At 40.6% G+C, this 144,179-nt stretch overlaps 7 protein-coding genes and 1 pseudogene across 10 annotated transcripts; 3 read left to right on the plus strand and 5 right to left on the minus strand.

Annotated features, from left to right (window-relative positions):
- Positions 1-427: 427 nt before the first annotated feature.
- On the minus strand, positions 428-6,362 carry LOC119723949 (mitochondrial chaperone BCS1-like). 3 transcript variants are annotated; one of them, XM_038194868.1, is made up of 8 exons: positions 6,263-6,362; positions 5,065-5,457; positions 3,816-3,955; positions 3,243-3,437; positions 3,010-3,073; positions 2,087-2,256; positions 1,813-1,924; positions 1,051-1,303 (listed from the first exon to the last, which is right to left on the minus strand). In XM_038194868.1, the coding sequence occupies exons 2-8, from the start codon at positions 5,382-5,384 to the stop codon at positions 1,051-1,053; spliced, it is 1,254 nt and encodes a 417-aa protein (XP_038050796.1). In that variant the 5' UTR covers positions 5,385-5,457; positions 6,263-6,362. The 3 variants fall into 3 exon arrangements, with proteins under 3 accessions (XP_038050795.1, XP_038050796.1, XP_038050797.1); XM_038194869.1 differs by having other exon boundaries at positions 6,235-6,326; XM_038194867.1 differs by lacking the exon at positions 6,263-6,362 and having other exon boundaries at positions 428-1,303; positions 5,065-5,384.
- A 350-nt stretch (positions 6,363-6,712) lies between these two features.
- On the plus strand, positions 6,713-32,199 carry LOC119723950 (calpain-5-like). The gene is made up of 13 exons (XM_038194870.1): positions 6,713-6,872; positions 16,124-16,295; positions 17,818-17,949; positions 18,882-19,090; positions 19,811-20,003; positions 20,688-20,884; positions 21,361-21,438; positions 21,943-22,135; positions 22,977-23,087; positions 23,390-23,586; positions 25,156-25,280; positions 25,898-26,034; positions 28,134-32,199. The coding sequence occupies exons 2-13, from the start codon at positions 16,134-16,136 to the stop codon at positions 28,314-28,316; spliced, it is 1,917 nt and encodes a 638-aa protein (XP_038050798.1). The 5' UTR covers positions 6,713-6,872; positions 16,124-16,133; the 3' UTR covers positions 28,317-32,199.
- A 2,519-nt stretch (positions 32,200-34,718) lies between these two features.
- Positions 34,719-53,061, minus strand: LOC119723951 (N-acetylated-alpha-linked acidic dipeptidase 2-like). 2 transcript variants are annotated; one of them, XM_038194871.1, is made up of 12 exons: positions 52,625-53,061; positions 47,631-48,180; positions 44,645-44,999; positions 43,495-43,617; positions 42,334-42,484; positions 41,520-41,690; positions 40,200-40,298; positions 39,261-39,613; positions 38,500-38,616; positions 37,154-37,349; positions 36,789-36,957; positions 35,632-35,797 (listed from the first exon to the last, which is right to left on the minus strand). In XM_038194871.1, exons 2-12 carry the CDS (start codon positions 48,152-48,154, stop codon positions 35,632-35,634), a joined length of 2,424 nt encoding a protein of 807 aa, XP_038050799.1. In that variant the 5' UTR covers positions 48,155-48,180; positions 52,625-53,061. The 2 variants fall into 2 exon arrangements, with proteins under 2 accessions (XP_038050800.1, XP_038050799.1); XM_038194872.1 differs by lacking the exon at positions 52,625-53,061 and having other exon boundaries at positions 34,719-35,797; positions 47,631-48,154.
- A 2,008-nt stretch (positions 53,062-55,069) lies between these two features.
- On the minus strand, positions 55,070-68,739 carry LOC119723954 (annotated as a pseudogene).
- Positions 68,740-69,052: 313 nt separating this feature from the next.
- LOC119723957 (zinc finger HIT domain-containing protein 1-like) lies at positions 69,053-75,506 on the plus strand. Its single transcript, XM_038194877.1, has 5 exons — positions 69,053-69,165; positions 70,763-70,934; positions 71,345-71,518; positions 73,228-73,308; positions 75,006-75,506. The coding sequence occupies exons 1-5, from the start codon at positions 69,129-69,131 to the stop codon at positions 75,025-75,027; spliced, it is 486 nt and encodes a 161-aa protein (XP_038050805.1). The 5' UTR covers positions 69,053-69,128; the 3' UTR covers positions 75,028-75,506.
- A 227-nt stretch (positions 75,507-75,733) lies between these two features.
- LOC119723956 (pseudouridine-5'-phosphatase-like) lies at positions 75,734-80,789 on the minus strand. Its single transcript, XM_038194875.1, is given in 7 exon segments — positions 75,734-76,679; positions 78,266-78,290; positions 78,292-78,440; positions 78,442-78,500; positions 79,041-79,064; positions 79,067-79,261; positions 80,658-80,789. Coding segments are annotated over 7 exon segments (663 nt in total). The 5' UTR covers positions 80,677-80,789; the 3' UTR covers positions 75,734-76,487.
- Positions 80,790-80,886: 97 nt separating this feature from the next.
- On the plus strand, positions 80,887-100,871 carry LOC119723952 (protein ECT2-like). Its single transcript, XM_038194873.1, is given in 21 exon segments — positions 80,887-81,273; positions 82,765-82,835; positions 83,456-83,635; positions 84,554-84,614; positions 84,617-84,750; positions 85,936-86,037; positions 87,432-87,531; positions 87,958-88,064; positions 88,848-88,910; positions 89,106-89,343; positions 90,176-90,318; positions 90,932-91,117; positions 91,680-91,790; positions 92,479-92,575; positions 93,422-93,503; positions 94,305-94,524; positions 95,235-95,373; positions 96,210-96,373; positions 97,225-97,310; positions 97,914-98,112; positions 98,854-100,871. Coding segments are annotated over 21 exon segments (2,673 nt in total). The 5' UTR covers positions 80,887-81,173; the 3' UTR covers positions 98,944-100,871.
- Positions 100,863-102,852, minus strand: LOC119723955 (transmembrane protein 45B-like). The gene has a single exon (XM_038194874.1). The coding sequence runs from the start codon at positions 102,650-102,652 to the stop codon at positions 101,879-101,881; it is 774 nt and encodes a 257-aa protein (XP_038050802.1). The 5' UTR covers positions 102,653-102,852; the 3' UTR covers positions 100,863-101,878.
- Positions 102,853-144,179: the final 41,327 nt, after the last annotated feature.

The raw sequence follows: 144,179 nt of genomic DNA on the forward strand, positions 1-144,179 counted from the left end.
GCAAAAGTGCGTTGCTGATTTCGGAGTACGCACTGTGTCAAGGTCTTGGGGCAGACCTTGTGTTGTTTATGCTCAGCCTTGCATAAATTTAGTCCTTGATTTTACTCGACATCCTCCGCACTGCTCCAGGATGTCACTGCCTCTGCCTCAGCCTATTGACAGTCATAGCCGGAGGATTTTGCAGGATTCAGGCAGTGGTTACCCTCCATAGACCATATTCAAGAAATATCGGAGGAATTTGCAGGATTGAGGCTCTATGCTTTTTTTCCATGAGGCCACTTGGAGGATTTTGCAGGATTGAGGCTACATCCTAGCAAAAAGGCCTAGGGAGTTAAGGTTAATAATAACTACATGATGTACACATTATGTAGCTCTGAGATTGGGTAGCTCAGACCTTAGAAAAATAACACTGTAAGAGTACACATCGTTTCTGTGAAAAACATGGTTTGTACATTTTAATTTTCTTTGGGCGACAGTTGTGATGTACACACAGCCTGCATATGATACCATAGTTTGTGTACTGGTTTAAATTCTTTTATTGGTTGAGCTATTAGTTAAATGCATGTTGTTCGTTGTGCGTTTGCCGGAAATATCTAGTACGTCAAATATTAGTTGAGATTTTTTTATGGCAATTGTAGAAGATGAACATTAAAACTCATACTGGTCATCATTGATGAAAAATGGTACTTGTGCCGTCTCTTTTACGTCTGTGTGTACTTCGTAGCATTATTGCATAACTAAAGCAATATTTGGGCTCTGTTATTTGCATCGTATCTTCATTACTTTGTACTGTCTTTCATTCATTGACAAAGACAACGCATGCCTAGTATAAAACATTACCAGCATAAAACCCATAGAAATGGAATCAGAAGCTATTCCATATCACAACCCCGTAGCATTTTCACATGAGTGTCAGGCAGTGTATTTGAATGTCCCAGCGGTCATTCAACTCTCCCTTTGTAACCGTTGAGGGGGTACTTGTGCGCGCACGGAGTCCATAAGAATGTAGTCTTGTATAAGAACATCAAGTCTTTTTCTCGTATCTTCCTATCAGCTCCACAGTTTCTCGATATTGTTCAGCACTGCATGTCCGTTGCTTTTATGCATCATGAAGAACCCCTGTACGGCAGCGATGCTAATCGGTCGCTTGAATTCGGCGACGCGATCAGCGAATTCCCGCGCAGCGGATCCGTCGAGTTCCGGGTAGAAACGATAGAACATCTGCTGAAGCTGATGATGGGTGGCGTGGCCAATGTGCGCCTTGTAGTCCACACGGCCTGGCCTGATCAGTGCTGGATCCAACCTGAAATACGCACACAGAATTTAAATAAAAAAGGCATCATTCAGCTAACGCTGTAAATTTGTTAACGGAAGTCTAGTGGCATGGGTGGCGCAGTGCGTAAAGCGCTCGCCTCTCACCGCTGTGGCCTGGGTTCGATTCCCGGCTGGGGTCATAATTATGTGAGTTGTTTGTTGATTCTCTCCTGTGCCACGAGGGTCTTTCTCCGGTTTTCCTCCCTTCACAAACGCCAACACTTTCGATCTGGCTGTGCTCCGTAATCAACGCGAAAGCGAACATGAATTTGTGATGTCAGGCAAGTATTTACTCTGTGAATGCATAAAATTCGAACATATTTCAACTCTGGAGAATTTGGCAGGAAAGGTTTCATGACGTCAAATTCGTTCGCATTGGCATGAAGGTATGAACCGGGCTTTAGGCGGTATCAAAGTGGCATTCTGGAAACAAACTTGTCTTGTGATGGGATACGTATCCAATGAGTAACGAGATGAGATTTAAAAGTGACTGCTGACCTTTCAATGTAGTTGGTCGTCATGAAGACTATCCTGGCTTCGGTGGATGCCACGCCGTCTAGCGTATTAAGAAGTCCGCTCAGCGTTACACGACCCATGCCTTGGTACTTGGCTACACACAATCAACAAATCACAACATTAATGTCAAAGCATTATCTTCTGTGTACTTCTGGGCTGTGTACTTCTAAGCACTGAGCTGTCCAGCCCTATGACAATGTGTTTGTTCATGAAAACCTATCTAAGGCACATGTTGATCTTGTAAATTGTGCCTTACCATCATTGCTGTCTTCTCTATTGATAAAAGCTGCATCGATGTCTTCTAGTAAGATGATACTCTGCTGAGGAGCGACATTCATAAGATGGTTTAATCGATCGTCGGATAAGCTTCGCTCGCTCAGGTTCATCATGCATATACTGTACTGAAGCTCTCCAGCTAGGGCCATTCTAAGGTAAAAAAAAGTATCAATAATGTGGTGTTGTGGTCAAGTCCATCGTAAGTCCATATCACAAGTCCTGTCACAAGTCAAGTCACACGTAAATCACATGTCCTTTCACAAGTCAAGTCGCAAGAAACAGGGGAGAGATGAACGATCACAGAGGAATTTCTTCGTCACAGTTCATTTGAATAGCTTGTGAGTTGACTTGGACTTGATGACTTATGATGGACTTGTGATGGACTTGTGATGAACTTGTGATTGACTTGTGGTTGGCTTGTGATTGACTTGTGATGGACTTGTGGTTGACTTGTGATGGATTTGTGGTTGACTTCTGATTGACTTGTGATAGACTTGTGATTGAATTGTGATTGAATTGTGATGAACTTGTGATGGACTTGTGGTTGACTTGTGATTGACTTGTGATTGTTTGTGATGGACTTGTGATGAACTTGTGATTGACTTGTGATGGACTTGTGATTGACTTGTGATGGACTTGTGAAGGAATTGTGATGAACTTGTGATTGATTTGTGATTGACTTGCGATGGATTTGTGATTGACTTGTGATAGACTTGTGGTTGACTTGTGATTGTTTGTGATGGACTTGTGATTGACTTGGAATGGACTTGTGATGGACTACTGATGGCCATGTGATGGAGTTGTGATGGACTTCTGATGGACTTATGATTGACTTGTGGTTGACTTGTGATTTAGTTGTGATTGCTTGTCACAAGTCACTGATAAAAAGTTACATCTACTTACATGAAACTGCTTTTCCCGCAGCCTGGCGGCCCGTGCAGTAAATATCCTCTTCTATATGGTATTCCTACGAATCAACCAAAATGTTTGTCGCTCATTAATTACTAATTCGAAGAAAAAAATGAGACGGCTTTGTTTAATTTGCCAGCCACTTATAATAAATATATGCAAATGTATGCACCTTCAACATTGAATACAATGCAGTCAATCAATTGACGATAAAATTGTCTACGAACCTCTATCCGAATACCATTTGGGATTGCTAATAAATTCCTGAGCATCTCGGAGTATATGTTCGGCTAATCCTGAGTCCAGGATGACTGAAGCTAGCGGACGTCGTTTTCTTGGGTAGCCAAACTGTCGCCATTCCGACCCCATTGCTGTGTACATGATGGTCTTGCCTTCCTGCTTTAGTAAGGCCATTTCTCGGGCTAGATAAAGAGAAGACGTTTGGAGTAAAACACCTGTTTTTGGCATATAATTAAATTTTGTAAATAAGCTATGTTTGTTAAAACTAACCACATATCGGAAATCTTTTCAAATGTGTTTCTACAGCAGTTGTTTTCCTCGCAACTATAACTCTAGGAGGACACTTGTCTTTAACGGCAATGATTTCAAGACAGTATACTAATTAACGCATGCATCAATGACATAAGACAACCCTCAAACCGATCTTAAGTTAAGACGAGTTCATTCGCATTGCTAAGGAAGTTAGGACGTGTTGGAAGCATCTTAAGTTTGGTGTAATCGAAGTCGTTGTTTTATGATATTCTACTACACTGATATTCTGGAAATCATCAACTACAAACCTTGATTGAGGATGTCAAAGAATAGCTGTCTGTTCCTGCTGATAGCTGTCAGCGTGACCGTTTCCCATGGTGTGCCCGTGTGAAGGTCTATCATCTGCTTCTCTCTGTTACGCTCAACCCAGATCCAAGTATTCTTGTAACTGCAAAAACGGTAATCACTAATTATAAGCAGTAATAATGGGATGGTTATAGAATGTATAGACTTAATCTGAGCATGTCAAAAGCATTGTGCTAGAGCCCCTTTCAAAGGCGAAAGCACTGTGCCGACAATTGTACCAAGCAACTGCCCCATGACAGATTATATGAACAAAAGTAGGCGTAATGCTTTTGATACTGGGCCTGCGTGACCATACAGTGATAACACAACTTGATAGGCCTGGTGGGGGTGGGGTTATGTGACTAACAAGGGCGGGGTGGCTAACAAAATCATGATAAGAGGAACACCGCTTTCAAATAAAAATCTGATCAGTTTCTAGTTCTACAAACAATATTTGAAATTGTGTCCATTCCCAATGTGGCCCATCAGGCCGGCGTTTATCTCCGGTTTCAGTAGCATGAAACGACTGAGAATATTTCTATTTCCCCTGGACGGGATGCTAGTCCATCGCAGCTTACTCCCCAGCTAATGTCGGTACCCATTAATATTCCTGGGCAGAGAGGGGCAAGTGGGGATGAAGTGGCTTGCCCAAGGACACAGCATATGACCAGCAGGTGGATTCGAACCCATGACCCTCTGATCATGAGTCACGAACCCTAACCACTGGGCCACACTCTCCCGACTTGAGTGACTTGCGAATTATTTGTGACAAAACTTGTGGAGGACTTGTGATGGAAATGACTACAGCATTGCCTAAAACTCTCTAGGCCTTTTTGCTAGGCCTAATGGAAAAATAGCATATAGCCTCAATCCTGCAAATTCCTCTATTATTTCTTGAAAATTGTACGTGGAGGTGTGACCACTTCCTGAATCCTGCAAAATCCAGCGGCAGTGACTGTCAATGTTGAGGCTTGGCCAGTGACATCCTGGAGCAGTACGGAGGATTTCAAGCATAATCCAGGCCTATATGTATGCATGGCTGAGCAAAAGCAACACAAGGTCCGGCCCAAGACCTTGACAAAGTGCTACCTACGAAATCAGTAACGCACTTTTGCCATGTAACCTCAATCCTCCATATTTCTCCACTTTGACAAAGAGGATTTTGAAGGATTCAGGGCCGTTAGGGTTGAGGTATTTCCTTAATATACTCACCGGAAGTAATGATTACCTGGGCTAGGCACAAAGTCAAATTGCGTGTTTATCTTCCCACTCTCGCTCTGTTGGAATGTTGTCTCCACGCTCAGATGTTGCGCCCTCCGTGCGTTGACGGTAATCCAGTGCAGCAACCAGTGGTAGCTTTTGTCTTTGCTCGGAACCTCCAACGTCATTAAGAGATGGCGACGCAGCGCGATTGTCCCGTACTGCGCACCTTTCTTTGCCACTGCGAGGAACGCGCCGACTGTGACCAGTCCGAATCCGGCACCAAAGTACGGATTGTCTTTCAGAGTGGCAATGTAGTCTGCGATTGCCATGCTGCACTTTCACGACTGCATCTAATGGACAAAACTTTGTTGAAGAAGACTTCTAACGGATTCCTTACATTTCCTGCATGAAAAAGAAAAAGCAGATTACAATGAAATGGATGCAAATGAGTACGCTAGCCTACAGCAACATCACTTCAATGCCTCTGTGATCATTAGATGTGGCCCTGCCATTATGTCCAATAGACCATTATCGTGTTGCGGCGATCTTGATATTTCCCATTCAAATCAACGTAACCAAAGCGAGGCTGGAAGGAAAAATAGTCTGGTTCCTTTTTGCACACAAAACATTATCATTCAGTACTGTTATTGGATACAGGGAACATGACTGAAATGGCGGCAGCATGATAAAGATCACCTATTCAAGCTTGGCAGGCACTGATTTAGTCGGAGTATCATCCATTGTCAACGTCAGCCAACGTCTGATATAATTGTATGTGCAATGCAAATTTATGCGACCAGTGTTTCTTGTGCCCTTTTTTTCAAGAAGTGGCCTTTTTTCTGAACAAGTGCACTTTTTAAAAAGTGGTGCCCTTTCCATCCGGGTGCCTTTTTTTTTTTTTAATTTCACGCATGTATCAGTATCCTGAAAAGCATAGTCGTTGGTTTTAGAACACACCCCCATCAACAGCAAGCCCCCCCGCCCCCCCCCCCCCCCCCCCCCCCCCGCGGTTTTTGATTTTATGGAGGTCAAGTGTCCGGAGAAAAAAAACGTGTCTCGCGAGTGGCAAGTGTCCTTTTCAAGAAATTGTTAACCCCCTCCCCCAATAAAAATGACAGTGCTACGGGTCTATCGAGCAATAACGTCTTGCATAGGGAAAAAACACAGTTTTAAATGTACCCGCTATAATTTTTTTCACGTTCCTTACATTTCCCTTCGATCTATCGATGTTGTTGTGCTGGCATCGCGTTCGTCATTTCGTAAACGCTACCCACATATGCATGACATGTGCACGATCGTAAAGCTATTAAAGCTAGTAGTACCAGACGATTTTCCTGTCAGACGCTTGTAAAAGATGTCGTGAATACTGGGAACACGACATTTAGAAACCATTGCATTTTCCAAACCTTGGTTTCGTCTCCCATTGGGCTTTATTGCAATTTGCAGCCCCCTCCCCCTGAGTCCATGATTTGCAGAATTCAACTCAACACAGGTTCATATACTATATATCCTACTTTAGAAACAGAGAATACAACTGAAGTTGAGAGCACTTTATTTATGGTAAACCATGCTTTAAAATTAATTATTTAACAAGAGATGTACCAACCATGAACAAAGCCGAGATTTGAATAACACCAAAAATGTTTAGTTTTGGTGGCAGTCACAAGGGGGCGCTCGTCGCGTTATAACGCGGCCTTGTCCTAGCTTATTTTTGGGAGTGTCCCTAAAAACTATTTTACTATGCATATTGTACGGGGACGCGGAGCGTAAACAACAGTACAGTGGGGTCAAATGCTTGAATTTACTGCAGAGAAAAGGTAACATAAATAACATCGATCTCTTTTTTTAACTTGTATTGTTGGAAAGCTTGACCCATGAAAGATTTTACGTTTAATTAATCCACCAAAAAGGTTAGGGGTAAGAAATATCTGGGGAAATAAACTAGCAATAGCATGACGTGACTCGGGATTCCGTTCTTGGTGGTCGTGTACAAAGTCTATGCGGCTATGCCCATAGACTATGTGCATGGGGAGTTGTCAATTTTTTTTTCAAGACTTTGGTCTTGGGCGGAGAGTCGCCAATTGCAATTGGCCCCTCTTTCGTTTTAGTTTTTAAACTTGGTGTTGTTTTATCATTGCAAAGTGACTTCTGCAATAAGTTAAAGCACCTTTTTTAAAAATTCTAAATAGGCCTACTGCCTAGGAGTATGATAGTACAAACTACAATGTAGTATAAATGAGTATAATAATATGACCCTATTTTTTAGGTCTAAACAACCAAGTGTCCCAACCATTTTGGCCGGGATTGTGCATTAGCATTGCACTGTGATTTTCATAAATTTGCATTTTTCAGTTGTTGCCATTTAGCGTTGCACTGTGATTTTCATAACTTTAGATTTTTCAAGTTGTTGCCATCATTTTTTGTGTGCAATCATAGTGCATTGCGGTGATCGCCATCTTTATTTCTATGTTATGTTTGTCGTCTTCATTGTCAATGGTCAATTTACCCGAAAATTTCCCATCTATCTACAACATTCCTGTTGGTTTTAAACATTGCTGATACTTGTACTACTAAAAGTTGGGTGAATCATGGAGGAATTCCTCCATGGGTGAATCCACAAATTGGTATATTCACAAACTGGATTTGGAAGGAATGTTGCATCCTGTTTCATCATATATTGTCTCAATGAAGGTCAGTTATTGCAAACCGTGTTGAAAAGATACTGGGGCTGAGAAGCTTTTCCAATTTTGTTAGAAAACACTTTGGAAATGTTATTGACATTGTGCACACAACCAAGAAAGTGCATGGCATCTTGATACTGTATTCTTTCCGTGGATTTTTCTTCTCTTTAATTTTAGGAATGGTACATGTACACAACAAAACCGCCATAACTTTAGAGTACATAAATAGTTTAATTTTAAGTTTGGCAAGTTCTTCAGTTTTGTGTGTTTGTTGCTTTTCAATTTATAAGTATGGAAAGGCAGATTTGGCCGCAGACATCCGGATTTTTTTTTTACATTGGCTTATCTAGCTCCCAGACCTATGTTTATGAAACTCAATGGCTCTTGAGTCTGGAGTGCTGACTGGTAACACATAGCAACCAATGAAAACTGGTGTGCAAATGAATAGATGTTTTCATCGGAGGACGTCAGCCTGCCCTCACCTATGTCTCATTGTGCTGTAGTACCGGGTAGCTCCATCAATCGTGTGTGTATGTGCGGAGCTTTTGAAATATTCAAAGCAGCATAAAGCTATTCGAATATTGGGTGGATGATCGAATAGAAAATTCGGTATATTCCGGTCTGTAACTGTACTAGGCCCACTACAAAACTAAAAGTTAGATAGATGGAGAAATTTTGATATATTACGGAAGGTCAAAGGTGCATGACAATTGACCCATGACCTCGAGAAAAATCCTGCAGTCATTTCGGACAAACTCTCTCCAAATTCCCCTGAAAATTACGGGATAACTAGATGTCTAGGTATAGTCAGAATTTGATTTTCTCGGTTATTTTAAATATTCATGTACATCTACGTAGCTTAGTAAATTTCTAGTGAAAAAAACAGTTCAGATTTCAAATTCAGGGAACGTTTAAGGAAATTGAACGTGGCTCTATACAAAGGAAGTCAAGTATTTGAGACACATTTTATGGAACTGTGGGCTCTTGGACTTGAGTGTGCCCCCTCAACGGTAAGAAAGGGAGAGTTGGGGGAGACCATTTCGAACTCATTGCCGACGATGATGCTCACGTGAATACGGTATGGCCTTAGTGCACATTTAGAATAAGTATATTGTGCGTACTTATGTGGTGTATCCCGTTCTCATTCAGCTGATTGCAGCTACGCGATGTCACGCGTTGAACTGATGAATTTTAGCAACCGCGCACACGTATGCGTCTTGTCAATGCTTGCCCACACCCATTCATGGCTTTGCCGAATTAAAAACGAACTACTAACAGAAATTTTCAAAAATGCGTCTTTAGACACATCTTTAGAAATGACATTCTTTTATAAAAATTGTTTTCTTCAAAATGACAGCATGCCAGAAAGAATAATTCCACAGGGAGTTTAGTGCCATTGCTATCTTTATACCAAGTATGCTTCAACAACAATAATTTGTGACCTGTTCTGTCAAAATCAGACTTTTCTGGGCATAAGGTCGAAAATGATATTTTTACATTTTGTTAACATATATGTTCTTTTTCCTTTTAATAGGTGGTTTACGTTTTGAAACTGGTCATTCCTGGGCAGAGTTATGCTATTTTTAAGTTCATTGTGTCGAAAAGTAGAAAACGGAGAAAATGGCTACGAACGTCACAAAACAGTTATTTCTTTAACTGTATACCGTATCAAATTCATCAAAAATAGTACATGTAGAGTTCAAATTAGGGTTTCAAACTTTAATAATATATTTTAGACATGTTCAGGATTACAAATATGCAAAAATTTGAAAATCGATAAAAATCACCCCTACAGCGTTTTTTGGCCCTACATGTATCTCAATTTCAACCTCTGCCCAGAAGCGTCTGCTTTTGACAGAACAGGTCACATTTTGTCAGTTATTTTTTGGATAGCTGCACTATACATTTGTACTCTACCTTTAAAAATAAGGATTAAATTTACTCTCATGGGTGCAGTGTGCAGTGAAGCCTTGAAGGGGAAAATGGTGGGATCAATGCACACTGTACATTTTCTGTGGAATATTTCCTATCCTAAAAACCCACAAAATTACAGGATGCTGATCAGGCATCAGTATCAAGGCCAAATATGGTAAACCGAATTAACAGCCTACAACGACCACATGCTTGTTATTGCAATTAGGGAAGCGTTCATCTATCCCTGATCCAATTAAGTTGATAGCTGACTCATAGGACAGAACTGACTGAACAAACATATGGAGTTTGAATTGTGGTCGTAACATTGGGCATGAAATTATGGTCGCTGGCTCCGTGGTAAAATAACTCAGAAAAAAATTGGAGCAGGACAAAAATACTAGAATGTTGGTGGATGTTGTTTGTGTTAATTTGGATTAAAAAACATGTTACAAAAATATGTTATTGCTAAAAATATGTACTGCAATGCTGTAGAACCAATTACAATGCAGATGCCCAGTTCCATGGACAGTGTTGTACATGTATGACTCTAGACCATCTTGAGGTGCAATTTCAGTGACTCATTCACCTTGGCTCGAGACACATCAATTTCGTACAAATGTGACTTGGACTCGGACACCGGACTTGAATTAGGGATATGTCCCGACTATACCGAGTATTTGAATACGAACCGAATATTCGAATAGCTTTTTGCCGGTTTGAATATTCGAAGAAAAATAAAAAGTATGCACATGTACAGTGTACACACATGACTCTGATGATATTTTAATCGTAAAGTTGCAGCATGCCATGTTTTTTTTTTGTCGACGTTAACTTTTTTTTGTCAACGACGGTTCATTGTTCCCATCCTATTAGCAGGTTAAGGCCTTTGCCTAGTGCCTACTGCAAAGCACTCTATTCATCGGCCCGTAATATCAACGCAGCACACAATTTGTGCGCTTGGCATACAATTTTTGACTGGTGCAGCTCGCTGTTGCAGCTGGCAAACTTGTAAATCTTAAAGTTGATCAGTGAGTTTGGAATATTTGATTATTCGGTCGAATATAGTTCGGATAATCAAATTGGCCTACTAATTTAGTCTGAAATGGAATTTTTTTATCCCTAACTTGAATACAAGTGATTGGGACACGGACTTGACTCAAGTGTCTTTAGATTCGGATACAGACTTGACTCAAGTGTAGACTACAACTTTGTCCATGGATGGACAAAGTACTTGTACATATTCTTGTCCTTGATATGTCACAGAAGTGAAACATAATTTAGAAATGAGAATAAAGTTGTGATAACTCCATCCAAAACTGAAACGAATCCCGACGGGTCAGTTTCAGTTTGATGTTTACGATGTCTGGATCATATCTGTTTGATTATGCCTGAATGAGAAACTGAGGGCTGAGCGCCAGGGATGACATTCGTCACTCTGCAGGCGACTATTCAAATTCATACGTGTCTGTTTGATATTTTAAAAACAAGTTGCATGTGTGTCTGTTACCAAACAAATATAGAAATCTATTCTAATTTGAAGATAACCTTTTTAATAACATCCCTGTAAAATTTCTTTTAAAAGATGCCTGCAAAAGCAGTGGCAAGCATCAGGATATATATTTATAACAAAAGCTTTGTCATGAGGTTAAGGCATATATATGCACTCCTCAACATTTCTCACCCCATCTCCCAAAACAACCGAATAACTCAGCTCCCTATTAGAACCAATCGCTTCCAACAAAGTCCCATCCCTTACTTCATAAACATTTTAAATGCCGCCTCTGTGTGATTTTACTGTGTGCAATTTTTTTTTGGGGGGGGGTGCATGCTGTCCCTCCTTTATTGTTGAAAAACAAACTTGGTTGAAAGATAGTAAGGGGACTAAACTCCCTGTGAAATTATTCTTTCTGGCAAGCTGTCATTTTGAAGTAAATCAACGAAAGAAGGCCTTTCCAACGGTGCGTCTTAAGACGCACCGTAGGAAAATTTAAATTAGTAGTTTGTTTTGTTATTCGGCGAAGCACGCGCAAGCATTGGCACGACGCACACGTGCGCGCGGTTGCTATAATTCGTCGGATCAGTATAGCTGCAATTCAAAACAATTCAAAACATGATTCAGTAACTTTTGATTTGAAATTGAGATCCTAGAATGCTGTTTTTCTAGGAATATACAGCTGAAGCTTAGCTGAAACTTCATCAGGTTAGTAAATTCAGTATCCTTCATTAGATATGAACACTTTTGTTGCTTTAAACGAACAAAATGCACAAATTACAAATGATGGACTACAGTATATCTTTAACGTACAATTTATTGTATTGTCTTTTTTGCTTCTTTTTTTGTATTAAATGCAAGTTTTATTCACTTTCAAACTTAGGCCCTAAATGCTTTTAATGTAATTGTCTTTTGGAATTTGGCTCTCTGGGCCACGATTTGAGACAAATAAAAGATATGAATGAATGAATGAATGAATGAATAAAAACCTTTCAACCTGGATCTGTATGTCCCTGATACCAGATGGTCATGTTGAGACAAAATATACTGTACAAAAAAAAAATCCCATTGTATATTCCACAATACACATTGACACAAGAGTCTTAATAAACTACCAGTACAATTTACAAATGTACCAAAGGAAACTACCATCTAAATTGGTCTGTACTTCTGTAGCATGTGCAAAATTATAATTTCAAAAAAAATTACATGCAATATGATTTATAATTGATTACACTTTAAATGATTGATTTTCGTCAAAGAATTTGGAGGTCAGACCATCAATTTGTGTACAGTCTGCCACAGATCATCAAGACCTTGCACAGTATAGAATTTTTCATCAAATTTTTCCAGCTCTACATTAAAGCATAAAAGATGAATCTGTTACAGGGTAAGTAAAAAAAAAGAAGGAAATTCCAAGTGGTGCCTCGTATTTTTTTTAAAGAAGTTCTAAAAATAAGCTTTCTTTTAGTGCAAGAATCATTCAAATCGCTCATGTACTTTTCCAGTTATGGAATTTTGAACACGAACACCATTTTTAACCTTGTCCATGGATTACAATAAAGGTAAGTGATATTTCAGCAAAACGAAAACTATTCACATATAAAAAACACACCAGAACACTATCATGATAACTGGCACTTACAATGTATCATAACATTTATTTAAAAACCATGCTGCTTCCAATGTTAAAACAACATGCTTTATAATGTCAAGAGTTTATAGTCTTGCCCTGCCTTCTACTTGGCTACTGTTACATGTAGCAGGAGACTAAGTATGGGATTATTCTGATATCATTTTCAGAATAGGACATGGTTTAATTTTTACTGAAATATCATGTACCTTAAATGTGATCTATGGACAAGGCTGAAAAAACGGTGTTTGTGTTCAAAATTCCATAACTGGAAAAGTACATTCAGCGATTTGAATGATTCTTGTACCAAAGGAAAGCTTATTTTAATTGGGCTTTCATGTCCTACATGTACATGTAGATCTGGAAAGCGCTACATGCAGAACTTCTTTAAAAATAGGGGCCACCATTTGAATTTCCTATTTTTTTTTTACTCACCCTGTATAAACTTGTAGGAAAACAGCAACATTCCATAAATTTGTGTGTACCACCCGCAACAACTGTTTGTTGTCGATTCTGGCAATGTATTAGTATAGGGCCCGATAGTTAGATTGGTAGTGTCACTTGATACTGTAGAAAATCTCAGATTTTACTTCCTGTTTGGAAAAATGATCCTCCAGATCGGTGAATTAGAAAGATCGAGGGCAGCCTGATTGACAAATCGCAGCATGAATGACCGTTAGCACAGCGCGATTGACTGCTTTTCTGGTAACTGAAAACCTGCTTGTTTGAAGTATGGAAATGTAATTGCTACTGTAGCGAATAAGGAAGGGGGGGGGGGGATTGTGCCCCTCCTCTGTCAAAAGCACAATTCCTTGTCCTCACGTGGTTTGAACATGGAACAATTCATGAGATGAAATAATTTGATTAACATGGAAGAAAGAAAATCCTTTGAAAAAAAAATGTGAATTTAAGCCAACTACAGCGTTTGTTTATGATGTAAATCGAGGACACACACATGCAACATCATTGGTGAATTGAGGACAGGAACCAAATCGAGGACGACCTCGATTAGAAAACGTGAACAAAACCAATGAGAGCTGTTGCGGAAAGGTTTAAGTACAAACAAAGGAAAAGGGAAGAGGAACAAAAGAAAATCCTGGATTTACACCATAAACAAACGTGCTAATACGTGTGTATGTATACATATATGCAAAAGTGCTTCTCCTCACAATACAAAAATAAAAACAAGTCTTCTTTTAGTCATATAGTAGGCCATTCCATTCTGCGGTTTTTAGATTTCAGCCCAGTCGACCGTAAAGAGTTTTTAAAGACTCTGTGCAATTTAACAGAATTGGTAAGTGTATACAATTGAACTGTTTGTTGGTGTTGCAAGCTGGAGGCCATGACTTCTGTGATATACTACACACACTTGATTCGGCCCCCACAAATACCAGACTACATGTGCTATGCATGTAGCCAATATTCACAGCGTTTACACAATCAGTCAACTGTAACACTGTGTGGCAGCTTGCGTGGGTACATATGTGTATGGAATGGATGCAACAATGCATAATTTGTCAAATTTCATGTTGAAAGTTCGATTCTAAATTAAGGCACATGTACATGTACATGTATACATACCAGTACATGTACATGTAGGATCATAATACTTTGCATTTATAGGCCGTCCCCAAAGTAACATACCAAATTATTATTCAGAAATACCAGTTTTAACCATTTCCATTGGTCGAGAGCCCGTCACATGGCCGGTCTTAAACGGATGATAAAGACATGGCTGTCTGTCTAAAACACTTTTCCCTTGTCACATAAATTTGAACTCCTATGAAATCCAGTGCCTTTTATCGTTTTATTGGTGAAAAGTTCACAATCCTAACGTAGGCATGCGCAATGCTACCAGTGAGAAAGTATTTCATAGTCCAAAATTTACACCGCACTCGCCACACCTGCGCGACATCGTGCAGTACGCGCGCACCAATCTCCATATTAAGGAGTCGTTTACGTCTTACTCGCGAGCTGGACACTCTACAGCTAGAGGGGTGTTTCTAAAAACCAGAAGTAAATTTGTTTCCAAAAATATGTCACTTGACACATCTTTGGAAATGACCTTCTTGTTTTGTTTTCTTCAAAATGACAGCATGTCGGAAGGAGTAATTTCACAAGAAGTTTATAGTGCCAATTCTATCTTTAATAAACCAAGTAAGCTTTTTAACAATAACTACCGTAACTTAGTCGGTTACTTTTTGGATAGCTGCAAATGATCCACTCTACCTTTAACATTCTCCTTCGGATTTTTGAATGGTGTTATTATTAGAAACGAACAAGTCAAACAAAATGTATGACATTTTTTTTCTAAACCATTTCACTTTTTTATGTAATTTTCAAGTGAAGTTAAACTCAGCCTATACATGTATGCAGTAGAGCAATCCATCAAGTCCCGCCCACTACACACGTGGGTTAAACAATACACACGGGAGTCTTTTCAATGCCACACTGTAGCAGATGATGCACGCTATACACGCTTGTCGGACTTTGTGCATGCATGTCTGTCATTAATCACGGTTGTGATGTGTAAAAAAAACCCCAAAAACAAACATCACAGGGCAGGGCTTATAGTGGATCGGTCTTTGAAAAAAAAAAAGAGTGTTTGTAAGCTACGAGAAATGTTTCCGTAATCATTGACTGCAGAATGGTCTAGGCAAAACAAAACCACAAAACTTTAATGTAAATATGTACTTTGAACCCTTTGTTTAGAAACATAAGTTGAAAGGGATATACTGGGATTTTATCTATCATGTCTGTGTAAAAATCCCTGGGAAAATAAAGCTGAAATGATTTAATTGTTCTACAAGTGCAGCTGTTGAAATGTTGGTTACAAAATTTTGAACAAAAGTTGATTTTTTTATCTGGAACACTTGGAGTAGAAAGTGTACTGTAGACCTCACGAAGTGTGTCACAATGTTTATCCTTGATTCCTTTTGCGACTTAACCCTAACCGAACTCAACCCATCAAAGCCCAACAGCAGGTTTTGTTTAAATCTGTTGGGATAGGTACAGTACCCCTAAACTGATGGTCTTTTACATTGGGTTTGGCATACCTCCAGAAACTAGGTCCAACTGTGTGTGTGTACGATTTCCCATGTGGGTGTTGGAATTTGCCTGGACGGGTACGGTTCCTAGTAAATTATGCTGGGGAGTTAGGGTTGGGGGTAGGAGAGTCAATTGGTTGACACCACCCGTCGTGTTTGAGTTTCAAGACTTAATACGTCCTTTGCAAACAAGGAATCGATTCTCTGCCAGAGCTCCACAGACGTGATCATTCTCTCTAAAAAGTTTACGCTGATGGCTATGAGTGTTACTCTACGTTTTGCTTGTTTTGTTCATCTCCAGAGCTTGAATCATGACAAAAGTGGTTCCCTATAAGGGACAGAGGTATGCTGACATAGTCAAGCGATGCGTGACGGGCGGTACATTATGGGAAGACCCAGAGTTCCCTGCTACTGACGCCTCGTTATTCAACCAGCGTAACTCCCCTGGACGGATTGAATGGAAGAGACCCAAGGTGAATAGAATACTCCCTCAGATCTAAGGATATGACATTTACACGTTTAAACTAAAACGATTCTAAATTTATTTACAAATTTTCCAAAAACGTTTTAAACGTAACCCGAATTATAAAAAAGGGGCCTACATAAACGTTCATGCAGTCTTTCTTTGAGCTAAACCTACCTAGCACAAATAATTAACAATAATTTACAAGACCTTTGAAGCACTTCAATACTTGATTACATTCGGGTCACACGTAGTTAAGTTTTTACTTTTTCAATGACTGCCATTGTTGATTCAGCAGGTTAATCACACCAGTCTGCAGACATACATGTAATGAGTATGCGTCAGCCTTTGTGAATGGCTAAACGTTTAAACGTTTGAATGGTTCCTAAAAATATTTGCTAAACGTTTACAAAATTAAACGCAAAGTCACATCCTTACTCGGATCTCATGCATATTTACGAGCCAAATGTGCTAATTTCATTGGTCAATGTTTCAATTCATCAGGGAATGCTAGCTTAGCCCTAACCGCCCTGAATCCTCCAAAATCCTTTTTGAAAATTGGAGGAATTTGCAGGATTGAGGTTACATGGCAAAAGTGCGTTGCTGATTTCGGAGTATGCACTGTGTCAAGGTCTTGGGCCAGACCTTGTGTCATTTATGCTCAGCCGTGCATAAATTTAGTCCTTGATTATACTTGACATCCTCCGCACTGCTCCAGGATGTCACTGCCTCTGCCTCAGCCTATTGACAGACATAGCCGGAGGATTTTGCAGGATTCAGGCAGTGGTCATCCCTCCATGGACCATATTCAAGAAATAACGGAGGAATTTGCAGGATTGAGGCTACCGGTATATGCTATTTTTCCATGAGGCCAATTGGAGGATTTTGCAGGATTGAGGCTACATCCTAGCAAAAAGGCCTAGGGAGTTAGGGTTAAAGACCATTTCCAGTGCTATTTCCGCGTTTTATCCCCAAAAATGGACAACTTTTTTTCGCAACTGCTGTTTGTCTAGCAGTACCAAAGTTATTCACTTTTAAATGAGACATCGACCAAAAAAATGTTGGCCCGTGTTTTAGTTGTTCAATTTTTACTTAAATACAGTTTTGAGTTATTGGCTGGCAGTAGGAGACAAAAATTCTGTTCTCAAGAGGTAAGCTGGTTCCAACCCCCAATCAGGAGCGATAATGTATGGACCAGCAGCCTTATGGTTGCGAAGGCTTTGTGTCATGCGTTGACAGGCAAAGTTTATCCGATAACCTAACCCTTACAAATCGGCCTTCGCAACCATAAGGTTGCCAGAAGCCAATCTGCTTGCAAAGTGGATCTGTCTGTGCCCAAAACAAAACAACTTTTTTTCAGAGGACTGCAAACATCTAAAGGGGTAAAACATATTTTGGTTGGAATAAAACATACAAGTTGAAAATGTATTAATAAAAATAAAATCAAATTGGTTGAAGAGCTCGGGAATGCAACTTTAAACCCTATCTGCTAAAATAATGAACACACAATTTGTGTTTTTTTTTGTTTTCAGGACATTTGTCCCAACCCCCACCTTGTCGTGGAAGGGACAAGCACCGGGGATGTATCGCAAGGTCAGCTGGGCAACTGTTGGTTCGTAGCCTCCTGCGCTAACTTGGCCCAAGAGAAAGAACTGTGGGAAAAGGTATGTAAACAGTTTGCTTTCCAGTACCAGACGCGTTAAGTTTTTAGACTATAAAACTATCTTGCACTGAGCAATAACATAAATGCAATGACTTCTTTTCTCTCTAAAAAATGTTGGATTTTTCAAAAGGACTTTACTTAACTTTCTATCAATGCTTAAAATTGCAGTTGGACATCTTTTCATCCTGGTTTTGCCCTTCATGGACATAAGTACCACTAGCACTGTGTTTTCAGTGCTTGAGAGAAACAAATAACCAAAGATCAGATTATATGGTGCTTGTGTTCTTGAGCAAGACACTTCACTACAATTTCTCCATCCAGGAGTATAAAATGGATACCTGTGAGGGATAGAAAGCAGAATATATGGTGCTTACAATTGTGTTCTTGGACAAGACACGTAACAAGTGCCTCTCTCCATCTACATGTAGGAGTATTAATGGATACCTTTGAGACAGAGAACAGATCAGGTTATATGGCGCTTGTGTTCTTGAGCAAGACACTTCACTACAATTGTCTTTCTCCATCCAGGAGTGTAAAAAGGATACCTTTGAGGGTAGAGAGCAGATTATATATGGTGCTTGCGTTCTTGGGCAAGACACTTTACTACAAGTGCCTCTCTCTGCCTACATGTACGAGTATTAATGGATACCTTTGAGACAGAGAAGAGATCAGGTTATATGGTGCTTGTGTTCTTGAGCAAGACTCTTTTCTCCAATAACCTCACTATCCAGGAGTATACATTGGTACATGTGACGTTTAGAGACCAGATTGCGCTGATCTGGAGCTCCAGAAAACTTGTCTCATGGCCTAATGAACAGGGTAATTATAATCGGAAAGTGCTGTAAAACGTTGGTATATCAGCTATACTACATGTATATAAGCACCATATCATTATTAGTTTTGTGTTGCTTACGTACATGTATGTCTCGCTAGGTGGTACCAGACAACAAGGAGCAGGATTGGGATGATGAGAATCCGGAGAAGCACTCCGGAGCCTTTCATTTCCGTTTCTGGCGTTTCAATAAGTGGCTCGATGTGGTCATTGACGACCGACTGCCGACCAATAACAACAAGCTGATCTATGTGCACTCCACGGACAGGAACGAGTTCTGGAGCGCACTGCTTGAGAAGGCCTATGCCAAGTAAGCTTAATAGAAAACAACAATTCAGTCAGTTGACATCTCAAGATCATTTGCTTTTTGCAAATTTTTTTTCCGTTTGAAATAACATCATTGCTCAAGGGCACCTCCAATAAATTTTTTTTGTATCATGCCATCCTCGAAAATGCACCTTTGTGTCCCATTTAACCTGATTTTCAATTTTCGTTTTGCCATTTAAAGGGTATTTTGGTGCCTTTTGGGTTTGCGAATTTCCATAATCATGAGCAAAAGTGTGATGTAATTTCAGGCAGAAACCTCAATGTTAAAAGTTGTTTCAGCCCCCAAAAGATGTTGGATATACCAGTCCTATCTTCACTTTAGGGGGGGTGTTTGGCCTAGTGGTTAGGGTTTGTGACTCATGATCAGAGGGTCAGGGGTTCAAATCCAGCTGCTGGCCATATGTTGTGTCCTTGGGCAAGCCGCTTTACCCCACTTGGCCTCTCTCCGCCCTGGAATATAAATAAGTACCGGCATTACCTTTGATAGACCGGCATCCCATCCAGGGGGGATAGAAGTATTCTCAGTTGTTTCATGCCAAGGAAACCGGAGATAAATGGGCTATGCTCGACTTGACTTGACCTTACTATCTCCACTTCGAGCAAGGTTTATAGCATTATTAATCAGCGGTTACTTTTCCGGGTGATTGCAAATCATTCTACGTGGCTTTCAACGAGATAAACTAAACATTCTTTACCTTTTCAGACTGAGCGGTTGCTATGAGAACTTGGATGGAGGCAACACCGCTGACGCGCTGGTGGACTTCACCGGTGGAGTGGCTGAATCGATCTCCCTAACGGACGAGAAATACATGCAGGACTTTGAGAAGAAGAAGGAGTTCCATAAAAATCTCAAGAAGTACAGCGACAGGAAATTCCTCATGAGTGCCTCTATCAAGGTACGACTGACCTAGAATAGAATACTCTATCATTATCCTTTTTATGCAGTTCATAGCACCAGGGTGAGTTGCCATGTAAAATAAAGAGTTTGCGGTTGTTGTTTTACGTGGAAATAAGCCCTGCTGCCTAGTTTACATTGTGAACTAGTTTGTTAATAGAGAAATATGAGATTAGTAAATAAAACACATAAATCGTTGTGTCCTTACAACAAGGTCGTATCGCCTAAAATGGGCCGTGCGTGAAACGGGAGATATTCAGAATGTTCAAAAGGTCGTATCTCACTGAAAATAACCTGGGCCCAATTTCACGGCACTGCTAAGCACAAAAATTTGCTGAGCACAAAAAAAGTCTGGCTTATAAAAGCAGGTTACCAGCAAAAGCTCCATGTGATTTTCATGCCAAGCAAACAACAGCTGAATACTAATCACGAGCAATGTACATCACGTGGAGCTTTGGCTGGTAACCTGCTTTTATAAGCCAGACTATTTTTGTGCTAAGCAACTTTTTGTGCTTAGCAGCGCCGCGAAATTGGCCCCTGGATGTACACACAAAGTCAATGGACATCAAGATACGACCTTGTTGCACGGAGCGTATTCGCGCGAGATACGACTTTGTTACAGAATGGACATACGACCTTCCTGCAGTGACGCGACGAATCTTAAATATTGTTGTTGATTTACCAGGTGACATCAGCCGAAGAGATGGAAGCGAAGACCGATGTTGGGCTGGTCAAAGGTCACGCCTACGGAGTCACCGCCGTCAAGACAGTCAAGCTTGGTGCCGCCGGCTTACTGTCCCTGTTCAATACGGAGAAGGCACACCTTGTCAGACTGAGAAATCCGTGGGGTGAGAAGGAATGGAACGGACCATGGAGTGATGGGTGAGTTAGTGCTGGGCATTTCCGGATAATTAAGTATTTGGTTATTGGATCGTGGATTTGATCGAATATTCGAATATTCAAATTTTGACATTTGAGGTAAATATTATTTTTCAATGAATATTGTGTATGTATCGATAATTTCTTCCCCCCTGGCTTTCAAACCAGACAGGGATATTGCAATCGCGTATACATTCCTTCTGTGTGTCCGTGTGTGCGTGTGTTCCAGTTCACTATAAGTTCAGTCATAAATTGCAACCAAACTTGACAGGTCGTCTGTGGAGAGAAGGCTGACGTCAAAAAAATCCTTTCCAATACAGATATTTACGAGGTCTCTGGAGAGCTCAGCTCAGTAATTGCTGATGACTCCGAGGTCTCTGGATGCCAGGGGGATCGCGCAACTTTTACTTGCAGTATTTTTGTTTGTGTCATGGGCTGACCATTCTAACCATTGTTGGATCTTCTCTATCAATCTTCAGATCGCCAGAATGGCAGAAAGTCAGCGAGAGCCAGAGAAAAAGCCTTGGGATCACCTTTGACGACGATGGAGAATTCTGGTAAGCAGATTTCCTTGATCAGCATATGATGCCGTGTGTAGAATTTATGCAAAAATAGTAACTGTGCAGCTAGGCAGTGTTTGTACTATTGAAATTACTTCTTGTGGTAGCTGCGCAATGTCTTTAAATATTTGGGACCAAAAAAAGGAAGCGAGTATGGGAGATGTTTGTTGTCTGAGGATCAGACATTCACATGTGCAGAACCACACTTCAATGTCTAATATAACCGAGCAAGCAGATTTTATATGACCCTGGTTGCCAGCGAATCGGAGCTGCCTCTGTGACCTCATGTAGAGAGCAGAAATTCGGCCAAAGCTATGGCTTGGTCCATACAGATTGGTCCTAGTCCTATGATTGGTCAATAGAGGCCATGTTTTGTCACATAACATCAGATTTATGAAAACTTAATAGAAGGCACCCTCTGAATGGTCAGAATCAAGATGCAGTGTTGTTTTGCAATAGACTAAGATGTTTGTGGCGTTCCTATTTAAAATATTTTTTTAGGATGCCATTTGACGACTTTTGTACCAACTTCACTAACCTTGTCATCTGCCGCATGCCCAACAAGAGCTTCCTGAGCATTCAGCGGACCTGGCACGAGAAGGTGATGATCTCTGCTTGGAAGAAGGGTCCAGGGAAGGCTAACAGAGCTGGAGGCTGTATCAATAACAGAGAGACATTCCTACAGAACCCTCAGGTAAATAAAACAAAATGTACGTGTAATGTGCATCTGTTTAAAGAAAGTTAGATATATGACTGCTATGATGTGTAGAGAGGGCAGTGTGGTCTAGCGGTAGAGCACAGGCCTCATGATCGTGGGCTTGTGGGTTCGAGCCCCACCACGGCCATGCGTGTTGTGCCCTTGAGTAAGGCGCTTTACCTCAATTGCTCCTCCCTAGGTATTAAATGGGGACAGGCATTATTCAATGCTGGGAAGGTAACAGACTCGCTGTGGAGGAGGTGTGGCGATCCCCCCACAGCAGCATTTTATGAACTCGAGTCTGACCCAATCGCTTTCAAAAGAGAGATTGGCACGCCCTTCATGTGAGCACAGGTTCGTCCCCGTTATGTTAGAGAGGTGTGGTTTTACAGGTTACTTGGAACTGGGAACACTTTGCTGTAATGGTTCTTCTTTCGTGCGATGCTGTTCAAATCTCTTCGTCCGTCAACCATCGAATGGTCTCATTGTCAAGGTCCCGCAGGCCATATTTGGTCCATGTGGTGGGGGTACAGTTGGCAAACAGTCGTCGATGATGTGGTCCACCATCTGACAGACTTGACACTCACAGGCATTGGGTGCTTTTGTAGAGGAGGGTACAGCCTGTAGGCTCACTTGAGGGGCCGGGAAGGTACTGGTGGAGAGTGGATTCGGCGTCACGCCAGCGATCGTTCCTAAGGCTGCACACATGTGTTATAATCATCCTATATGTATGTACTGAAAGGAAAGACGTCAAAGGTGTTGACCAAGTTAATCCAAGTTTTAAGTGTTGGCAAGCATACATGTGAAAGTACAGTATCGTTAATTTTTGTGTGTGTAGTTCATGATCTCCGTGGATAGCGACGAAGATGACATCATTCTCTGTTTGACTCAACCTGATCTGCGCAGTGACAAAAAGGAAAATAAGACCATTGGATTCAATGTAATGAAGGTATGTTTATATGAATGTATTCTACAATTGTAAAGTACGCACAACTGCACTGTAAGTGTAAGGTCAATTTCACAAAATATTGTTCAACACTTAGAGCTGTCTCCATTTCGGAATAATTTAGTATTCGATTATTCAAATCTGTTTGACCGAGTATCGAATATTCGAATCTCTCCGATCCAGTTTTACCCTTTTTGCTATCACCTAAAAAAAAAAAATTTAGCATGAAAACATGTTTACAAACTGATAGCAAAGTGTTTAGACTGTGTTTACTCGCTAAGCACATTTTTTTGTTACCCTGACAGGTTGAAGACAATCGCAAATACAGACTCCACACTCCCGGACAGAAGGTCATCAACTCGACCTTCATCAATTCGCGCAGCGTCTTTGAGAAGTGCACGCTCAAGAGAGGGCGCTACGTTGTCCTGGCGACGACCTTTGACCAAGGGGAGGAAGGCCCTTTGATGATGAGGATCTTCTCCGATGAGGGAGCCAAATGCTGGTAAAATGACAAAATCGAGCAAATTTGAAATCGTCGTTGCTGATTGGTCGATCCAGGGCAACAAGAGTTTGGTATCATCCCGTCTTGCACCACGCATACCACGTCTTTTTTTAACAAGTACAAGATGCACGCGCATGTTTTCTGGCTGTATACACCCGTAACAGAATGACCACTGAAGCATGACCACAGTCTGCGCATTGCATTTTTGGTGTGTCTATGGTTGGCTTGAAGACAAATTTGTGGAACAAGCAAAAGCGTCAGTGTTCCACATGGTTTCGGTCTAGTGGCATATTATTATTATTATTATTATTATTAATCATTTCTGGTAATGAAACCAAGGATTCCTCAAAAGCGCCCTAGGCACTGTAGCTCGCAAGCCTGAAGAAACCTGTGGAGAGAAGACAATGAGAAGAAGTTACAGTTTTAGAGGTGGGAGGAAAAGCCCAGAAGAATATTCTGGGGAAAACCCACGGAATCAGGCAGGGGCTGAAAACCCAATCCACATATTGGCCCAGGCGGGATTCGAACCCGGGTCACAGCGGGGGAAGGCGAGGAAAGTACCGCTACGCCAACCTGACTCCCTATGGAACACAGAATGACTACATTATTCACATCCCACTCGTGCTCGTGCACGGAATAATGTGCGTCTGTGTCCCACATACCACAAGGCTGCAGGCCGAGTGGTATGTGGGACACAGAGGAACTACATTATTCAGTGTTCCACGAGCGCAAGCGGAATAACAAATTTATCTTCAAGCTAACTAGACGTGCAGTACAGTTGAAACGAGCAGGCTTTACATGAACATTTCAGGAGTTTAGTGCATGCAGTGGAATGTCGCTTGCATCTTGGAAATAGCACAATACGCAGGATGCGATATAGACCGTGCAATACAGTATAATGTCACACTGTTGTTGCCATGGATCGACCAATCTGAATCTAGGATTCAAGTTTGCTTGAAGACAATATTAAATATCCCACTCGTGCTCGTGGAACACGGAATATTGTACTGTGTCTGTGTTATTTTCCTTGTTCCAGGAACACGAGTTGGATAACGAATTTATCTTTAAGCAAACTTGAAATGGAATACGCATCTTGTGCTGTACAGCAGTTTTCCTAATACACGTACGTGCAGCAGGAATGGCATGAGCATCTTAGAATAGCGTGATACACGGAGTACCGGTAAGGACCGTGCTACATAGGATAATGTAGCACAGTTTGTTGTCATGGATCGACCAATCAGCATCTAGGATTCAAGTTTGCTTGAAGATAATATTCTGTAGTCCATTCATGCGCATGGGATAACAAACAATGTTGTTTACTCATAGTTTTCTTCATCAGATTTTGACTCACAAACTGCCACGAGACTTAGATGCTATGACAATGATGATGATTTTTCAAAAATAAAAACATCAGCTTTCTATCTCATTTTATATTTAGAAAAAATTAAACGACTCTGTCTGGGTCCTGAGAGTACTTGATTTTAGAGAAATTCTGTAGTGAAACTTGTGATTTAGTGACATGACTACGTGTTTTGTATACGAATGTTGAATTTTTTGTTTTTAATTCAGGGAGTTGGTCAAAGAGGCTCCGTCGCGCACCATGATGAGTAACATCCGTGGGTATCCGCAAGTTGTGTCCAAGATTACCGTGCTGTCAGCTACTGGACTGCAGAAACAGGATCACTTTGGTGGAGGTAAGATACTCAATCAGCCGATTGCAGCTACGCGATGTCCTGCACTGAACTGAAAATACTGCATGCGCGTTGTGCAACGTGTCAACGCCGGCACGCACCCATTCCAGGCATGGCCCAATTAAGAATGAACTATCGTTTCGGTTTGTGATAACACCATGTGGTAATAACTACTGCTTAGAAGATATTTAGTCCTGAAAAGAACTTGTCCTGCTTATTATCAGCTTTCGCTAAGTAGTTTTTGTTCTGATAAGAACAGTCCTGCTTTAAGCTCTAAAAGAACTTGTCTTTGTTCTCAACGTTTCGACTGGCCTGCTCTAGTCATCGTCAGGAGACGATGTTACCGCAAACCGAAACGATACCGATACTCCACCATGCAAAGCCTCAAATCTTCTATAAGAATGAACTACAAACTGAAATTTCCGAAAATGCGTCTTTTGGAAATGACCTTCTTTGATTGTTTTCTTTAAAATGACAGCATGCCAGAAAGAATAATTTCACAGGGAGTTTATTGCCATTACTATCTTTAAACCAAGTATGCTCTTTCAACAATAATTACGTCAGTTACTTTTTGGCTAGCTGCAAATGATATACGCTACCTTGAATGTTATATTCTACAGGTGCTGATCCGTATGTGTATTTGAAATGGGACAATCAGACAACGCGTTCCCCGGTCATCAAGAACACGCTCAATCCTGAGTTCAACTTCAGTGCTTTAATCTACCGCAAGAAACCACAAAATCCCATTATAGTAGAGGTAAAGTATCTCTTTAGTATTTAGGATTTTGTTTTTTTCAATAAAACTACTTGGAGGCTATTAACTACTTGTATTAAAGCAAGGTTATTTATCAAATTCCCAGGTAAATTTATTTCAAACTGACATGAAAATAGTGCTTAGCATAATGAAAAGTTTGGGGCCCAAACGCGCAAAAGATCAATGTGTGTGAGACAGCTCCACAGCTTGCCCAAGTGACCTTGCGATTTGCATACCACATGCAACACGCTGGCCACGTACACTCACACAACTGACCTCTGCAAGAAATCAAGTCATTGGGGAAAATTTTGACGAAAAAAAGATCGGTGGTTTCTTAATCAATGAAATCGAGTCTTATATGAATGGAAAGAGAACTTCATCCTCTTTACAAAACCGCTACCCCCAGTGTGCTCTGACATTGGGTTCTCGAGATACGTTGAGATAAACAACCAAAAGTCTGTCACAAACGGTCATCTTCTGTTCCGCTCCATAGACAATTGTCTCGTACCCCACATTTTCAATTAAAAAATGATGAGTGGTTTTTCTGCCTTTCCAAGCCAGACATAGATAGACTTAAAGCCAGAAGAATGAATTTTCATAATCTGCAACCCCCAGATTTGTGCGACCGTCTGTTCTGAAGATACAAGGAATTGGTCATTTTCCCACGTTAAAGCTTGTGTGGACATTTCTGGTTGAGCAGATGCTCTTCATTATGTTAATGTACAGCTGACTCTCATCAATACAAACTCAGTAACAACAAAATACTGTTATATGTGAAGTGTTCTGGCAAAGTGAGACGGAGCTGGGCACTGGCCATGGCAGTGAAAAATTGCCAAAAACCAAATGAGGTGGTTTTTTTTAGGTTGTTTTCAAATTTACTGATATTTGTATTCTTTGATGTACTTCACATACTTAAAGAGGTTGTGGAATGCTCGAAGACATTTCCGTCATTTTTTGGGTATATGTAGCCTAAGGTGTGATGAAATAAAAACGACTATTGTTTCTGTCATGAAATGAGTACAAAGGGTACTTTTGAGAGCTATTTTTCAGGTCCTGTTTCGACCCGAACGTGCAATTTGTGTTAAAGTCGTCGTTGCGGGCAGCAAACAAAACACAGTAAATCGTGACGTAATAAACAGGACTCGTTTATGCTACTCTGCATCGGGAGTCCTGTTTATTACGTCACGATTTACTGTGTTTTGTTTGCTGCCCGCAACGATGACTTTTACACAAATTGCACGTTCGGGTCGAAACAGGCATGACAGGACTTGAAAAACAGCTCTCAAAAGTACCTTTTGCACTCATTTCATGACAGAAACAATAGTCGTTTTTATTTCATCACACCTTAGGCTACATATACCCGAAAAATGACGGAAATGTCTTCGAGCATTCCACAACCTCTTTAAGAAATATAGTATAAGATTTGTGGAATAAGTGTGTTTAAGCAAAAACAATTGTCATCATATTTCATTTTCACGCCTGCAAACTCAAAACTTTAAATGCATTTTTCTCAGTATTTTACACTTTTTTTTACATGTGGATACATGTGAACTTTAAACTGTCATAACTTGTCACGACGACATTTTTTTCTGAGAAAACTCATGTGTAACTTCATGAAATTTGTTTGAATATGTATGAGGTATAGTAAAACAAATAAAACTTGGTTAATAGTTTGGGTGGATAGTCGATGTTACCTCCCCTCAATATAAGCCTTTTGGGAGTTCCAACTGCGCATTCATAACCTGAGTGACAACGCACATTATTTGTCTCAAAAGGCCTTTGACATCATCGCGCCACTGACTTTACAAAAAGGCTGCTTGTGCATTGTGGGTACTGTCAAAGGGCATTTGAGACAAACAATGTGCATTGTCACAGGTTACGAATGCGCGCAGTTGGAACTCCGAAAAGGCTTATTAGAAGTTGACAGACTAGGTCCCTTGGCTTTGCCTCGGGAGTAACACTTTTCCCAAATGTTCATTTTTGTTGCTCCAGAACCACACCTCTTCACATAAGAGATATAATTCCGTAGTGTTCAAATGTAAACCTCTTTATCAAAGCATTTCTTTAGATTCCATCATTTCTCGGTCCTTTTCCTTCGTCAGATTTGGAACAGCAACGTTGTCAAAGACCAGTTCATGGGAGCGGCAGTCTTCATGGCGCCCGTGGAGAACGCACCCAAGCAGTATACGTCGCCGCTGCACGGCCGAGGGCGCAACACGGACGAAACCAGGTCGGGCTCTGTCAGTGTGGTTGTCCACACCACCAACGATCTGGAAGCATTCTAAGCTACGACTACGGCTAAGGCTAGCAGGAACACACACATGTCTATGGCAAGTGGCTGCAGCTGCTTCCATAGACACCTGTGAGAATGCAAGCCGTAGTTCATACCGACATGTCCTAAGCCTCGCCATTCTAAGGTTTGAATTTTCTGTCTACATGTACATGTAGTTTAGTTTTTTTACAGGGTGTAACTTTTAACTTTTGTAAGTGGAGTACAAAAAACTCATACTTATCAAAATGGTTTTTAAATGAATTGTACATGCTTATTAGTCATTGAACAAAAGATTTTTCGTATTATCATTAGGACAAGTTTGTACATAAACTGGCATCTCTATATTTTTGGATGATTAAATGTATGAGGAAAAACAAATGTAGAAAAGGCTGCCATCTGGTCATTCGCTGTAATCGGTTGAGATATTGCTCGAAATCGTTTCAAAATATTCCAAAATTTGTGTTTGTGTAAAATATTCCGGAAACTGTGTTTCTCGAGATCGAGCTTATTGGAATCATTTTGTGGACAATAATCAGAACAAGTTTGTTTACTTTTGACTAATATGCGTATTGTTCAGTTATGTCATTTGCAGTTTGAAAAATTGCAAGATAAAATCAAGCTTAGTTATTATTTGTAGGATTTTAGCAAAACAAACTTAGTAGCTGTTTTATCACCAGATTGGGTAGTCTTGGTATGAGACGTTCTCACGGTCATTCAAGAGCCACGGTACAAAGGTCGTATCGTGGCTCATACCGTGGCATATCATGCGTGTCACATATTATTCCTTTAGAGGGCGTTCTGTGACAATACTTTGGCGACGAACGGCACGCAAAGAACGTGGCCTGTTGGCTTGTGTGTAAAGGATACCCGCTTCAGCGAATTGCTGCGCCACTTAGGGTGTCTTGAACAAAGACTACAGAATCACTGCACAGGCCTAAAAGCCATGCGCACTGAAACACTTGTACATTTAAAGACATCTTGAGCCAAGACTACAGATTGTGTTGCTTGCCTGTACCTGAGCTTTAAAGAACAAGGGGCCACTTTGTTAATAACGTACTGCTTTCAATGAATCTAGTCTCTTTACCAGTCCGTTTCATATAATAACTGAGTAACATTTACCAGCTGTACACTGCAAGTTATTGTTGTAATGGGTAGTCCAGTGTATTGTTTTCTGCATGATTAACTAATTAAATTAACGCATATCATTACTGGTTGCATGCTTTATTCGTCGGTGGATTTTTACGCGATTTTAACTTTGTTAAACTTACTTTATTATACTGAAATCATGTGACGTTATTGTAATCGATGTTTTAACAATTGTAAGAATTTATTCCAACTTGAATTTTTTTTTTCTGTATTTTTTGATAAGGTGGTAGAGTATACATTTGAATATTCAATTTTGTATCGCATATCTAGGTAAACTATATTTTGTGTGCTTAATCTTACTTGAAGCGATTTGTATAACTTAGTGACATGTATCATTAATCTTTCAAATTCATCCTATTTTCGTTATATGGTTTAGTATAATCAGGTGAAAATGTTTTAAGTATTTTAGACTTTTTAGAACTTTTAAGATGAGCTTTCGTCATGTACAGATTTTATCCCACTTCATAAAGATTCATTTTTGCAGTCACGATCTAATTGATTTGTTTTTGGTTTTTGCTTTAATTCCAAATTACTTCATCCCTAATTATTGCATATGCCAACAGGAAAATGTGTACAAAATTGTAGAAGTTTTGCAATTTCAAGACTTCTTGTTTTATTGAATGGAACAAAATGCTGCCGTTTACTTTGAATGCAAAGTATCAATTCTGACCAATATTCATCTCAGTCCTGTGCCTCTAAGTTAACCTATTTCACATTCAGCTTATAATTTAACATGGATGAAATAGTTTACAAATATTGACTGCTTCGCGTGGTGTAGTGAAATTAGCCTCCCGAGGTGATCCATTGAGCATTATATTTTTAGAGAATAGAATGCTCCATGGATCACAGAGGGAGGATAGTTTTACTACACCACGAGATAAAGCAGTCAATATTTGTTTTATAGCACCTCTCTCATTGATTCTGCTTGAGTTTAAGCGATAACTGATTAATTTTTAATCAAAATACAATTAAATTGTACTTCTATTTGAATACAAAATTAGTTAAAAATTTACTACCACTTTCCAAACCACCCCTTCACGAAATGTTTGAACCCAGCTCTATAGCGCTAGCGCTCGTAAACAATACGCGCACGCCCAAATGCATTTCCACACAGTACTGTTGTTATGCGTATAGTACTTCGGTTGCTACGGGTATACATGGTGTAGTACTTTAGTTGCTACACGTATAGTACTTTTGGCCATGCAAAGCAAGATAGCAAAAATAGCGAATGCCATGTGACATGCATGGTCTCGGCCAAAACAAGATACAGAATCTGTGGGTGAGGTGTTATAATGGTTAATATACTAATATAACATGGATTGAGGATGAATAGTTTTGTAGGTTTTGAAAGTTTCACCTGTGGAACTAGTCACCTTATACATGTTTCACCAAAATTTCGTCCAGGAAATCAGTTATCTTTACAAAACATTGCTGCATGTGTGCCGCTGTCTTTTTATGTAGCCATGCAGGGCAATGTTCACGCATGCGCACACCCCCGTGCGATAGTTCAATGATTGCATAGTAATGCATAGTAGACTATTGCATGGTTTACCAATGCAATAGTTGACTGCGCATTCGTATTGACCCTGTGCGTGAATCCTCGCTTGTTAATAGCAAAAATAACAGTTGACAATTGATGGTTCATGGACCAATAAGACTTTGGTTTTCACTCGTGAATATGTATGAGGTGTAGTAATTGCAAATATGGCATTACTGAGATAACGTGAAAATGCTAAACCCAGATTCCATTTTTCCCATGCCAGGATTTCTGATAAAGGACCAAGGTTTGAAAAGCCATTAAACCCAAAAGTAAATTTCTTGTTCACTCATTCCTATTACTGGCCGTATATGTACACATTTTTAATATGCATGCAAGGTTGTGACTTCAATGAAAATTCCAAGTTAAATTGGTAAGTGCATTGGCCTTGATCTGGAGCATCAAACTCAAGATCTGTGGGTAATTCGATCCACAGGTTGTGGGTTCGAGTCCAGGGTTATGGTGCGTGTGTCCTTGGGCAAGGCACTTTGTCACAAACTGTCTTCTCCCCACCCAGGAGTAAATGGGTGCTGCAAGTGCAGAGAATACTGATTGATTTTGGGGACTTTTTTGGCCAAACATATGACTACATCAAGCTGTATACTCCCCAGAGAGCTGAGATTGTCTTTGGAATGTTTTATTGGACCAATGAGCAGGGGTACTAATCATGGCGAGCGCTTGCACTGTATAAAACCCTTTTTAAAAAGTATATACAAGTTCCAAATGTAATGATACCGAGCACAATGCACTGTTGGCTTGCATAAAATCATTCACAAATGTACATGTATGTCACTTTTGTCTCTCATAAAAAAATATAGGGGGTTAGAGATACTTGAAACTTGCTATGTAAAAAGACACATGTATTCACAGATATAAACCCAAATGAACCAATATTGTACACTGAAGTCTGCATTTTGGTAAGTGAAATGAAGAAAATGGATTTTTGGAACAGTTTTCCAGAATTTGATATTTATAACAACAGATTGTGAGTGGTTGAGATAATTGTAGACATAACTAATGAATATAGTCCAATATGTACCCTGTAATGTATTTACAATTTTCAAACCCATTTAATAGTTAAACAATATGTAATGCCTGGTGTACTTATATGTGGTTATTTTTTGTAAGCTTTGTATAAAAAGGGGTAGCATTCATTCCTTATACATACAGTAACTGCAATAAAAACAAATGAAACGTGGTGATAGTTATACAACTGCTTTATGAGGCTGCAGATTTATTGATGCTGAAATCATTGATACAAAGGTAATGCACTTACAGTACTGTAATACAAGAAAGAAAACAAGACAAGACAAACCTAGTAAAGTTGGTCTCAAGAATGCACATAATCTATTCCATTGATTCAAAATGGCTGTAGACCATTATCATGTTGCGGCCATCTTGATTTTTCCCATTCAATCCATGTAACCAAAGCGGACTGGAAGGAAAAATAGTCTGGTTCCAAAAAAATTTATAATTCAGTACTGTCATTGGATACAGGGAACATGACTGAAATGATGGCAGCATGATTATAGAAGTCTTTTGATGCATCTGGTCTGCACATAGTGGGCTGGATTTAGCCCATCCACTGGTGTTACAGGGTAATCCTATACAATAGCACTGCCCGGCTCATAAAAGACAGTCAGTCAGTCAGTCAGTAAGTGAGACGGGGGCAACGAGGACACCATGCTGGCCCTCTGGGACCAGCACCGATTGTTGAAACAGTTGCCAAGGTAACATGCTTATTTAACATGCGCACTTTTATAATGCAGTTAATATTAAATATACATGTACATGTCAAACCCGACCCTAAACCGACCCAACACATTTGCGTTTGTGATATTCGGGTTGGGTCAGTTACAAGTCATTTTGAAAAAATTTAATAAACTGACAAAAAAAGGTTCAGTTTCTGGTCGGTTCGGATCTGATTTTCCTGAATTTTTGGTCAGGTCCGGTCGGTTTTAGGGAGTTCAGATCGGTTTTAGCCAGGATTTATTAATATTCACAATGTTTCAGGTCTGTTTGGCCTGGTTAACCCGACCCGATGCACAACACTAATGTATTTACAAACTGCGTTTCATCACTTGATGATTTAGTTTTTGTTTCTGGCATGACATTATTTCAACAATAACTTTACGATGCATGCACACTTAAGGCACTAAATCCACATTTGGATTTTCTTCTTTACAATTTTTTTTGCAACCCAAAAAAATTTAACAAAATTCTTTTCTCTCAAGCAAAACGTTCTTTGTTTTACCCACCACAAATAAACATTTTCAATGTGGACAAATAACTATACTGTAAAGTCTCCTAAATAACGCGGCACGCTCAAACGTTTCCCTGGCTTTTTTAAAGTACCTGTACATGTACAATGTATGTGCCGAACTTTTTTACTGGCGAGCTCCAACACGTTTGTGCTATAACCTAAACACTGCTACAAATGTTTTTAGCTTACTGCACGACTGAATTGTTCAGATTAAATTGATAAGACTTACTATAAATTATCTGAGATAACCCTGTTTGTTAAAAAAAAAACAGCAACATATACAGAATGGGGAATGTGATAAAATACTGATTGAATCTTCCAACCTTATATTCTTAAGATAACATTTTATTCACAAATTTTCATAGTTTTGAAATACTGTATCTACAGTACTTATAAAATCACAGTACTCATAAATTCACGACAGGAATTTAATTTTTAAATTTTTAAAAAAAAGTTAAAGCATTTCAGTTATTTCATAATTATTTTATAGGAAAGAATGCAGTATCCAGACGCCACTTCAGTGGTTGTGTACAAAGTCTATGGAGAGTCAAGAAAATTTCGAAGTATTTTTAACAAAATTGGAAATGTTTCCCAGTCCACTCCCAGATTCATGTGTTTTCAACATTTTTGCATTGACTGACCTTGTAGAATAAGAGGCGTCAGGTTGGAACATTCTTTCCGTTTTTTTAAAACCCTAATACTTTCCTTAAAAGCTTTTCACCTTTAAAAATTCAAGCTGCAATTTGTATGGACTGTGCTAAAGTACCCCCTCAACGGTTAAAAATGGAGAGTTGGGGGAGACCGGGGACAGTCCGTAAGCAGAAATGTATGGATTTCTACACAGTGTGTAAAAAGAAAAGCACATTGGCAATGTACAACTCAGACTGCGACATAATACACATATGACAAATGAATAAACTAATTGATATAAATCTACATTTACGCGCGGTTAAAGGGAATATACATCATTTGCTTTTGCTGTAATTTTCAGAAATGGATGGAATTGGGGGGTTGGAAATATATAGCAAATATAGTTACACTGACTTTTTTGAGGATTTGGGTTCGAAAATGCTATAAAAACCAAGAAAAACAATCATTTTCCTGTAGTCTGGTTCCCCGACTCCATATAAGAAGAAACAGAGCAGTTTACATACATTGGGGAATTGTAAGGTCAGGCGACCAGTCTAGCTGGCTTGTACCCGTTCATAGGTGTGTAATCGATTGCAAACAAGTACGATGGTCAATTGGGGCCAGTATTTGAAAAAAGCCAGTTTTTTCCAACGCTGGTCGGCCGACCAGCGTTGGAAATTGATACAAAAATACCACTTTCTTGAAAATGACAGTATACCAGGTGCCATGATTTTACAGGATGCTTTACACTGTCATTCACTAACAGTCCAGCAAGGTATTTCAAAATAATTTGGTAGTTTTATTTTTTGATGTTTGCAAATGTTGTATTTTCTCTTTAACAGAAACCAGAAGTGAAATAAAAAGCAACATATCGCACAGTATTACACGCTCATACAAGGGGAGTAAAACCGTGCAGTATTATGTTAATTTGTGCAAATTATTTGAAGGCTCTCTACCAATGCATTGATTTGGCAAAATCACACCTTGAGTTTTGAATAAAAATAAGCACTTTTGAAATATAACTTAGCTCTACATGTATGCCAGCTTAATAACACATTCCTTCAGCAACAAGGAATTCAATGCAACCACATGTACATGTGCACATGTACATGTAGCAGGCCTACACCTAATGGTTGTTACACATGAGACTGGCCAACAATTTAATAAATAATCGTTTTCGACTGAACTACAGCAAAGCACACACTAACTAAGTTCGTAGTACATCATCTACAGCAATATCCGATTGCAAATGCATGTATGTAATAAGTACAGTTAAAAGCAACAAGACTTTTGATATTTCATTATATTAAAGGCACATATTTTTGAGCAAGTTCGGGCGAGGACCATTAGTCGAATAGTGGTTGATTTGTGACGTAACTTACGCCAGCGCACCATTGGCAACGTCCGAACGCCTCTTGTCAAACGCTGGTCAAAACGTCAGCACAAAACTTCTTGGTCCTGGTTCCCCGCTGTGCTTTGTGATGCGCGCGGCTATTGGTAACCAGTGATGCAACTGAGCCCAAGATCCCGGTTCTAAATAGTCGACTGAAATAGTCCAACCATCCTTGGTTGGAGCGAAGTTGGTCAAATTATGGTTAACTAAAGTTCACTCCAGAACTTGCTCTTTGCCGCTGTGTTTATCGCACTTATTATGTACAACTGAAAGGCAACATTACAGAAAAAGGCACATAAAACTGATATTATTCACAACTTGACTTAAAACATTACAAAGCAATGCATCTGATTGGTCGGCTATGTGAGGTCCATCTTGAGAGACAAGGTCGCCGATTGGACAGAGCACTGAATGATGGAGACACGCTCCATCAGGGCCGTCATGGTTTCGTTATTCATACCGGTTGGCGAATACTGTGCTACCAGAGGAAAGGTGTCCATTTCTGTCATACCGTACAGAACGTGCCTACAGGGAGAGTCAAGCAAACATTATTGAACATGGAGGTTTGAAATTATATTTCTTGAGGGGCGGGGGGGGGGGGGGGGGGGGGGGGGGGGAGAGGGAGGCTGGACACCATTGCTACTCAGGGGCGCTGTTCAAAATTCAAAAACTGTATACACATGTATGTATGTACCATACACATTGAAAACCCTAGACCCAACATTTCTATGCCTTTGCGTTGTGCGTTTCTGATTATCAAAATGCTGAGTTCTATATAACTGCCATGTTATGCCAATGCTCATTCTGATAAATAACACTCGCGCGTCATGCGAGCGTCGCCTTGCGCAACCATGCGCCCACATTCAGCGTTCCCGTAACATGCTGGTTATAAGACACAGCATTTTGATAACAAAAATTTCAGATTTTTTTTTTTTTGATCTTATGCTATATGCATCTTTCAAGACCCCTTTCCCGCATTCTCTATTGTTAAAAAAACCCCAAAACAAGAGGATAATATTGACATAAAGCATATTCTATTCCCCTCCTTTTTTCCTTTTCTTTTCACAAAACATGTTTGGTAGCAGCTCAGGTCGACCGAAACAGATTTTTGTTTCCTTGACTAGAGTCGGTTGGTCTGTCTGTCTGTCCGTCCCTTGACCAAAAAAATTTGACCGAAAACATTTGACCAAAAAATATTTGACCAACAATTGAGCAAATGCCTTGCCGTAATCAGTAAATGCACTCTAAAAATTGTTTGTAACAATTCAAAAATTTTGTAAACGGAGGCAAGATATGTGCAGTAATGTTATAGTCACGTGGTATTTTCTGTAGCAGTTGGACAATATCCAGGAGGAAATGAAACTTGACCAAAAGTATGGTGTTCCATATGTGCCATCGGCGTCACATTTTTCGCCAGAGCTTATTGTGCACTGGCACTTGTTTTAAAATAATTTGGTTTGGCAGGAGAAAGTCTGATAACGTTGTAACCAAATTGATTAAGCCAGTCTGCACTTACATCATAGAGCCACTAGGGTCCATGTCCACAAATGATCTCTCCATGTACATTAGCCTGTGGTTCACCATCGTCATGGTAACAGAGGACTCCATCATGGAAGGACTTCCCATCATGCTTTGCATCTCCATAGTAACATCCATGAAGTCTGTAACGGCCACTTTTAGATTATCTGGAAAACATGGACAAATCAAAGAAAATGTTGTAGGAGGTGAAAAGAATTCTTGTGAGAAATTGTTTGTGTCACATGAATCAAGCGTGTCCTGTGCACAGAGCTATATTAATAATTACTAGAGCACTAACTCTTCATTCTTGCATGCGGAGACGCTTTGAAGCCGTCCTTCAAAGCAAATTTAATGTGCTCTTACCCATCGTCATATTGCTGAGGGATAACATGTCACCCATCTTGGAATCCAGACTGTTCATATACCCCACTAACATCTCTCCCATAGCACCGGTGTCAAACGGGATCATATCGCTATCAGCAAGCAGGAGTACCATCTGGGTGGCAAGCCGGGTCGCAGACATGTGCGCAGACATGGTGGGGGAACCGGTGGGGGAAACCTAGACAAAACATTGACGGAAAAATCAAACTTGTTGCAGACAGGACGTCGATTTTGCAGACAAAAGAGGTCCACAGGCTGCAGGACATGTGAATGTTTCGTGGACTTGCATTGTACCCACGTCCACACAAGGTTTCCCCTCTCTGGAAAACAGGTTTAAAGGCATTTTGGGGTTGGGGTTATCTATTGCAAAGTGAAGAGAAACACTCCACAAAATGATGATAAATAAATTTGGGATGAAAGAGTGTTCACAGTGAGAGTAAAGTGAGTTTTTTTCTTCGGCTTTTCTTAACTATACGAATAGGAATGTCTGCAGTAGGTATGTGTGTTGGTCACGAAGCAGGCTACTCGCTTGTGAAGCCCCCCCCCCCTTTCCCCTTGAAGCAGGCGAGGCAAAGCCTCTTTATTCATAACTGAATAAAATAAATGAATATAAACTGTTGTCTTCTTGGAATTTTCCTGTATGTTCCACCAATCTTTTCCAAATTTACAACAAAACAAGGCAAGGGGCAAAGACAACTATATACAGTGTACATGCAAATAAAACAATACTGAAGCACACACTTCCGAAAATATCTAGAAAATTATACTAATATGAAGTTAACATATTTTGTAAGAGGAAATCATTATTTAATCCATCACAACTTAAATTACATTGTATTACATTGTAGTTGCACCTTGATGAAGCTATGAAACCACAGAGTACTGTGGCTGTTTGGGGCAGTATAAGGAGTAACAGGCCAGGCGGTTTTGGGCGGTACAGAGACAAAATGGTTAAATGATATATAATGTATAACTCCAGACATGAAAAAGTAAAAAGTAAAGTCTGTCGCGAGCCAATATGGCTCATCAGGCCGGTGTTTATCTCCGGTTTCCTTGGCATGAAACGACTGAGAATATTTCTTTTCCCCTGAATGGGATGCCAGTCCATCACAGGTTACTCCCCAGCTAATGCCGGTACCCATTTATACTCCTGGGTGGAGAGGGGCAAGTGGGGGTGAAGTGCCTTGCCCAAGGACACAATATATGGCCAGCGGCTGGATTCGAACCCCGGACCCTCTGATCATGAGTCACGAACCCTAACCACTAGGCCACACACTCCCCATAACTCCAGACATGATGGAATTGAGAATTCACAGAAACTTACTTACCGCTTGCATACCCTGTGTAGCATGTAGACGCACAGATGGGATACCAATCATATGAGTGAATGCAACATGGTCCCCTACACCACTCAGCATGCCTGGCTGTATGTCACTCAGTTCCAACTAGAGCCAAATAAAAAATACAAAATAACTATCGACACCTTGCACTGTTTATGTTATTAAAACAGGGCTCTGCACTTTACCACAATAAAATGACCAAATTATGAAAAGCCTTGACCTAGTTCATCAAAATACTGATCAAAACTGTTCAATCAACAGACCATTATCATGCTGCGGCCATTTGGATTTTTCCAATTCAAATCAACGTAACCAAAGCGAGGCTGGAAGAAAAATAGTCTGGTTCCTTTTTGCACAAGAAGCATTATCATTCAGTACTGTGACTGGATACAGGGAACATGACTGAAATGGTGGCAGCATGATAACGGTCCATTTAAAGGTGTGACTGTGTTTATGAGTTGATTGCTAATGAGTTGATCGCCACCTCTCACCTGCAAAGCTGGCGAGAGGCGAGAGGCAGCTTTGTCGCCCCTCGCCCGCGAAGCATGCGATAGACGATGAAGCTGCCTTCCCCTGCTAGCTTGTGAGGTGAGCCTCGTTGTATAATATTGTAATTATTCACTGAAAACTTCATTGCTTTTTCGGGCGCTTTCGGGCATGACAAGGGGTAACAGGCAGGACGGTTTTTGGGCGCTATGGGGACTAATTATGGGTAGAGTATTTACAGAAGTAATGAGTCAGTAACCAACCATATCAGCTGCTTTCATGACCAGCCCTTTGAGCAGCGGTGACGTCTGTGCTACAACCATACTCTCCTCCATCATCATAGTATCCAGATCAATGTACGACACCGCTCTCTCCATTAATACACTCTGATGCTCCTCGACCCATTCCATGGAGCCGGCGTGGCCGTACTCGGCACCACCCCACAGGCCAAGCACCACGCTACGCTGGGGCTGCCAGCCCGATGACATCATCTGACCCATCGCGGCGGCCGTCTCCATGAACATGGACAACGACCCTTGGTCTGAGGTCATGGCGGTCGATACGGCCATACTGGACATCATGCTTGCAAAATGACCACCAAGGATGATGTATTCATCTGTTGTAGAAACGAAATAACAGAATGAGTCAATTTGCTGAAATGGTCGTGACGTCACTCAGATGTCAACAACAGTGCAACCATGGCCAAGTTCGCGCAAGGACTATAGTTGACCAATGGTTAACTAACGTTTGCCCGAACTCTGTCTAGTCAACGGTGGTTGACTACGCTAGTCGACTATTTGGAACCAGCCTACTGGGGTTGGTTGCTTCGCTGGTAACCAATATCCGGGCGCATTCATAACGCTAGCAGGGAGCCAGGATCCAGAAGATTTGCGATGACATTTTGACCAGCGTTTGACTAGAGACGTTCGCACGTTGCTACCAGTGCGCAGGCGTAAGGTACGTCACAAATCAACCACTATTTGACTAATGGTCCTTGCCCGAACTTCGCCCATGATTACTCGTTCAAGCGCACTGCAACGGCCCAGTTAACACTGTGGGTTTTTCTAGGACTGTTGTGAATCCGTCTCATTAATGGCTCGATTCTCCCCTTTGAAACCAACAATAAGCACAAGTACTCTCGACTAATTAAGGTATCTGCTTTTGACAGAACATATTACAATGCAACTGGTAGTTTACTTTACCTGGCATTTGAGTTCCAGTGATGGTAGCTACCACGTCATGAATTGCCTGCTGTTGCTGCATGTTATTTACATCCAGCTGTACAGTCCAAGTAGCTTTCTCTGTATCATACAAACGGTATCAACTCAGTCAGTACAAATGATTGGATAATGATTATGATCTTTGACAGTACGTTCGTTTAATTCCACATTTTTTTTCTCTGACATTAAAACGATTAAAATGTTTGTGAGCCATTCTGATAAAGACCAAGACATTGAAGTCTTTGAAACCAACTTTAACGTTATTTTGGCAAGCCTTCATTGACAGATGCATAGCTGCCAACTTTTCAAAATCCCAATTAGTAATCAACCCGCGCGGTCATTTTCAACTGCTCGTTTTATCAAAAGCTTTACCAACACCGAGTACAGCTACATGGTTTTTTTATTTTTTTTTATTTTTATTTTTTTTAATTAGTTTTGTTTTAATGTCTGTATTTGTTTGTTGAAGTCAAATAAATAATAACAATAATAACTTGCGCATATTTTTTTGGAGATGCATGCTATCGATGTGGAGTTTTGAGTTCGTATCATGTTTTTACACACAATGATTTAGGGCCACCGTATGCAATAGAAATATCCCGCAAACATACCTTGCAAATGCATGCTGATTTATCTTTTCTGGACGTTGTGACAAACTCAAACTCTTTTACCAATTATTCCAACCATACTCTTATTAAATTCCATGATTAAAATCTCGCACTGATGGGTCTCATCCCGGCAATAAGCGACCAAATGTGCTCACGATCGTCACTGAAAAGTACTCACATACAGTACACACAACCACACATCCACGAGATGCACACAAATGACACACCATTGAAAAATATTTTTAGTCTGGTCCTCGAGTATTCCACTGCGCACACTGCATTGATGTCTATCAGGTGCTTGACTGCATTCTTATTAGACTTGTCACCAGTCCATCCATTATCGCGACATTTCGCCACAAGTTTTTGGTCAAAAACGATACTTTACAAGTATTTTTTTTTCGTTAGGTAGAAAATGGGAAATTCGTAATGTTTTAGTGGCAAATCGTATTTTCGTAATTTAACAAACAATTCGTAATAATTACGAAAAATTCGTAATAGTTGGCAGCTATGCAGATGGAATGTTCCATTCCACTATGGAACACTCCACTGTCACCTCATGGAATTATTCTTACCATTGCACTCACAAACTTTCATTATTATAAAATACCACACTGTTGTTGCCATGGATTGACCAATCAGGATCATGGATTCAAGGTTGCTTGAAGATAGAGCTCTATTTTACAGACAATTTTCTTACTCGTATTTCTGCGGCCCATGGTGTAGGTCACATCTAGCCCCCCTTGCCAGTCCTGAGGCGCCATTCGTCCAGTCATGTTCCCCAGGAGACTCATTGCTAGCTCCGTCGATACTGGCTGCACAGGAATGCTCGGTAGCTTGGCTTTGTCCATTGACATGCGACTTATGCCATCTGACGGATTAACAACATTCAGTTTAATCAACTATAGTGTCACAATGCCATCTTATGCTGAATAACAGTAACATTTCAAATACATTCGCTATTAATTCCGGTTAACTCGCCGAAGCGTCGACTGTCGATTGTTAGTTTTGCGGTCCGCAGTGGGAAGTTAGGCAGGGCGAATTGGGGTGTGAGAAACAAAATACGCTGTTCCTTTACATCACAAGAAAGTCCTAGCAGACGGCCACTGCTATGACTTCTATGTGAGTCACTTTTATTGACCTCTGTAAGTCACACGCCTAGGCCGACATTCTGTACGCGAGATTCTGCAGTATTTCTGCCATATTCTAACAATGCTATTTGGCCCGTTCTTTAACATCCACAGCCGGTGTAAGGTTACAAGGGCAATAGTAAGGCGCTTTTATTAAATTCGGAGGGAGAACGGTACGGTAAAGTTTACGCAACAAAAGACTTTCTGTGGGCAGAAATTAACTCACAAGCACACGGACATGCAGACACACAGTAGAATAACCACAATGGAATGTTAACAATCACTCGCAGTAACTTTTTACCGCGGTAATATTTTACCGCGGTAACTCCAGTGCAAAAGCAGCTACAGATCCAACGTTTTCAAGTTACAGAAAAGTAGACCTACCCATGGCTGGGCAACCAGGTGTCAATGGATCACCCATCATACCGGTCATTCCAACCAAGCGTTCCATTCCTGACGTCATGATGACATCCATGTCCGCTGGGTCTGTGTACAGAATCAGTCCTTTCATGCCACTTTCTTCCACATTCCTGACCTATCGGATACACATAAATGATCTCTCATCTTATACACAGCGAGTCAAGTTAAAGAATTATAAAAACAACCACCGTTTTAAAGTATTGTCCACGGATCACAAAAAAAATGTTGTTTCAGCAAAACAAAAACAATTCACATAGGGATGTGTGTCAATTGTTTTTGTTTTGCTGAAAGAACACACGCCTTTTTGTGATCCATGGACAGAACTTTAAAACAGTAAAAAAAAAAAGCTCTTTAAGGACTTGTGGTAAATGTAATTTCTCAACATTCAAAAGAAAAGTTCCAAAGTATTCCCATGCATGCTGCTAGACTTGTAAAAAAAAAATTCAGAATGGCATGTATTGGAGGTAACTATGGAAATCTCTGCAAAACAATTGCTCAAACACTGCCGTCAGAAGGATGGCGAACAATAAGAAGAACTTTCAAGTTACTTGGAATTATTTGAAGAGAACAAACAATTGTGATGTTTTCTGTCAAACCTAGATACTTGTACTTCTGGACATAGCTTGAAATGGAGATACAACCCACTTTGTGATTCTGTGTGTCTAAAATACACTGTTAAAGTTTAGACTGTAATTTTGCCTAACATTTCTTTTTTGGATTGATTTGCAGAAATGTCATCAGTTCAAGAAATGTGTAGATCGTAGATCTCTCTTGGCTATGTCAATGAGAATGATGCGGAAATTTGCTGATTTTCAACAGCATATTTGCGCAACGGAAAGTCTGTGTTCAAAAGTTGAACTAGAAGGGCAAAATATACAAACATCCATATTCATTTTTCAATTATTGACCAGAAGAGTCTGTTTTGTTTTAACTAAATCACGTGCTTGCAGCGAGCGAGACCGGAAATATCAGGGTGTGCTACCCACAGGTGACGGCCTGAACCCGTCTGGCATCGGGGTTTGTGAAAAACAATCCCGCGCTTGGGTCTGGTCCATGTCAAAATAATCCCAGCGCGAACGTTTATCAAAGTGATGTAGTTGTGTAAATTTAGCTTGGGACGTTTACCTGATCCATCACCATCATGGTCCCTTGACGGGCGATGGCTATTTTACCAGACAGGCCGATGTTGCTTCCTGTCAGCACAAGTAGGTCTCCCTGACTAGCCTGATTCACGTACACCAGCTCTCCCTGAGAAAATATAAAACATCAAAAACAACTTTGATCGTGGGCACTTTTAGAATAAAACCATTAATCACTTTTATTACACTGTACTACACTGTGGCCCAGGGGTTAGGGTTTGTGACTCATGATCAGAGGGTCAGGGTTTCAAATCCAGCTGATGGCCATAAGTTGTGCCCTTGGGCAAGCCACTTCATCCCCACTTGCCTCTGTCCACCCAGGAGCATAAATGGGTACCGGCATTGGCTGAGGAGTAACCTGCGATAGACCGGCATCCCATCAGGGGGGAAAAAATACTGTCAGTTGCCTCATGCCACTGAAACCGGAGATAAACACCAGCCTGATGGGCTATCTTAGCTCGTGACAGATTTTACCCACACTGAATTTACTCATTGCTAAATCCACTTCCAGAGTGCTGGGGTGGTTTGAGTGAGGGTGCTTGTGGGCAGTACAAAGACTAATTGGTTAAGGTCAACAGAAACATGGCAAAAATGGAACAATCATTTGTTGGTACACTTTTATGATTCTAAGATTGTGAATTTTTAAATTGTATTTAAATGTAATAGATAAGTGGTCGTTGATTCCTACAAATTTGAATATAAAAGCTGAAATTTTATATTTCCGTACAGACTAATTGTGCCCTTAAAAAAACCTAAATGGATTTATAACACTGCAAATGGCATTGTATGCCATAAGTTGTTCCATGTAAGACTTCATAAATTGTGCCACTATAACGCCATTAAAGTCACAAATTTACACATCAATGCAATTAACATTTGTAACATTTAACAACTGAGAACATTGTTATTCATGAGTAACCCCACAACAGTCAGAAATTAGTGAGACTTAGGGTTGGGGGAGACCACTGGGCCAGCCATTCAAATGCATTGCCCATGATGCCTAATGAGGGTCACGCGAAGATTCAGAATAAAATTACTCGTGCGTAATTTACGTGCGCAAACCAGTACGCGCATGAGGTGTTTCCCCTCCAGAATGGCCTCTCTTGTTAGAACAAGGAGCCCATACATGTACATACCTGAACATTACCGGAGCCGGAGAATGGCATGTACATGACAGTCGGCGCACCACTGGCAGAACTTGTCTCATCTTGACCCGAACCAACTGCTCTTCTCTTCGCATCGTTAGCCGGCTTACTTCCGTCATCTGAGCCCATCTCATCCCCATACAGGACCTCTGTGTGTAACACATCCCCCTCAGGGTTCATGGTCTTTAACGTGCTCGTGCGCGACATGTCAGGGTGCGATGTGAGGACGTCGTACGATGACACACGCACGTCGGTGAAGCCTAAATCCCGCAGCTGTTGGACAACCACTGTGGACATGCTTTGACTGCACGGCACGCCACTCGCACACTCGTGTTTGCTGAACTTGCTATCAGAGAAGAAATCCAGAAACAATCTTAATCTTCAATTTCACAGGGGTGTGTTTGGAGAAAAGAAAAATCCATGAAATAATCAGCCGAGGGTTTGAGGGTTGCCGGGGGCACCAGAGCAATTTGTACTTTTCTATATGTTTGTATTAGCCTACAAACACCCTTAAAATACCCATTTTCATTTGTTTTATATAAACCTCTATATATATACCCTTACGGTACAAAATCACACAAACTCCAGATTTCAAAACAGTATTTTTTTTAAATCCTGATATCAGGAAAAATCCTAACGGATCTTTTTTTTCTCTAAAAAAAGTTGGGGGGGGGGAGGGGACAAGACAAACCTAAAAAAGCTGGTCCCAAATCGCACACAATTCTATTCCATTGATTCAGATTGGCTATTCACTGGAAGTCTTTTCATGCATCTGGGGCCAATTTCATAGAGCTGCTTAAGCACAAAATTTGCTTAAACACAAAAACGTCTTGCTTAATAAAATCAGGTTACCGGCCAAAACTCCATGCGATTACCAGTCACAAGCAATGTACATCACGTGGAGTTTTGGCCGGTAACCTAATTTTACTAAGCAATGTTTTTTCGTGCTTAAGCAAAATTTGTGCTTAAGCAGCTCTATGAAATTGGTCCCTAGTCTATACAATGGGCCAGATTTAGCCCATTCATTGGCATTATCGGGTAATCCTAGACAATAGCCTGCCCTGCTCATAAACGGGAGTCAGTGAGACAGTGAGTCAGTGAGTCTGTCTCCGGGGGAGTCAGTCGGGGAGTAAGTCAGTCTGTGAGTCGGGGAGTGAGTCGGGGAGTCAGTGAGTCAGTCAGTGAGTTAGTGAAAAAAGTACTAAGAGGACACTAGTAACAGAAGTCAGTGTACATTTTTTCAAACAGAACTTTGAATAATCACACACTGTACAAGTAGATTTTAATATACATGTACCAGTATAGTTTTCTTCACGAGAAGCTTTGGATGGGTGGGCCATCATACTAAAACTTAAAACTTAAGTGCTACCATAACACAATTGTCAGCATGATTTAGTACACCTTTTGAGGGTGCCACGGACGACTATCAAAACAGATGATTATATTTGTAAATACCAACGTGTGATTTTTGTAACTGTTTTGAGTTTTTGAGAAGAAATAAGACTTAAGAGTCTGTTTCTCATTAAGATCACAATTTGCTCTTTTGCCAACTCATTTTATTTATTGTGTGGAGTCAAATTCTCATCAAGGAAGTGGTCAAATGTGAATTCAAATTGAACATAAATTTGATAAAATGATTCAAAGTACATGTACATGTATATTATAGTAGTACTCTTTAGTAAGAAGCAACGAATCGGAAAAAACAATAAGGAAACGACATACACAAGTTAAGGAAATAAGATAAAAAGCAACATAGTCTGCAACAATTGCTGTCTTTTCCAACTGACTCGCCATTAAGGAAATCCTCATTTGGTTTTTAAAATATAAATATTATTGTTCTGCCATTTCCTGAGGACTTGTGGTGTGACCGCGAGTAAAATCGGGACTGTCCCTATGTACAAAGGCACATGTCTACGTGGATTTTTCAGTCCTTGGCAAAGTCCCATGATGGGATATGCACCCTCAAGACAAGGAAATGTGTGACATTTTGATGTAATCACTTACTAATTGGATATTTCCAACTTCCGAAACTTTGGGAAAAGTTTTGGGGATTTTTTTCTTTCAACATTGTCTCATCTTCATGTGTGGCCTTGTATCATATGACCGAACCTCAGTATATGAAAGTAGCACTTTCACAATCGTTTACTGGCAGTCGTTCGTACTATTCTACACAACTTCTGAGGCAAATGATTTCCTTTTTACAGCCAAAATGGTCTTGCAGATACAGACAAATGAATGTTCCATTGACAGAGAATGGTGTTATGGAATTTGGCCCTAACATTTTGATTTTCGATAATTTAACTTGACCCACCCACCCATATTTTCGATAAAAACAATCAAAATTTAAAAACATCAAAACTTTTAAATGGCCCCTTAATCCATAGGGTTTCTGGTAGTTGGCGACCAGCCTGTACAAAAGCTATAGTCACCTTTATCATGCTGCCACCATTTCAGTCATGTTTCCTGTATCCAATAAAAGACTGAATGATGTATTTTGTGCAAAAAGGAACCAGACTACTTTTCCTTCCAGCCTCGCTTTGGTTATGATGATTTGAATGGGAAAATATCAAGATGGCGGCAACATAATAATGGTGTACTCAGAGGCAGGGGTTAAGTTTTTTGACAGTTTGTGATAGACCTATGGTATAGGAGGGTTAATACTGGTTTCTCCCTTACCTTAAAAAAATACCTCATAAAAACATGAACATTGATTTTTGGGTTACAGAAGGCAGCCTAGCGTCCCATTTGTTTCTATTGTACTGTTTACTCACAGTCACTTATGAGCTGGGCAGTGCTATTGTATAGGTTCCCTTAAAGGGTGATGAATGGGCTAAATCTAGCCTTTGTGTAACACTGATGCGCGACAGACTACCAATGAATAGCCATTCCGAATCAACGGAACAGAATTTTGTGTGCTGTGGGACCATCTTTACTAGGCTCTGTCTTGCCGTGTTTGATTATGATCGTTGTTATTTACCTGGCATAATCAGCAATCCCGACTGCTGAGACGTTGTTCACTGCCTGCTGATGATACATCTCCCTCGTTTCGGCCGGGGTCATCCCGCGAACCATCGCCGACTCCCTCTCGTAAACCTTCTCCCGTACAAAATAACCGGCCAGAAACCCAACCAGCACCGCCATGGCGAACAGCGCCAGGCAAAAGAAGAACGGTTTTCGTCCCGCGCCGCACAGATCGCACGGCTTCAGATCATTCCCCTCATTTCTGGCGGCAAAGTTTTCTTCAAAGTTTTCGTAATGGCGCTCCGCTGCCTGGTTGGTAGGCGTCGCAGGGTAATCCGGCGGCGGGTCCGAGTCCGTCGCACTGCCCTTGGGTCGCGGGGTGGAATGAGCCCGGGCGGGCAACCGTGCAAAGTTGGAAACCGGTGTTGTTGGCAGGAAGACGTCTTCTTCCATAGCTCCGTCTCCATGACTCTCAGCGACAATGTGATCAGGGGACTGAGACAGCTCCATGATCTCGATGGCCGAATCACCACTTGCCATTGTGAAGGATTAACTTTCCAACAATTCTGCAGTGAAATAAAACACAAGATTGCAAAATTATAGGGCCTATTTTTTTTTTTTTTACATCCTGGTACAAGCATGACAAGTGGCACATTTCTAAAGCTGAAGACAATTATTGTTTGTATTGTTTGGTCAATTAGACCAAGTAAACGAGAAGTGTTTAGCATCCTGCCTTTTTGAAAAAAAAGGAAGAAGGCTCCCATTTTTTTCCCCTCCAAAATGGCTGCCCAACCAGGATATTTTTCAAGATGGCCATCAGCTTTTTTTTTTTAATGGCCGCTACTTGGACCCAGGCACATTTCTGGAGCTGAAGACAATTATTGTTTGTATTGTTTGGTCAATTAGACCAAGTAAACGAGAAGTGTTTAGCATCCTGCCTTTTTGAAAAAAAAGGAAGAAGGCTCCCATTTTTTTCCCCTCCAAAATGGCTGCCCAACCAGGATATTTTTCAAGATGGCCATCAGCTTTTTTTTTTTTAATGGCCGCTACTTGGACCCAGGCACATTTCTGGAGCTGAAGACAATTATTGTTTGTATTGTTTGGTCAATTAGACCAAGTAAACAAGAAACGTTTAGCGTCCTGCCCTTTTGAAGAAAAAAAAGGCGGCCCCCTTTTTTTTCCCTCCAAAATGGCCGCCCAACTAGGATATTCTTCAAGTTGGCCATCAGTTTTGTTTTTTAATGGCCACTACTTGGACCCAGGAAATGACATACCAGCTTTATATGGGCTAGATGCAACAGACAAAGTGGCCAAAATAATGTCACTGTTTAACATTTATAATTTTTTCTTTTTTTCATTTAAAAAAAAAGAAAACAAAAAAGTAGGCGGCCTCCAAAAAGGAAGTGGGTGGGGACGCTAAACATGTTTTTTTTTTTATTTGGCCTTATTGTATACTTGGGAATAATTTGTGTGCCACTCAAATGTATACACGTTCTCTGGGTATTCTCATGAAAACCAAGCATCTCAGAATCTCCACACCTGCAGGGACTGCCCACATTTTTTTTTCTGAAGTTAGTGAACAGGTATCTTCATCCAAACTGAATGACATCACTTTTGAAAAACAGTTTTATTATCAAATCCTGAAAAACAAATTCTTCGGTTGGGTTCACATGATCGGTAGTGGGGTTCGAGATACGGATGCGCATGTATTTGGCCTGTGATAATTTTTGTGTACAAATTCAGCTTAATCACTGGACTTTTCCCACATACATGTAGGCCTACTGAATCCCACGTATGCTCCCGCCCAGGAAATTTGGCCCAGTTACTGTACTGTTTGAGTGTGACTCCGGGCCTCCACTGCCATCTTGTCTACCAGTGTCTATCTATTGGTCAGTTGGTCGGTTTGTTTGTCTGTTTCTGTCTGTTTGTTGGTTTTCTGTCCACCGTTTTCTATGTATCTGTCCTATATGGTCTGTTGTTGTATGTTTGTCCATTTTCAGTTGATCGTCTGCTTTTGTTTTTAAATAATGGGTCAAAATGTTTAAGTTCATTGACTTGTGTGTCTAATGTAACTTTAAAAGTGTATTTGTCGGAAAGATTTCCATATATACAAAGTTCACTCAACACCCTGTGTACAAACCCTATGAGATTGGACTGAAAAAAGTGTTTTCTAAGAAAATGCTTGTATTTTCTCACTGCTCAAATTGACTTTGATGACATGAAATTGCTATCTGGGGGCTTGTTAGTCAATACAGAGGAATATTAGTGAACTTTGTATATGGAAATCTTTCCGTATTTGTCTTGTTTGTTAATGTATCCATGGTTAAATTGTTTGAATTGATCCTTTTCACTCATTGTGCAATGTCAGCCTTCTGGCTGCCTGTTTCAAATTTATAATACACCAGAATAATAATAATAAAAAATCTGTGGGAAAAGTTTTGATTTTATTTTGCCCTGTTTAATATAGACCATGCTTCAGCTCTGTATCTGGTCTGGAAGTAAATACAAAAACAAAAACAAGCAAATCAACAACATCCTATTTTGGCGAGTGGGTGCAGTAGACAAACAAATGCCAATGAGATGACATCACACATGATTGGTAGTGCTGTGTCCAAAAATATGATGTAAATATGAACTACCGGTAGTAACTGCTTCTACATGTAGAAGGCCTATATTCAGATATTAGGAAGTTTGGGTCCCATTTTAGGCCGAGAAGAAAAAATAGTTTCTTGTCTTTACCCTTTTTAATAAAATGGATGCATTTTTTTCTCCCAAGATGGAAGATTTCCCAAGATGGTAGATGGATTCTTCAATTATCTTGACTTTTTGCTGATAAAATTATGTCCAAAGGAGCCTTTCTACAATGCAACCATTTCTAAATAATCATAGCCACAATTTTCTTGGAAAAATAAAAAGACATTACAATGATGACATGTACTGTACATGCTTATGACAATATAAGGTGAAAAATATATTGCAAATGTATGAACAAAAATAAAACACACGAAGGAAGGTGGCAAGGAAAAAAGGTAGCGGGATATAAAGTGGTAGGAAAGCTGGTTTACCACTGTGCCGGAATTGTTCCATTGTCTGATTTGACTATCTATGCTAGGTCCTATATCATTAACTAGGAAGGTTCCGGTACCTCCTCCCTACCATACGGAAGATGTATTCTAATCTTAACGTTCGTGTAGTGTAGGGCTCCTGTTTTGTTTTGATCAAGTTAGAGTCAAAAATGTTGTTTATTGCTTAAAAATCACCTTTACAATCAAAAGCAGACTTTTCTCAATTCTAATGACACCCGTTTTCCAATTTTGAACAATTTCTTGGGGTAGAAATCACGATTTTCCTGAGCAGTTTGTGCCATGCGATTCAGCGCGCCGTGCGTGCTCACGGTACATTGCGCGGTGATCGCCATCTTTGTTTTCCAGTTGCGTGTTGTCGCCGCGCTGTCATCGTCATTTTACGCCAGATTTCCCTCAAAAAATCAAAATCCTGCCCTCTATCTATGACATAGCTGTTTATTGAGAATGCCGCGCTAACTTGAGTTTGGTCGGTCTAATAATTTTAAAGTGGAGTTTGTTCCCTTTACTTATAGGAAACGGGCCTTCAATCGCCCTAATCTTTCCTAAACTATGCGGTTATTGTAATCTTGCTTGTAAATAGTACTAAGCCTTTATGTTTCAATTCCACATGATTACAACTAAGTTGTTATGATCATGGTCATACAAAATTGAAGTGACCCATGTCAAACAAAAGCAAATCCTAAACAAACACCGGATTCTTAAAATGTCAGTAGCAAAAGTGGCCCTATTCCTCCATGGTAATGATGATGATGATCATGATGATGCCGTACCATGCGTACCTTACTCCTAGAACTATGATGCCGGAGCATCATAGTTCTAGCGTAGCCGTACCTGTGGTGGTCATCATCATGGTGGTGTCACGCCCCAACTATCGCATCGGTCCCAACTATAGTTGGGCCTGTCCCAACTATAGTTGGGCCTGTCCCAACTGTAGTTCCACAGTTGGGCTGGCCCAACTATAGTTGGGCCTGTCCCAACTATAGTTGGGACAGTCCCAACTGTAAGTTCCATTGTTGGGCTGGCCCATCTTTAGTTGGGCCACTCCGATCTTTTTATTTTGCGGTGTCCCAACTATAGTTTACATTGATGTACAACCATAAAACGTTCCCTACAGCTCTGATACATGTCTGACTTTACTGGGGATCACTGAAATTAGCTATTGATGGGGGCGAATCTATAGTTGGGCCACCCCAATCTTTTTATTTTGCGGTCCCAACTATAGTGTACATTGTTGTACGATTATAAAACATTCCCTACAACTCTAATACATCTGACTTTACTGGGGACCAATGAAATGATCTATGGGTGGGGACCATCTGTAGTTGGGCCACCGCAATATTTTTATTTGGCAGTCCCAACTATAGTTTACATTGATGTACGACTATAAAACATTCTCTACAGCTCTGCTTATTACATGTCCGACTTGAGACCTTTGACATTAGCTATGGTAGGGGCCATCTATGGTAGGGGCCATCTATAGTTGGCCGGCCATGGCAATCTTTGAATTTTGCAAAATGTTGCTGGATAATTAAACCCAGCAGCTGGACAACTCATCCAACTAGGCAGTACCACGTGACCTGCCAGCCTTGCGGCATGCATGCACGACGAATACACGGTGCCAGTGCCGCGGAACATTTAATCCAACAAGATCTATCAAGCATGAAGCATCCGGCGCAACTCCAGTCCTAAACTATAGTTGGGCCGACCCAACTGCCGCACTATAGTTGGGACAGTCCCAACTATAGTTGGGACCGATGCGATAGTTGGGGCGTGACAGTGGCATAGGCCTATAGTGATCTATACCGCACATGCTTATGATCTATGACACATGTATGCTTAGGCTTTTCAATCACCATGATCACACTTACTGACTGGTTTACATGGTCATGGTTTAGTGTTTACAAATTATTTACAGTACACTTACAGTTACACTGGATGGAACTTGTGCAGATGTGGACGACTGCCAAAGTGCATGCAGATATGATCAGTCGGTCGGAATCGGATTTGCAGACTCCCTGCAGATTCAGCGAGAACGAAGCCGTGCAGTGCTTGCTGAGTGCTCTTCACACTGTGCAGAAAATTTAGGCCCTATTTGGAAGTCAACTTGAGAAATTCGAAACAGTAATTTCCCGCGCACCGCGATATAACTACAACATGTACAGTACATGTACTTGGTTGGAGTCCACTGACTTTGAAAGCAAACTATCGATATTTGTATCCGCTCATAAAGTCACGGATGGCCGACTACATTATCTGATTGTTATCGGTTGTAATGCACATTCATTCAGAGCGCGCCATCACGCCGTAAATTTCCCGCGGGGATTTAGACGTTGTTCAAGCATCAAGACATTGTTATTGTTTTCGATGTGCGACCATTCGCCGCAAGAGGGCGCTACATACGATTAACGGAAGGTGGAAGGGGGGGGGCGGAGACGGATAAAACAGGACAAAGATGGTTAGGCCAAACAAAGGTCTCCGGTTTCTGGTATGGAGCTTGCCCCAAAAGTGAGGCGGTGACGCGGCTTTTTTTCTTTTTTTTTTACTTTTTTTTCTTCAATGTCGGCTGATGACTGCAAATGGTGCCCGACAAAATTTATTGCAAAATACGCCCTACCAGAAACCGGACTTTTTTTGCCTTAAGGAGGCTTATACATTTTCAAATAGGCCTAGGCCTACCCTTTTCTTCTTTTCTTTCGAATGTGGGCTTGCAGAGAAAGTCATAAAAAACATTTGATCAAATTCAAATTCTGTCAGCCACGCGAAGAAAAGTTTATTGTGGCCTATAGGCCTATACATGTTTTCCCCAAAATGTGTATATTATGTTGCAAACGTAAATCACAGCATCGGATGTTCATTAAATTACCCCAAAACGCACTAGTCTACACAAACTGACATAGTGGTCATATCAAATCACCGTACATATTTTTTGGTCAACATGAATAGCTGCCTTAAATTTGAGTCAACTCCTAAAAGCATTATTTGTTGGTGACCACGAAATTTGTTTGTCTTCAATACTTGATACTGTCAATAATTATAAATAGTCCAGACCATTAAAGCTGCTAAGGCCTATAATACATGATATGACCCGTCTCCTGCGCAGCGCTAGCGTATAGCTACTGCGACACCAATGGTGATATCATCAAACAACAGGCGGCGCTCTTCACAATTAACGGTGTCCAAATCTCAAAACCATTAAAACGAGACCCATTTAATTCCCAATTCTTAAGCAAAAAGACAAACGGATAACGAAACAAAGTTCCCAATTCCTAAGCAAAAAAGAAAAACGGATAACGAAACCAGTTCCCAATTCCTAAGCAAAAAGAAAAACGGATAACGAAACCCATTTCCAAATTCCTAAGCAAAAAGAACAACGGATAACTAGCCTATTTCCAATTTCCCGCCCAAAACAGGATAACGGACTTCGAATCCAAAATCCCATCTCGACAGCTAAACGGAAAACGAATAACGATTCCCATTCCTATTTCGAAAGCAAAACGGAAAACGAATAACGATTCCCATTTCCCTATTCGACAGTTAAACGGAAAACAAATATCGATTCCCAATTCCTATTTCGAAAGCAAAACGGAAAACGAATAACGATTCCCATTTCCAAAATCCTATCGAGTTAGGAATTGGGATTTCGCAGTGCATGATGGGAAAATTGAAACTTTTTCGCAGCTTCGTCCCCAGGGTTAACTTTATGTGTAACTTTCTTTCCTGTATTATGTACTTGTCAGTGCGTACCGCTCAACACTATGTAAACGAGATTGTATTTGACACCGTTAATTGTGAAGAGCGCCACCAGTACCTGTTGTCCGCTGGTACCAAGTACGCGGTTATCCCGATATATATCGCCGGCGGCGTGGCGGCACGGCGGCACGGCGGCACGGCGGCATGGCATACCGTACCGCGTACCGGCAGACGACATGGCAGACATGGCAGATAAACATTGGTAATGCAGCGGTAGGGCTAGGCTAGGCCTGCACATCAGGTAAGTCTGGACTATTGTCAAAATTCAACTTCCTTTTGGCGTACTGGAAAGATTCCCATTTCTGGACATCACACATTTTTCCCTAGTGACCTATGCCACCATTAAAATGGATAATCTGTCCAAAAATGTCAGATTCAGCAGGGAAAAGTTGCTACATCAGTATCCTCAAACTTCCATTATCTGCGCAGGTAACGCTTGCATACGCGCGCGTTGTCACACAAATTTGAAGGTAGGCCCAATTGCGTATAGAAAAAGGACCGCGTAGCTTTAGGGGGTCTGATACATGTGCTACTGCTACCCTACATCATTCCATGGCGTGCCTACTACAAAAAGTACTGAGAAAACACGAAGGACATTTGACAATTGTTGGTCAGCATGGTCAGTGTCTGACTATCCTTTTTAATGCTTTGCATACGGACCGGAGGTGTATTGCCATATATATCTCTTCAATTTCCCAATTCCATAGCTCTCACTGTCTCAGAACCCTCTAATAATAAATATAGAGACATTTGAGTGTAGGCCTATAACTTTTATTCATGAGCTCGGCGAACGGATTTTAGGGCCTATTCACATGGGTGTGAATGATTTGTAAATCGACCCCCATAGACAATTAATAGACTTAAGTGATAATAACATGTAGGCCTACTCTTACATTTTTGTTTAAATACTCGCCACTCTAGATCTCCAAGCTTGCATTTGCGATTTGAATCGAATACATCTAGTATTTCTTGAGTTGATGCCCCCAAAACGAGTTTGTCCTGTGGATAATAATTTCGTCCAGTGACTGAATTGTCATGATGACTGTGTACCATTATTATTCAAAAAATAAACACAAAAATATAGTATGTACTTTGCGATACAAAATTCAATATTCAAATTTGACTACCCGCCTTATGATAAAAAAACATCGTGTTGGAATAAATTTTAAAAAATTTGATTACAATAATATCAAATTATTTTATACGTATACATAATGAAGTTTAACTAATTAAATTAAACTAGAATAAAACTTAAGGATGTTGAGTTTACGCACTTAAACGTTTAATTACAAACAAATTCCAAAAGCAGTTTATACGAAAGTTTATAAAAAATACATACGTTTCTGCAATTTTCTGTGAGTTGAACATGTATAGCAAATTTAATTAACGACATTTTCAAACAAGGGCGTCAGTCGCTTCTCAAAATTGGGGGACATACCTTGATCAGAACTCGGGCGTTCATCGATACCATCTAAGGCAATTTCTGACCACTTTAAATAATTAATTTTTAAGCAAAAAAATATCATGATTTAAACATCAATTTTGAGTTTGGAGTCATTGATGAATCACCTATTCTGAGCTGTAGAATCAAAACTACAATTTTGTATTCCGGGACGTACGAAAAGGGGAGGGGAATCCCCTACCCCCGTCCCCCACCGATTGACGCCTATTTTTTATTTCATTTACAAAACCTCAAAATAGCAGTTTCACGGTAAAATGCGCCATCAAAGGAGCACGCGTTGCTAGACGCGGGCGCATTTTGGAATGACTGCATGATGGATTGGAAGCGCCAAAGTTTTCCATTGACGATGCGTACACAGCAACACGTGTTAAATTGTCCCGCCGGCAACGTGGCACATATTTCCGTGAAACACCTTATTAAGCACTGCCTTTTATGAAATGGCTTAACGTTTATTTCAACGTTTCTTAAGTTTGGTAAACATTTACAATAAATTAAATGCAAGGTCACATCCTTGGTAAAAATCCACTGACAAATAAAGCATTTTTCAACCAGTAATGAGATTTTTTTTCATCCAATTGTGTATTAGTTCAAATGTGCAGTGATATGTGCTGGATTACACATCACAAAAGCAACTTGCATATACAGTTGGTACATGTTGCTCAGTTGCTCGATGCAACAGACTGGTACAGAGACTAGATAAAGCAGTACGTAATTAACAAAGTGGCTCTTTGTCTGGATCAAGTACAGCCAAGCGATGCAATCTGTAGTCTCAGCTCAAGCTGTCTTTAGCGATGCAGCAATTCGCTGAAGCAAGCGCCTTTACACACACACCAGGCGTCTTTTTACAGGCGTCTATAGGAAGCCGCTGCAGCCACTTCCCTTAGACATGTGTGTGTTCCTGTTAGCCTTAGCCGTAGTCGTAGCCTTAGAATGCCTCCAGATCATCGGCAGTTTGGACAAACACACTTACTGAGCCTAATTGGTCAGTTTCGTCTGTGTCCTCGCCTCTTCCGTGTAATCGTAAAGTATGATGTTCGGGTTGTTTGTCATCGGGCTCCGGGATGTCTGCTGCTCCCATGAACTTGTCCTTGACAACGTTACTGTTCCAAATCTGATAGAAGAGAAGGACCAGTTGGTGAAATCTCAAAATGCTTCAGTTTAAGGGGTACATTTGTCTCCACAGAATTAATTTCTTCTGAGAAGAAGAGTGGGCTAGTGGTTAGGGTTGTGACTCATGATCAGAGGGTCATCAGGGGTTCTAATCCTGCTGCTGGCCTTATGTTAATTGTGTCCTTGGGCAAGCCACTTCACCCTGCCTCTCTCCACCCAGGAGTATAATGGTACCGGCATTATCTGGGGAACCTGCAATTGATTGGCATCCCATCCAGAAGGAACAGAAATACTCTCTGTCTTTTAATATGCGACTGAAACAGAGATAAACGCCGGCCTGCATGGGCCATATTGTCGATCGTGACAAGGACACAATCGTGACAGCCTCGATCAGATTTTGGTGAGATTACAAAGTAAATTTATAGTTGGTCAAATTCTAAAAAGTCTCCAAGCAGTTAAAAAAAAAAAAATTTCTACTACTAATTAATAAAAGAGATACTTTACCTCCACCACAATGGGATCTTGTGGTTTCGTGCGGTAGATGATGGCACTGAATTTGAACTCAGGATTGAGCGTGTTCTTGATGACAGGGGACTGCGTTGTCTGATCGTTGTCCCATCTCAAATACACATATGGATCAGCACCTGAATAGCATTGACAACAGATAATTTGTGATGGGTTTGCAATGGACTTGTGATGGACTTGTGGTGGGTTTGTGCTTGACTTGTCATGATGGACTTGTGATGGACTTGTGATGGACTTGTGGTTGACTTGTGATGGACTTTATACCTGATGAACCTGTGATGAACTCGTGATGAACTTGCGATGGAGTTCTGATGGACTGGTGATGGACTTGTGATGGACTTGTGATGGAATTGTTATGGGCTTGTGATGGGCTTGTGATGGACTTGTGATGGGCTTGTGATGGACTTGCGATGGACTTGTGACGGACTTGTGATGAACTTGTGATGGACTTGTGGTTGACTTGTGATGGACCTGTGATGGACTTGTGATTGAGTTCTGATGGACTTGTGATGGACTTGTGGTTGACTTGTGGTTGACTTGTGGTTGACTTGTGATGGACTTGTGATGGACTTGTGATGGACTTGTGATGGACTTGTGGTTGACTTGTGGTTGACTTGTGATGGACTTGTGATTGATGGACTTGTGATGAGCTTGTGATGGACTTGTGGTGGACTTGTGAAGGACTTGTGGTGGACTTGTGATTAACTTGTGGTTGACTTGTGGTTGACTTGTGGTGGACTTGTGGTGGACTTGTGATGGACTTGTTGTGGGCCTGTGGTTGACTCGTCATGATGGACTTGTGATGGAATTGTGATGGGCTTGTGATGGGCTTGTGATGGACTTGTGATGGACTTGTGTTGGACTTGTGATGGACTTGTGATGGAATTGTGATGGACTTGTGGTTGACTTGTGGTGGACTTGTGGTTGACTTGTGATGGACTTCTGATGGACTTGTGATAAGCTTGTGATGGACTTGTTATGACTTGTGAAGACTTGTGATGGACCTCCGCTGGACTTGCGATGGAGTTCTGATGGGCTTGTGATGGAGTTCTAATGGGCATGTGATGGGCTTGCGAAGGACTTGTGAGGACTTGTGATAAACCACAACACTGCTTACCTCCAAGGAGATCCTGTTTCTGCAGCTCAGTAGCACCCAGCACGGTAATCTTGGACACAACTTGTGGATGCCCAGAAGTTGGAGCCTCTTCAACTAACTCCCTCAATTTAAATAAATAAGTAACTTTTGTGTATTAATCACAAATTTCATTGAAATATTACTCTACTTATCTGCTCTCAGGACACAAAAAGATTCACTTAAATTTTCAAGTACAAACTAAGAATGAAAGCAAAAAAACAAATTCTGTTTCAACAATTTTCAGTGTCAAAGCAAGTCTAATGGCTGTTTGAGTCAAACTCTGATAAAGCAATTAAACTACATGTACAATGTATGAGTAAACCACATTGTTTGCTTATATCCCTTTGAGTAGTGTTGGGCAAACCAACCCAAAACCGACTTCAGGTCAGGTCGGGTCGGTTTGTCCATCATTTCAGTCGGGTTGGGTCGGTTTCGGTTTTGCATTTGCGATTTTCGGGCTGGGCTAGTTTGACCAAGCCATTTTGGAAAAAGGAAATTCACTTGGAAGACGAATATTTATGGCAGAGTCACTGTGCCGGTCGAACCACATGTGGTTTGTGGTATTAGCACCCACGGTCTGTAACATCTAGGCGCACGAGTAGCTAGTCACGTTGTAAGTATCATCCATATGGTCTGATTCAGTTATGAGAAACAATGATTAATTTTCACACAGCCCCCCAAAAAACCGAAACAGTTAGGAAAATTCACACGGACGACACAGTTTAAGTTTGACAAATAATATGCCATTTTTACCAGCAATTGGCCCCTTCATCAGAGAAGATCCTCATCATCAACTGGCCTTCCTCGCCGGCATCATAGGTCGTTGCCAGGACAATGTAGCGCCCTCTATTGAGTGTGCACTTCTCAAAGACGCTGCGCGAATCGCTCAAGGTCGAGTTGATGACCTTCTGTCCGGGAGTGTGGAGTCTGTATTCACGGTTGTCTTCAACCTGTGGGGAAAAGGAGATGCAACCAAAACACTGGTTGTACGCGTATATCCACACAAAAGTACGGAAGTGTAGGCTGGGATTTGGAAATAAATTAGTATTTGCCTTAGTAAGCAAGAGGTCGTGGGTTCGAGTAAGCTTGTGAATTTTTTTTATATCACGAGACCTCCAAATGCACAAAATATGTTGGTGAACGGGAAAAACCCAATATTAACTTTATTTACAATAATGCAGAAAATGTAATCGTGAACAGCTTTTTTTGATATCAAGTTGTAGGTGTTCCGCAAGAAATGGAACAGCACTGGGCCGAGTACATAAATCTTACTGCAATGAGAACTGTAACTTAGGTATTTAATTGGGATATCTCGACAAAACTTCACCCATACAGTTGAGTTCTTTTAAGAGTTGACTGGGGACTTTGAACAGAATAAAAAAAAGCATGTATTATTCTCTAGTGTATTGCTACCGGTACCTTCAACTTCATGATGCTACATGCAAAGCATAAATTTAGGCAATATTTCTGACACTGACTAACATTAATGAAGTTTGGCAATAAATTTGCAAAATTCTGTTATACATTCACTCAGCTCAGTTTGAAATACATACCTTCATCAGATTAAATCCCATGATTATATTTTCCTTTTGTTCAGCTCGCAGATCAGGTTGAGTCAAACAGAGCATGATATCATCTACATCGCTATCCACGCAGATCATGAACTACATGAACAAATGGCAAGAAGTTTGAAGGCTAGTTGATTTTCTTCAAAAGTGTTTATGTTAAAACGCAAACACCCTTTATATGTAAATATATATGCACAGTTGCAATGACTGGAATCACTAAGTTGACACAAGTCAAACTCAAGTTGCAATTTTTGGTAACTTGTGACAACTCACGTTGATGGCAGCAAATAATTTGACCAAGCAAAACGTGATTTGGAAAAAAATGGGGGGAAAAAAACAACACCTTCCTGTGCAAGAATATAATTCCCAAGGCTCAGTGAAACGTTCCCAAGCCCTGGCCTGAATTCCCTAGCGAGCAGACTCGCTGATTAATTAGGCAAGACCCCACCTCTTGACCTCCTAGATTTTGACCAATCAGCAGGCACTTTTTATATCGCGTCTTCGGCTTTCACCCGTTGCGCGTCATATAGACAATGGATAAAAAAAACCTGTGTCACGCGCTCTCTATCATGTGACGCGCTATGCGCCTGGCTGTTGTTGTATTACAAAACACTGCATTCGAATTGACCAATCAAACCATTTAGTCCCGATTTGGGAATGAAATGACGTCACGATTTAGTAAAGTCGACTCCGTTTGGCTGGCGCGCGGCTTGCAAATATCTGCATGTCCAGACAAATCAGACAATACAGGAGTTGGCTCAGACAAATCAGTCCAGACAAATCAGACAATACAGGAGTTGGCTCCGTGGATAACGGGTGATACTCATCAGACTAGATATTCCTAAGATGTCTGCGGCATGCAGCCATGCACACTGTTTATGTTTACCTGAGGGTTCTGTAGGAATGTCTCTTTGTTCTTCTTAATACTCCCTCCAGCTCTGTTGGCATTCCCTGGACCCTTCTTCCAAGCAGAGATCATTACCGTCTCATGCCACGTGCGCCGAATGCTCAAGTAGCGCTTGTTGGGCATGCGGCAGATCACAAGGTGTGTGAAGTTGGTGCAGAAGTCATCAAATGGCATCCTGAAATAAAAAAATAATAAAAATATAACGTAATATGGTGCTTATATAGCGCTTTGTACATGTATATTTAAAGATGTTGCACATCTGCAGGTATATGTACCCAAAGTTTCAATCATAGGCACACTGCATGTCTCCCCAACATCTTTTGTGGCATAAATCCTACATATGCATGGCTTTTCGTTCTGATGCTGTTCAAGCAAATGAGCTTACCAGAATTCTCCATCGTCGTCAAAGACGATCCCAAGGTTCTCTCTCTGGCGCTCGCTGACTTTCTTCCATTCTGGCGATCTGAAGATCGATAGAGAAAATCCAACAATGGCCATATAATGGTCAGCCCATGACACAAAGAAATAAATTGATTACATTCACGATATTCGCGACAATATTTTCATTTGACACCATTTTCATATGAAGGTTCCCATGTTGCATCTATGATTCAAGTTTGGTTCCAATTGGACTTCAACTTGGGAAATTAGGCCAATTTTATAAAACTTTAAAGAGGTTGTGGAATGCTCGAAGACATTTCCGTCATTTTTCGGGTATATGTAGCCTAAGGTGTGATGAAATAAAAACGATTATTATTTCTGTCATGAAATGAGTACAAAAGGTACTTTTGAGAGCTGTTTTTCAAGTCCTGTCCGTGCCTGTTTTGACCCGAACGTGCAATTTGTGTAAAAGTCGTCGTTGCGGGCAGCAAACAAAACACAGTAAATCGTGACGTAGTAAACAGGACTCCCGATGCAGAGTAGCATAAACGAGTCCTGTTTATTGCGTCACAATTTACTGTGTTTTGTTTGCTGCCCGCAACGACGACTTTTACACAAATTGCACGTTCGGGTCGAAACAGGACCTGAAAAATAGCTCTCAAAAGTACCCTTTGTACTCTTTTCATGACAGAAACAATAGTCGTTTTTATTTCATCACACCTTAGGCTACATCTACCCCAAAAATGACGGAAATGTCTTCGACCATTCCACAACCTCTTTAACCAAAATACCACATACATACATACACTACAATGTACGAACAGACGTAGTGATTGCATAGTCTCTTTCCTGAACAAAGTTCAGGCGAGACAAAAATTCACAACACTAGCACTCACCCATCACTCCATGGTCCGTTCCATTCCTTCTCACCCCACGGATTTCTCAGTCTGACAAGGTGTGCCTTCTCCTTATTGAACAGGGACAGTAAGCCGGCGGCACCAAGCTTGACTGTCTTGACGGCGGTGACTCCGTAGGCGTGACCTTGACCAGCCCAACATCGGTCTTCGCTTCCATCTCTTCGGCCGATTTCTCCTGCATAAATAAGCAATACAACAATACTCACGATTTAATCGATTGTAAATGTTTAGCAAATATTTTAACAACTGATTAAATGTATTTTAGTCGTTTCACAAAGGCTGACGCCTGCCCACAATGTCAAAGTGCAAACCGATGCCATTAACATGATAAATCAACAACTTGTTTTGCGAAAAATATGCGTCGCATTCAGGGCTTTGTGAAATCGTGGGTGCTGGTCCAGGTGTACTTCTGTGAGCACATGACTCTTGCACATTACTGGACTAACTGTTCTGAAATAATTGAGTTGAACACAACTCTCTCCAATTCCATCATTTAACGAGAGGATCGAAGTTCACGGCAGCTCACCGTGGTGCTATATACAAATGATAATCACTCGTACCTTGATAGAGGCACTCATGAGGAAGTCCCTGTCGCTGTACTTCTTGAGACTTTTATGGAACTCCTTCTTCTTCTCAAAGTCCTGCATGAACTTCTCGTCCGTTAACGAGATCGTTTCCGCCACTCCACCGGTGAAGTCCACCAGCGCGTCAGCGGGGTTGCCTCCGTTCAGGTTCTCATAGCAACCGTTCAGTCTGTAAGATTAAGAATGTTTAGTGAATCTCGTTGAAAGCCACATAGGTTCATTCTCAAGTTACCCAAAAACTTAAAGTAACCATTGATTTTTAACGACAGAAACCTTAATGCTCAAAGTGAAGATACACAACTGGCATTAAATTGTTACCGACACAACAAACTGACCCTCAGTGAGTGCTCAGCATTTCGGTTTTCACAAACTGACACCAGACACTACATGTGCGCACTCCGTACACTTTTGTTTTCACAACCTGACATCTGGTCTTAGGCAGAATAAGGTTTTTCATTACATTTTTCTGTATAAAGCCCACAACAAATTAACATGTATGGATGGATTAAATTTGTGTGAAAACTTTCAAAGCGTTTTTCTCCAAATTGTATCCTTGCCATATTCTTGACTGTCAATTTGTGAAAACGAAACTTGTTCTGTTATGCGTCAGTGTACAAATGTGCGCGACCCGCGTGTCAGTTCGTGAAACCAAAAAAGCTTGATGTGCGGTTTTCACAAACTGACACCACAGCAGCGGGGTGTAGTTTCAAAATAGGGTGCCTGATGTGGATGCACTTATTACATGCATTAGCTGTAGAATCTACTGATGAGACCTACGGGGACCGTATGATAAGTCCGACGCCTCTTAGGTCCGATGCCTAATAAGTCCGAAATTTTGGACTTATGAGGCGTCGGACTTGTGAGGTTTAAAATTTATTTATTCCGCCTCATAGGTCCGACGCCTCATAAGTCTGAGGCCTCATAAGTCTGATGTTGGAAAAACGAGGCGTTTAATTTGTCCGACTTACGAGGCGTCGGAGCTATGAGGCGTCGGACTTATGAGGCGTCGGACCTATGAGGTGTCGGACTTATGGGCCTTTATTTGGTTAGGGGATGCGATTTTGTTGGACTTGTGAGGCGTCGGACCTTTGAGGCGTCAGACTTATGAGCGGACCCCGACGTACGGACCCAATACATTGTGCAAACGTTTTCTCTGCTTCACAAAAAAAATGTGTAGCAGCCACTGAGCTCGGGCTTTAACAAGTTAGTTTCTATATGCACTCTGCTTAAGATTTTAAACAATGTTGCTTCGATCTTCAAAATAACTTCTGAAATGCCAAAGGAATGAATTATTTTTTTTTGGAGTTGGCTTACTTTGCATAGGCCTTCTCAAGCAGCGCGCTCCAGAACTCATTTGTGTGCTTGGATCGCACATTGATCAGCTCCTTGTTCTTGTTGGTCGGCAGTCTGTCGTCAATGACCACGTCGTGCCACTGATTGAATCGCCAGAAGCGGAAATGAAAGGCTCCGGAGTGCTTCTCTGGATTCTCATCGTCCCAATCCTGCTCCTTGTAGTCGGGTACTACCTTGAGAAAACAAATGCAAGCAATACGAGAACAAAAATTACAATGTGGTGCTTATCAAGTGCTTACACACATACCAAAGTCTCGAAGCACTTTACATTATTAACCCTGTTCACTGGGCCATGAGATGTTTCTCAAGCTCCAGATCAGCACAATCTGGTCTCTATACCCCATCACAGGTACCAATGTATACTTCTGGGTAGTGAGGTGATTGTAGTAAAGTGCCTTGCCCAAGAACACAAGCACCATATATAATCTGCTCTCTACCCTCAAAGGTATCCTTTTTACACTCCTGGATGGGGAAAGACAATTGTAGTGAAGTGTCTTGCTCAAGAACACAAGCGCCATATAACCTGATCTCTTCTCTGTCTCACAGGTATCCATTTCTACTCCTACATGTTGGTGGAGAGAGACAATTAATTGGAGTTTAACTGTCAAGTACAAGAACACAAGCACCATGGTCTCTACCCTCACTCCTTGGTGGAGTGAGACACTTGTAGTAAAGTGTCTTGCCCAAGAACACAAGCACCATATATAATCTGCTCTTTACCCGCACATATATACTCCTGAATGGAAAGAGAAAATTGTAGTAAAGTGTCTTGCCCAAGAACACAAGCACCATTTAAAATCTGCTCTCTACCCTCACAGGTATACTCCTGAATGGAAAGAGAAAATTGTAGTTAAGTGTCTTGCCCAAGAACACAAGCGCCACATAATCTGGTCTCCTACAAATTTCTTTCTCTTGGGCACTGAAAATACAATGCTTACAATTATATGTATGTCTATGACGGGCAAAGCCTGTATTAATAACTCCCTAGGCATTTTTGCTAGGATGTAACCTCAATCCTGCAAAATCCTCCAACTGCCTCCATGTAAAAAGAGTATACAACCTCCATCCAGCAAAATACTCCGTGTTTTTCAGAATGGTCCTTGGAGGGGTGAATACTGCCTCAATCCTGCCAAATCATCCAGCAACCACTGTCAATATGTTGAAGCAGAGCCAGTGACATCCTGGAGCGTTGCGGAGGATTTGAAGTATAACATAGGCACGGCTGAGCATAAACAACAAAAGGCATATTGGGATGTTTACCTTTTCCCACAATTCTTTCTCCTGGGCCAAGTTAGCGCAGGCGGCTACGAACCAACAGTTGCCCAGCCCACCTTGCGATACATCCCCGGTGCTTGTCCCTTCCACGACAAGGTGGGGGTTGGGACAAATCTCCTGAAAACAAAGAAAAAAACCATGAACATTTCGTGTGTTCACCATTTCAGTAAACAGGGTTTAAAGTTGCATTCTCCGTGCTCTTCAACAAATTCCCCAAAAAAATTAATTATAAATTTTCAACTTATAGGTTTCATTCCAACAAAAAAAACCTGCCACTCCCTAAATGAAAGATTTTTGTTTGGGGCTCGAACAGATTTGTAAGCAGACTGGTTCCGAATCTGGGGTTTTTTTTTCAGTCCATGTCTTATTCAAAAGTGAATAACTTTTGTATCGCCAGAAAAAAATAGTAATTTAGAAAAGAATTTTTTTTTTTGTGGGATGAAATTCAAAAATAGCAGAGGGAGTGCATCTTTAAGCCAGCATCCCCTGATGACTTGGAACACTGACCAATGAAGTCAGCATGTTATGCTCATGAATATGCATGAGATCCAGAGGAGTTGAAATGTGCATATATTACTCACTGTAGGTCTCTTCCATTCCCGCCAAGGGGATGGCTGGTTGTTCACCGAGGCATCAGTTGCAGGGAACTCGGGGTCTTCCCATAGTGTACCACTGGCCAAGCATCCCTCGACTATGTCAGCATACCTCTGTCCCTTGAATGGAACCACTTCTTCCACCATGATTTAAGCTGTGGAGATAACATAATTTTTTATGTGAAGTTACAGTCAAAATAATCAGAATTGACTTAAAACCTCCCTCTTTGGCTGGCAATTTCAACAAGGCCAGCCCAGTATAATCAAAGTAAATCTGGTGATATGATGAGTGCTCCCTGCCTTCGTAAAGCAGGATTGACTGGCTGTGACTGTTATGAAACCTCATCTACATTTGTATGCTTTGACTCTGGGAGATTGATAAGCCAGCTTTGCCCTCCAACCTATACTTATGTCTGTTGATGGAATTTGACTGTCACATACATTTTCTGCCTACACGAAATATAACTAGACTACTGTTGGTGATATCATGCGTAAAACAAAGGGTTGGCAGGAGAACATTTTGACTGTCTGTGACTCCTCAAACAAAAGGAGGGTTTGAATGGAGAGAAATATTATGCAGTGCATCTGTTGCAAACTCATTATTTCAAACAATCTAAATTTTTGTAGTTCTCGTGCACGTGATGATCAATGCACGCAAGGGCGTTCACATGTACGTCTCAACTGGCACATACAATTTCCGACTGGCGCATAGAGTTTAAGGCTGGCACATTTGGTGCGTTTTGAATACAGTTAACTCTCCTGAATAGTTAATACAAACTCAGCCAAAACTAGCAAAAATGTGTGTTATAAACTTTGGATGCATCGTTCCATTCATTGTGAAATGCACATATAATCGAGACCAATTAAGGTTTACCAGAATTTGTACTAACAGAGTTTATAAAGGAGTCGATTGTATCCAAATATTCAATTACATTGTACTTCCAAGTTTGAATAAGCCCTAAACACTGTACAAGTACATCACTGGATGATGCTGGATTTGAAATGCTACACAATGATTAGTATTGTGCATGAGGATTGTACAAAAATGTGAAGAGAATATGCTTACATGTACAACAACGGGTGTCAGACGAGTACGAACACATCACATCACGCGATCAGATCCACAAAATGTTAATGAACTTTTCAGGTTTCAGTCACTGTGAACATTTTTGATCAGTTTTCAGAAACATACAACCAAACACACAGGAAATACAGGAAACTATGGTCGAACTTCCTGTTGGGAACGGTGGACAGGGTAGCCACAGAATCAATGAGGAAGTGATATTCTACCCAACATTTCCTTTTATGTAGACCTGGCATACAGAAAGCTCAGAACAGATCACATTGGAGAGCCTTTTTTCATGGAACCGACGTTCCGCAAGGGATCGGGTGAAGAAGATGCCATGAATTCAAAGAAATGTTGTCACTGAACCATTTCCTTCAACCTGTGGATTGTTCGCTGAAAATGGCACTTTCTAACCACTTCCTGACACTGGTGCAGTGACAACTTTATTTTTACACACTGTTCCTCATTGTCACCTCCTAACTGTTGAACAATATGTCCCATTCCCCAAAGGTGAAACTAATGGGACTTAATTTTTGAGCCCCGGCATGAATGGGAGCAATAACGAATGTCACGTGATATGAGTTCCACCAATCAAATGACAAGGATCTGTAGGTCAGTTACAGGTTACACCTGTTATCTTGAACAAGTGTGTCAGCCTCATCTCTATTGCCAAATTAACCACCCCAACGGAGTCGCTATGTATATGAGCATGCAGGTCTCACATACTCAAAAGATATAGTCTTGTGCCAGTTTAATATCCTCTCACATTAACTCAACCACTGCTCTACCCATCACAATCGCCGGCAACCAACTCGCATCTTTGCATTATGTACTTGGATCCATCCTTAACTATATTAAGTACTCCTGTTTGTAACCCGTGATCCTGACGACGAGATAGATCCAGAATAGGATTTTTCAAAAAGGCTTCCATTGCTTTTGTCGTCTGAAAACTCGTCTTCTCCAAAAGAGATGAATTGAAAGCTTGCCACCAAGATTCAGGTTGAACAGGCTGTATCTCCAAGTCCAAGCGGCTTATACTAGTGAGATATATTTGAGATGCCTTGAGCATGTCGAGGCATTTCGCATGCTGCCTTCACCAGGAATCACATGGAAGGACAAGGTTACACTTAAATCTGCACCAACGAATACCAACTGCCCCAGCTTGGAGTCATGCAATCATCACCATCAAAACAGTACGGTACCGCAGATTGGGCACACACCATCTGACCATGCAAATGTCTTCCACGCAAAGCTTGAAATTTACAGTGGAGTATACATGAGGTAGGCGATGTAAACACCAAGGCAAGGGATCACATCTGCGAAATGTACCATATCCCCAATATTAGCTGTAAAACTTAGACTCGCACTATGCTCGATGGCAGGCCTGCATTTGGGTCCCCTTTATGGCGAGCAATAGCCCCCCCCCCCCCCCCCTCCCCATTGCGCTGGACTGTCGAGTCCAATTACACACACGTGGATGGCTCTGTGTACGTGTGCTTCTGAGAGTTTTCGCCGAGATCTCATCAACGGGCCCACAGACAAAACTTTCTTTTTCCATCGCAGACATGGGAATAGAACAAGGTGTTTGTCGTAAATAACGACACAAAACGAACGATCGAGTCCATCTCGAGTCTACTCTCTAGCTTCGCATATTCATTCAGCGCGCTGCATGCAGACGACGTACACATCAGCGCTGCATTATGCGGTCAACTACCGCAAGAGGGCGCTACATAACATTTACGGAAGTACAGCATGCAACACAAACACACGGAACACACGCGTCGCGCTCGAACTTGAAAGAAATGGCTGTCGTGCAGGAGCAGACGAAACGCGAGTCAGGTAAACGTATAGCCAACCATTAGTGGGGCATTCCAAAATAGGCATTTTTACACATAGCTAAAGACAAAGTTGCCGAAATTTAAAGAAGTGTAGTTCTACTTCTCTAGTAGCTGGAGTTACCCAGCCCTGAGTTTTATCATTGGGTTGTCATCTAGATGACAACCCAATGATAAACTCAGGGCTGGGTAACTCCAGCTACTTCTCTAGGGCTAGGCCTTTTAATTTTATTTAGCCGGCGGCTTGCTAGATTGTTGTACAGCGCCCTCTTGAGACTTGAGGCTCTTCGTGTATTTTTGTTATTGTTTGTTGTTACAATTATCGATGTATTACAAAAAAATAATTAAATAAATGAAATGAACAAAATGTTCGTGCGGATACGTATCCGGTTCGTCATGTTCGTTTGTGGTAAAAATGTCACACACGCGAGCACTTACTTAGCACTGACTACGCTCGAGTTGCGTTAACTTCTGGTTCCATTTGTGCTATTGCCTTGGGATTGCAGTTTTGCATGATACACCTTGTGAAGTGTACTGTGCATGGTTGAATTGAGATGACATCGCATCATGGATGATGGACGGGTGATGGAGGAATAAGTACACGACAAACAGGATAGGCATGAATTGATACTTGATTATTGATAGGCATAAAAGGGGGAACCATGGTCGAATCCCCCCATGGTCCATGCCATGGCAAAGGTAGTAGGCCTAGAGTTTTATTTAAAAAAAAAAAAAACTACAGCTACAGGGCGCACTCCCCGTACGTACTGATGTAGTCCGAAAATTTGGGACTCTCAATACTGTGTATGAGAGTCCCAAAACTTAAGGCATCCATATTGTGCAAAAGTTTGTGCTGCATAATAAAACCAGTGTGAATCAAATGTGCAAGCTTCTTACTCACTACAGTTTCTTCAATAATCCCCAAACTTCTGCCCTGCAAAGTTGCTGTTGTGAGCATTGCATCACCAAAAATTCAGCGTTTATTTCTAATTTTGCAGGGAGTTATCGAAATCCAAACGCGAAACATCACGTTGATGTGTACTGCAATGCATTGTGCAAAAAGACTCCTCAGCTAAAACATTTTCATCGTGTAGATAAAACAGCGCCCTCTTGTTGATCTGAGTGAATGCAGAATGTTTCATTTTTTAACAGAGGGCGCTATGTTCATTTGGCCATCGATTAAAAAACAAGTAAGCTGCAAGGCTCTTCCTACACCTACCCAGAATACCTTGGGAAACACACCACCATTTCTAAAGCATGGAGAATGACGTGGATGGTTTTTGAACTGTCAAAAACTTGCCTTAAAATTGGATTTAAGGTCTCAAATTTTGCAGGTGACATGCTTGCAACTTAAGCATTTTGATGTATGTGTTGTGTGGGCATTAATTAGCTGAATGGTGAGTAAAAAAAACGTCAGTAGTAATTTTGCACGTTTTTATGCACTCACGGTCCCAGTCTGGTACTGATGCTGACATGGACATTTTGTTGTTCCATGGCACTTCAGATTATTATTTACATTTTTTTGTTTAATTTTGGGTCATTTACAATATTTGCTACTGCTGAACTTATTTTGCTGCCTATGAACTTATTAATCCTTACAGGGCGTATCAAAGATGTTAACCAGAAGAGAGTTCTCGATAGTTACACCCGTGCCAAGCGGTTGCGCAAACAGCTGGAGGCTCTGGAACAGGACAACTTCCAGGAGGATCCCCAGGCCAACCTTGTCATCCCTAACAAGAGACTGCCACAGTTCGATTCCAATGAAGGGAGTAAGTTATTCCCTGTTTAGCCCTTTTCACACTAGACAAATTGTCGGGTTGACGCGGGGTTGACACAAGGTTGAAAACATGCAGCGTTTCACAGTTAAAAATGTTCAACCCTGCGTCAATCCTGAGATTGGTTACCCCGGGTTGAACTCAACCCTGCTCCAGACCAGGGTTGAGATTTTCAACCCGGGTTGAAACTCTCGCCAGGGTTCAAAACACTTAACTTTCCAGCATATCGGGCCGATACGCACGTTTGTACGTGGGGAGAACCCTGTTGAGTCATAAAATTCAGTGACTCGTTACAACACTTAATAAACAATGAATACCATTCAGAAGTATATTTATGATTATACATTTTAATCACGTCTTCTACCAGTAACTAACGGTTGACTGTCTTGCCTTTAAACTTTCTTACAGCCCCGCCAAAAAGAAGAAAAAGACCCGCGGGGATCATTTCAAGCAGCGTTTCCGGAAGACCTTCAACATGTTAGTTGAGGAAGAGCAGCTCAGCATGCAAGAGCCACCTAACTACCTGACGGCCTGCATCCCACCGTCCAAAACGCCTGATAGAAAGTTCTGTGCTGTGTGTGGATATCCTTTATAAACAAGTAAATGCATACTTGGGCTAGCGCTGTGCATTTTCGAATAACATAGTATTCGAGCATGAAAGTTTGTTTCCAGTCTCAACCCTAACCCCCTAGTAGTTCCTCAGGGCTACCCTTCTAAATCCAACAGAGGCCAACCAGAGTTTCTGCTGCTCAATCCACTGTGCCTTTTTTTTCAGTTGTCTGCTGAATCCAACGGAGTCCAACTTGGCGTTATAATGCGGTTCAGTTGCCTGCTGAATCCAACATTTGGCATCAGGAATGTACACAGGGGGTTTACTGCTCAATCCAACAGGCTCCATCGGGTATATGATATAGTTGGATCCTGTTGGATTCAGCAGGGTTAGGGATAAATATTGAATCAAGTAAATGGAAAGATACTTTTTGGGACCTAAAATTATAGAGCTCGTATCAGGAGCTTGCGACACCGTCACAGTGTCTTTATCAACTGGCGTTGTTGAGGCCCTCACGTGACCTGTCACGCGACTATGCTTGGTCACACGACAGGAGGCGGTCGTACACGTGGGCCAGCTCGTATCCTCCTTCTCTGTTCATATGGGGGCAGTGCCTGCAGATTTCTACTGTCTTATAGATTTTACGTTTCCAGAGGTCATCCTTTGTGGCGATGATCTTAACATTGTCCACGTAGATGTTGTGTCCTGGGGTGGATATGTGTTCACCACCTGCTGTCAGGGGAGCTGACCTACTGGCATGTTCACTGTAGTGGGCCTGCAGAGTGCGAGCAGTTTTTCCGATGTAAGTGTCCAGGTTCGAACCTAGTTTAAGTCTATGGACAGCAAGGGGATATGATGTGCGAGCAGATTTGGCAAAATGCAAAACAGGACTGCGTTTTGACCTCAAGATTCTGACATTCAGCAGACGCCTTCTATATCGGGTCTTCCGTAACCCATTGTTGTATTACAAAAACATGGCAGCCAATTTGACCAATCAACAGCTTAGTCCATATTTCTGATTGAAATGATGTCACAGTTTCTAAACTTGATTGGCTGGTGCGTGGGGTCGCATAAAATTTGCATTGCTCTCACAGATCAGACGTTTGACAACGGGTGATGCTCGGATTTGTTTGAACCCTGCTCCAGTCAAATTTCTTTGTTCAACTCTAAACTTAAAGAGGTTGTGGAATGCTCGAAGACATTTCCGTCATTTTTTCGGGTATATGTAGCCTAAGGTGTGATGAAATAAAAACGACTATTGTTTCTGTCATAAAATGAGTACAAAAGGTACTATTGAGAGCTGTTTTTCAAGTCCTGTCATGCCTGTTTTCGACCCGAACGTGCAATTTGTGTAAAAGTCGTCGTTGCGGGCAGCAAACAAAACACAGTAAATCGTGACGTAATAAACAGGACTCCCGATGCAGAGTAGCATAAACGAGTCCTGTTTATTACGTCACGATTTACTGTGTTTTGTTTGCTGCCCGCAACGACGACTTTTACACAAAGTGCACGTTCGGGTCGAAACAGGACCTGAAAAATAACTCTCAAAAGTACCCTTTGTACTCATTTTATGACAGAAACAATAGTCGTTTTTATTTCATCACACCTTAGGCTACATATACCCAAAAAATGACGGAAATGTCTTCGAGCATTCCACAACCTCTTTAATTATTAATCCCGAGTATATAATGGAGAATATTTTTGAATTGCTGATTATTGATACCTTAATGTAGCTTTGCACATTCCCATCTAACTACACCTGCGTGAGCTGTGGGGCTAGATACTGCTGCGTCAAGTGCCTGGGTACCCATCAAGATACAAGGTATGGACCATAGATATTCATGCTAAGTATTTTTTTTATTCGACTCGGATAGATTAGCTAAGTATACTTGAGGACAAGACGATACTGAAGTAACATGAGCGTCACCAGAAAAGTTTAAAAGGTGGGGGGATGTTGGAGGGGGGGGATTGGTTGTTGTGACAACAGGTTTGTCGAAAGACCACTCCATGCTGGAAGGTACCGGGAACAGGCTGGGAGGGTCGCTAGACACCATCTGACAAATGGGGCTGCTGTTCAAAAGTGGACAAGCCTGGACACTATTTGGTTAATAGACGGCGCTATTACTTGCCACATATGCTGACAGAAAATAAAGGGGGGGGGGGAGGGTAGGGATGTGCATCTGAACCGGGTTCCCGACTGCTGATGTCAGGAACCGGTTCCAGATTTTGGGATCAGGTACCCGTAACCAACTTTACGAAGTACTTGGTTACTTCTCAGACAATGAAAAAGAAATGTTTTGAATGCCATTTTGGGGAATTTTTAAAATGAGAACTAGGCTATATTAAAATGTTCTTGTGCAATTTAATGTGTAACAGATGATGCTTGCGAAAGTTGTAGTTTACATCGTAAAGCAATAAAGCCCTTCAGACAACTGTCGGCATTTGAATTTTGGGGTAGGGATTATTTTACGGGTACCTATGTTTTACTTCAGTAGGGTAACCGGTTCCCATACAACCCGTGGGGGGGGGGGGGGGGGGGGAGGGGTGACTCCTGTTCCAGTAGTGACACCGTTGTTCAAGGCTTGTGTTCCGAGGTCACGCTGGACTAAATCATTCGGAGATTAGAATCAAGTTCAGTCTTTAAAATAATTAGGAGCAACAACACGCAGTAGATTGACTGTTGTAGTTGTTGAAATGACCAGAGAGTCCAGTCAGCTAGAAAAAGTTAAACATAAGCAGATTTCTTATACCAAGCTGAAAACTAAATTCTTTTTTCAGTTGGCTTGTATCACTTTCAATCATGTAAATTAAGTTTGGTTTGCGTGACTCAATACCAGCTTGAAACATGAAGTGGTATTTAATCCTATCCAAAAACAAAGTAAGAAATGTTGCACCTGTGAAATCTGTAATCTTTTGATCAGTCATCTAATAGCATTATTTTAAAGGGACACTAGGTCTTGGAACATCCCAATTGGGCTACAAAACGCGCTTTAAACAAGATGATAATAATTGGAAATAACATTTAAAAGTAGGATATAAACATCCACACAACTATCCTTTCAAAACTGTTTTTGTGTGTGTTATTCCTGTATTATGCTTGCGAGAATGAATTTCGGGGTCCACTTTTGCGACCCCATAAATTCGAGCTGTTTGGATCATGCTAGTTGTGATTTCATTCGTATCGAGTTTGCCTTTTGCGGACGTTGAAGAAACCACATGGTTTTTTGCATTGGTGATTGGTCACTGCGCGGCTGTTCCCAAGACACACAACGTTTTTCGTTCACTGAGAATGACACGAAAAACGTATTCGTACTCCATCATGTCCCATGTAACAAGCGGGGTATTTTCGTCTTTTCTCGGGAACGGTAAGACATTAGGTTGGTTTCCTGTCAACCAGATGTTGGAAATAGGCCAAGTAAACAATCCAAAACATAAAACTTTCGAGGATTTCAGGACCTAGTGCCCTTTAACACACTTTTTTGCCTATTTAACTCACAAATTAATTTTTATTTTCTCCAGATGTTTGAAGTGGACTGTATGAAATATGACCAAACAGTCATGTAGGGCCAAACATCATCATGCCTTCTACCATGATTTGCTGTCGACATCCAAACTCCAGCTTACTTCAGTTGGATGCAAGGGCTCCTGTACAAAATCGTGGACCAAGAACCAGCTACTTCATGGACTGTACGTGATAGTTTTGTACACAGCAAGGCTTGTGCGGTATTAGATTTTGAGGGTCCCATATGTTGCCCCAAATGAGTATATCATCAAAAAACTACCGCGGTATTCGGTATTACTCCGTACTTTTTTGGGAAGACTGTTATGCTATCAAAATAAAATAAGACACGATATGAAAGGGAAACCGCACACAGCTGGCATCACTAGAACTACATCAGAGGCCTGTGGGATGCAAAAGTATCCAGAAGTAAGCAAAAGTATTGGTTATAAGTCCAGTTCCAGAATTTTGACTTATCTGGATAGCGTGACCTTAAGAATGTGAACAATTATTCATATAGTGCGCTTCCAGTCATCTGCCAACATTATAGAAATATTGTGGTATTGAAATTCTATCCGTCTTTTTCAGTATTTTGGTACATTTTGGTATTATAACATCAAAAAATATCAAAATGACATCAGCACTATCAGTACACGTACTATTGAAATATATCCAAGCCGGACAGATGATGGCCCTTCATCAGAACAAATTGTGAAATTGAAGCAATACCAGTAAAAGAATCAAACAGTAATTTTACAGAAAAATACCCTTTTATTTCCGCATCAAATTAAAAATAAACAGTAGAAATTTTACACCATTCAAGATTACAAATTTACAAATTATACCTCAACCTTTGCTGAAATGTAAATATTGTTACAAGATGTATAAAAAAAAACATTGAAAGGCACATGCCTTAATCAAGCAATTTCAGTTTGTTTATATGTGTCATTTTTTTTAATAGACGAGTCTTGTTGGTGACCACACACCTATGGATCATTACAGATTTGGCGATTACATCTTCAAATTAGGTTTTGCCCTTCACCGACGTATTAATACTGTATACTCGGTGTGTTACCTCCCGAGTGAAAGTTGGAAAAACGCACTTGACGTTTAAACCATCAGCCGTGCCTGTGTATACACGTCATCCGACGCGAACTGGTTAAACTAAAGGTCCTTTTCTTTCTGAATACCAAATTCACAATAGTTATGGAATAAGTCATCTTTACAGTTTTGAGTTATTTACAATAATTTAGTTCTGACAAAGCAGACTGGTTCCGGCCCCCGCCCCTTTTAGAATTGATAATGTAGGGACTCGGAACCAGCCTGTTTATGGAACGCAACTGTTTGTATTCCAATGCAGCCCAAACAAAAGCCCCTTACCGAGGGTTGGAGATGTCTTAAATTGAAATAAAACATACAAGATGGAAATTCGTTTATGTTGAAGAGCACAAACAGTCCTGCTTTAAAATATAAAATCATTTGGAATGAATACATTGTATCACTCATACAGCGGCGTTATCATTGTACGGTGGCAGTCCCCATTCCTCTGGAACGAAGACCTCCAACGAAGGCAGAATCAAGTTGGCACCCTTGGCTAGTGATTGATCTAATCTTGGATCGGGTACAAGAATGACACTCATGCCGGCAGCATGTGCAGATAATACGCCGTTGATTGCATCTTCAAAGACGAGGACCTGAAATAATACAAAGAGGTGTGAATTTCAGACACGTGCACTTCCTAGAAAGGAAAGGAAAAATGGCCTAGTGGTTGGGGTCCGTTGCCCAGTGGTCTGGAGCATTGAATTTGTGGTTTGCGGGTAATCCTGAAGGTTGTGGGTTCGAGTCCAGCCTGGGGTTATGGTGCATGTGCCCTTGGGCAAAGGCACTTTGTCACTCATTGTTTCTCTCCACCAACCAGGAGTGAATGAGTCCTGTGAGGGCCGAGATGATCATTGTGATAGATTTTATAGATGCTTTGCGCTGTTCGTGCTGAATGGCAGTATCAAGCTGTATACTCCCTAGGGAGCTGAGATTGTCTTTGGAATGTTTAATTGGCCCAATGAGCAGGGTGATAATGATGTAGAACCTTCAGCACCAATACTGATGGATACAGGAGCTTATTACTCATGATCAGAGGGTCAGGGTTTCAAATGCAGCTGCTGGCAATAAGTTGTGTCCTTGGGCAAGCCACTTCACCCCGGCTTACCTTTCTGCATCCAGGCTTACATGTACTAACAGGCACCGGCATTAGCTGGGGAGTCACTTGTGACGGGCTGGCATCCCATCCAGGGGAAATAGACATATGCTTATATATGGTTGTTTCATGTCAAGGAAACTGGAGATAAATGCTGGCCTGATGATGGGCCATATTGGCTTGTGACAGACTTTACAAGACAAAATTACTGCAAGTTATCTAACAACCAGACATCATCCAGGAAAACTCATTTAAACAACTTGGTTCACACAGAATACAATCACCTCGGTAGCATAAAATGGTACGACAGTAGAGCGCGTAATGAATGCATGACTATGACGTCACTAGAAGCTCATGTGTAATATATCACGCACGGTACTGATAGATGCAGATGCACACTGTATGTGCTGCATCCCACCGATGATATCACATTTAACAAGTCCTCTTTCTCTACTGTCGCACCGCCACCCTCTAGTGTCGTCCCACTTACCGATGATATCACATTTAACAAGTCCTCTTTCTACTGTCGCGCCGCCACCCTCTACTGTTGCCCCCACTTACCGATGATCAAGTGGGGCGACACGAGAGGGTGGCGGCGCGACAGTAAAAAGAGGACTTGTTAAATGTGATATCATCGGTAAGTGGGACGACACTAGAGGGTGGCGGCGCGACAGTAGAAAGAGGACTTGTTAAATGTGATATCGGTAAGTGGGATGCAGCACATACAGTGTGCATCAGTACCGTGCGTGATATATTACTCATGAGCTTCTAGTGACGTCATAGTCATGCATATTCATTACGCGCTCTACTGTCGTACCATTTTATGCTACCAATCACCTCATGTAACTCAGATACATGCATGATGTCATTGCATTCGCCTGGGCTAGGGATACTAATAAAAACAGACCCTTCCTAATAATCAGATGAAAATTAGATTATCTTTGTCCTAAGCTGATCCAAACAGTTCAAGTAGGCCTATACAGGTTTTTCAATGATAAAGATGACCTCTGAACAATTTTAGGAGAGTTTTGCAAAACGTTCACCAAAGTCAACTTAGTCCCATTTGTAATCTTTACTTGCACCTACTTTCTCAGGATGGGGTGCATCTGCCCCAACCGCTGGCTGCAATCAGGTACGGATCTGGTGCGGGCTTGCCCCGCTTGACCTCCGGATCGTCCCCGGTGCACACTATATGACGAAACAGCTTGAAGAAGTCACCATGTCTTTTGGTCTTGTGCGCAAATAGGGTACTCGGGGAGCCCCGTTGCCACGGCGATGGGTATCTTATGCTTGATGAGATGACGCACAAGTTTCTCCGCCCCTAGAAAGAGGTTTCAAGGGGTAACATTGTAATTGTATAAAACATTGTGGTGCAATATTGATCAACAAATTCAGTTTTGTTTTCTCCTGATTTTTAAAATTTTATTTGTTCAGATTTTCATTTAGTGTTCCATTTTTACCAAAACTGTTTTCCGTCTATTTTTAGGAATCCAACCATCTGTAAAAAGGCTTATAATTGTTGGCGTTTGCAACTGTAATTTACGGAATATATAGCCGAAATATGGTCGAGATGCAAATAATTTCAATTTTAATGCAATGTTGATCTAAAATTTTGCAATCAGCATTATGCCTATTGTAAGTTGGGGGCCAATCCAGGTTTGACTTGGGGGGGGGGGGATGGAGAGTGGGAGGAGGGAGGTGGTTGGGGGGGGGGGGAGTTGCTGGGGTGGAAGTTAGTAGTCTGGGGTAACAGTCTCCTGGGTGATATTTCCTCTTAAATGGTTTTCGTGTTTTTACAGGGGGCGGGGTTAAGACCAACACCCTATCCCCACCCAACCTGTAGGAGTGTTACTGTTCTTACCTGGCATTAAATTTGCAGTTGGAAGACCTCTTCACTTTTGCGACTGACCAGCTTGACCCATTCCTCAGGTGTCACCTTGATTCCTGTCTCATCGATGATCATTTGCGCCGCTTCGATCTCTTTACGACCCATCAGTTTCTGCTTGAGCTCCCACGTGTACTCTGGTATGCCATGCTCATGGAAAATCTCTTCATATATAACTGTGTAGAGTCTCTCTGTGTCTGTTTAAATAAAAAAAAACCAGTGTAACTGTATTCCCAAAGACAAAGGGAGAACTAGAACAGATTCTTTGTTGTCCTCGAGAATTCATCTTTTGTTGAAAATGGTCCTCAATCATGAGTCCGTGTGGGAGAGTGTAATACTTTGTATAGGGACAAGGGAAACACAAAGCCTTGTCCTCGAGAGTATAGCAAAAAAAATGACTGAGCGTGCAGTGCAGTTTATACTTATAGTGGGGAAGCAAGTGATAGGTTTTTACTTTTTTTTATAGACTTATCAACTTAATTATCAATTCCTCCATGGTGATTACAGTTTTACAGCATATTTGTATAACACAAAAAAAAGTAGGCTATTGGTCGGCGCCGGTTTCCAGCTGAGCTTGCTTGAACTAGTGTTTACTGAAAGAAAGCTGGAGCAGCCTATATAACAAAATTATATATGCGACAATCTTAGGTAGTCTATAGGTAACATTTGAACAGATTCGCTTCAAGACAACCGCATATTGACCTCTAGATTTTGACCAATCAGTGGGCACTTTCTATATTAAACTGGTCTTTGGTCATTCAACCATTGTCCCGTCAAAGACAGGGATAAAAAAACCTGCGTCACACGCTCTATATTATGTTATGCGATGCGTGGCCAGCTGTTGTATTACAAACACTGCATTCGAATTGTCCAATCACCCCTTTAGTCCAGATTTGGGAATGAAATGACGTCACGATTTAGTAAAGACGACTCCGATTGGCTGAGGCACGAGATCGCATAAATCTGCATGCTCTGACATAGAGACTTGGCTCCGTGGATAACAGGTGATACTCATTCTAATCATAAGGGGTCTCCGTGAAAATAAATTAAATAGGTGGTTAAGGCAGCCGTACCCTGATTTTCAACAGCTATTGTTAATACGAGGGGGGAGGGGGGGGGGGTGCTCGTACCATACTTTCAATTGGGGCGCTGTTTAAATATTATTATTAACACAGTCACAGATACCCCCTAAACAAGCTGGCTTTGTACGTATTTTTGTGCAGGTGGACATTACTACTAGCAAAACATTTTTGGTGTCGGAGCGGGGGGGGGGGGGGGGGTTGCAATTTTTTCAGGAATTTCTATGGGGAAATTTGACCCCCTAAAACCCCCTCTGGATCAGCGCCTGAAATAACATTTTTGGCCTAGGCCTATTACTTAAGTTTAACATGCTACTAAATTTCTAGGCCCCTATTGCTAAAATTAAAAGTTAGTGTCATTTGAATTGCTGCAACTTCAGTGGGCCACGCCCACGTGTGCGGACGTAAATACGAGCGCAACAGCATGCAGCTGCAGCGCGTAAATCAACTCCCGACTTCCACTCGCGCTGCGCTGAAACTTTTCCGTCTGCGCTTGTGGGTAACATTCGTTTACCTAGCAAGAGTCCATCCATATCAAATATTACATGCGTAATATCAGCTCGTTTTTGAACTCATTTTGAAAATAAAAATTAGGCCTTTCGATCTGCACACTGAACTCCGAATCCTCGATGTTTGCAACAACAACATGTGGTGGATAATGTATATAGCACCAGACTATTTACGTGCTTAATGCCGTACGTCAGTCTAGTTCCCCCTTCCGAGCAGTAGTGTAACTTCCATTACCTCACAAACTAACCAATCACAGTGCTCGTTTCTGAACGTGAAATGTGGCACAGGTTTAAAATGGAGATCGTTACCGATTTATGCATGATTAATTTTCTACGTCCATAATTCATCAATAAGGCGCATCTTTTGTCAACGTACTCACAGCATGTATTGCAATCGACAACTGCGGCATAAATCTGTATACATTTGAACTGGTGATATACAAGTTAAAGTGTTATTTGCAGCGATATATTTAACGTAACATTTATTGTGCTGCGTTTACTGTGTACGCACGGCCGGCCAAATGGCGGCTACATGTGCCAGCGAGTTGAACATGTTGAATGATGTGACTGTCAGTTCTTCAGTCAGCATGTCGGTCACTACCATTCAAGACCAAGATGCAGGTATAAACATCTTAAGACTTTTTAAATTTTGGAATAGATATAAAACTGGTAGGCCCCCTATTGTTGTTATTGCTCTCTAACTGTTTTGACTTTATTTTTCCGCAGTGGCTATTGTCATGATTGTTGTTACGGCAGCCGTAACACATTTCCATTTTCTATCGTTACGGTAGACTGCAACTTTTTATAAACATGACAAGAAAATATAAAATTAGAAGGAAAAAAGTGAATTTGAACGTTATGAAATTCGGACTTTATTTCCCTTAAAAAAATCCTCCAAAGCCTCAGGTTAGAAAAGGAAAAAAATTCTAGTGCAAAACTGAGATTCGAACCCACAACCTCGCGGTGCAAAACCTACCCTCTATCGACTGAGCTGTCGCACTGCTCGCTAAAACATGTGGAAACAAATAATTATATACCTGCGTGCGTATCAAAAAAGTATCGTAGCTAGAGGGAGCTAAACAACGACTGCCGAAACGATAGCCACTTCGTTGTTGTTTTCGTCACGTTTTTAAGGTTCAGAAATTAGGTCTTCAATAAATATCTAAATTCTAATTTCATTTGTAGGTCATGTTCAGCCTGTCATTTGTCAAGATTATTAGTAATTACTATTATTATTGGAAAGATTGTTGCAACCTGATGCTACTTCAGTTGTTGTGTACAAAGTCTATGGAGAGTCAAGACAATTTTCTAAGTGTTTCCCAACAAAATTGGAAATATTTCTCAGTCCCAGATTCATATGTCTTATCGTCATTTTTGCAATGAATGACCTTAATTGAGATGAAATACATATGAAGAAAAAAGCAGCATCAGGTTGCAACATTCTTTCCCTTTTATTATTATAATATCTTTTATTGTAACAATCAAACATGTCAAGACAAAAGAGACCTTGATAATTGAACATGTTGACGCCAGGGGCTGATCAAACAGTTGGACCATGGATGGACCAAAGATTTTCGCTAGTCCGAAAATTTAGGACTCTCAATACTGTGTATGAGAGTCCCAAAACTTAAGGACTGGCACATGAAACAATCCGTCCCACAACTCTTCAGTACTGCATCTAATCAACTGTCAGCTGACTTAGTACGAAAATTTGGGACCTAGTACCCGACATCCTTTCCGTTAGCTATACAGAAAGGTGCATTTCAGACCACGGGGCATTCTTGGAGGTATAATTCTAACTATTAAAAGTTACAAATTGACAGTCTAATGTTAAGCACTTAAGGTCCTTGTCTGGGTTTTCGCTAGTTTACTGTCTTGTACATACGTCTCTGCATAGCCTAAAAGATGGCTCTAGTTAGAGAGAAGGGCATGAAAGGAGGCCATTGCTTGTCAACAAGTTTCCTGTGTATCATCAGTATCTTAGTTGCTTTGCTGCAACCACCTGTTGACTTCCCAGCAAACTTGTTGAAGTGGATACATTTCTCAATCTCATGGAGTTGTGGAAATTTCTCAGGATGCAACTTTTTTTTTATCTTTTACCATTCAATGTAGATTGTGAGCATAGGATATGCCTTGTTGGAGAAGAGACAGCCAACAATCAACAGCTTCTACAAGATTTGCAGGTTTGTTCAATCATGGAGCTATAATACATGTATATTTTTGTCCACAGGAAAATTGAAAACCCTCCTGCAGTCCGAACAGTCACAGACTGCCCAAAATCAATCCCCTTCCCCTGCCACACCTTTATACAAAGTACAGTCAGTCAAAAACAAGCAGATCAAATTTGTGGTAAGCTGTATGACTTGCCCCAACCTGTTTGCTTCTGTACCACTGTCATTTTGCCTTTGAGAAAGGTCCTGCAGCAGGGTTTGACTTTAATGGTAGCCCGCTAGCCAAATGCAAGTCAAAAAAGCAGCGGTCTAGTCCTGCCTGTCCTGCACGACTGAAACGTAAAGCCTGTTTTGTTTTTCCATGTAGCCTGGTGTTCACTTTGAAAATTTCCCACAAAAATGACATTCAAAACCTTTCGGTTTTCATTATGTCATCGTCTGAGAAGTTACTACATGTAAGTCATTTGTGAAGTTTGTAACGGGTACATGATCCGTGAATCTGGAACCGGTTTCTGACATCAGCGGTCGGGTACCTGGTTCCGATGCACAGCCCTACCCTCAAACATTTGTGGGGTTTTTTCAGTTAAATATTTCATTTTTAAATAACATTGCTGATGCATCTTGTTGTTTAGACTCTCGGTTTGCCAGTTACGACATCCGAGACAGGTATGGAGAACGTGATAGAACCAGCCGGAGTTGAAACCCTCTTTGTTCTGACCGAGTTTGAAGGAGAAGGCTTTGAGAACTTGAGACGCAACGGCTGCCGAGTGTTGGGGGCTCCTGTCATTTATAAATGTGCAGCCGAAAAACAGGTTAGTCTGTAGTGTGACTCCATTTACAAACATGTAGATAAAAATGAATCATGCATTAATTTTGCTTAGCACATTCTAACCAGTGCGCTAACACTGTGTCCCGCATATGGAGCGCTTACGAGTGGCCGCAAGCGATTGTTCATGCACGTAGCACATATGATTGGACCAACACAACTTGAAATTAACCAACCCCATTGTAGTGATTTCTCAGTGGTAATGATGATCATTACTCCTCATACATATTTATGAGCCAAATGCACTTCTTTCATCGGTCGATGTTCCAACACACCTGGGAACTAAAAGTAGAAACCCCACACACGTGTACATGTAGACCATCATCATGTTGCAGCCACCGTGATTTTTTTCGCATTCAAATCAATGTAACCAAAGCAAGGCTGAAAGGACAAAAAAGTCTGGTTCCTTTTTGCACAAAAAAACATTATCATCCAGCACTGTTATTGGATACAGGGAACATGACTGAAATGGTGGCAGCATGATAAAGGTCTGTTGTGGTAGTTCTAGAGAAATACATGTGCATGTAGTACCCCAAGACTCCCACCTTCCAAGACTCCGGTCCCACCATGCAACAGTTGTGATCCCAATTGAGGTTTCTGGTGGTACCGAATGAAAACCTTGCGGCAGACAAATAATTATGCACTCTGTGTGAGGGATTTTCCACAGAATTGTAAGCCTGTAGTACAGGCGTGGAACTTTTCCTCAAATAAGCTGATTTCCTCCGTTTTGCTGGAAGAAGTGCAAAATTACTGGTCCCTTAGTCGGTTATTGTTTGCTGATTTTGACTACCTCCCTCTGCTTCGTGTCAGGGGCATGGTCAAATCATCCAACACCCAGGTCTAGTGATTTCCCCAAACCATGTTGTATTTGTAAAGTATCTTGCTTCATATCCATACATTACAGCCGCTGCCATTGACTAGTCGACCCTTGTACTGCTGCCACATGTCCCAGCTTGTGATTTGCTTCACGGGTTCGTCGAGAAGGAAGAACTGAAACGGCTCGCCGAGCTGGTTCATCACATGGGGGGCAGCGTCCGGAGGGACTTCAGCGCTAAGGTCACTCACCTGGTTGCCAACGGAACCACTGGTAACAAATACAGGGTAAGTTTATACAACGATCCGTTAAGGCCTGCCCCTTGATTTTGTTTTACCATCACAGCCCGAAGTTTGCAACCAAATGTCCGACTAATCTGGCATAATGTGCTTTTGAGCATGACATGTGTAGCTGGAACATGGAGTGCACGTGGCATTAGGGAAAGGCCTGTGTTTCCCCCCCCCCCCCCCCCCCAATGTACGAAGTCTTTGCATTCTGCGAGCCAATAAGTGCCCCCCCCCCCTAGAGAAGGCAAGCCAATATATTGGCTCGAGTTTCATAGCGCATCGTCTTAATAAGCCTCTGTACTGATGACGTTACACTTTCTTCACATGTGTGCTTTTCTATGGGGCTACGAAACTGTCGTCCCCACCAGGCTCCCATAAGAAAGCACACGTGTAAACAAAGTGGGACGTCGTCAGTACAGAGGCCTATTGCATGTAATTTATGCATTTTTTGCTGTATGTAGAGAATTTATATTTCTGATTGTGTTTTGAATTTGTTTGTTGTTAATCCCAGTGTTTCCCCTGGCTAATGAACTGAGCGAGGTGGTAACAATTCAACTTGATGATTGAAACGAAATTTACAGTCTGCAAACTGAAAAGAATGCAGCGCTCACAAAACTGCGCGATGATTAAAAAAACACATCGAAATTGTGACTTCTTGATACATGGAGGTAAAGGAAAATGCTCATATATTACACAAAATGAAAATTTGTTCAATTGATATTTCCTTTTTTGCCAATCTTCACAGCGAGGTGGTGATATTGGCAAAAATTGAGCGAGGTGGTCACTGAAAGTAGCGAGGTGGGCCACCTCACGTTTGAATGGGCAGGGGAAACACTGGTTAATCCTAACCTTGCCAGACATACATGTAGCACTGTGCACCAGGTATAAAAGTCTGTGAGACCTTGTTGCATTAATTAAGCCATCAACACCAGTGCATACACGGCCATTGAACAATGCCACAGTTGTATCATGCTGCAGTTAGTGACCACAGACTCTGATGAGGCAGTTTGGCCTTGCAATTTTGACCTGATGGACCTTGCTAATGTACACTGAGCAGGCTAGTTGATTTGACAAGCGTTGCGTGTTGCTGTGTCCAGCAGGGTTTCTAGCCAAAATACCTTAGGGGGTTAGGGTTAAAAGTGTACACATCACCTCCTAAGTGAAGCATGTACTTCTGATTTCCAGGTGGCAGTCAGTCTCGGGACACCAATCATGACCAAAGAATGGATCAACATGGCCTGGCAGCATAGACATGACACGCAGATATCTGCAACGACCGAAGCTATGGTGAGCACCCCCTGTCAAGTTGGTGCCGTGCATATTTTCCTAATTATCTAGTATTTGATTATTCTAATTTGGATTTTGGTCGAATATTCAATGTTTGAAATGGGCTGATCAAGATGTGAATGTGCCAGCATGATGACTGAGATCTGTGTAAAATGACTAATTGCAGCTTCATAAATAGGACCAGATTAAACCAGGGGTGTGAAATCTCAGCTATAAAGCTGATTTCAGCTTTTTTGGTTTTGGATTTCAGCTTTTTTCCCTCACTTGCTGTGTACAAAAGTATAGGAGATTTCCAAAGTTCAGCCTTTTTACACCTTTTTTCAGCTGTTTTCAGCTATTTTCATCAGTGGTCACTCACACCCCTGTTAAACGAAAGGCGTTTAACTTTCTTTTTGCACAAAAACAAACTTAAGAGTAAAGTTTTATGGAACAATCTTTACACTTTTAAATTTTTCAAGTTGTGGTCCATTTTTCATGCTCACTTTTTATTTCCACATGATGACCAAAGAGGCTGGTACAGTCGACTCTCGTTAAGGCCAAAAAAAAAAAATATTCGGTCTCTGGTCAGACCAAAGTTCCGGAATTGACGCGGCCACGCGGCTTTTTTTTTTTTTTTTTTTTTTTTTCTTCAAGCTTGGATTGTACAGACAAGGTGGGTACTATTTTGCTTTTTTGGTGTCCTCATGCATATTAGTGTCCTCCATAATTTGCCTTGGTGCTTTCGATCATTTGCCTTGGTGCAATTTCCCATTCCTTGGTGCTCTTTGGTAAAAAAAAATGAGGAGGTGCGGAAATAAAGGGCGCTGTTGGAGCTACCGCGGAACATTGTGGAAAAAAAAAAAGATCGACGCGCATGATTAAAATCGACGCGTGCGCTGACCAGAGACCGACTTATTTTTTTTTTGGCCTAATACACTGTAAATACAAATTTCGGTTATAGCAAATATAAAGCCTCGGTCCCGACTGTGCTATACATGTATGTGCACAATGAATGGGACCAGCACTCCACTTAATACAAAATTCTTATATAACAACAAAAAAATTGGCAAGGTCTCGTTGAGTTTGTAATAAGGAGTCGACTGTACTGTGCAGAGCCAAGTCTGTAACTAGGTAGCACCTCGCGGCTGAGACGAACGGTATGCTACCTACATGTACATGTACCCTGCAAAATGGGTGACAGGCGGCGTGCTACCTACCCCGCATAATGGGCGACTTGGGGCATGTTACCTACCCCACATAACAGGTGACAGGCGGCATGTTACCTACCTCGCATAACAGGTGACAGGCGGTATGCTACCTACCCCGCATGAAACGGGCAGCATGCTACCCACTCCACATAACTGGCCTCGCATATTATAAACTTATCGTTTTCTTTGTATGATTTGTGCATACAGTTGCAATATAAAATGGCACCGTTCTTCAAGTGTGTGCTGGCGTTCGTCGGATTTTCTGCAGAGGAACAAAAACACATGGAGGAGGTCACTCTCACACAAGGTAATTTGTAGGAAAAACAAACTTGGGAATAAAAGGCACATTTCTTATTTGTATTAAAGAAAGCTATTGACAAAGTTGTGTTTCGTGATCAAAATGTCGTGCATGTTTTTTCCCCCTTTTTTTCTCTCGAAAAGTGTCATATCCACTGAGCTGAAAGTTCATAAGGTTAAGGTTTTGAACACCCCTCTTTGGATTTTGAGTGGTGTTATTATTGGATGTGAACAAAATGCGTCAAAAGCAAATGATCCTATTTGCCTCTAAAAATGCAACGTGAATTTTACAAGTAAAATAAGGGTCACTTAATTGACCAGAATATGCATCAAATTTATTCAGTTGCTCATGTGAATGAAGAGAAAAGTTGCATCCATCAGACAAGGCTTAAGACAATGGCACAGTGCTTCTAAACAAATTATTCTTTATTGTCAGGTGGTACTTACGCCGAGGTACGAGATTCCACTTGTACACATCTAGTCATTGAAGACAACGCCACCACTGAAATGCCAACCACTGATGTGAAACGAGTCAAGCAAGAGGTAGGTCCAAGACCCATTGTAGACTGTTGTTCTAGAACTTAATTATTCCGAAGATTTTCAATAAAGTTTAACAGTTGCAACAATTACATGTATGATGAGCGACTACACACAAATGATTGACTAATGCGTGAGAGCATTGGGTATTAGACCTCATACATATTCATGATCAAGAGTCAAATTCTCACTGGTCCATTCAACATTACGTATTAGGCCCAAAAAAAAAAGTCTCCGGTTTCTGGTATGCGCGCGCGTCGCCGTAGCCATGCGCGTCGGCAAAATGAAAAAGTTTTTTTTTCAATGAAAGATGATGTCTCAAAACCGCCAAACTCACTGGTTTGACTGGAATCCTGCTGCTGCACAATTTTAACGTGTTTTTACATTGGGTTATGGTCGAGAATAAGCTTTATGTGACCTCTCTGGACTCCCATATATTTGCACTAAGTTTAGTCAGGCACCATTTGCAGTCATCAGCCGACATTTGAAGCAAAAAAATCAGGTAAAAAAAAAAAAAAAAGCCGCGTCACCGCACCACTTTTTGGGCAAGCTCCATACCAGAAACCGGAGACTTTTTTTTTTGGCCTTAGCCGCTAGTTTTGCTGTTTACCAAGCGCGCACCACGCAAGGATTCACGAACAGGGTATAAACATGTACGTATGCATAGTAGACTAGCGCACAGTTTATTCTTGGTTAACAGTACAAGTCTTCATGTACATTGTAGATGTAAACGGTCTTTAAACAGCTACAGAATAGCATAGCATGATAATGTTTCTTTTCATCGCACAGTGGTTCTGGGCCAGTGTTCAGATGGATGCCTGTGCTGATGAGAGTTTATACTCATACCACAAGGTAAGATATTCTAGATATATTAACCGTGCTCCTATTATCTATTTTGTTACAGTATTAGAACTTAAAATTTTGTTTGAAAAGTAAATCAGTTTTCATTTTAGCGTGAAAGTTCATCTGTGTTGGTAGTTAGATATTATTTAGAGGTAAAACTTTGATCAGCTTTCATTTGTTCATGTGGTTGCATTCCTTGAGTAGACAGTCAGCTCCGATGAAGTCCTCAACACGCCAGGGAACACGCCAGTCGTGCGCACGTCGCGCAAACGACGCCGCCTGAAGGACAGCCTCGCCGCGCTGAGCCAGGAAAACGATGACCTGGCTTCGCCGCGGCTGCCCAAGCGTCGGTCCAGCACCCTCCCTGATCCCGGCACGGTCTTATCCATGTCGGCTTCGTCTCTGCTGGATGCTACTCCCGACGAATCACTGGCAGGAAATGGTATATAAATGTCTTTCTTAATCAAATTCAAAGGGAAGATTGAGGGGGGGGGGCAGTTTGGCTATAAACCCTGCTAAACTGCCTAGGCATGCTAGGAGTCTGTGGTCACCAACTGCTGCAGGATACAACAACGACAGTGTTCTATGGGCCTTGCTCCCATTGTCTCAAAATTGGCAGTCTAGGATCCTAATGTAACAAGGTCCCACAGGCTTTGACACCCGTTGTAGAGTCCAAGCCTGAGCGAAATCTATAAAACAGGTGAAAACCTATAAATCCCATATATTCATTTAATTTTCTTGGTAGCCTACTTTTCTCTTTAAGTAACCTATATAACCCACAAAAAGCTATATTTTTACTGTTCCATGGATGCAATTTAAAAAAATTTAAGAATAAAAAAAAATAATAATATGACCCACGGAAAAAATTTAAGAATAAAAAAAAATAATAATATGACCCACGGTTTTAGTTTTCACAATGCCAAAATAACCACATTGTCAATATACCTCTCTTAGATTTTTTTTTATAAGTGTTTCAGAATTGGGTATTGTTTGCATGAAATAGTTTTCAGGGAACTTTATCTAATGTGAAGAAATTGAGGCAAGCTGAACATTTGCACGGTTCTGTGCCCTGAAAACCTATTAATGCCTGTATTTTGGCACTTGGACATGTTGGAAAACCTTTTAAAACCTACATTTTGATTTCCAAAACCTATTAAAAAAAACCTATTTTGATGAAGTGGTCCAATACGATGCCTGAGTGTCTCACATCTGACAGGTGTTATAGTTTCTTCAGAATCCAAGTTTGAGATGTGTTTGTTTTTATTCGCCATCAGATCGATGCACTCCCATGCAAGTGGATGACACACCAGTAAGTAGAAACAGCCAAGCGCAGCCAATCTCCAAACGTCACCTGACAGCAATGGAACTACTACAGACAGAGACCAATTATGTAGGAATACTGCACACTATCATCACGGTAAGTTGTGGAAATGCTTTGCATGAGAATGACGGTTGTCGTTTTAATGCCACAAGTTGTTTTTGTGACCCAAGGGTTCCTAAAATGAAATATTTTCAAACATGAAAGTTGAACGCAGTCTGGGATTCAAGTTACTTAACAGCTTCATTTGCATTTCAAAGTTTTATCTCACTAGATAGTGTGGGTACTGTTCCTTCAGAAAAAAAATGAAAACCAATGCGTCATTTCTGCAAACAAATCCATGAAAAATGGAAATATGTATTTCTTGAGCTCATACATCTCTACAAATCATCAAACAAATCACCGTCACATGCAAAATTACGGTTGACCCATGCGATTGCATGGGGATAGTGTACACGCACGAATTCATAATTGCTATGTGAAAAGATGGCAGCACACATGCAGCAATGTTTTTCCCAGATAACCGATGCGTAAATCAAAAAAGAATTGGTGAATACATGTGAAATTAAACAAATATAACATGGTTTATTTCAGTTGGATATTTTGCCCAGGGAACTAGTTTGTCAACTTCCATAACCTCGGGGAGCAATTATCTATCGTCTATCCACCCTCCAAGCATGTATTTTTTATATACTTTTGTTTCTGATGATAGGTCTTCAAAGAACCGCTGGAGACGGAGCAGACAGGAGGACCCATTCTGGACCAGGAGGAGATCAAGACTATCTTCAGCAAGATCCCTGAGATACACGAGGTCCATCAGCGTCTGCAGGAGGATCTCGAGAGACTACTGGATGATTACAGTGAAGATAAGAGCATTGCACAGATCATCATCAAGCATGTAAGAAGCGTAAACCCCTCTCATTTCGTCTCTCATAGTTTTCATTTTGTTTTTTGGTGTTGATTAATCTGTCGGTTTTAAAAGCATGATTCTTTTCCTTTTAAGTCTGATCTCTGAAGTTTAGTACAGAATGTCCCAAAAAGTGTCCATCTAAATATTTTCGAAATAACGACAAAACCACGAAGAAAATGTTTTAATCGTGCGGATACTCCTAATCCTTGGCTTCAACCCCTATGAGTGTCATTGAATTTCCATCACGCGTCACTGTGCAATGGTCATTTGATCACGACAACATTTTTGGACACTGTGACCAAGTTCCTTGCCTTGATCAATTTCAGTGCTTTGTTACGTAAGCTGTGTAAAAATCCTTCATTTTGTGAAATTTTTCAAAATTTACTTTGTGGTTTTGTTCTTTCAAAACTGGTTAGATGGATAATTTTTTTTGACATATTGTATAGTAAAGACATTGCATAGGTAACAGCTGATTATATAGACAAAATATGAACAATCACATTGGTTTAGGTAAGACGATAACTTTTATCTTGATTATTTATCCTTTCAGTCAGCTGATATGATAAAAGCATATCCAGCCTTTGTCAACTTCTTTGAGTTGAGCAAGCAGACAGTTCTTGACTGTGACAAGCAGAAGCCCAGGTTCCATGCCTTCCTCAAGGTAATATGAGCTGCTCACGTGTGTCAAATATGTGGATGGATTCACGGAAAGATTTCCATATACGAAGTTCACTCAACACCCTGTGTACAAACCCTATGAGATTGGACTGAAAAATTCTAAGTGTTTTCTAAGAAAATGCTTGTATTTTCTCACTGCTCAAATTGACTTTGATGACATGAAATTGCAATCTGGGGGCTTGTTAGTCAATACAGAGGAAAATTAGTGAACTTCGTATATGGAAATCTTTCCGGATTCACTACTTTTCCATTGATGTATTTATGATCTTAAAGTTGCATTTCGCATGCTGTTTTCTAATTTCATTCTGAAAAGTAGATTTTTTTTCTAAATTGCTATTTTTTTAGCAATACAAACACTATTCACATCGACCTCAACAAAAATCGGCCAATGTTTAGTTATCGAAATGTTAGTTTGCAATTCTGAATGATTAGCTTCAAGACAATAATTCCGTTCTCGCGGGGTAGGCCAGTTCCCACCCGACAATCAATGTCAATAATGTATGGACAAGGAGAAAGTCTGCTCAAAAAAATTCATTGATGAAAGAAAAAAAAAATCAAATTTGTTGAAGAGTAACTTCAAGATTTGTCAGAATAGTCCAAATGTTTTGGTCTGGGACCCAGACAACTCCTAACCTGCTAGTGAATATTTGCATCTTTTCCTTTTGGATTAGATTTGTCAGAGTAAGCCAGAGTGCGGTCGCCAGACCCTGACTGAGCTACTCATCCGACCTGTGCAGAGACTGCCCAGCATGATCCTACTACTGTCAGGTAAGTCTGTATGAAGACATAATTATCTAAAGACACTCACTATTATAAACAATGCTTTCATTGCACGGCCAATTGTGTGCCCTGTGTAGGGTCATACTCGACTGAACTGTTCTGTACTGTTGGCCACGTAGTAAAATTTTTTTCTCACATATGGTCTAGTCGTAGGAAGCCTTATAACACCTCACCCACAGATTCTGTGTCTTGATTGGCCGAGAGCGTGTCACATGGTACTTTCTATTTTTGCTATCTTTCTGTGCACGGCCTAAAGTACTATACCTGTAGCAACCAAAGTACTATACCATTAGCAACCAAAGTACTTTACCCATGGCGCGGTATTTGTGAAGAAATGCATGCTGGTGTGCACGTTCAGCATTGCACGTATTGTTCCCAAGAGAGCGCGCCACAGAGTGGGGTTAAAACATTTCGTGAAGGGGTGGTTTGGAAGATAGAAATGCATTTCCCACGAATTTTGTACTGAAATTGAAGTATATTTTAACTGTGTTCAGATTTAAATAACTGAAAACAAAGCAGAATCTGTGGGTGAAGTGTTATAAAAACAAATACAGAATGCTTTATCTCGCCACATGGTGTAGTAAAACTAGCCTCCCTCGGTGATCCATGGAGCATTCTATTTTTCCGTCCATGGATCACCTCGGGAGGCTAGTTTTACTACACCACTCGAAGCATTCAATGTTTATATACTAGCCTATTGCTTTAAATCATCGGAATAGGTCTAGCCGTCGTGTAGATACTTTAATAAGCCCTCTTTCAGTCATTGATTTATTTGACTCCGGTGGTTTGATGTGATGATTGCATGGCTGATTGAGTGGTATTGATGCATTACAGATTTACAGAAGAGGACTCCAGAGGGCCACATAGAACGTGATCACCTTGCCCAGGCGGTAGATTCCCTCAGGAAAGTCACCGAGTAAGTCAGCCACAAATCTTCAACTCTGGAATATTCCTCACAATTTGTCCATTTGTTTTTCTTCAATACAATATTTCTTTTCGGCTTATAATAATACAGAATATACCGCGCTATACCAAGATCATAGCAAGAAAATACACAAAGGGCATAGAACAACAGAGCGATGAACAATACATTAATCCAGAGAAAACAGGCAGTTCAAGAAATTTCTGGGAAAAGGATGATCTTTAATTAATTAAAGAACGTTTGACCATTACTTATATTAGTTGAATTATTTAATTTTTAATGTCAGTGCAAAAGTTTTTTACATACAAATGAGATAGCGACAGAAAAAGTCTGCCGATGTTTATTTTATGGAAAAATGACTATGAAAATTCTGAATTATTTATAGCCCTGACAATAATAAAGGTAGTCTAGTGTGTGTCAGACAGTGATGTAGGTCTTGAGGCAGGTCTCGGTATCAAGACCAGTCTCAAGACCGATTTTTCGTAGGCCTCGACAATTATAAGGTCTTGACTCAAAGAACTCGGTCTCTGCCTCAATCTATCTCACAGCAAAAGTCTCAAGATCATGTGGGGACTCGAGCATACGAGACCTTATTGTTCAGTTGGGGAAACCACCAAAAAATCACATTTATATGATCTGACCATATCTGACTTACTTTCGACTACAACACTGGAGGATTGCCAATGCCCAAAATTGAAATTGTGTGAGAAGAACCAAAAAAATGAATATGTACAGGGAGAGAAACTTAAACTGACTAACAATTCTGAAACAATGGATCGAATTTACTTTGGCCAGACACATCAACGAGGACAAGCGGAAGACCGAGGGCCACACCCAGATGTTTGAGGTCATGAACGACATTGAGGATGTGCCTCCACACCTGCTATCAGCCCATCGGAGCTTCGTCATGCGCGCCGACATGACCGAGATCGGCGACAAGGAGAACGGTAAAGGAGAGAACTTCTCAGAGAAAGGCGGCAGCATCAGCATGTTTCTGTTCTCAGACACATTGGAGGTCAGTGCAGTGCTAAGAGATTACACCTGCTTAATTGATCGGGGTAATAGGTTTATTACTAATTGTTGCTAGTCCCATATAGTCCTCTCTGTTCCTGACTGACTAACTAACTTACTGTACTTGCCATTTAGAAATACTTAAGTCACTCAATGACTGATTGTTACCTGTGAATCAGACTGGTATCTCGCTGACGGGTGCAGACCAGTAAATGAACTACTGTAGATCCCAGTGATATTAACGCCCAATTCCAAAAATTGTTTAAAAAAACCTCACAACTCTGCAAGGTGTTTGAGACACACATCAAATTAAAGGTTATTTCATCCTCTTTCATTTTCTGCTAATTTTTTTTTTTTTTTTGGGGGGGGTTAACCTGACGAATTCAGAAGAAATATCAATCCAAAGATGATCACCCCTCAATTCCTTTACAAAGTTTTCAAAATGTGAAAACAAAACCCAAGAATCTTCTTTTTAGGTAAACATACGTATCACAAATAATTAACATTAGTTTTCATATATATTTTTACAAAACCTTAGAAGCTTGATTAGTTTCTACTCTGTCAATGGCTGCCCTTATGTATAATGTCAAACATTGTTGATTTATCATGTCAATCACAGAAATGTATGTGATGTGTAAAGCAGCCGTTATTTACTCAAATGATTATTGAGACTTTGACAAAATTTAGGAGTTGTTTGTGGTATTTTTGTAACAGATCTGCAAGCGGCGTGGCAAACCAGGAGCCTCATTCAAGAGTCCTCATAGCAGCAAGGCCCCACAGAAATTCTACAAGCACATAGAGCTGGTTCCTTTATCTCACATCCGGAGGATTCTGGACGTGCAGGAAACAGAAGGTAATGGCCAATTCACACAATACGCAAATGCAAATGTGAAACAATTTTGACTTCACGAAACATCTGCTACGAAAGACCCCGCGATTGAAATGTGTTCAACTCTTGGGAATTCGCCGCATGAAAACTTTCCACGATGTCACAAATTCAGTCAGGTTGGCATAACAGTACTTTCCTCGCCTTCCACAGCTGTGACCCGGGTTCGATTCGTGCCCATGCCAATATGTGGATTAGACAGACATTCAGTCACTGCCTGATTCCGTGGCTTTCCTCAGAATATCCTTTTTGGGTTTTCCTCCCACCTCTAAAACTTTAATTTCTTCAAATTGCGTTCTCTTTACTGGGCCCCATGGGAAAACAGTGGATTCCACTGAATGGGCCTACCTGGTTAAAATAAGAATAAATAAATAAATAAAAAATAAATTCATGTTCGTGTTTTCTTTCACATTGAGTTTGAACCGGCCTTAACTGTACACAGCAACAGCAAAAAGTCAGAGTTAATACATGTTTAGTTACTGAATTATTACTTCACAATTTTTGAATTATTGGCTGCCAGACAATAATTCCATTTTGCCGGGGTAGGCCGGTTCCCGCCCCACAATCAGTATTGCTAATGTACAGACTGGGGAGCCAGTCTGCTCACAGAGAGGATCTGTTCTGAAAAAAACCAAAACACTTTTTTTTTCAGAGGGTGCAGGCGTCCAAAATAAAGGGGAGTTTTTCAATTGGAATAAAACATACAAGATGAAAATTAATTTCGAAAAAAAAATAATTTGAATTTATTGAAGAGCGCAGGGATCGCAACTTTAAGTTTTAATCGTTTGTTTTGTTTTGTTTAGAATGCAAAAACACGTTTGGCATTTTGTGCAAGCCGCCCATGGACACCACAGATCGCCTGGATCGGCTGTACCTTTTCACGTTAGTCAGGGAAGAGCCACAAAAAGAAGACTGGCTGAAGACAATGTGCAAACACATGGCAGACGTCACCTGTAAAACAGATGCTGTGAGTATAGGGGCTTAGGGCTTCTGATAATGCAAGTGAAAAGATACGTTGGTTCGTTGTTTGTGACTGTTCCGTTCCAAGAAAATCATTCCAATTTAGGGGTGTGCATTTACGGGTAGTACGAAAATCAGGTACCCGAGTGAAAAAAACATGGGTACACGTTAAAGAAACCTAATCCCAAAATTCAAATCCTGGCATCAACGCCATCAATACAGCAAGATACAAGTGCATACAGTGAGCTTTATAGCTTTACGGTGTAAATTGCAACTTTAGCGAGCTTCATAAACATGGTTTGTTTCGTTTTCCAATGTAGCCGGGCTTTATTTTGAAAATGCTCTACAGATGGCAGTCACAACGTTTCTTTTTCGTTGTCTGTGAAGTTACTAAGTAGTATGTAAAGTTGGTTACGGGTACCCGATCCCATAATGAGGAACCGGTTCCTGACATCAGCGTTCGGGTACTTGGGAACCCGGTTCCAATGCGATGCCCTATTCGTTCTTGGTTCTTGGTTGGTTCTTCTCCTAAATACTCCACGTGGGAGTTTGAACAGGAGGCCAGAAACACCGGGGCAAACCCCTTCTCTTAGCGATAAATGTCACTGGGTTCTTATACGTGCATTGCACAACACACGGGACCTACAGCTTTACGTCCCATCTGAAGGACAAAGCAAATAATGGTCAAGTGCCTTGCTTAAGGGCATAAGTGTCCACCCGGGATCGAACCCATGCCACTGTTGCCTCTGAAACACCATAGCATGAGTCCGGTGCTCTTAACCGCTAGGCCGTGACACTCCAACTAATTCCAATCTACATATTTTCTATTAAAAGTGATACATCTTGTTTCCCTTTCAGGATAACTTCCTGACCAAAATAACCCCCGAGGAACTGGAAATCACCAAGAGTGATTTTGACAAGGGCAAGCTGACTAAAGCAATGAGGTAGGAATGGTACTCACTGTGTGTTTTGTTGTTGTTTGAACACCCACGAATTCATTTTGTTGAAAGTCCATTCAAGTTATGTTCAGGTTCTTTATTTGTTTTTTTTCTTCACTTTTTCTAGTTTAGTATACATTTAGTTTACGCTGTTGCCCCATGCTTTTCTCTTTAAGAGCAACTTTTTTAAGTGCAGCATCTCACAGCAGTAATTAAGTAAAGTCAAGTCCGTTTAAAGCGTAATAAGGTGCAGCCCGTAAAAAAAATTAGCTGTTTCAGAAAATTTCCAAAACATCTCTTGCTTTCGTGAAGATTTTCTTTTTTCCTTTTTTCCGGAGGTGTTATATATGAAAAATCAAGTGATGTCATGTGGCGTCCATTAAAGGGGCATTTTTCTATTAAAGGCCTATATCTACAGAACTATATGTTCAATTGATTGTAACTTGATATGTACGTATAATGTGATGTGTTGTGGAAATTTGAAGTGACGTCATCATGTGTTCATCACATCAGAGAGTCATTTCAAACATCCGAAACAGCTTGTGTTTGTCCACAAACACATTTCTAGTTGTCAGCATAATACGAGATCGAATATTTATCCAATGGCAGGAAAGCCAGGCGAGCGACGCGGAAGGTCGGACGCACCTTCTCCTTCAACAAGACACCGCGCCGGACCCTGCAACGTGCCGCATCCACTGCCACACTCAACATGAGTCCCATGGTGATGAGTGTAGATCAGGCTCATCCTGCTGAGCATATGGACCTGACCGGTGCCAGACTAGCTAGTACATCAAGCCTAAATGCAAAGGTAAATCCGTCTTGGAACCCTCAGCCACTGGCGTTCCTCAGAGTCGCGCCGATCCAAATTATTGCAAAACTTTGAAGTAGAGGCACGTACATGTGGGTACATTACTAAATTCCCTGAAAACTTTCCTATTGATACGATGTTAAAAGCAAAGACATGTTCGGTCTGAAATTTGTAGTAAAATTGTTTGGCCAGATATGGTTGGATGGAAAGAAAAGTATCACTGAAGGTGGCTTTAAAAAAGTTTGTATGTGGCACTTGTTTTGTTGTTAAGCTTCTGTTGTATCCACTTAAGAGACCGTAAAAGTTGTCTGTACGCTTTCTCTGATTCTCAAAATGCATAGTAGGCACTGCGCTTAAACTTCAACAGCTTAGCTGTTGTGCAAGCTAGTAAAGATTTCGAGTTATTTCGTTGTTTCAAACGGGAAAAAATATCCCATATACCTATAGATTGACTAGGGAATCAATACATAATAAGATGCAGTTTAGGTAGTCATCTTTCATTCTGTGACGTAGGATGCTAGTCACCGAGGAACATTATATTACAAAATTGGAACAGAAATCATGTACATGTACAGTACACACACCGTCATGTTTTACTTAACTCTCCAGGACAATGCATTGTGTTTCCCTTTGTCCCTATTATATAACACGCTCCCAGGAAGGGGGGGATGCAATTCATGCACACATCTACTTTCCTGTCTGGACTGTTTCTGATGAATGTCGATCTGTTTTTCCGTACAGGTGACGTCACCCCTGGCCACTCTACCGCCGTGCACCCCTAGCAAACTGAAGAGTGTCACCTATGGACCATCTAGCGCCAACTGGCTGTGAAAGCATCCAACACGATGAAACACCCTGCAGACAACATTGGTGGATTTCACCTTAAACGCAACAGCACCGTGTATATCCTTTGTTGCATTCAATAATGCTCTCAAAAACGTGTGTATATGTTTTGACATCGTTGGTCTGAGGCAGTTGAAGAAAGGCCAGTATACGATTACTAGCATTTTTATTGTTAAAGACAAAACAGCCTTCCCCATTTGTAAAATGGATGTACCGAAACTTTAACTTACAATTTCTGGGTGTAAACCCTTTAACCCTTGTATCGCCCCAAACCGCCCTGCCTGTACTCCTCATACCGCCCTAAACCGCTCTACTTTTCTTTGGTTTTATTAATTCCCATAGGAGTAAGTACAATGTAATGCAATGTAATACAAGTGCTAGAGGATTAACAAGTGCAGCTGGCAAATACAACAATAATAATAATAAAATAATAATAACATGATTGATAGCGCACATTTTCGTAAGTTTCAATGCGCGACTAAGGACAACTCCAGAAGATAATGTCAGAGTGTCTCATTTTTTAACATAAGTCAGAATTTGTTTGGATGGCTTTCATCAAGGCATGCAGAAATATAGCATTCGTTTTAACTTTTACTGCATTAAACTTAATTCCTAATACATGTACATGTATGCCTAAAATACTGACTGTGCGGAGTGCAAAAAGGAAATATCTGAATGCATGATGTAAATTTGTTCTCAACAATTATTATCCTGTTCCATGTGATAAGTTCTTGAACTGAATGAGCAAAGCACTCTCTAACATGAGAATGATCTATTAATATAAATATAGCACTTTACTTGGAAAATTAAAATTCTTATTTGTGTACAATTTTTGACTCAGTTACAGCCATGTAAAGGAGACAATGTGTGCTTTTTGTAATTTTTGACATGCTGGGGCTTAGATGAAAACAAATCATTCTAGAATACGTTTTCAGTTTGTTGGAATGATGAGGGGTTACATTTATGGCACTCTTTCAAGGATAGCAGACAAGTTTGCTTATTACCTTAAAAGTAGTTCACTTTGTAAATATACAACAGGCCAATTCATACTGAATGCGAAAGTAAGGAGAATTTTTCGACGTCACCGATTGAAGCTTTATTGTGATGCTCATAGTTTACACCCCATCCAAGTGGCTTTATACTGAAATTCGCGGAAAATCTTAAACATGTCTTCAAGGGCCTTAAATTGAATTTTTCTTAGGAACATATTTTGTGCATCTTCCTACCCTTTAAGTGTATGAAAAATATTTGACATCCCTTCTTGGTTAATTTTATGGAAAAGTACACTTCTTTAAACAATTAAAATTGTCCATGCTTTTCCGGACAACTGAGGGCACTGTTTCTGCGATGTCATTGTTGGAAGTCACTTTTCAGCTAAGGGATTTTATATTCAAATTGTGAACCCCAAAATTTGCTCATTGAAAATATTAATTTGTGAGAAAAGTTTGCTCATTGGCTTACTGTCGTGTATCACTCAAGAAAGAAAATTCTCATCAGCAAAATATCCAAAATTCGGGCAGTTTTGATGCTCAAATGGCTGTAACATTGAGGTTCTGCCTGAAGTGACATCATATGTTTGCTTATGAATATGGAATTTGCATAAACATAAAAAATTGCACCAAAACACCTCTGAAAATGGCAAAACGAAAATTGAAAATAGGGCTTAATGGCACAAAGGTGCATTTCAAAGACAAAGACATTAAACAAGTTACATTGCATGACCCTTTAAGACTCATGATGCGATAAATAAATCAAGGGAAGTGACTTATTTCAAGACAGTCTTAAAAGCGATAGTTTGTAAATTGTAATATTTAAAAAGAATGATTCACTATTTTAATTAATTAAATATGCAAATTTTGTGTGCCATATTTGGATCAATAAAGTGTCTGAGAATCCCTTTTTTTTTCCAAACGAAACTGCTCAGTCTCTCAGTCCTGACAATCATTGTTGGATATGAAATCTCATTTAGTAAGGATCTGCAAGTAATTAGGAGAAAATGCAAAATTAAACAGTTGGTATATGGGTTTACCACAAGGTTTTTAAAGGGTAGGCCCTACCTCAGGGTACAGCCTTTTTGCATTTTCCCCTAAATCACATTGCGTGATAAATGACAATGTACAAAAAATGTAATCTTCAAATAGTAGATCCACAAGCGTGAATTTTTATGAGCAGCAAAAGTTGGCCTAACTTGAAATTGCTTTACCATTGAAAAGTGACTATGAATAGAAAACAAGTATAAACATGGCACATGTGATATATCTTCGTTAACAATGTTCTACAGTAACTCACATTGGGCAATGCATTTCAATCTTTTTAAAGGTTTTTTTTGGTATGATTTACAAGTAAGTATTCAAATATGGCCTGGTTCCACATGCTTGGAAGCTGTCCCAAAAATGATGCTACATGTAGTTAATGTTTTGAATACCTACATTACATATACATTACAAACCATTGAAATTGACACCACTGTTTACTAGTAAAACAAAACACTCGCAGATCTTGATTTAAATTGGGTATTACCTGGTTTGTTAAAAAAAACCTAAATAGACAGGAGCATTTGTGAGATATTTTTGAATGCCAGCTGAGTTTTTTTATTATGGCAATTCACATTTCATTTAATTATGTAACACTTCTGGCACCAGACCAAAATATTAATAGCTTTCTAGCCTGTCAATGATCCTGGCCTCTTGTGTGCATGTAGTCTACGTACACATATTTTAGGGAAGCCGATTATAAACATATAATACAAGCATTATGCAGGTTTACTCTGCTCCGTACTTAATTCAGTCAACTCCCGTGAGTACACAATCCGCTGGACTTGACACAAATGTTCGTTGTATACGAACCTCGTATTATCCGATGCAGTGGTTTCCACACATTGCTAACTTATGTAGGCCCTTTTGTACACAGTATTTAGAAAGTATCAGTTTGTATCCCGTCTTGATCTTCTCCTCACACATAGATTCACTAAAGTGTCAACAAATGCAGTGATGAAAACAGAAAGAAGTATGTGCCACGCGTAGCTAGCGGTTAGTATACTGAGTGCCGATAGTTCATCACTTATCCAAGGATTGGGTCCAGTATGCCAGGGGTTGTACAGTACAAAACCTGTCTGGATAAACCACGTGCCCTGCAGGATGGTACAACTAATCCACACATACCTGAAGAAGGATGGGTGTGCCTCAGATGGTACGTCAACGAGAGCTTCCAACAGTGAGCCAACGGCGCATCCAGCTATGGCCAGCACCAAGAGAACATGCAGTCTCACGTCGACAGCCGAACGGCCGTGCAGATGGTAGTAAAACAGAAACCCTTCCACGGCGAATGCCGTGGCCTGAAATATTTTATCAAGTCCTGGCCGGAGCTTGAGGCATGTCACGGTGAGTAGCTCCACCAGTCCCGCCAGCCCGAAGAAGCTGTACATTGTGGCGTGTTGGTAATTGTTGAGGCTCCTGAATGAACCGCCACTTGAGATCTTCCAACCGCCCCACCACAGCTCCCCGATGGCAGCTGCCACCGTGGCGATGACTTTCACAACTCCTTCCATGAAGACAGGATTAAGCAGTGACTTCTTGAACTGGTGGCAGCGACTGGTGTATCTTGAGGGTCTGGAGTGAAAACACGGTCGAAGCAAGTTCCATATAGCAAGGACCATGAAGAAAACACCGGGGATAATATGACCTATAAAGGTGCCCATCCTGACAGGATTGGTCAACTAAATAATCCACCAAATTCTACTTAACCTCCTCCAGCCTTCGACGACAGTGCGACTGCACTCTATGCCAACTATGATTGTGAAAATGGCTGCTCTCTGAACAACACCATGCATTTACAAGTGAAAGACGTACGTTATGGCACTAGGCCTAAAAGGAAAAATTACATGCACCGTTCAAAGTGTCCTATTAAATATTAAACTGACAGCCAATTAATGAAATCATGTACTTTGGACTGACACACAGACTGCTTAAACACAGCACAGATGGACAGTGCCTGTCTATCGTCATTATCATATTGTTTACTCAACGAATACCTAATGCAGGCTTCCAGCTATATCCACTCACATTTAACTAATAGGGCTTCCAAAATTGTGGCCAAATTAGTTGTTTTCCTATAATTAAAGATTACGCGTGTTTTAGTCCACATAACGAGAATAATTTGTCGCTTCTTGCACAAAGGCCCATTCAAGTGATACAAAACCAGTGCCCACTAACTCAGCCTTAACGCACAAGGTCTATTAATTTTATCCTTTAGGCCTATATACTGTAGACGTTTATTCCACTGTTTCACGATTCCTGTATAAAATGACTGCCAGTGCCTGTATGGGTAACATATATATCCACAAATTGTTCTGGCACCTTGACTATCATAGAGTTTGTGCCTACCGGCTGCAAAAAGAAGGAAACCCCCTTTTGGCAGCAACTTTTTGACCTACTTGTTGAGCATATTTCAAAAATTCAATTTAATGATATTAAAATATTGATCTTTAAACATAAGTGACGAAAAAAAAGGATTGCAAATGCATATTTTGTCTCTGAGATATGGTAGTTTAAAAATGTCATGTGCCAAACCTGTTTGTGCCAAACCTTTGTCCGATTGATTGAGCTCCGGAGCTTGATTTGAAGGAAAAAACACTACACTAGACTTACACGTGAACAACAGTGACTTCGGTGACTTGAATTCAAATTAGCATAATAACACTATTCTTGCGATTTTTTAAAAGATATTTTCACCATGTATGGTTGAAGAGCTATACTTCACTACATTATAAAAAAAAAACACAGTTTAAATAAGTTAAGTAAGTAGGTTAAAATTCCTGTCAAAAGTGTGTTTCCTTCTTTTTGCACCACCCCGTATAGCGTTTGGGTTTATGCGAATGCATACATTAATGATTTTTTCCCAAAGAATAAACAGTTTAATACATTTCCCCTTGATGTATGACCAACCAAGACTTGAAAACATCTGTCACGTGCAATGCACACAAAGCGAGCTGCTTTATGTTCGACTTTTTTTCCAAGCGATTTTGGTTTTTGACGGTCCCAGAGGGCCAGCCTAATGTCTTCCTTTACCCATCTCAATGATCACTGACTGTCACTTGAGAGCCGAGCAGTGCTATCGTACAGGATTACCCCGTAACGCTAATAAATGGGCTAAATTCGGCCCATTATGTATGAAAAAAAACGTATGAATCAATCGATTAGAGATTTGTGCGCTCTGTGACCAGCTTTATTGTGGTTGACTTTTGTGTGTGGGTGGGTGTGTTTGTGTGGGTGTGACTACAAATTCGTATCCTTGCGGAGACACACACACAATAGGGAACAAAACATTGTAAAGGTCTCCACTACAGGGCAATTTCTATAGATGAATAGGTCTCCACAAGGTTTCACGAAATAGATATATGGGTTTTACTCAAAAACTAGGAATTTCCAAGGTGGGTTGATCCGTCGCAAATGGAAGAGTTTTAGAAAAGGGATATTAAGTCAAAATTTCAGCCAAGGAAACTAATTCTGGTTAAAATAAGAGCATTTTGAAACTTCACTTTCAAAATTGAACACTTTACTACACGAGAACAAAGGAATGTCTCCACAAGGATACAAATTTGAGAATGTGTGTGTGTGTGTGTGATAAAGCGCAGGGGGCCCAGGGAGAGCAACTGTGAACTGAGCCTTTTTATAACGGGAGCTGTTAAGATTTCTGTATAAACTAAATTGCCAAATATGATAACGTTCAATTTCATGTTATCGTGATTGTGATATTTCAGGTACATTGACCATTAACCTCTTCCCCAGCGTGCCGAGCAGTACGCACCCACCACTACCTGCTCTCTCACCCTGGTATTGGATCATTAAACTTTGCATGTGCAAGATTTGAACACGTATGCAAATGAGGACTAGTCTGATGCCTGTCTGTGCGTTACATTTGCGTTTGTTTTTGTATGCGGTGTCTGGGTAAAAACAATCAATTCGTCGCAGCGCGAGCACGGCACGAGTTACGAAAACATGATTTTATTTTTATTAAACTGTTACGATCTTAACGAGACAACATGCAGTATCACATTTCATATTAATATTAACAAGTTGGGAAAGGAAATGAATATTTTCAAGAAGGCGTGGACGAATGATCGCGAAAACAGGTACAGCACGTTGTGAATAAACAACACCAAGTACACGATATGAATCCATTACTATAAGTGCGGTATCGAATCAGGATACAGGGAGAAAGTTTCCTATCCAGGGCTTACTATTGGAAACGAGGTTGGAAATAAAGTAAGCACTGGGGAAGAGGTTAATAGACCCATGTCCCCTGGTTGTGACGTCACGACGACGGCCAATTGCTGATCAATTAAAACATTCAGCACCCGTTTGTGTGTTATTTTGGCCACATTAAACAGTGGGTCTTTTACACTATCTTAAATCTCCCTGTTGGACCAATATCCAAACAAATTTCAGGAACCCCTCTCACACTATAATTATAATTATATGGCAAGAATTCTTCACGGCTACTTCACGAGTCCAGCACCCTACACGGGTAAGCTCCAACCCTGGTCAAGCTCTAGGCGCTAGGCCTACACCCTGGTAGAAAATCCAAACTCTACAGCGACCCGTTTACAAGGGACCCGGTCCCATTGCAAGGTGGACCCGTGTTGTTATGGAGGCTCGAGGACGACAGTGTGAAAGGCTTTACCACTGCATCACTCCGCTATGAACATAATATCATCGAGAGTTCGAACCGCGCTCAGACAGTAATAACTGTTTTTTACCGGACCAGCCGCTAGCGCTGCGAATTAGCAGGAGATTAGGCTACGTGTAATTATTGTGACTTCATGGAGTTATTGTGCTGTTCAAATTGCAATCGCCATGCTCAGACAGGGGATACAGTCTTTTCCATGAACATAAGAACAAAGGAGGAAAATGTATTCTTTTGAGCTACGTTTGGTATGCGCGCTCCATAAACACTCAAGCCTATTATATACATATTCAGGGCGTTAACACAGCCCTGCTGGCGGCGAGCCAGGGCGTGGTGTGTTGGGTGTTGCACTTACGAAGGATAGACAAGATGGAGACGTCGTGGCTTTATACTGCTACTCCAAGTTTTCTCGTCGAGCGGCCTTGAATGTTAATGACCTCAAACATGTAATTTGACGACCGGAACACACGGAAGAAGGAAAAGGTACGCGTCACAGTCATGCATTCAAAGTAAGTAAAGCCATTAGATTTTGTGAAGTTGACGGCCAGCCATTATTTGTCTTCAGGCTAGCCCCATAAATGTGGCCAATTTACTGGACTACCTCCGTAAACATAGGCCACACTTCCACATGTACAAAAACGTGTCGCACTTTGTCAAATTTTGATTTTCACATTTAGGCTTAGTTTGTAGGTTTTTTTTGCTTTAGAAGCATACTCACCCTCTTTATAGGCTAATCAGAAAGTGCTGCCTTTTTCAGATGTCTATTTTTTGTGAAATTTTCAGATTCATTTGCACACCTTTGCGTATCAAAATTTCAACATGAAATTTCACAAAAATTAAACATCTGAAAAGGGACTGTTTAATAAAAAAAGTGACAGATGTTTACTTTGCACCTGGGAAAAACCCCGACCCAAATGTTTAGTGAGCCCTTACTTATTTAAAAAAAAAACCCAACATTTTCAACCTGACTATCTGTCCTTTAACTGTTGTTGTTGTTGCTGCGGTGCAAACATAATTACAAACCTGATTTCTATTTCGTTTGCAGATATCAATTGAAACTAATCAAAATGATATCCTTAATACGGAGACACGGGGACATCTTCCGGCAACTCAGAGGAATCGAATATGGTGAGTTTGGATTCTTCAGAAATTAATTGCACAGTATGTCCTAAAAAGTGTCCGTTTGCCTATTTAAAATAACTACAAAATCATGAGGTCAATTGAAATTGTTTGGTCTTGCTGATACTTCTACGCATTGGCCTCTACTCCTAGGCTTTGGGGAGTTTCATTTATTTCAGTTTTGCATTAGTGCTACGCAATGGTCAGTTGATCACAACAACATTTTTGGACAATGTGACCAAGTTCCTTTCCTTACCCAATCACAGTTCTGTGTTACGTAAGCTGTGTAAAATCCCTCATATTGTAAATTGGGCTTCAGCTGGGATTGGAATCATTTGCCTGGCTATCAGTCATTATGGCAAGAAGCAAGAAGTAATAATGCTCAAGGGCAAATGATTCCTATCCCCAACGACACCAGCCTTTTTTTCTCAGCATGCAGGATTTTACACAGCTTACGCAACACAGCAAATTGATTGATGCATGAACTTGGAATGTCAAATTGTTGCTGTGCTCAATTGACAATCGTGCAATGATGCGAGAAACTCATAGGGGTTGAGGCAAACATCTTCACAACCAAACAATTTCAAAATAGACATTGTGGATCTGAAGTCATTTTAAAAACAGTCATACGGACACGTTTTGGGGACATACTTTATATAGGGCCAACATGTAGAACAAATTTTACGTTTTTCGAAAGCTGCTGAGTAGGTCTACAACATGCGAAAACAAGCAAGTCTTGAGACCCAAAATTGCAAAACTTGTGGAGAAAATGCAAGGTGTAGTCACTGAATCGCGCTAGTTGCGTTTTGTGCAGTAAAACCCATAGCAAGGACTGACAGAGCCATACAACACCGCCTCTCTATATATCGATTAAAAGATACCTTAAAACAGGAAATTCTAGACAAACTCTGCGTTGTTCGAAAGCTGCTGGTTATAGGTCTACAACATGCAAAAACAAGCAAGTCTTAAGACCCAAGACTTGAGGAGAAAATGCAAGAAGTAGTCACTGGATCCAGCTAGTTGCGTTTTGTGCAGTAAATCCCATAGCAAGGCCTGTCAGAGCCATACAACACCGCCTCTCTGAAAGTCGATCAAAAGTTACCTTAAAACAGGAAATTGTAGACAAACTCTACGTTGTTCAAAAGCTGTTGAGAAGGTCTACAACATGCAAAAACAAGCAAGTATTGAGACCCAAAACTTGTGGAGAAAAAGCAAGATGTACTCTCTGAATCCCGCTAGTTTCGTTTTGTGCAGTTAATCCCATAGCAAGGCCTGTCAGTGCCATACAACATCGCCTCTCTATGTGTCGATCAAAAGGTACCTTACAACAGTTAATTATAGACCCACTCTACGTTGTTCGAAAGCTGCTGATTATGTTTACAACATGCAAAAACAAGCCAGTCTTTAGACCCATGACTTTTGCAGAAAACAGAAGATGTATTCACTCAATCCCGCTAGTTGCGTTTTCTGCATTAAATCCCATAGCAAGGCATGTCAGCCACATGCAACACGCCTCTCTATATGTCGATCAAAAGGTACCTTAAATAAGAAGTTGTTGACAAACTCTACGTTGTTCGAAAGCTGCTGATTAGGTCTACATTATGCAAAAACAAGCAAGTCTTTAGATCCAATACTTCTGGAGAAAATGCAAGATGTAGTCACTCAATCCCACAAGTTGCGATTTGTGCAGTAAATCCCAAAGCAAGGCCTGCATCTCGATCTAAAGGTACCTTAAAATAGGAAATTCTAAGCAAACTCTACGTTGTTAGAAAGCTGCTGACATGTATGGAGAACTAATTAGTCAGGCTACAACGTCCAACAAGTTTGAAGTCCATAGACCCAATACTCGTGGAGAAAGTGAGACATAAGCAAGAATATTTTGACCGAGTTTATTTCTGTGTGGAAATTGCCATAGAGTAGGCTGTCAGCGGGCTTCACTCCGTGGTTTGTTTACATGCTATATCTCGTCTTGAAGGTATCTTTTTATGAAAAATTCCTAATTTGTTTGACATGTATGGAGAGCTAGTTAGTCAGGCTACAACATCCAACAAGTTTGAAGTCCATAGACCCAATACTCGTGGAGAAAATGAGACATAAGCAAGAATATTTTGCCCGAGTTTATTTCTGTGTGTAAATTGCCATAGAGTAGGCTGGCAGCGGGCTTCACTCCGTGGTTTGTTTACATGCCATATCTCGTCTTGAAGGTTTCTTGTTATGAAAAAGTCTTACATTTGTTGACATGTATGGAGAACTAATTAGTCAGGCTACAACGTCCAACAAGTTTGAAGTCCATAGACCCAATACTCGTGGAGAAAATGAGACATAAGCAAGAATATTTTGCCCGAGTTTATTTCTGTGTGGAAATTGCCATAGAGTAGGCTGTCAGCGGGCTTCACTCCGTGGTTTGTTTACATGCTATATCTCGTCTTGAAGGTATCTTGTTATGAAAAATTCCTCATTTGTTTGACATGTATGGAGAGCTAGTTAGTCAGACTACAACATCCAACAAGTTTGAAGTCCATAGACCCACTACTCGTGGAGAAAATGGGACATAAGCAAGAATATTCTGCCCGAGTTCATTTCTGTGTGTAAATTGCCATAGAGTAGGCTGTCAGCGGGCTTCACTCTGTGGTTTGTTTACATGCTATATCTCGTCTTGGCGGTATCTTGTCATAAAAAATTCCTGATTTGTTTGACATGTATGGAGAGCTAGTTAATCAGACTACAACATCCAACAAGTTTGAAGTCCATAGACCCAATACTCGTGGAGAAAATGGGACATAAGCAAGAATATTCTGCCCGAGTTTATTTCTGTGTGTAAATTGCCATAGAGTAGGCTGTCAGCGGGCTTCACTCCGTGGTTTGTTTACATGCTATATCTCGTCTTGGCGGTATCTTGTCATAAAAAAATTCCTGATTTTTGTTGACATGTATGGAGAGCTAGTTAGTCAGGCTACAATGTCCAACAAGTTTGAAGTCCATAGACCCAATACTCGTGGAGAAAGTGAGACATAAGCAAGAATATTTTGCCCGAGTTTATTTCTGTGTGGAAATTGCCATAGAGTAGGCTGTCAGCGGGCTTCACTCCTTGGTTTGTTTACATGCTATATCTCGTCTTGAAGGTATCTTTTTATGAAAAATTCCTGATTTGTTTGACATGTATGGAGAGCTAGTTAGTCAAGCTACAACATCCAACAAGTTTGAAGTCCATAGACCCAATACTCGTGGAGAAAATGAGACATAAGCAAGAATATTTTGCCCGAGTTTATTTCTGTGTGTAAATTGCCATAGAGTAGGCTGGCAGCGGGCTTCACTCCGTGGTTTGTTTACATGCCATATCTCGTCTTGAAGGTTTCTTGTTATGAAAAAGTCTTACATTTGTTGACATGTATGGAGAGCTAATTAGTCAGGCTACAACGTCCAACAAGTTTGAAGTCCATAGACCCAATACTCGTGGAGAAAGTGAGACATAAGCAAGAATATTTTGCCCGAGTTTATTTCTGTGTGGAAATTGCCATAGAGTAGGCTGTCAGCGGGCTTCACTCCTTGCTTTGTTTACATGCTATATCTCGTCTTGAAGGTATCTTTTTATGAAAAATTCCTGATTTGTTTGACATGTATGGAGAGCTAGTTAGTCAGACTACAACGTCCAACAAGTTTGAAGTCCATAGACCCAATACTCGTGGAGAAAATGAGACATAAGCAAGAATATTTTGCCCGAGTTTATTTCTGTGTGTAATTTGCCATAGAGTAGGCTGTCAGCGGGCTTCACTCCTTGGTTTGTTTACATGCTATATCTCGTCTTGAAGGTATCTTTTTATGAAAAGTTCCTAATTTGTTTGACATGTATAGAGAGCTAGTTAGTCAGGCTACAACGTCCAACTAGTTTGAAGTCCATAGACCTAATATTCGTGGAGAAAATGAGACATAAGCAAGAATATTCTGCCCGAGTTTATTTCTGTGTGGAAATTGCCATAGTGTAGGCTGTCAGCGGGCTTCACTCCGTGGTTTGTTTACATACTATATCTCGTCTTGAAGGTATCTTTGTATGAAAAGTTCCTGATTTTTTTGACATATATGGAGAGCTAGTTAGTCAGGCTACAACGTCCAACAAGTTTGAAGTCCATAGACCCAATACTTGTGGAGAAAATGAGACATCAGCAAGAATATTCTGCCCGAGATTATTTCTGTGTGGATTTGCCATAGAGTAGGCTGGCAGCGGGCTTCCCTCCGTGGTTTGTTTACATGCTATATCTCGTCTTGAAGGTATCTTGTTATAAAAAATTCCTGATTTTTTTGACATATATGGAGAGCTAGTTAGTCAGGCTACAACGTCCAACAAGTTTGAAGTCCATAGACCCAATAGTCGTGGAGAAAATGAGACATAAGCAAGAATATTCTGCCCGAGTTTATTTCTGTGTGGAAATTGCCATAGTGTAGGCTGTCAGCGGGCTTCACTCCTTGCTTTGTTTACATGCTATATCTCGTCTTGAAGGTATCTTTTTATGAAAAATTCCTGATTTGTTTGACATGTATGGAGAGCTAGTTAGTCAGACTACAACGTCCAACAAGTTTGAAATCCATAGACCCAAATCTCGTGGAGAAAATGAGACATAAGCAAGAATATTTTGCCCGAGTTTATTTCTGTGTGGAAATTGCCATAGAGTAGGCTGTCAGCGGGCTTCACTCCGTGGTTTGTTTACATGCTATATCTCGTCTTGAAGGTATCTTGTTATTAAAAATTCCTGATTTTTTTGACATGTATAGAGAGCTAGTTAGTCAGGCTACAACGTCCAACTAGTTTGAAGTCCATAGACCTAATATTCGTGGAGAAAATGAGACATAAGCAAGAATATTCTGCCCGAGTTTATTTCTGTGTGGAAATTGCCATAGTGTAGGCTGTCAGCGGGCTTCACTCCGTGGTTTGTTTACATGCTATATCTCGTCTTGAAGGTATCTTTGTATGAAAAGTTCCTGATTTTTTTGACATATATGGAGAGCTAGTTAGTCAGGCTACAACGTCCAACAAGTTTGAAGTCCATAGACCCAATACTTGTGGAGAAAATGAGACATCAGCAAGAATATTCTGCCCGAGTTTATTTCTGTGTGGATTTGCCATAGAGTAGGCTGGCAGCGGGCTTCCCTCCGTGGTTTGTTTACATGCTATATCTCGTCTTGAAGGTATCTTGTTATAAAAAATTCCTGATTTTTTTGACATATATGGAGAGCTAGTTAGTCAGGCTACAACGTCCAACAAGTTTGAAGTCCATAGACCCAATAGTCGTGGAGAAAATGAGACATAAGCAAGAATATTCTGCCCGAGTTTATTTCTGTGTGGAAATTGCCATAGTGTAGGCTGTCAGCGGGCTTCACTCCTTGGTTTGTTTACATGCTGTATCTCGTCTTGAAGGTATCTTTTTATGAAAAGTTCCTCATTTGTTTGACATGTATAGAGAGCTAGTTAGTCAGGCTACAACGTCCAACAAGTTTGAAGTCCATAGACCCAATACTCGTGGACAAAATGAGACATAAGCAAGAATATTCTGCCCGAGTTTATTTCTGTGTGTCAATTGCCATAGAGTAGGCTGTCAGCGGGCTTCACTCCGTGGTTTGTTTACATGCTATATCTCGTCTTGAAGGTATCTTTGTATAAAAAATTCCTGATTTTTTTGACATATCTGGAGAGCTAGTTAGTCAGGCTACAACGTCCAACAAGTTTTAAGTCCATAGACCCAATACTCGTGGAGAAAATGAGACATAAGCAAGAATATTCTGCCCGAGTTTATTTCTGTGTGTATATTGCCATAGAGTAGGCTGTCTGCGGGATCACTCCGTGGTTTATATTTACATGCTATATCTCGTGTTTGCGGTATTTTGTTATAAAAAAATTCCTAATTGTTTTGGTATGTATGGAGAGCTAGTTAGTCAGGCTACAACGTCCAACAAGTTTGAAGTCCATAGACCCAATACTCGTGGAGAAAGTGAGACATAAGCAAGAATATTTTGCCCGAGTTTATTTCTGTGTGGAAATTGCCATAGAGTAGGCTGTCAGCGGGCTTCACTCCTTGGTTTGTTTACATGCTATATCTCGTCTTGAAGGTATCTTTTTATGAAAAATTCCTGATTTGTTTGACATATATGGAGAGCTAGTTAGTCAGGCTACAACATCCAACAAGTTTGAAGTCCATAGACCCAATACTCGTGGAGAAATGAGACATAAGCAAGAATATTTTGCCCGAGTTTATTTCTGTGGGTAAATTTCCATAGAGTAGGCTGGCAGCGGGCTTCACTCCGTGGTTTGTTTACATGCCATATCTCGTCTTGAAGGTTTCTTGTTATGAAAAAGTCTTACATTTGTTGACATGTATGGAGAGTTAGTTAGTCAGGCTACAACGTCCAACTAGTTTGAAGTCCATAGACCTAATATTCGTGGAGAAAATGAGACATAAGCAAGAATTTTCTGCCCGAGTTTATTTCTGTGTGGAAATTGCCATAGTGTAGGCTGTCAGCGGGCTTCACTCCGTGGTTTGTTTACATGCTATATCTCGTCTTGAAGGTATCTTTGTATGAAAAGTTCCTGATTTTTTGACATATATGGAGAGCTAGTTAGTCAGGCTACAACGTCCAACAAGTTTGAAGTCCATAGACCCAATAGTCGTGGAGAAAATGAGACATAAGCAAGAATATTCTGCCCGAGTTTATTTCTGTGTGCAAATTGCCATAGTGTAGGTTGTCAGCGGGCTTCACTCCTTGGTTTGTTTACATGCTGTATCTCGTCTTGAAGGTATCTTTTTATGAAAAATTCCTGATTTGTTTGACATATATGGAGAGCTAGTTAGTCAGGCTACAACATCCAACAAGTTTGAAGTCCATAGACCCAATACTCGTGGAGAAATGAGACATAAGCAAGAATATTTTGCCCGAGTTTATTTCTGTGTGTAAATTTCCATAGAGTAGGCTGGCAGCGGGCTTCACTCCGTGGTTTGTTTACATGCCATATCTCGTCTTGAAGGTTTCTTGTTATGAAAAAGTCTTACATTTGTTGACATGTATGGAGAGTTAGTTAGTCAGGCTACAACGTCCAACTAGTTTGAAGTCCATAGACCTAATATTCGTGGAGAAAATGAGACATAAGCAAGAATATTCTGCCCGAGTTTATTTCTGTGTGGAAATTGCCATAGTGTAGGTTGTCAGCGGGCTTCACTCCTTGGTTTGTTTACATGCCATATCTCGTCTTGAAGGTATCTTTTTATGAAAAGTTCCTCATTTGTTTGACATGTATAGAGAGCTAGTTAGTCAGGCTACAACGTCCAACAAGTTTGAAGTCCATAGACCCAATACTCGTGGAGAAAATGAGACATAAGCAAGAATATTCTGCCCGAGTTTATTTCTGTGTGTCAATTGCCATAGAGTAGGCGGTCAGCGGGCTTCACTCCGTGGTTTGTTTACATGCTATATCTCGTCTTGAAGGTATCTTTGTATAAAAAATTCCTGATTTTTTTGACATATCTGGAGAGCTAGTTAGTCAGGCTACAACGTCCAACAAGTTTGAAGTCCATAGACCCAATACTCGTGGAGAAAATGAGACATAAGCAAGAATATTCTGCCCGAGTTTATTTCTGTGTGGATTTGCCATAGAGTAGGCTGGCAGTGGGCTTCCCTCCGTGGTTTGTTTACATGCTATATCTCGTCTTGAAGGTATCTTGTTATAAAAAATTCCTGATTTTTTGGACATATATGGAGAGCTAGTTAGTCAGGCTACAACGTCCAACAAGATTGAAGTCCATAGACCCAATACTTGTGGAGAAAATGAGACATAAGCAAGAATATTCTGCCCGAGTTTATTTCTGTGTGGATTTGCCTTAGTAAGTAGGCTTGCAGCGGGCTTCCCTCCGTGGTTTGTTTACATGCTATATCTCGTCTTGGTGTTATCTTGTTATGAAAAATTCCTGATTTTTTCGACATATATGGAGAGCTAGTTAGTCAGGCTACAACGTCCAATAAGTTTTAAGTCCATAGACCCAATACTCGTGGAGAAAATGAGACATAAGCAAGAATATTCTGCCCGAGTTTATTTCTGTGTGGAAATTGCCATAGAGTAGGCTGTCAGCGGGATCACTCCGTGGTTTATATTTACATGCTATATCTCGTGTTTGCGGTATTTTGTTATAAAAAAATTCCTAATTTTTTTGGTATATATGGAGAGCTAGTTAGTCAGGCTACAACATGCAACAAGTTTTAAGTCCATAGACCCAATACTCGTGGAGAAAGTGAGACATAAGCAAGAATATTCTGCCCGAGTTTATTTCTGTGTGTCAATTGCCATAGAGTAGGCTGTCAGCGGGCTTCACTCCGTGGTTTGTTTACATGCTATATCTCGTCTTGAAGGTATGTTGTTATAAAAAAATCCTATTTTTGTGACATGTATGGAGAGCTAGTTAGTCAGGCTACAACGTCCAACAAGTTTAAAGTCCATAGACCCAATAGTCGTGGAGAAAATGAGACATAAGGAAGAATATTTTGCCCGAGTTTATTTCTGTGTGTCAATTGCCATAGAGTAGGCTGTCAGCGGGCTTCACTCCGTGGTTTGTTTACATACTATATCTCGTCTTGGCGTTATCTTGTTATGAAAAATTCCTGTTTTTTTGACATATATGGAGAGCTAGTTAGTCAGGCTACAACGTCCAACAAGTTTTAAGTCCATAGACCCAATACTCGTGGAGAAAAACAGACATAAGCAAGAATATTCTGCCCGAGTTTATTTCTGTGTGTATATTGCCATAGAGTAGGCTGTCTGCGGGATCACTCCGTGGTTTATATTTACATGCTATATCTCGTGTTTGCGGTATTTTGTTATAAAAAAATTCCTAATTTTTTGGGTATGTATGGAGAGCTAGTTAGTCAGGCTACAACGTCCAACAAGTTTTAAGTCCATAGACCCAATACTCGTGGAGAAAGTGAGACATAAGCAAGAATATTTTGCCCGAGTTTATTTCTGTGTGGAAATTGCCATAGAGTAGGCTGTCAGCGGGCTTCACTCCTTGGTTTGTTTACATGCTATATCTCGTCTTGAAGGTTTCTTGTTATGAAAAAGTCTTACATTTGTTGACATGTATGCAGAGTTAGTTAGTCAGGCTACAACGTCCAACAAGTTTGAAGTCCATAGACCCAATACTCGTGGAGAAAGTGAGACATAAGCAAGAATATTTTGCCCGAGTTTATTTCTGTGTGGAAATTGCCATAGAGTAGGCTGTCAGCGGGCTTCACTCCTTGGTTTGTTTACATGCTATATCTCGTCTTGAAGGTATCTTTTTATGAAAAATTCCTGATTTGTTTGACATGTATGGAGAGCTAGTTAGTCAGTCTACAACGTCCAACAAGTTTGAAGTCCATAGACCCAATACTCGTGGAGAAAATGAGACATAAGCAAGAATATTCTGCCCGAGTTTATTTCTGTGTGGAAATTGCCATAGAGTAGGCTGTCAGCGGGCTTCACTCCTTGGTTTGTTTACATGCTATATCTCGTCTTGAAGGTATCTTGTTATAAAAAAATCCTGATTTTTTTGACATATATGGAGAGCTAGTTAGTCAGTCTACAACGTCCAACAAGTTTGAAGTCCATAGACCCAATAGTCGTGGAGAAAATGAGACATAAGCAAGAATATTCTGCCCAAGTTTATTTCTGTGTGGAAATTGCCATAGAGTAGGCTGTCAGCGGGCTTCACTCCTTGGTTTGTTTACATGCTATATCTCGTCTTGAAGGTATCTTGTTATGAAAAGTTCCAAATTTGTTTGACATTTATAGAGAGCTAGTTAGTCAGGCTACAACGTCCAACAAGTTTGAAGTCCATAGACCCAATACTCGTGGAGAAAATGAGACATAAGCAAGAATATTCTGCCCGAGTTTATTTCTGTGTGGAAATTGCCATAGAGTAGGCTGTCAGCGGGCTTCACTCCGTGGTGTGTTTACATGCTATATCTCGTCTTGAAGGTATCTTGTTATGAAAAATTCCTGATTTTTTTGACATGTATGGAGAGCTAGTTAGTCAGGCTACAACGTCCAACAAGTTTGAAGTCCATAGACCCAATACTCGTGGAGAAAATGAGACATAAGCAAGAATATTCTGCCCGAGTTTATTTCTGTGTGTATATTGCCATAGAGTAGGCTGTCAGCGGGATCACTCCGTGGTTTATATTTACATGCTATATCTCGTGTTTGCGGTATTTTGTTATAAAAAAACTCCTAATTTTTTTGGTATGTATGGAGAGCTAGTTAGTCAGGCTACAACATGCAACAAGTTTGAAGTCCATAGACCCAATACTCGTGGAGAAAATGAGACATAAGCAAGAATATTCTGCCCGAGTTTATTTCTGTGTGGAAATTGCCATAGAGTAGGCTGTCAGCGGGCTTCACTCCGTGGTTTGTTTACATGCCATATCTCGTCTTGAAGGTTTCTTGTTATGAAAAAGTTTTACATTTGTTGACATGTATGGAGAACTAATTAGTCAGGCTACAACGTCCAACAAGTTTGAAGTCCATAGACCCAATACTCGTGGAGAAAGTGAGACATAAGCAAGAATATTTTGCCCGAGTTTATTTCTGTGTGGAAATTGCCATAGAGTAGGCTGTCAGCGGGCTTCACTCCTTGGTTTGTTTACATGCTATATCTCGTCTTGAAGGTATCTTTTTATAAAAAATTACTAATTTGTTTGACATGTATGGAGAGCTAGTTAGTCAGGCTACAACATCCAACAAGTTTGAAGTCCATAGACCCAATACTCGTGGAGAAAATGAGACATAAGCAAGAATATTTTGCCCGAGTTTATTTCTGTGTGTAAATTGCCATAGAGTAGGCTGGCAGTGGGCTTCACTCCGTGGTTTGTTTACATGCCATATCTCGTCTTGAAGGTTTCTTGTTATGAAAAAGTCTTACATTTGTTGACATGTATGGAGAGTTAGTTAGTCAGGCTACAACGTCCAACAAGTTTGAAGTCCATAGACCCAATACTCGTGGAGAAAGTGAGACATAAGCAAGAATATTTTGCCCGAGTTTATTTCTGTGTGGAAATTGCCATAGAGTAGGCTGTCAGCGGGCTTCACTCCTTGGTTTGTTTACATGCTATATCTCGTCTTGAAGGTATCTTTTTATGAAAAATTCCTGATTTGTTTGACATGTATGGAGAGCTAGTTAGTCAGTCTACAACGTCCAACAAGTTTGAAGTCCATAGACCCAATAGTCGTGCAGAAAATGAGACATAAGCAAGAATATTCTGCCCGAGTTTATTTCTGTGTGGAAATTGCCATAGAGTAGGCTGTCAGCGGGCTTCACTCCTTGGTTTGTTTACATGCTATATCTCGTCTTGAAGGTATCTTGTTATAAAAAATTCCTGATTTTTTTGACATATATGGAGAGCTAGTTAGTCAGTCTACAACGTCCAACAAGTTTGAAGTCCATAGACCCAATAGTCGTGGAGAAAATGAGACATAAGCAAGAATATTCTGCCCGAGTTTATTTCTGTGTGGAAATTGCCATAGAGTAGGCTGTCAGCGGGCTTCACTCCTTGGTTTGTTTACATGCTATATCTCGTCTTGAAGGTATCTTGTTATGAAAAATTCCAAATTTGTTTGACATGTATAGAGAGCTAGTTAGTCAGGCTACAACGTCCAACAAGTTTGAAGTCCATAGACCCAATACTCGTGGAGAAAATGAGACATAAGCAAGAATATTCTGCCCGAGTTTATTTCTGTGTGGAAATTGCCATAGAGTAGGCTGTCAGCGGGCTTCACTCCGTGGTTTGTTTACATGCCATATCTCGTCTTGAAGGTTTCTTGTTATGAAAAAGTCTTACATTTGTTGACATGTATGGAGAACTAATTAGTCAGGCTACAACGTCCAACAAGTTTGAAGTCCATAGACCCAATACTCGTGGAGAAAGTGAGACATAAGCAAGAATATTTTGCCCGAGTTTATTTCTGTGTGGAAATTGCCATAGAGTAGGCTGTCAGCGGGCTTCACTCCTTGGTTTGTTTACATGCTATATCTCGTCTTGAAGGTATCTTTTTATAAAAAATTACTAATTTGTTTGACATGTATGGAGAGCTAGTTAGTCAGGCTACAACATCCAACAAGTTTGAAGTCCATAGACCCAATACTCGTGGAGAAAATGAGACATAAGCAAGAATATTTTGCCCGAGTTTATTTCTGTGTGTAAATTGCCATAGAGTAGGCTGGCAGTGGGCTTCACTCCGTGGTTTGTTTACATGCCATATCTCGTCTTGAAGGTTTCTTGTTATGAAAAAGTCTTACATTTGTTGACATGTATGGAGAGTTAGTTAGTCAGGCTACAACGTCCAACAAGTTTGAAGTCCATAGACCCAATACTCGTGGAGAAAGTGAGACATAAGCAAGAATATTTTGCCCGAGTTTATTTCTGTGTGGAAATTGCCATAGAGTAGGCTGTCAGCGGGCTTCACTCCTTGGTTTGTTTACATGCTATATCTCGTCTTGAAGGTATCTTGTTATAAAAAATTCCTGATTTTTTTGACATATATGGAGAGCTAGTTAGTCAGTCTACAACGTCCAACAAGTTTGAAGTCCATAGACCCAATAGTCGTGGAGAAAATGAGACATAAGCAAGAATATTCTGCCCGAGTTTATTTCTGTGTGGAAATTGCCATAGAGTAGGCTGTCAGCGGGCTTCACTCCGTGGTTTGTTTACATGCTATATCTCGTCTTGAAGGTATCTTGTTATGAAAAATTCCTGATTTTTTTGACATGTATGGAGAGCTAGTTAGTCAGGCTACAACGTCCAACAAGTTTGAAGTCCATAGACCCAATACTCGTGGAGAAAATGAGACATAAGCAAGAATATTCTGCCCGAGTTTATTTCTGTGTGTATATTGCCATAGAGTAGGCTGTCAGCGGGATCACTCCGTGGTTTATTTTACATGCTATATCTCGTCTTGCGGTATTTTGTTATAAAAAAACTCCTAATTTTTTTGGTATGTATGGAGAGCTAGTTAGTCAGGCTACAACATGCAACAAGTTTGAAGTCCATAGACCCAATACTCGTGGAGAAAATGAGACATAAGCAAGAATATTCTGCCCGAGTTTATTTCTGTGTGGAAATTGCCATAGAGTAGGCTGTCAGCGGGCTTCACTCCGTGGTTTGTTTACATGCTATATCTCGTCTTGAAGGTTTCTTGTTATGAAAAAGTCTTACATTTGTTGACATGTATGGAGAGCTAGTTAGTCAGGCTACAACGTCCAACAAGTTTGAAGTCCATAGACCCAATACTCGTGGAGAAAGTGAGACATAAGCAAGAATATTTTGCCCGAGTTTATTTCTGTGTGGAAATTGCCATAGAGTAGGCTGTCAGCGGGCTTCACTCCTTGGTTTGTTTACATGCTATATCTCGTCTTGAAGGTATCTTTTTATAAAAAATTCCTGATTTTTTTGACATGTATGGAGAGCTAGTTAGTCAGGCTACAACATCCAACAAGTTTGAAGTCCATAGACCCAATACTCGTGGAGAAAATGAGACATAAGCAAGAATATTTTGCCCGAGTTTATTTCTGTGTGTATATTGCCATAGAGTAGGCTGGCAGCGGGCTTCACTCCGTGGTTTGTTTACATGTCATATCTCGTCTTGAAGGTTTCTTGTTATGAAAAAGTCTTACATTTGTTGACATGTATGGAGAGCTAGTTAGTCAGGCTACAACGTCCAACAAGTTTGAAGTCCATAGACCCAATACTCGTGGAGAAAATGAGACATAAGCAAGAATATTTTGCCCGAGTTTATTTCTGTGTGGAAATTGCCATAGAGTAGGCTGTCAGCGGGCTTCACTCCGTGGTTTGTTTACATGCTATATCTCGTCTTGAAGGTTTCTTGTTATGAAAAATTCCTGATTTTTTGACATGTATGGAGAGCTAGTTAGTCAGGCTACAACGTCCAACAAGTTTGAAGTCCATAGACCCAATACTCGTGGAGAAAATGAGACATAAGCAAGAATATTCTGCCCGAGTTTATTTCTGTGTGGAAATTGCCATAGAGTAGGCTGTCAGCGGGCTTCACTCCGTGGTTTGTTTACATGCTATATCTCGTCTTGAAGGTATCTTGTTATGAAAAATCTTACATTTTTTGACATGTATGGAGAGCTAGTTAGTCAGGCTACAACGTCCAACAAGTTTGAAGTCCATAGACCCAATACTCGTGGAGAAAATGAGACATAAGCAAGAATATTTTGCCCGAGTTTATTTCTGTGTGGAAATTGCCATAGAGTAGGCTGTCAGCGGGCTTCACTCCGTGGTTTGTTTACATGCTATATCTCGTCTTGAAGGTATCTTTTTATAAAAAATTACTGATTTTTTTGACATGTATGGAGAGCTAGTTAGTCAGGCTACAACATCCAACAAGTTTGAAGTCCATAGACCCAATACTCGTGGAGAAAATGAGACATAAGCAAGAATATTTTGCCCGAGTTTATTTCTGTGTGTAAATTGCCATAGAGTAGGCTGTCAGCGGGCTTCACTCCGTGGTTTGTTTACATGCTATATCTCGTCTTGAAGGTATCTTGTTATAAAAAAGTCTTACATTTTTGACATGTATGGAGAGCTAGTTAGTCAGGCTACAACGTCCAACAAGTTTGAAGTCCATAGACCCAATACTCGTGGAGAAAGTGAGACATAAGCAAGAATATTTTGCCTGAGTTTATTTCTGTGTGGAAATTGCCATAGAGTAGGCTGTCAGCGGGCTTCACTCCTTGGTTTGTTTACATGCTATATCTCGTCTTGAAGGTTTCTTGTTATGAAAATTCCTGATTTGTTTGACATGTATGGAGAGCTAGTTAGTCAGGCTACAACGTCCAACAAGTTTGAAGTCCATAGACCCAATACTCGTGGAGAAAATGAGACATAAGCAAGAATATTCTGCCCGAGTTTATTTCTGTGTGGAAATTGCCATAGAGTAGGCTGTCAGCGGGCTTCACTCCGTGGTTTGTTTACATGCTATATCTCGTCTTGAAGGTATCTTTTTATGAAAAATTCCTGATTTTTTTGACATGTATAGAGAGCTAGTTAGTCAGGCTACAACGTCCAACAAGTTTGAAGTCCATAGACCCAATACTCGTGGAGAAAATGAGACATAAGCAAGAATATTCTGCCCGAGTTTATTTCTGTGTGGAAATTGCCATAGAGTAGGCTGTCAGCGGGCTTCACTCCGTGGTTTGTTTACATGCTATATCTCGTCTTGAAGGTATCTTGTTATAAAAAATTCCTGATTTTTTTGACATATATGGAGAGCTAGTTAGTCAGGCTACAACATCCAACAAGTTTGAAGTCCATAGACCCAATACTCGTGGAGAAAATGAGACATAAGCAAGAATATTTTGCCCGAGTTTATTTCTGTGTGTAAATTCCATAGAGTAGGCTGTCAGCGGGCTTCACTCCGTGGTTTGTTTACATGCTATATCTCGTCTTGAAGGTATCTTGTTATGAAAAATCTTACATTTTTTGACATGTATGGAGACTAGTTAGTCAGGCTACAACGTCCAACAAGTTTGAAGTCCATAGACCCAATACTCGTGGAGAAAATGAGACATAAGCAAGAATATTTTGCCCGAGTTTATTTCTGTGTGGAAATTGCCATAGAGTAGGCTGTCAGCGGGCTTCACTCCGTGGTTTGTTTACATGCTATATCTCGTCTTGAAGGTATCTTGTTATAAAAATTCCTGATTTTTTTGACATGTATGGAGAGCTAGTTAGTCAGGCTACAACGTCCAACAAGTTTGAAGTCCATAGACCCAATACTCGTGGAGAAAATGAGACATAAGCAAGAATATTTTGCCCGAGTTTATTTCTGTGTGGAATTGCCATAGAGTAGGCTGTCAGCGGGCTTCACTCCGTGGTTTGTTTACATGCTATATCTCGTCTTGAAGGTATCTTGTTATAAAAAATTCCTGATTTTTTTGACATGTATGGAGAGCTAGTTAGTCAGGCTACAACGTCCAACAAGTTTGAAGTCCATAGACCCAATACTCGTGGAGAAAATGAGACATAAGCAAGAATATTTTGCCCGAGTTTATTTCTGTGTGTCAATTGCCATAGAGTAGGCTGTCAGCGGGCTTCACTCCGTGGTTTGTTTACATGCTATATCTCGTCTTGAAGGTATCTTGTTATGAAAAATTCCTGATTTTTTGACATGTATGGAGAGCTAGTTAGTCAGGCTACAACGTCCAACAAGTTTGAAGTCCATAGACCCAATACTCGTGGAGAAAATGAGACATAAGCAAGAATATTTTGCCCGAGTTTATTTCTGTGTGTAAATTGCCATAGAGTAGGCTGTCAGCGGGCTTCACTCCGTGGTTTGTTTTACATGCTATATCTCGTCTTGCGGTATCTTGTTATGAAAAAATTCCTGATTTTTTTGACATGTATGGAGAGCTAGTTAGTCAGGCTACAACGTCCAACAAGTTTGAAGTCCATAGACCCAATACTCGTGGAGAAAATGAGACATAAGCAAGAATATTTGCCCGAGTTTATTTCTGTGTGGAAATTGCCATAGAGTAGGCTGTCAGCGGGCTTCACTCCGTGGTTTGTTTACATGCTATATCTCGTCTTGAAGGTATCTTGTTATGAAAAATTCTTGATTTTTTGACATGTATGGAGAGCTAGTTAGTCAGGCTACAACGTCCAACAAGTTTGAAGTCCATAGACCCAATACTCGTGGAGAAAATGAGACATAAGCAAGAATATTTTGCCCGAGTTTATTTCTGTGTGGAAATTGCCATAGAGTAGGCTGTCAGCGGGCTTCACTCCGTGGTTTGTTTACATGCTATATCTCGTCTTGAAGGTATCTTGTTATGAAAATTCCTGATTTTTTTGACATGTATGGAGAGCTAGTTAGTCAGGCTACAACATCCAACAAGTTTGAAGTCCATAGACCCAATACTCGTGGAGAAAATGAGACATAAGCAAGAATATTTTGCCCGAGTTTATTTCTGTGTGTAAATTGCCATAGAGTAGGCTGTCAGCGGGCTTCACTCCGTGGTTTGTTTACATGCTATATCTCGTCTTGAAGGTATCTTGTTATGAAAAAGTCTTATTTTTTTGACATGTATGGAGAGCTAGTTAGTCAGGCTACAACGTCCAACAAGTTTGAAGTCCATAGACCCAATACTCGTGGAGAAAATGAGACATAAGCAAGAATATTTTGCCCGAGTTTATTTCTGTGTGGAAATTGCCATAGAGTAGGCTGTCAGCGGGCTTCACTCCGTGGTTTGTTTACATGCTATATCTCGTCTTGAAGGTATCTTGTTATGAAAAATTCCTGATTTTTTTGACATGTATGGAGAGCTAGTTAGTCAGGCTACAACGTCCAACAAGTTTGAAGTCCATAGACCCAATACTCGTGGAGAAAATGAGACATAAGCAAGAATATTTTGCCCGAGTTTATTTCTGTGTGGAAATTGCCATAGAGTAGGCTGTCAGCGGGCTTCACTCCGTGGTTTGTTTACATGCTATATCTCGTCTTGAAGGTATCTTGTTATAAAAATTCCTGATTTTTTTGACATGTATGGAGAGCTAGTTAGTCAGGCTACAACATCCAACAAGTTTGAAGTCCATAGACCCAATACTCGTGGAGAAAATGAGACATAAGCAAGAATATTTTGCCCGAGTTTATTTCTGTGTGTAAATTGCCATAGAGTAGGCTGTCAGCGGGCTTCACTCCGTGGTTTGTTTACATGCTATATCTCGTCTTGAAGGTATCTTGTTATGAAAAATTCTTACATTTTTTTGACATGTATGGAGAGCTAGTTAGTCAGGCTACAACGTCCAACAAGTTTGAAGTCCATAGACCCAATACTCGTGGAGAAAATGAGACATAAGCAAGAATATTTTGCCCGAGTTTATTTCTGTGTGAAATTGCCATAGAGTAGGCTGTCAGCGGGCTTCACTCCGTGGTTTGTTTACATGCTATATCTCGTCTTGAAGGTATCTTGTTATAAAAAATTCCTGATTTTTTTGACATGTATGGAGAGCTAGTTAGTCAGGCTACAACGTCCAACAAGTTTGAAGTCCATAGACCCAATACTCGTGGAGAAAATGAGACATAAGCAAGAATATTTTGCCCGAGTTTATTTCTGTGTGTAAATTGCCATAGAGTAGGCTGTCAGCGGGCTTCACTCCGTGGTTTGTTTACATGCTATATCTCGTCTTGAAGGTATCTTGTTATGAAAAATTCCTGATTTTTTTGACATGTATGGAGAGCTAGTTAGTCAGGCTACAACGTCCAACAAGTTTGAAGTCCATAGACCCAATACTCGTGGAGAAAATGAGACATAAGCAAGAATATTTTGCCCGAGTTTATTTCTGTGTGTAAATTGCCATAGAGTAGGCTGTCAGCGGGCTTCACTCCGTGGTTTGTTTACATGCTATATCTCGTCTTGAAGGTATCTTGTTATGAAAAATTCCTGATTTTTTTGACATGTATGGAGAGCTAGTTAGTCAGGCTACAACGTCCAACAAGTTTGAAGTCCATAGACCCAATACTCGTGGAGAAAATGAGACATAAGCAAGAATATTTTGCCCGAGTTTATTTCTGTGTGGAAATTGCCATAGAGTAGGCTGTCAGCGGGCTTCACTCCGTGGTTTGTTTACATGCTATATCTCGTCTTGGCGGTATCTTGTTATAAAAATTCCTGATTTTTTTGACATGTATGGAGAGCTAGTTAGTCAGGCTACAACGTCCAACAAGTTTGAAGTCCATAGACCCAATACTCGTGGAGAAAATGAGACATAAGCAAGAATATTTTGCCCGAGTTTATTTCTGTGTGTAAATTGCCATAGAGTAGGCTGTCAGCGGGCTTCACTCCGTGGTTTGTTTACATGCTATATCTCGTCTTGAAGGTATCTTGTTATAAAAAATTCCTGATTTTTTTGACATGTATGGAGAGCTAGTTAGTCAGGCTACAACATCCAACAAGTTTGAAGTCCATAGACCCAATACTCGTGGAGAAAATGAGACATAAGCAAGAATATTTTGCCCGAGTTTATTTCTGTGTGTAAATTGCCATAGAGTAGGCTGTCAGCGGGCTTCACTCCGTGGTTTGTTTACATGCTATATCTCGTCTTGAAGGTATCTTGTTATGAAAAATTCCTGATTTTTTTGACATGTATGGAGAGCTAGTTAGTCAGGCTACAACGTCCAACAAGTTTGAAGTCCATAGACCCAATACTCGTGGAGAAAATGAGACATAAGCAAGAATATTTTGCCCGAGTTTATTTCTGTGTGTAAATTGCCATAGAGTAGGCTGTCAGCGGGCTTCACTCCGTGGTTTGTTACATGCTATATCTCGATATCTTATTTGACATTATGGAGAGCTTTAGTTAGTCAGTAGGCTACAACGTCCAACAAGTTTGAAGTCCATAGACCCAATACTCGTGGAGAAAATGAGACATAAGCAAGAATATTTTGCCCGAGTTTATTTCTGTGTGTAAATTGCCATAGAGTAGGCTGTCAGCGGGCTTCACTCCGTGGTTTGTTTACATGCTATATCTCGTCTTGAAGGTATCTTGTTATGAAAACTTCTGATTTTTTTGACATGTTTGGAGAGCTAGTTAGTCAGGCTACAACGTCCAACAAGTTTAAGTCCATAGACCCAATACTCGTGGAGAAAATGAGACATAAGCAAGAATATTTTGCCCGAGTTTATTTCTGTGTGGAAATTGCCATAGAGTAGGCTGTCAGCGGGCTTCACTCCGTGGTTTGTTTACATGCTATATCTCGTCTTGAAGGTATCTTGTTATGAAAAATTCTGATTTTTTTGACATGTTTGGAGAGCTAGTTAGTCAGGCTACAACGTCCAACAAGTTTGAAGTCCATAGACCCAATACTCGTGGAGAAAATGAGACATAAGCAAGAATATTTTGCCCGAGTTTATTTCTGTGTGTAAATTGCCATAGAGTAGGCTGTCAGCGGGCTTCACTCCGTGGTTTGTTTACATGCTATATCTCGTCTTGAAGGTATCTTGTTATGAAAAATTCCTGATTTTTTTGACATGTATGGAGAGCTAGTTAGTCAGGCTACAACTCCAACAAGTTTGAAGTCCATAGACCCAATACTCGTGGAGAAAATGAGACATAAGCAAGAATATTTTGCCCGAGTTTATTTCTGTGTGGAATTGCCATAGAGTAGGCTGTCAGCGGGCTTCACTCCGTGGTTTGTTTACATGCTATATCTCGTCTTAAGGTATCTTGTTATGAAAAATTCCTGATTTTTTTGACATGTATGGAGAGCTAGTTAGTCAGGCTACAACGTCCAACAAGTTTGAAGTCCATAGACCCAATACTCGTGGAGAAAATGAGACATAAGCAAGAATATTTTGCCCGAGTTTATTTCTGTGTGTAAATTGCCATAGAGTAGGCTGTCAGCGGGCTTCACTCCGTGGTTTGTTTACATGCTATATCTCGTCTTGAAGGTATCTTGTTATAAAACTTCTGATTTTTTTGACATGTTTGGAGAGCTAGTTAGTCAGGCTACAACGTCCAACAAGTTTGAAGTCCATAGACCCAATACTCGTGGAGAAAATGAGACATAAGCAAGAATATTTTGCCCGAGTTTATTTCTGTGTGGAAATTGCCATAGAGTAGGCTGTCAGCGGGCTTCACTCCGTGGTTTGTTTACATGCTATATCTCGTCTTGAAGGTATCTTGTTATTAAAAATTCCTGATTTTTTTGACATGTATGGAGAGCTAGTTAGTCAGGCTACAACGTCCAACAAGTTTGAAATCCATAGACCCAATACTCGTGGAGAAAATGAGACATAAGCAAGAATATTTTGCCCGAGTTTATTTCTGTGTGTAAATTGCCATAGAGTAGGCTGTCAGCGGGCTTCACTCCGTGGTTTGTTTACATGCTATATCTCGTCTTGAAGGTATCTTGTTATGAAAATTCCTGATTTTTTTGACATGTATGGAGAGCTAGTTAGTCAGGCTACAACGTCCAACAAGTTTGAAGTCCATAGACCCAATACTCGTGGAGAAAATGAGACATAAGCAAGAATATTTTGCCCGAGTTTATTTCTGTGTGTAAATTGCCATAGAGTAGGCTGTCAGCGGGCTTCACTCCGTGGTTTGTTTACATGCTATATCTCGTCTTGAAGGTATCTTGTTATGAAATTCCTGATTTTTTTGACATGTATGGAGAGCTAGTTAGTCAGGCTACAACGTCCAACAAGTTTGAAGTCCATAGACCCAATACTCGTGGAGAAAATGAGACATAAGCAAGAATATTTTGCCCGAGTTTATTTCTGTGTGGAAATTGCCATAGAGTAGGCTGTCAGCGGGCTTCACTCCGTGGTTTGTTTACATGCTATATCTCGTCTTGAAGGTATCTTGTTATAAAAATTCCTGATTTTTTTGACATGTATGGAGAGCTAGTTAGTCAGGCTACAACGTCCAACAAGTTTGAAGTCCATAGACCCAATACTCGTGGAGAAAATGAGACATAAGCAAGAATATTTTGCCCGAGTTTATTTCTGTGTAAATTGCCATAGAGTAGGCTGTCAGCGGGCTTCACTCCGTGGTTTGTTTACATGCTATATCTCGTCTTGAAGGTATCTTGTTATAAAAATTCCTGATTTTTTTGACATGTATGGAGAGCTAGTTAGTCAGGCTACAACGTCCAACAAGTTTGAAGTCCATAGACCCAATACTCGTGGAGAAAATGAGACATAAGCAAGAATATTTTGCCCGAGTTTATTTCTGTGTGTAAATTGCCATAGAGTAGGCTGTCAGCGGGCTTCACTCCGTGGTTTGTTTACATGCTATATCTCGTCTTGAAGGTATCTTGTTATGAAAATTCCTGATTTTTTTGACATGTATGGAGAGCTAGTTAGTCAGGCTACAACGTCCAACAAGTTTGAAGTCCATAGACCCAATACTCGTGGAGAAAATGAGACATAAGCAAGAATATTTTGCCCGAGTTTATTTCTGTGTGTAAATTGCCATAGAGTAGGCTGTCAGCGGGCTTCACTCCGTGGTTTGTTTTAACATGTCTATATCTTGTTACAATATTTGAACATGTATGGAGAGCTAGTTAGTCAGGCTACAACATCCAACAAGTTTGAAGTCCATAGACCCAATACTCGTGGAGAAAATGAGACATAAGCAAGAATATTTGCCCGAGTTTATTTCTGTGTGTAAATTGCCATAGAGTAGGCTGTCAGCGGGCTTCACTCCGTGGTTTGTTTACATGCTATATCTCGTCTTGAAGGTATCTTGTTATGAAAAACTTCTGATTTTTTTGACATGTATGGAGAGCTAGTTAGTCAGGCTACAACGTCCAACAAGTTTGAAGTCCATAGACCCAATACTCGTGGAGAAAATGAGACATAAGCAAGAATATTTTGCCCGAGTTTATTTCTGTGTGTAAATTGCCATAGAGTAGGCTGTCAGCGGGCTTCACTCCGTGGTTTGTTTACATGCTATATCTCGTCTTGAAGGTCTTGTTATGAAAAACTTCTGATTTTTTTGACATGTTGGAGAGCTAGTTAGTCAGGCTACAACGTCCAACAAGTTTGAAGTCCATAGACCCAATACTCGTGGAGAAAATGAGACATAAGCAAGAATATTTTGCCCGAGTTTATTTCTGTGTGTAAATTGCCATAGAGTAGGCTGTCAGCGGGCTTCACTCCGTGGTTTGTTTACATGCTATATCTCGTCTTGAAGGTATCTTGTTATGAAAATTCCTGATTTTTTGACATGTATGGAGAGCTAGTTAGTCAGGCTACAACGTCCAACAAGTTTGAAGTCCATAGACCCAATACTCGTGGAGAAAATGAGACATAAGCAAGAATATTTTGCCCGAGTTTATTTCTGTGTGGAAATTGCCATAGAGTAGGCTGTCAGCGGGCTTCACTCCGTGGTTTGTTTACATGCTATATCTCGTCTTGAAGGTATCTTGTTATAAAAAATTCCTGATTTTTTTGACATGTATGGAGAGCTAGTTAGTCAGGCTACAACATCCAACAAGTTTGAAGTCCATAGACCCAATACTCGTGGAGAAAATGAGACATAAGCAAGAATATTTTGCCCGAGTTTATTTCTGTGTGTAAATTGCCATAGAGTAGGCTGTCAGCGGGCTTCACTCCGTGGTTTGTTTACATGCTATATCTCGTCTTGAAGGTATCTTGTTATAAAATTCCTGATTTTTTTGACATGTATGGAGAGCTAGTTAGTCAGGCTACAACGTCCAACAAGTTTGAAGTCCATAGACCCAATACTCGTGGAGAAAATGAGACATAAGCAAGAATATTTTGCCCGAGTTTATTTCTGTGTGTAAATTGCCATAGAGTAGGCTGTCAGCGGGCTTCACTCCGTGGTTTGTTTACATGCTATATCTCGTCTTGAAGGTATCTTGTTATGAAAATTCTGATTTTTTTGACATGTTGGAGAGCTAGTTAGTCAGGCTACAACGTCCAACAAGTTTGAAGTCCATAGACCCAATACTCGTGGAGAAAATGAGACATAAGCAAGAATATTTTGCCCGAGTTTATTTCTGTGTGGAAATTGCCATAGAGTAGGCTGTCAGCGGGCTTCACTCCGTGGTTTGTTTACATGCTATATCTCGTCTTGAAGGTATCTTGTTATGAAAAATTCCTGATTTTTTTTGACATGTATGGAGAGCTAGTTAGTCAGGCTACAACGTCCAACAAGTTTGAAGTCCATAGACCCAATACTCGTGGAGAAAATGAGACATAAGCAAGAATATTTTGCCCGAGTTTATTTCTGTGTGTAAATTGCCATAGAGTAGGCTGTCAGCGGGCTTCACTCCGTGGTTTGTTTACATGCTATATCTCGTCTTGAAGGTATCTTGTTATAAAAATTCCTGATTTTTTTGACATGTATGGAGAGCTAGTTAGTCAGGCTACAACGTCCAACAAGTTTGAAGTCCATAGACCCAATACTCGTGGAGAAAATGAGACATAAGCAAGAATATTTTGCCCGAGTTTATTTCTGTGTGTAAATTGCCATAGAGTAGGCTGTCAGCGGGCTTCACTCCGTGGTTTGTTTACATGCTATATCTCGTCTTGAAGGTATCTTGTTATGAAAACTTCTGATTTTTTTGACATGTTTGGAGAGCTAGTTAGTCAGGCTACAACGTCCAACAAGTTTGAAGTCCATAGACCCAATACTCGTGGAGAAAATGAGACATAAGCAAGAATATTTTGCCCGAGTTTATTTCTGTGTGGAAATTGCCATAGAGTAGGCTGTCAGCGGGCTTCACTCCGTGGTTTGTTTACATGCTATATCTCGTCTTGAAGGTATCTTGTTATGAAAAATTCCTGATTTTTTTGACATGTATGGAGAGCTAGTTAGTCAGGCTACAACGTCCAACAAGTTTGAAGTCCATAGACCCAATACTCGTGGAGAAAATGAGACATAAGCAAGAATATTTTGCCCGAGTTTATTTCTGTGTGAAATTGCCATAGAGTAGGCTGTCAGCGGGCTTCACTCCGTGGTTTGTTTACATGCTATATCTCGTCTTGAAGGTATCTTGTTATGAAAACTTCTGATTTTTTTGACATGTATGGAGAGCTAGTTAGTCAGGCTACAACGTCCAACAAGTTTGAAGTCCATAGACCCAATACTCGTGGAGAAAATGAGACATAAGCAAGAATATTTTGCCCGAGTTTATTTCTGTGTGGAAATTGCCATAGAGTAGGCTGTCAGCGGGCTTCACTCCGTGGTTTGTTTACATGCTATATCTCGTCTTGAAGGTATCTTGTTATGAAAAATTCCTGATTTTTTTGACATGTATGGAGAGCTAGTTAGTCAGGCTACAACGTCCAACAAGTTTGAAGTCCATAGACCCAATACTCGTGGAGAAAATGAGACATAAGCAAGAATATTTTGCCCGAGTTTATTTCTGTGTGTAAATTGCCATAGAGTAGGCTGTCAGCGGGCTTCACTCCGTGGTTTGTTTACATGCTATATCTCGTCTTGAAGGTATCTTGTTATGAAAAATTCCTGATTTTTTTGACATGTATGGAGAGCTAGTTAGTCAGGCTACAACGTCCAACAAGTTTGAAGTCCATAGACCCAATACTCGTGGAGAAAATGAGACATAAGCAAGAATATTTTGCCCGAGTTTATTTCTGTGTGTAAATTGCCATAGAGTAGGCTGTCAGCGGGCTTCACTCCGTGGTTTGTTTACATGCTATATCTCGTCTTGAAGGTATCTTGTTATAAAAAATTCCTGATTTTTTTGACATGTATGGAGAGCTAGTTAGTCAGGCTACAACGTCCAACAAGTTTGAAGTCCATAGACCCAATACTCGTGGAGAAAATGAGACATAAGCAAGAATATTTTGCCCGAGTTTATTTCTGTGTGAAATTGCCATAGAGTAGGCTGTCAGCGGGCTTCACTCCGTGGTTTGTTTACATGCTATATCTCGTCTTGAAGGTATCTTGTTATGAAAAATTCCTGATTTTTTTGACATGTATGGAGAGCTAGTTAGTCAGGCTACAACGTCCAACAAGTTTGAAGTCCATAGACCCAATACTCGTGGAGAAAATGAGACATAAGCAAGAATATTTTGCCCGAGTTTATTTCTGTGTGTAAATTGCCATAGAGTAGGCTGTCAGCGGGCTTCACTCCGTGGTTTGTTTACATGCTATATCTCGTCTTGAAGGTATCTTGTTATAAAAATTCCTGATTTTTTTGACATGTATGGAGAGCTAGTTAGTCAGGCTACAACGTCCAACAAGTTTGAAGTCCATAGACCCAATACTCGTGGAGAAAATGAGACATAAGCAAGAATATTTTGCCCGAGTTTATTTCTGTGTGTAAATTGCCATAGAGTAGGCTGTCAGCGGGCTTCACTCCGTGGTTTGTTTACATGCTATATCTCGTCTTGAAGGTATCTTGTTATGAAAAACTTCTGATTTTTTTGACATGTTTGGAGAGCTAGTTAGTCAGGCTACAACGTCCAACAAGTTTGAAGTCCATAGACCCAATACTCGTGGAGAAAATGAGACATAAGCAAGAATATTTTGCCCGAGTTTATTTCTGTGTGTAAATTGCCATAGAGTAGGCTGTCAGCGGGCTTCACTCCGTGGTTTGTTTACATGCTATATCTCGTCTTGAAGGTATCTTGTTATGAAAAATTCCTGATTTTTTTGACATGTATGGAGAGCTAGTTAGTCAGGCTACAACGTCCAACAAGTTTGAAGTCCATAGACCCAATACTCGTGGAGAAAATGAGACATAAGCAAGAATATTTTGCCCGAGTTTATTTCTGTGTGTAAATTGCCATAGAGTAGGCTGTCAGCGGGCTTCACTCCGTGGTTTGTTTACATGCTATATCTCGTCTTGAAGGTATCTTGTTATAAAAATTCTGATTTTTTTGACATGTATGGAGAGCTAGTTAGTCAGGCTACAACGTCCAACAAGTTTGAAGTCCATAGACCCAATACTCGTGGAGAAAATGAGACATAAGCAAGAATATTTTGCCCGAGTTTATTTCTGTGTGTAAATTGCCATAGAGTAGGCTGTCAGCGGGCTTCACTCCGTGGTTTGTTTACATGCTATATCTCGTCTTGAAGGTATCTTGTTATAAAAATTCCTGATTTTTTTGACATGTATGGAGAGCTAGTTAGTCAGGCTACAACGTCCAACAAGTTTGAAGTCCATAGACCCAATACTCGTGGAGAAAATGAGACATAAGCAAGAATATTTTGCCCGAGTTTATTTCTGTGTGTAAATTGCCATAGAGTAGGCTGTCAGCGGGCTTCACTCCGTGGTTTGTTTACATGCTATATCTCGTCTTGAAGGTATCTTGTTATGAAAAATTCTGATTTTTTTGACATGTTTGGAAGCTAGTTAGTCAGGCTACAACGTCCAACAAGTTTGAAGTCCATAGACCCAATACTCGTGGAGAAAATGAGACATAAGCAAGAATATTTTGCCCGAGTTTATTTCTGTGTGGAAATTGCCATAGAGTAGGCTGTCAGCGGGCTTCACTCCGTGGTTTGTTTACATGCTATATCTCGTCTTGAGGTATCTTGTTATGAAAAATTCCTGATTTTTTTTGACATGTATGGAGAGCTAGTTAGTCAGGCTACAACGTCCAACAAGTTTGAAGTCCATAGACCCAATACTCGTGGAGAAAATGAGACATAAGCAAGAATATTTTGCCCGAGTTTATTTCTGTGTGTAAATTGCCATAGAGTAGGCTGTCAGCGGGCTTCACTCCGTGGTTTTGTTTACATGCTATATCTCGTCTTGAAGGTATCTTGTTATAAAAACTTCTGATTTTTTTGACATGTATGGAGAGCTAGTTAGTCAGGCTACAACGTCCAACAAGTTTGAAGTCCATAGACCCAATACTCGTGGAGAAAATGAGACATAAGCAAGAATATTTTGCCCGAGTTTTTTTCTGTGTGGAAATTGCCATAGAGTAGGCTGTCAGCGGGCTTCACTCCGTGGTTTGTTTACATGCTATATCTCGTCTTGAAGGTATCTTGTTATGAAAAACTTCTGATTTTTTTGACATGTTGGAGAGCTAGTTAGTCAGGCTACAACGTCCAACAAGTTTGAAGTCCATAGACCCAACTCGTGGAGAAAATGAGACATAAGCAAGAATATTTTGCCCGAGTTTATTTCTGTGTGGAAATTGCCATAGAGTAGGCTGTCAGCGGGCTTCACTCCGTGGTTTGTTTACATGCTATATCTCGTCTTGAAGGTATCTTGTTATGAAAAATTCCTGATTTTTTTGACATGTATGGAGAGCTAGTTAGTCAGGCTACAACGTCCAACAAGTTTGAAGTCCATAGACCCAATACTCGTGGAGAAAATGAGACATAAGCAAGAATATTTTGCCCGAGTTTATTTCTGTGTGTAAATTGCCATAGAGTAGGCTGTCAGCGGGCTTCACTCCGTGGTTTGTTTACATACTATATCTCGTCTTGAAGGTATCTTGTTATAAAAATTCCTGATTTTTTTGACATGTATGGAGAGCTAGTTAGTCAGGCTACAACGTCCAACAAGTTTGAAGTTTATAACCCAATACTCGTGGAGAAAATGAGACATAAGCAAGAATATTTTGCCCGAGTTTATTTCTGTGTGGAAATTGCCATAGAGTGGGCTGTCAGCGGGCTTCACTCCGTGGTTTGTTTACATGCTATATCTCGTCTTGAAGGTATCTTTTTGTTATGAAAATTCCTGATTTTTTTGACATGTATGGAGAGCTAGTTAGTCAGGCTACAACGTCCAACAAGTTTGAAGTCCATAGACCCAATACTCGTGGAGAAAATGAGACATAAGCAAGAATATTTTGCCCGAGTTTATTTCTGTGTGTAAATTGCCATAGAGTAGGCTGTCAGCGGGCTTCACTCCGTGGTTTGTTTACATGCTATATCTCGTCTTGAAGGTATCTTGTTATGAAAAATTCCTGATTTTTTTGACATGTATGGAGAGCTAGTTAGTCAGGCTACAACGTCCAACAAGTTTGAAGTCCATAGACCCAATACTCGTGGAGAAAATGAGACATAGCAAGAATATTTTGCCCGAGTTTATTTCTGTGGAAATTGCCATAGAGTAGGCTGTCAGCGGGCTTCACTCCGTGGTTTGTTTACATGCTATATCTCGTCTTGAAGGTATCTTGTTATGAAAAATTCTGATTTTTTTGACATGTTGGAGAGCTAGTTAGTCAGGCTACAACGTCCAACAAGTTTGAAGTCCATAGACCCAATACTCGTGGAGAAAATGAGACATAAGCAAGAATATTTTGCCCGAGTTTATTTTCTGTGTGAATTGCCATAGAGTAGGCTGTCAGCGGGCTTCACTCCGTGGTTTGTTTACATGCTATATCTCGTCTTGAAGGTATCTTGTTATGAAAAACTCTGATTTTTTTGACATGTTGGAGAGCAGTTAGTCAGGCTACAACGTCCAACAAGTTTGAAGTCCATAGACCCAATACTCGTGGAGAAAATGAGACATAAGCAAGAATATTTTTGCCCGAGTTTATTTCTGTGTGGAAATTGCCATAGAGTGGGCTGTCAGCGGGCTTCACTCCGTGGTTTGTTTACATGCTATATCTCGTCTTGAAGGTATCTTTTTATGAAATTCCTGATTTTTTTTGACATGTATGGAGAGCTAGTTAGTCAGGCTACAACGTCCAACAAGTTTGAAGTCCATAGACCCAATACTCGTGGAGAAAATGAGACATAAGCAAGAATATTTTGCCCGAGTTTATTTCTGTGTGGAAATTGCCATAGAGTAGGCTGTCAGCGGCTTCACTCCGTGGTTTGTTTACATGCTATATCTCGTCTTGAAGGTATCTTGTTATGAAAAATTCCTGATTTTTTTGACATGTATGGAGAGCTAGTTAGTCAGGCTACAACGTCCAACAAGTTTGAAGTCCATAGACCCAATACTCGTGGAGAAAATGAGACATAAGCAAGAATATTTTGCCCGAGTTTATTTCTGTGTGTAAATTGCCATAGAGTAGGCTGTCAGCGGGCTTCACTCCGTGGTTTGTTTACATGCTATATCTCGTCTTGGCGGTATCTTGTTGTTATAAAAATTCCTGATTTTTTTGACATGTATGGAGAGCTAGTTAGTCAGGCTACAACATCCAACAAGTTTGAAGTCCATAGACCCAATACTCGTGGAGAAAATGAGACATAAGCAAGAATATTTTGCCCGAGTTTATTTCTTCTGTGTGGAAATTGCCATAGAGTAGGCTGTCAGCGGGCTTCACTCCGTGGTTTGTTTTACATGCTATATCTCGTCTTGAAGGTATCTTGTTATGAAAATTCCTGATTTTTTTGACATGTATGGAGAGCTAGTTAGTCAGGCTACAACGTCCAACAAGTTTGAAGTCCATAGACCCAATACTCGTGGAGAAAATGAGACATAGCAAGAATATTTTGCCCGAGTTTATTTCTGTGTGGAAATTGCCATAGAGTAGGCTGTCAGCGGGCTTCACTCCGTGGTTTGTTTACATGCTATATCTCGTCTTGAAGGTATCTTGTTATGAAAAACCTCTGATTTTTTTTACATGTTTGGAGAGCTAGTTAGTCAGGCTACAACGTCCAACAAGTTTGAAGTCCATAGACCCAATACTCGTGGAGAAAATGAGACATAAGCAAGAATATTTTGCCCGAGTTTATTTCTGTGGGAAATTGCCATAGAGTAGGCTGTCAGCGGGCTTCACTCCGTGGTTTGTTTACATGCTATATCTCGTCTTGAAGGTATCTTGTTATGAAAAATTCTGATTTTTTTGACATGTTTGGAGAGCTAGTTAGTCAGGCTACAACGTCCAACAAGTTTGAAGTCCATAGACCCAATACTCGTGGAGAAAATGAGACATAAGCAAGATATATTTTGCCCGAGTTTATTTCTGTGTGGAAATTGCCATAGAGTAGGCTGTCAGCGGGCTTCACTCCGTGGTTTGTTTACATGCTATATCTCGTCTTGAAGGTATCTTGTTATGAAAAATTCCTGATTTTTTTGACATGTATGGAGAGCTAGTTAGTCAGGCTACAACGTCCAACAAGTTTGAAGTCCATAGACCCAATACTCGTGGAGAAAATGAGACATAAGCAAGAATATTTTGCCCGAGTTTATTTCTGTGTGTAAATTGCCATAGAGTAGGCTGTCAGCGGCTTCACTCCGTGGTTTGTTTACATACTATATCTCGTCTTGTTGAAGGTATCTTGTTATAACAAATTCCTGATTTTTTTGACATGTATGAGAGCTAGTTAGTCAGGCTACAACATCCAACAAGTTTGAAATCCATAGACCCCAATACTCGTGGAGAAAATGAGACATAAGCAAGAATATTTTGCCCGAGTTTATTTCTGTGTGGAAATTGCCATAGAGTAGGCTGTCAGCGGGCTTCACTCCGTGGTTTGTTTACATGCTATATCTCGTCTTGAAGGTATCTTGTTATGAAAATTCCTGATTTTTTGACATGTATGAGAGCTAGTTAGTCAGGCTACACAACGTCCAACAAGTTTGAAGTCCATAGACCCAATACTCGTGGAGAAAATGAGACATAAGCAAGAATATTTTGCCCGAGTTTATTTCTGTGTGGAAATTGCCATAGAGTGGGCTGTCAGCGGGCTTCACTCCGTGGTTTGTTTACATGCTATATCTCGTCTTGAAGGTATCTTGTTATGAAAAATTCCTGATTTTTTTGACATGTATGTAGAGAGCTAGTTAGTCAGGCTACAACGTCCAACAAGTTTGAAGTCCATAGACCCAATACTCGTGGAGAAAATGAGACATAGCAAGAATATTTTGCCCGAGTTTATTTCTGTGTGGAAATTGCCATAGAGTAGGCTGTCAGCGGGCTTCACTCCGTGGTTTGTTTACATGCTATATCTCGTCTTGAAGGTATCTTGTTATGAAAAACTTCTGATTTTTTTTACATGTATGGATAGCTAGTTAGTCAGGCTACAACGTCCAACAAGTTTGAAGTCCATAGACCCAATACTCGTGGAGAAAATGAGACATAAGCAAGAATATTTTGCCCGAGTTTATTTCTGTGTGGAAATTGCCATAGAGTAGGCTGTCAGCGGGCTTCACTCCGTGGTTTGTTTACATGCTATATCTCGTCTTGAGGTATCTTGTTATGAAAACTTCTGATTTTTTTGACATGTTTGGAGAGCTAGTTAGTCAGGCTACAACGTCCAACAAGTTTGAAGTCCATAGACCCAATACTCGTGGAGAAAATGAGACATAAGCAAGAATATTTTGCCCGAGTTTATTTCTGTGTGGAAATTGCCATAGAGTAGGCTGTCAGCGGGCTTCACTCCGTGGTTTGTTTACATGCTATATCTCGTCTTGAAGGTATCTTGTTATGAAAAACTTCTGATTTTTTTGACATGTTTGGATAGCTAGTTAGTCAGGCTACAACGTCCAACAAGTTTGAAGTCCATAGACCCAATACTCGTGGAGAAAATGAGACATAAGCAAGAATATTTTGCCCGAGTTTATTTCTGTGTGTAAATTGCCATAGAGTAGGCTGTCAGCGGGCTTCACTCCGTGGTTTGTTTACATGCTATATCTCGTCTTGAAGGTATCTTGTTATGAAAATTCCTGATTTTTTTGACATGTATAGAGCTAGTTAGTCAGGCTACAACGTCCAACAAGTTTGAAGTCCATAGACCCAATACTCGTGGAGAAAATGAGACATAAGCAAGAATATTTTGCCCGAGTTTATTTCTGTGTGTAAATTGCCATAGAGTAGGCTGTCAGCGGGCTTCACTCCGTGGTTTGTTTACATGCTATATCTCGTCTTGAAGGTATCTTGTTATGAAAAATTCCTGATTTTTTTGACATGTATGGAGAGCTAGTTAGTCAGGCTACAACGTCCAACAAGTTTGAAGTTTAGACCCCAATACTCGTGGAGAAAATGAGACATAAGCAAGAATATTTTGCCCGAGTTTATTTCTGTGTGGAAATTGCCATAGAGTAGGCTGTCAGCGGGCTTCACTCCGTGGTTTGTTTACATGCTATATCTCGTCTTGAAGGTATCTTGTTATGAAAAATTCCTGATTTTTTTGACATGTATGGAGAGCTAGTTAGTCAGGCTACAACGTCCAACAAGTTTGAAGTCCATAGACCCAATACTCGTGGAGAAAATGAGACATAAGCAAGAATATTTTGCCCGAGTTTATTTCTGTGTGTGGAAATTGCCATAGAGTAGGCTGTCAGCGGGCTTCACTCCGTGGTTTGTTTACATGCTATATCTCGTCTTGAAGGTATCTTGTTATGAAAAATTCCTGATTTTTTTGACATGTATGGAGAGCTAGTTAGTCAGGCTACAACGTCCAACAAGTTTGAAGTCCATAGACCCAATACTCGTGGAGAAAATGAGACATAAGCAAGAATATTTTGCCCGAGTTTATTTCTGTGTGTAAATTGCCATAGAGTAGGCTGTCAGCGGGCTTCACTCCGTGGTTTGTTTACATGCTATATCTCGTCTTGAAGGTATCTTGTTATGAAAAACTTCTGATTTTTTTTACATGTTTGGAGAGCTAGTTAGTCAGGCTACAACGTCCAACAAGTTTGAAGTCCATAGACCCAATACTCGTGGAGAAAATGAGACATAAGCAAGAATATTTTGCCCGAGTTTATTTCTGTGTGGAATTTGCCATAGAGTAGGCTGTCAGCGGGCTTCACTCCGTGTTTGTTTACATGCTATATCTCGTCTTGAAGGTATCTTGTTATTCCTGATTTTTTTGACATGTATGGAGAGCTAGTTAGTCAGGCTACAACATCCAACAAGTTTGAAGTCCATAGACCCAATACTCGTGGAGAAAATGAGACATACAAGAATATTTTGCCCGAGTTTATTTCTGTGTGTTGCCATAGAGTAGGCTGTCAGCGGGCTTCACTCCGTGGTTTGTTTACATACTATATCTCGTCTTGAAGGTATCTTGTTATATAAAATCTTCTGATTTTTTTGACATGTATGGAGAGCTAGTTAGTCAGGCTACAACGTCCACAAGTTTGAAGTCCATAGACCCAATACTCGTGGAGAAAATGAGACATAAGCAATATTTGCCCGAGTTTATTTCTGTGTGTAAATTGCCATAGAGTAGGCTGTCAGCGGGCTTCACTCCGTGGTTTGTTTACATGCTATATCTCGTCTTGAAGGTATCTTGTTATGAAAAATTCTGATTTTTTTGACATTATGGATACTAGAGTTAGTCAGGCTACAACGTCCAACAAGTTTGAAGTCCATAGACCCAATAGAAAATGGAATAAGCAAGAATATTTTGCCGAGTTTATTTCTGTGTGGAAATTGCCATAGAGTATGTCAGCGGGCTTCACTCCGTGGTTTGTTTACATGCTATATCTCGTCTTGAAGGTATCTTGTTATGAAAAACTTCTGATTTTTTTGACATGTTTGGTAGCTAGTTAGTCAGGCTACAACGTCCAACAAGTTTGAAGTCCATAGACCCAATACTCGTGGAGAAAATGAGACATAAGAATATTTTGCCCGAGTTTATTTCTGTGTGTAAATTGCCATAGAGTAGGCTGTCAGCGGGCTTCACTCCGTGGTTTGTTTTACATGCTATATCTCGTCTTGAAGGTATCTTGTTATGAAAAATTCCTGATTTTTTTTGACATGTATGGAGAGCTAGTTAGTCAGGCTACAACGTCCAACAAGTTTGAAGTCCATAGACCCAATACTCGTGGAGAAAATGAGACATAAGCAAGAATATTTTGCCCGAGTTTATTTTCTGTGTGTAAATTGCCATAGAGTAGGCTGTCAGCGGGCTTCACTCCGTGGTTTGTTTACATACTATATCTCGTCTTGAAGGTATCTTGTTATAAAAATTCCTGATTTTTTTGACATGTATGGAGAGCTAGTTAGTCAGGCTACAACGTCCAACAAGTTTGAAGTCCATAGACCCAATACTCGTGGAGAAAATGAGACATAAGCAAGAATATTTTGCCCGAGTTTATTTCTGTGTGTAAATTGCCATAGAGTAGGCTGTCAGCGGGCTTCACTCCGTGGTTTGTTTACATGCTATATCTCGTCTTGAAGGTATCTTGTTATGAAAATTCCTGATTTTTTTGACATGTATGGAGAGCTAGTTAGTCAGGCTACAACGTCCAACAAGTTTGAAGTCCATAGACCCAATACTCGTGGAGAAAATGAGACATAAGCAAGAATATTTTGCCCGAGTTTATTTCTGTGTGTAAATTGCCATAGAGTAGGCTGTCAGCGGGCTTCACTCCGTGGTTTGTTTACATACTATATCTCGTCTTGAGGTATCTTGTTATAAAAATTCCTGATTTTTTTGACATGTATGGAGAGCTAGTTAGTCAGGCTACAACATCCAATCACGTTTAGAGTAGGATGTCAGCGGGCTTCACTCCGTGGTTTGTTTACATACTATATCTCGTCTTGAAGGTATCTTGTTATAAAAATTCCTGATTTTTTTGACATGTATGGAGAGCTAGTTAGTCAGGCTACAACATCCAACAAGTTTGAAATCCATAGACCCAATACTCGTGGAGAAAATGAGACATAAGCAAGAATATTTTGCCCGAGTTTATTTCTGTGTGGAAATTGCCATAGAGTAGGCTGTCAGCGGGCTTCACTCCGTGGTTTGTTTACATGCTATATCTCGTCTTGAAGGTATCTTGTTATGAAATTCTGATTTTTTTGACATGTATGGAGAGCTAGTTAGTCAGGCTACAACATCCAACAAGTTTGAAGTCCATAGACCCAATACTCGTGGAGAAAATGAGACATAAGCAAGAATATTTTGCCCGAGTTTATTTCTGTGTGTAAATTGCCATAGAGTAGGCTGTCAGCGGGCTTCACTCCGTGGTTTGTTTACACATGCTATATCTCGTCTTGAAGTATCTTGTTATGAAAACTTCTGATTTTTTTTGACATGTATGGAGAGCTAGTTAGTCAGGCTACAACGTCCAACAAGTTTGAAGTCCATAGACCCAATACTCGTGGAGAAAATGAGACATAAGCAAGAATATTTTGCCCGAGTTTATTTCTGTGTGGAAATTGCCATAGAGTAGGCTGTCAGCGGGCTTCACTCCGTGGTTTGTTTACATACTATATCTCGTCTTGAAGGTATCTTGTTATAAAAATTCCTGATTTTTTTGACATGTATGGAGAGCTAGTTAGTCAGGCTACAACGTCCAACAAGTTTGAATCCATAGACCCAATACTCGTGGAGAAAATGAGACATAAGCAAGAATATTTTGCCCGAGTTTATTTCTGTGTGTAAATTGCCATAGAGTAGGCTGTCAGCGGGCTTCACTCCGTGGTTTGTTTACATGCTATATCTCGTCTTGAAGGTATCTTGTTATGAAAAACTTCTGATTTTTTTGACATGTATGGATAGCTAGTTAGTCAGGCTACAACGTCCAACAAGTTTGAAGTCCATAGACCCAATACTCGTGGAGAAAATGAGACATAAGCAAGAATATTTTGCCCGAGTTTATTTCTGTGTGGAAATTGCCATAGAGTAGGCTGTCAGCGGGCTTCACTCCGTGGTTTGTTTACATGCTATATCTCGTCTTGAAGGTATCTTGTTATGAAAATTCCTGATTTTTTTGACATGTATGGAGAGCTAGTTAGTCAGGCTACAACGTCCAACAAGTTTGAAGTCCATAGACCCAATACTCGTGGAGAAAATGAGACATAAGCAAGAATATTTTGCCCGAGTTTATTTCTGTGTGTAAATTGCCATAGAGTAGGCTGTCAGCGGGCTTCACTCCGTGGTTTGTTTACATGCTATATCTCGTCTTGAAGGTATCTTGTTATGAAAAATTCCTGATTTTTTTGACATGTATGGATAGCTAGTTAGTCAGGCTACAACGTCCAACAAGTTTGAAGTCCATAGACCCAATACTCGTGGAGAAAATGAGACATAAGCAAGAATATTTTGCCCGAGTTTATTTCTGTGTGTAAATTGCCATAGAGTAGGCTGTCAGCGGGCTTCACTCCGTGGTTTGTTTACATGCTATATCTCGTCTTGAAGGTATCTTGTTATGAAAAATTCCTGATTTTTTTGACATGTATGGAGAGCTAGTTAGTCAGGCTACAACGTCCAACAAGTTTGAAGTCCATAGACCCAATACTCGTGGAGAAAATGAGACATAAGCAAGAATATTTTGCCCGAGTTTATTTCTGTGTGAAATTGCCATAGAGTAGGCTGTCAGCGGGCTTCACTCCGTGGTTTGTTTACATGCTATATCTCGTCTTGAAGGTATCTTGTTATAAAAATTCCTGATTTTTTTGACATGTATGGAGAGCTAGTTAGTCAGGCTACAACGTCCAACAAGTTTGAATCCATAGACCCAATACTCGTGGAGAAAATGAGACATAAGCAAGAATATTTTGCCCGAGTTTATTTCTGTGTGTAAATTGCCATAGAGTAGGCTGTCAGCGGGCTTCACTCCGTGGTTTGTTTACATGCTATATCTCGTCTTGAAGGTATCTTGTTAAAAACTTCTGATTTTTTTGACATGTATGGAGAGCTAGTTAGTCAGGCTACAACGTCCAACAAGTTTGAAGTCCATAGACCCAATACTCGTGGAGAAAATGAGACATAAGCAAGAATATTTTGCCCGAGTTTATTTCTGTGTGGAAATTGCCATAGAGTAGGCTGTCAGCGGGCTTCACTCCGTGGTTTGTTTACATGCTATATCTCGTCTTGAAGGTATCTTGTTATGAAAAATTCCTGATTTTTTTGACATGTATGGAGAGCTAGTTAGTCAGGCTACAACATCCAACAAGTTTGAAGTCCATAGACCCAATACTCGTGGAGAAAATGAGACATAAGCAAGAATATTTTGCCCGAGTTTATTTCTGTGTGGAAATTGCCATAGAGTAGGCTGTCAGCGGGCTTCACTCCGTGGT

Source organism: Patiria miniata, unplaced genomic scaffold, assembly GCF_015706575.1.
Source record: "Patiria miniata isolate m_02_andy unplaced genomic scaffold, ASM1570657v1 HiC_scaffold_17, whole genome shotgun sequence".
NCBI classification, from domain to species: Eukaryota; Metazoa; Echinodermata; class Asteroidea; order Valvatida; family Asterinidae; genus Patiria; species Patiria miniata.

What these genes read in the sequence shown, in the direction of transcription:
- LOC119723949 (XM_038194867.1), bottom strand. Translation starts at nt 5,384, where the DNA reads ATGGCAATCGCAGACTACATTGCCACTCTGAAAGACAATCCGTACTTT. An exon ending in TGCGGGAAAAGCAGTTTCAT is followed by an intron (nt 2,257 to 3,009) that starts GTAAGTAGATGT and finishes TTTTTACCTTAG; the next exon opens with AATGGCCCTAGCTGGAGAGC. An exon ending in TAGAGAAGACAGCAATGATG is followed by an intron (nt 1,925 to 2,086) that starts GTAAGGCACAAT and finishes GATTGTGTGTAG; the next exon opens with CCAAGTACCAAGGCATGGGT.
- LOC119723950 (XM_038194870.1), top strand. Translation starts at nt 16,134, where the DNA reads ATGACAAAAGTGGTTCCCTATAAGGGACAGAGGTATGCTGACATAGTC. An exon ending in AGAAAGAACTGTGGGAAAAG is followed by an intron (nt 17,950 to 18,881) that starts GTATGTAAACAG and finishes ATGTCTCGCTAG; the next exon opens with GTGGTACCAGACAACAAGGA. An exon ending in GACGACGATGGAGAATTCTG is followed by an intron (nt 21,439 to 21,942) that starts GTAAGCAGATTT and finishes ATATTTTTTTAG; the next exon opens with GATGCCATTTGACGACTTTT.
- LOC119723951 (XM_038194872.1), bottom strand. Translation starts at nt 48,154, where the DNA reads ATGGCAAGTGGTGATTCGGCCATCGAGATCATGGAGCTGTCTCAGTCC. An exon ending in ACCTGGTTGCCCAGCCATGG is followed by an intron (nt 41,691 to 42,333) that starts GTAGGTCTACTT and finishes TTAATCCGTCAG; the next exon opens with ATGGCATAAGTCGCATGTCA. An exon ending in GACCCTAGTGGCTCTATGAT is followed by an intron (nt 35,798 to 36,788) that starts GTAAGTGCAGAC and finishes CTCTCCCTGTAG; the next exon opens with GCACGTTCTGTACGGTATGA.
- LOC119723957 (XM_038194877.1), top strand. Translation starts at nt 69,129, where the DNA reads ATGGCTGTCGTGCAGGAGCAGACGAAACGCGAGTCAG. An exon ending in AAGTTCTGTGCTGTGTGTGG is followed by an intron (nt 71,519 to 73,227) that starts ATATCCTTTATA and finishes GTAGCTTTGCAC; the next exon opens with ATTCCCATCTAACTACACCT. An exon ending in GGTACCCATCAAGATACAAG is followed by an intron (nt 73,309 to 75,005) that starts GTATGGACCATA and finishes TATTTTCTCCAG; the next exon opens with ATGTTTGAAGTGGACTGTAT.
- LOC119723955 (XM_038194874.1), bottom strand. Translation starts at nt 102,652, where the DNA reads ATGGGCACCTTTATAGGTCATATTATCCCCGGTGTTTTCTTCATGGTC.